We start from the raw sequence: 144,179 nt of genomic DNA, 5'->3' as shown, positions 1-144,179 counted from the left end.
CATAGAGACCAGAAAGTAGGATGGTGGTTCCCAGGAGCTGTGGGAAGGAGGGAACTGGGAGTTAGTGTTAAATGGTACAGGGTTTCCGTTTTGCAAGGTGGGAGGGGTTCTGTGGAAGGATGGTCACCCAACAACCTGAATGTACTTAATCCACTGAACTATATACACTTTCCAAGAGTTAAAATGTAAAAACTAAATGGTACATGTATTTTATCATAACTTTTTTTAAAAATCCCTTTTCAGTTTCCCAACTTCTAGCAGCATTACTATTCTTGAGTCCACCATGCCCCCGACTGTGAAGCTAATGTTCACTGTGCCCTACCCTTGTCCTCCCCACACAATGTGTCTCATCAGTTTTGTCTTTCAAGCGTGCTGTAGATGTATTCCCTCTTCTTCATTCCTATTGACTCACCTGCTGAAGACACAGACTGAAGTGACCCTAGAGGTCTAAGCCTCTGCTTTCTCCTATAACTGGAATCTTCTCTAATGTCTCTGGCCAAGACTATTCAATCACTCATTCATTCAGCAGGTATTTACTGAATACCTATTATGTATACTGGGAATATAGCATTGGATAAAGAAGGCAAGGTCCCTGCGCTCATAAAGTTCATACTGTAGTCAGGCAGATCGACTGCAAACAGGTAATGATTTAGGATAGTGATAGCTGGTAGAGAGAAAACAGCCCAGGCTGTAACATGACAGAAAGTGATGGTGGAGGAGGTAGGATGGAATTCTTCTTTAAATTGGGTGATCAGGAAATCTTTTCCAAAACAGTGACATTTCAGTTCAGACCCAGATGAACAGAAGGAGACAGTCATGGTTCTAGAGGTACCAGGCAGGACACATCCAGTGTGAAGGCCCTTGGGAATAAACCTGGCTTTTTTAGGAAACCACGAAAAGACTGGTATGGCTTGGGAGGCCTGGATGGCTCAGTCGGTTAAGCGTCTGCCTTCGGCTCAGGTCATGATCTCAGAGTCCTGGGATCGAGCCCCGCATCCGGCTCCCTACTCAGTGTGGAGCCTGCTTCTCTCTCTGCCTGCCCTCCTCCTGCTTGTGCTCTCTCTCTCTCTCTAATAAGAAAGAAAGAAAGAAAGAAAGAAAGAAAGAAAGAAAGAAAGAAAGAAAGAAAGAAAGAAAGAAAGAAAGAAAGAAAATCTTAAAAAGGAAAAAAAAAAAAAAGACTGGTGTGGCTTAGTGCAGGCACCTAAGAGGAGAACCATATGAGTCTGGAAGGGTGGCCATGGTCAGGCAATGTGGGCATTTTAGGTCAGGCTGAGGAGCTGGAGCTTCATTCTAAGTTTGAGGTGAAGCCATAGCAGGGTTTTAAGCAAGGCATGATGTCCTGTTTTGCTTTTTTTAGAGGATCCTTCTGGCTACTTTACTTACTGTATGGAGAATGGGTTGTAAGGCTCATAAGAGGAAGGGCAGTTAGGAGGCAGTCAAAGGAGTCCCCCTGACAGATGATAGTGGCTTGGGCTGGGTGAAAGCAGTGCATGTGGAGACAAGTGGACAAAGATGTGTTAAAAATACTTCAGAGATAGAAATGGTAGGATTTGTGGATGGACTGGATGTGGGGATAAAGGGAAGGGAAGAATCAAGGCTGACTCCCAAGGTTTGGGCTCAAGCAATGGGTGGACAGTGATGTCATTTCATGAGGTGAGGAAGTATGGGTGGACAGAATCCTATATCTGCTTGCACACTCCTAATACTGGGAACTCACTGCAGGGACAGGCTATCATGCCACTGATATTTGAAAAGTCTTGTACAAAGTCCAAATTTGTTTCCCTATAAATTTATTCTTTTCTCCCAATTCTCCTTCAACAAAATGAACCAAGTCTTTCCTCTTTCCTATATGGCAGTCCTTTTCTATACCGTACGTTGAGGAGAATAACTATGCCCTTCTAAGTATTCTTTTCCCTGAGCTAAATGTCCCTAACTTACTAACATTTGTTTCCTTATTCCTGGATCCCTGCAGATTCAAACTAGTCTTCCTCATAGCAGTCTATCATGCAAACTTCAGCCAGAGCCATCTCCCTAATGCACCAGTTATCAACCACCAAGACGTAGGCATTGTCCTGGGAAAATATACGTAATAGGTGCCAAAATTAGATTCTTCTATCTCAGTTTTGCTAAGGCAAGAAGATAATAGGTGCTATCTCTTAAAAACACCACCATGCAAAAATTTCAGAGTTAGCAGCCAAGATGATCCTTAAACCCTTTTGTCCCCATCTCTAATATGAGTTGAGGATGGAGATTAAGAGATTTGTGTGAAGGACAATGTGTGACCTGGCTGTGAATCCCATGCCTCCCAAGGTTTGGGGGCGGGATGCTCCCCTTTTACCACAAGTCAGGGGAAAAGGGCTTCAGGTTATCATTTGGTGAGCTTGATGTGTGACACCAGAGTTAGGTGGGCATCGGAGACTGGTGTCTGACCCCTGTCTGGAAAATCTAAAAGGTAAAGTTGTTCTGATGGCCAAGGTGGAGAAGCAGAAGCTAAACTGGCAGCCTCCCATACAGAGTGTGTAGGGGCAACAAAGGTGAGGATATTTCTCATGGAACTCACGTGGCTCATGTGGGGATGATGGCTGGCATGGAGCCATTTTGAGTTCTGCCCGAGAAGACCACCTGGAGGTCTGTGGAGAGAGGGTTGCCAGGAAACTGGGGCTGAGGAGGGTGTCATTTGGAGGAAAATGCACCACCTGTGTCACAGGAAATGCTGTTGAAATTTCCCAGTGAAGCCTTCCAAGAATCCACAAAAAGGCCCAGGAAAGAGCCTTAAAATGGGTCCCTAAATAGTGAAGCCCTATTAGGATAGTACTGTCGAATAAGAACTTTCCTGCTTTCTCTAGCTGTCATCTCCTATTCCCCTTCCAATGTAGGAAGTCCAGAAATCACACTTAGTGGAAAGGGTGAGGAGAGGCAGAAGCAGTCGGTGAGCATGGGAGAGAACCCACCCCTTCTTCTCCTTTGTGCAGAAGGACCTAGCTGGGAAATAGGAGGAGGATCAGCTTTGAAATTTTGATTAGTACATGGTCCTGCACACTATTAATTATTGAATTAAAACTGTGATTATTATTTAAAGAGACTCTAAGGGTGAGCAAGGGAAGAACTTGCCCCATTTTTAAGACACTGACGAAGTCCAAAATAGTCTCTTTCTGATAGCACTTCAAGAGTTCTCCTTGTTCAAAGTTGTGGTTATACGCAGAATGAAAGAAGCTTTTGCTTTGTCATTCTCTTGCTTTAAGAGGTCCCTTTAATACCTCTCTCACCTTTTAGATTAAAGCCAGCCTCCTAAGCACAGAGTTTGATGTCCTCTATTACCTATCTCGTGTATATTTTTCCACTAAACTTCCCATGATTCCAAATAGAACATTTGACTTTAGTCAGGTGGTCCTCTGTGCTTTGTAATAACAACTAGTATTTATTGCACATTAGTTGTGCTAAGCAGTATATCATTTAAGCCTCATAATAACCTCTTGAAGTCGATGTTATTATTACCCCATTTTACAAATGAAGAATCTGAAACCACTAATAAATGGTGAGGCTGTGATTAGAACCCAAGCAGTTGATTCCAGTGCCCACAATCCAAACAGCCAAGCATACTGTGTGTCCTCTCACAACATACATATATTCTTTGCTCTCAATCTATTTTGGGCATGTCCCCCTACTCTCCTCTCCTCTGCTTATGCTATCCAGATATCTTTCAAATTCCAGCTCAAACTCCTCCTCCTCTGTGAAGCCTTCCCTAATTACTTTGCAGTTTTCTCTATTCTCTGAGCTCCCAAAACATTGAGTCCATGTCAAAGACTTTAAAATTTGAACTGTGCCGTTTCCCTGTTGTCATTTTGGGTGTCATTTGGGTAAGCCCTTAGAAATTCCTTCAAGGATAAGGCCTGTCTGTGTTCCATGCTGTACTTGTATTCACCAGGGCAATGGTTCACCAATTTTAGTACAGAAAGATGTCAACAGACAGTTCACAGAATAAGAAATGTAATTGACACTGAAATGTATGAAAAGATGCTAGACCTCATTATAATAAGAGACATGCAAAGTCTCACTGAGTTACTATTTATCGCCTCTCAGATAGACAAAAATCCAAAAGTGGAACAACATATCCTGATGTCAAGGCTGTAGGGAAATAGGATCTCTCATACATGGCTTGGGAGAATGCGAAATGAAATAACTCTCATAGATGGGAATTTGGCAGGTCTAGCAAGATTACATGTGCATTCCTTTTGACCCAATAATTCCACTTTTGGGAATCTATCCTAAAGATACACTGGCAAAAATCCGAAATGCTGTATGTTCAAAACTATTCTTTGTAGTACTCTTTGTAAAAGCAAAAGACTGGGGGAACACCCAGTCAGTGTCAATCAATAGAGGCCTGGTTGAATAACTATAGTACCTCTATATAAAAGAGTACTGGGCAGGAAGAAGGAAGGATTGCTACAGACTTCTTTGGATGATCTCCAGGATCTATTGTTAGGCGAACAAAGCAAAGACAAGAAAAATGTGTACAGTATGCTACGGTTTGCATAAGAAAGATAGGAATATGACGATTTCTATATGTGCTTATTTTTTCAAAGGAAACAATGGAAGAATAAACCGAAAACGAATTAAAGAACGTATTGTCCTGGACATCCCAGACGAGGTGAAAATCCAATTCAACAAATATTTATCAGGTGCCTACTATGTGCTAAGGGCCGTTCTAGGGATTCACCAGTGAATAAAACAGACAAAAACAATATTGGGCATACACCGCAGTGAAGGTAGGCAGAAACACACAACAGATATTGTTAGGGGCTGAACTGTGTTCCTCCCTAAATTCACATGTGAAAATCCCAAACCCCAGTACCCTAGGAGAGGACCGTATTTGGCAACAAGGTCTTTAGAGAGGTGATCATGTAAAAATGAGGGGAGGGGGCCCTCGTCCAACCTGACCAGCGTCCCTACCAGAAGAGGAAATCTGGACACGCAAGAGACACCAGGGATGGGTGGGCACAAAGGAAAGATCAGGTCATGACACAGAGAGGGGCACCATTTGCAAGCCAAGGACAGAGGCCTCAGGAGGAACTGAACGGGGTGACACCTCGATCTTGAACCTCTAGCCTCCAGAACTGTGAGAAAATAAGCATCTATTGTCTCAGCCATGAGTCTGTGGCATTATGTTTTGGCAGCCCACACAGACCAAAACAGATATTAGTTTATACAAATAACTTTATAGCATGTTAGAAAAGGACAAAAGAGCATTTTTAAAAGGCATAAGTAAAAGAGATCAAGGCTACTGGGGAGGCAGGGGGTGGGTTGCTTTGTTAAACTGGATGGTCAGAGGACGCCACACAGAGAAGGGAAAAGATAAGACCTATGAGAACAGGAAAGAGGTGGGAGGGCAGGGAGCGAGTCAGACATGGTACGCAGACTGCTTTACTTCTGTCGGTAAGGTTTTGTTTCTTGCGCTTGGTGGTGGGATCATTACACTATTAGCTGCACCTTTTGGTCTGCCTGTAAGATTTCATCGTAATTTGTTGGAAAGCTTAGCACCTGGACCCTGGCCAGTTGTAATGGCAGGAGCATGGAGGGCAAGGCTGAGCTGAGACTGCAGAGTGAGGGCGAAGAGGGTGTGAGGGTACCAGCAACACCAGCCACAGGTGGCGTAGGATATCATGACTGAGTGCGGGGGGTGGGAAAGGGAAAGATGTCTAGGACGACTCGCTGCCCACCCCCTGCACAAGAGAGTGGCGAAAGGAGTGCCCTTCCCAGGACACAGGACAAGGAGCAGGTGCAGGGGCTAGGGAATGGGGACCCTGAGCTCAGTGTTGACAAGTTGTTTCTGAGGTCTGGTTGGTGTTCGGTGGCAGGAAAAGAGGAAGGAGATGAAAGTGTGTGTCACATCTATGATTCTAGAATGCTCAGACTCGATGCTTGAGGGTAGCCTCTTTTCTGCTTAGACACCAAGGGCAGGACACAAGATCAAGTCGAAATCACGTTCCACTGCAGTTCCTGGGCACTCAGGTGCTGCTCACGCCACTGGATTCCCTGCTCGGAAACCCTGGAAGCTGCCTCTCTCACCCAGCCCCGTCCCAGGCCACCTGTACACGCTGCTCAGGGAATGCCAGCCTTGGTCAGGAAGGGACTTAGACATAGCTCGGCAGCAGCGCCCTCCCTCTTTTTCATAAAGGCTTAAATTTTACAATAAACTTAGGTTTACAGAAAAGTAGTGAAGATATTACAGAGTTCCCATCTTTCCCACACCCAGCTGCCTCTATTATTAACATCTTACAGGAGTGCATTTGTCACGATGAATAAACCAACAGCAGCCCAAGGGGACCAAGATAATGCTCTGCACAAAATTAGAAGTGGCAGGTCCCCCAAGTACCTTTATATCAGTGGTCATACCCTGAATACTCGGGTTTGTCAAGACCCAGGCTCTGGTGTCCAGAAGACCTAGGCTAATCTCAGCTTGGCCCCTTCATAGTGCTGTCCCCTTGGTGGGTCCTCTGTGCTCCCTTTCACACTCTGTAAAATGGGATAACAGCCAACTTCGGCTTTGGTGAGGACTGAGTGAAGACAAAACCCGGCACAGTCAGTGACTGGTCAAGCTGAATAGATGTTGGTAGTATTATTACTATTATTATTATTGCTGCTGCCGTTGTTGTTGTTCGCAAGCACGAACAGCACAGCCCACCCCTTGTTTCCTGTGCCCGTCTCTCACCAGCATACCATGGCCAGAACAACGCTCGGCTCTAACATTTTTCTAGAACCCGTATTATTTGTGGCAATGACCAAAGGGGAACGGTGCTCAGCTGCCCAAGAAAGGCCCATGAAGCAGCGCAAAACTCCAAATAACCCTTGAGGCCAAGAGGGACTTTGGGCTTCATGTAGATCATCTCAGCTGGAAGACGGGCCGTCAGGGACGGTCTCAGCACGTCCTTCCGCTAAGTGATGTTTTCCAGACTGCAGGTTGCAGCCCATTAGCAGGTATGGAAATCAGTTCCATGGGTTGTGACCAGCCCTCCCCAGCTGCCAAAAAAAAAAAAGAGAGAGAAAAAAAGGAAATAGACTACAATAGAAAATTTGTAGAAAGGGCGTCATTTGTAGAAAGTATACTTTTTTTCTCAGGAAATTAATTTTGTCTTGAGTGCGTGTGCGTGGTCATGTGTGTGTTTGTGCGAGTCTGCTGGGTCATGCTGTAAGATGTCTTTCTATGGTCAGTAGTCAAAAAGCTTTGTGAGTCACACCTCTAAAATCTGTGCAGGAATGAGGCCTGGGGGTGGTTATTAAGCCAACCACAAGGAATAAAAGAGAAGGAAGAGCTTTTATTTATTTATTTATTTATTTATTTATTTATTTATTTATTTATTTATTATTTTTTATTACTTTTTATTTTTATTTTTTTAAAAGATTTTTTTTTATTTATTTGAGACAGAGAGAATGAGAGACAGAGAGCATGAGAGGGAGGAGGGTCAGAGGGAGAAGCAGACTCCCTGCCGAGCAGGGAGCCCGATGTGGGACTCGATCCCGGGACTCCAGGATCATGACCTGAGCCGAAGGCAGTTGCCTAACCAACTGAGCCACCCAGGCGCCCCTATTTATTTATTTTTTAAAGATTTTATTTATTTGAGAGAGAGAGTGAGAGACAGCACAAGAGGGAAGAGGGTCAGAGGGAGAAGCAGACCCCCTGCTGAGCAGGGAGCCCGATGCGGGACTCGATCCCGGGACTCCAGGATCATGACCTGAGCCGAAGGCAGCCGCTTAACCAACTGAGCCACCCAGGCGCCCAAGAAGGAAGAGCTTTTAGGACCAAGAGTCAGGACTAGGGGTAGGGACTGCATGGAAGGTGCTGGAAGCTTCTCACTCCACCGCAGGCCCCACCCACACCTCAGGTTGTTGTATTATCCCTTTCTGGCTCCTCTTAAGAATTTGCAGCTAAAAAGAAGAAGAAGAAGCACCAACCCCGTAAACAATAAGGACTTGTGTGTTTGTCTGCAGGGGCGGGGAGGACGAAGTCCTAGAGCCCATGTAGTGGGGCCCCAAGCCCCAGGGGATGGGGGGGGAGGTGGCAGCATGCATCAGCACTGGCAACTCCAGCAGGAGAGCAGGGGTCTCGAGGGGGCCTTCAGACCTTCTCCTGAGCTCTGGTACCTCCAGTCTCTCCTCAGTTTTGGGCAGTCCCTCCAAGACCCCGGAGTGCACCCATCCTGAACTACATGCACTTCCCAGATGGGCCCACTGCCCTCTCTTTCTTCCGGTCTCACATGTCTTACCCACACCTTCTCCTCGGAACCCTCGCGGACCTCCACTCAGAAGGCACCTCCTTCCTGCAAACACCAGGCCCCGTGGTCTCTCTGCCGCGTGGCTCCCAGGGTGTCCATTTTGGTGTGAGACTGAGCTCCCCAGGCAGGAGCTGGGTGCGGTGCCCTGCATTCCCACTGCCTACCTACGCGCGCAGGGACACCGAGTGATGCCTGGTTCATTTTTTAGTTAATGAGTCGGTAGGGAAGAGGAGGGTGAGCACTCTCCTTTGCTCTATGGGGCTCTGGGTCCAGAATTTCCAGGAACCTGAGCCATGAGGAGGTCTGGGAGCAGCAGGAAATGCAAGTCCGAGGACAGATGTGAGTCAGAGAGGCCAAGAAACAACACCAAGGGAGAAGGGGGCACCGCCCAGACCCATGGGTGGGACTGGGACTGGGTTCCAGAACGGGCTGTGGCCGCCTTTGTCTTTTATTCTTGGGCCGGTGGGGGCCCAGCTCCTGTCTCTGGGGCACCTGAAAGGAACTTCAGGACCTCTGACTCCAAGTTCAAAGGTGGGAAAGTACGAGGTCCCTGTGGGGCGTGGCAAAGAAAGCAGAAGGGGCTGGGACCCGTGCGTGGGGGGGGTGGCCTGGAGGGCCAGCGGCGGGGGGTGGTGGGGCACAGATTTGTATCCGAGGTACTGGGAGACCACCACCGGGGGAGGGGCTGCAACCACCATCCCCTATGGTTCCATGCAAACTGGCGTATATTTTTCTAGGAAGAAGACCACAGCTTTCATCACATGCTCAAAAATGTCGTGATCGCGAACAGTAAACAAGCCCTGTCTTTGGGGAATCTCCCTCTGGCCACGGTGGAAAGAGTAGAACCGAGTTTCACTAGTTTCCCTGGTAGAAAAACATGCGCCATGGCAAGATAGTGTGCAAATATTTGATATCTGACGTTTGGTTGTTTAAGAAGATTGCCTACCTCTCCACAGAAGAGCTAGAATTTTCTAGTAGAGCTGGCTGCCAATGAGCTACACGCACCTGTTACGTTCACAGGGACCTAGCTGTCCCGCTGTGCACTCTCAGCCCTCTCCCCAGGGATGTTCTCTCCTTTGTTCCTTGCCCCACAGCTGGTTCTCACTCTTGGACTCAGAGGCCCCCTGATAGGACACCCCTCCCTCCCCAGGGGCAGTCCCAGGCGGTGATGGTGAGGCAGGCTGCCCTTCCCTTTGCCGTCCTGTCCCACCATGACGGCAACAACGGTCCCCGGTGTGTCTGACTTCTCTGAACAGCTGGGGATGAAATAGGGGGAACTGGAACATCAGAGGGAAAAAAATAATAATTTCATATGATTCTCCTCCTGCCCTAAGAGTTAGGCAGGAGGGAAGTTTGACCCTACATAAGGAAACCCTTCATGGACTCTTGAATTTCTCATCTTGCCCTCTTAACCTCTGTGCCTCCCTCTTCTAGGCCTATGGTGCAAATATCCACCCTCCCCTTTAGGGAGCCCCCTTCCCTATCCACAGGGCTGGTTTCACCCCAGAACACATCCTCCTCTTCTCCCTAGAAGGACATGGTAGTTCCTGGTGACACTTTCCCCAAAGCCCAATGTACTTGGCCCCTCAACAGTCATCCCAGAACTTGGAATAAGGGGGGCACGGCAGAGAAGGCGGGGGAGGACCCTACCTATCCACTAGGTCTGAAAACTCCAGTCCAATGGCCATTATAGAACCAGGATTCTTCCTGTTCATCTGTTGGGTCACCATCATTCAGACACAAATACATCTAAAGACACACTTTAAATCTCAGAAACGGTACAGTCTAGGTCTACATTAAGGGAGGCAATGGTTGCTCCAAGCACAGTCATCTGCACAGGTCCCTTGCCCACGACGGATACCGCGATTCTTGTGCAGAGCTGTGTTTGCCCCTCGCGCGGCTCCCCTGCCCGCACCCTAGCTTCCAGGCAGTGCCTTCCAGTCCCACAGAAATAAAAATACACTTTGCTGTATTATGTGATAACATTCAGTCCTGCTACAGAAGATAAGGAAAACAAATGGGATGGCTGCCACTCATAAGGAGTCTTAAGTAGGGATAGAAAGCAAATAGCTTGTAAACTATGAGCGAAGCTCATGTGTTAAAGCAGATAGTAAGTAACCTATAAACATGGAATGAAGAAGAGCGTTCCCTGTAGATAAAAAGGGATGGCGAGGGGCGCCTGGGTGGCTCAGTCATTAAGCGTCTGCCTTCAGCTGAGGTCATGATCCCAGGGTCCTGGGATCGAGCCACGCATCGGGCTCCCTGCTCAGCGGGAGGCCTGCTTCTCCCTCTCCCACTCCCCCTGCTTGTGCTTTCTCTCTCACTGTGTCTCTCTCTGTCAAATAAATAAATAAAATCTTTTTTAAAAAATTCCATATGGGGCACCTGGGTGGCTCAGTCGTTAAGCGTCTCTCTTCGGCTCAGGTCATAATCTCAGGGTCCTGGGATCGAGCACCCCATCGGGCTCCCTGCTCAGCGGGAAGCCTGCTTCTCCCACTCCCACTCCCCCTGCTTGTGCTCTCTCTCTCACTGTGTCTCTCTCTGTCAAATAAATAAATAAAATCTTTTAAAAAAAATTCCATATGCGGCACCTGGGTGGCTCAGTCATTAAGCGTCTCTCTTCGGCTCAGGTCATGATCCCAGGGTCCTGGGATCGAGCCCTGCTCTGGCTTCCCTGCTCCTTGGATGGCCTGCTTCTCCCTCTCCCACTCCCCCTGCTTGTGTTCCCTCTCTCGCTGTGTCTCTCTCTGTCAAATAAATAAATAAAATCTTTAAAAAAAATTCCATATGGGGCACCTGGGTGGCTCAGTCGTTAAGCATCTCTCTTCGGCTCAGGTCATAATCTCGGGGTCCTGGGATCGAGCCCCGCATCGGGCTCCCTGCTCAGCTGGAAGCCTGCTTCTCCCTCTCCCACTCCCCCTGCTTGTGTTCCCTCTCTCGCTGTCTCTCTGTGTCAAATGAATAAATAAAATCTTAAAAAAAAAAAAAAAGGGATGACGAGACCAAGTCATAAAGCACAAAGCATGTCAGGCTGATAGCTAAATCATCCCTGCGTTGGCCAATTTGAAGACCCCGTGTGCTGGTGCTGTGTCAGCCTGTGAGTTTTGCCTTAGGAATGAAGATCAAGCCCATGGCCATGGAGCTCCCGATGAGCAAGCTGCATCTGACATCCTTGCTACTGTGTCTGATAGAGCATGTGTGTGTTGGCTTCAGGCTGAGGCGCCACGTTCAACCTTGTACTAGGCAGGTTCTCCAAAGAAATAGAACCAATAGAATGTGTGTGTGTGTGTGTGTGTGTGTGTGTGTGTGTGTGTGTGTGTGTAGAATAAAGAATTAGCACATGTGTTTATGGAGGCTGCCCAGTCCAAAATCCAGTAGGCCAACAGGCTGGAAACCCAGGGAAAAGTTGCCGTTTGAACCCAAAGGCAATCTGCTGACAGCATTCCCTCTCTGTCTCTGGGGGAGATCAGTCTTTTTCTTGAGACCTTCAACTGATTGGTTGAAAATGGATTTCAATCCGCTTTACTTACTCTACTGATTTAAATGTGAGCCCCGTCCAAAATATACCTTCACAGAAATAGCTACAATAGTGTTTGACCAAATATCCGGGTGCCATAGCCTAGCCAAGTTGACACGTACAATTAAGTATCACAAACCTCAGCTCTGGTTCTCGCAACCTCCTCATCATTGGGCAAAGCTGATGTAGCTGAGAAAGACAGAAGTAGGAGCTCGCACAACCCAGGAATCAGATGGTGAGGTCCTTCCACACCACTTTCACACTACCCTAAGTGTGTTACCCTGCCTCATTTCTTTCCCCTTGCTTCTTGTTTTACGTTTTAAAATGGATTTAATAAACTGTGTTATTGGGTCATCTTAATTTCATCTGTGAACTTTTCTCTTCCATGACCTCTGGAATAGCTTACCTGGTAGTGGACTTGGAGGGTACTATTGCATAAGGTGCCCAAAGACCTGGCATCAGCTTTGCAATGACATTTTCTGTGGGCAGTGGGGATGGGAATGGGGGTGGTAAGGATCAGAACCCTCTACTCTATTACTGGCTGAATGGGTTCCATTCTTCTTTTCTTTTTTTCTTTTCTCTTTAGAGAGAGAGGGGGTGGGGAGGGGCAGAGGGAGAGGGAGAGAGAGAATCTTAAGCAGGCTCCACACCCAGCATGGAGCCCAACGCAGGGCCCAATCCCATGACCCTGAGACCATGACCCAAGCTGAAATCAGGTGTCAGATGCTTAACTGACTGGGCCACCCAGGTGCCCCTGAGTTCCATCCATTCTTCTACTTACAAACTTCCCATAACTATTTGACTGTGTTTTTCAGGGACCAGACAGCTGGGGAGAAACTGTATGTGCCTTCTGTCTGCAGTAGTTGGTTATAAGGAAGGACAGGAGCGCTAGTCAGAGGCTCTGATGAAAAACAGAAAGGACAAGCAGAAGTCCCCAGGTCCATCCCCTCCTCTGTCCTCCTGCAGGAACCCCAATCTCGGCCATCATAGAGATCACCACCTCCAACTTGGAAAGGGAGTCTTTGCTCTCCTGATGTGCATGGGTGTGTACAGGAGCTGGGGGTGGCCCAGGTTGGCAGTTAAGCTCCTTAAAAGCAGGGACTCATTTTTCTTTGAACCCCAGCACCTACATCGTGCCTGGCTCATTAGAGGTGCTGAGAGAAGTCAGCTGAATGGAGGAAGAGCTGGAGGGAGATGTGTTGCTGACATCCCGTGCTGGAAATCTGAACACAGCGTTGTCTAGGAGTGGTGATGGGAGTGCTTTGGCACCATGCATGGCACCAAGCATCCAATACAGGCAGGCACCGATGGACGTAAGTCAGCTTTTGGCAATGGATCTGGGGACGTCACTAGCATATATAACTCCATTTTATAGAATTTTATGGGATAGGGGTTATAAATTCTAATGAATTTACTTTCAGAATCAACTTACTTGTGAGTTGAGAACTGCCTGTCCACATCACCCCCAATGCCAACCAACCCTTAAATGCAAACGTGTCTATATACTGGTGAATCTCTGGGAAAGCTTTCAGCTTCACCTAGTCCGCTGTCTCGCAGTGATTTTGCATTCCATCCTGCGCCTCCTCGCTTGGGTGCCGTAACACCCCAGGGCAGAAACTGTTCCTTGTTTTCACTCCTTCTCACTGCACACTCTCAGCTGCCACCCAGTAAATTGTGAATGCAAGAAGTAATCACACTACTTCTTAGGAGAGACTCATTTTCCACTCACACCTTCTCCCTGGGAAGCGGGAGGGGGAGGTTGTGAAGGGTGAGTGATGGGGAAGGGTATGCACATTGGTGCTCACAGCATCCCCCAGGCACACCCACTCATTCCCAAGGAGGGTGAGCCACCACGTTTAAGAACTTCCTGCTTCCTTTCACTGAAATTATTCTGCCTGACTTAATCCTCTAGTGTCAGTGGTAGAGGAGGGGTTTTTGTTCTTCAGAATGAATGTTTTTAGTAGGGAAAAGACTCAGTTTACGAGAGAGTCAATGTCTCGAATGAATGGAACATGCTAAATGATTGTGAACCTCAACAGTTCCTCCACCATGAGCCTATGCAAACCTTTTAGAGTAGCCCAGGAAATGGGGTGTGGAGAATATTTTTGTAGCAACATATATTTGAGTTAGATCAGTGGTTCCCACCTGGGGATAATTTTGCACCCCGGGAACACGTGGCTATGTTTCGAGACATTTTTGGTGTTCGAGATTGGCGGGAGAGACGAAGGCCCGAGATGCTGTGAAACATCCACCAATGCACAGGACAGCCTTCCCCCCACCCACAAAGAATTATCTAGCCAAAAACGTCAATGGTGCCGAGATTAAGAAACCCTAAGTCAGATATATGTGGTCTGCCAACATTATGATATTACCTAGGAAAACATCCAGACTCCACGTTTGCAAAGATTAAAATGCATAAAAAGGCAAATTATGTTCTTCTAAATTCTATTTCCTTAGCATTGGTTTACTCTACAGGTTTAAACCATGATTCGAGAATTTTTATGTTTCCCTTAAAGTTTCATCTCTCCCTGTTAGCCGTCTTTCACAAGTCAATCAGGTTTTTATTACTCAAAGCACGTCATTATCGCATGAACAGAAGAAAAACGACAAAATGTACTGAGATACGGTAGCTGGCCCCCACCAACTAAGTCACTTCCGCAGGTTGCATTGTCTGAAAACGGCTACATCAGTGTCCCCCATCCTACCTGCTCTTCTTGGTATGTGATTTCACATGCCTCCCCTGGCCAGGTGGGGCCCAGGTTCCCTCCCGCTGAAGCGGGGAGGGTTTATAATGATGGCACAAGTCACATGATGTGACTTCGGAGGCCAGGTCATTAAATAGCGTCCTCTTAATCCTCTTGGAACCTAGCCGCCATGCTGTGAGGAAACCCAAGTGGCCACATATGTATGTTCTGGCCAACAGCCCCAGGTGAGGAGGTGAGGTCCCCACTGACAGCCAACATATATCACCAACATGCCAGTGAGCAAGGCTTTCGACGGTGTCTGCCCTCAGCCACCGAGTCACCCTCAGTCTTTGCATGTTCCCAAGGAAGGCCTCAGACTTTGTGGAACAGAGACAAGCTGTCCCTGTTGTGTCCTTCCCAAGTTTCTAACCCACAGAATCCGTAAGTATAATAAAAGCATTGATTTAAGCCACAGAGCTTTGGAGTAATTGTTTTGTAGTAAGATATAGAGGAACAATAATTCTTCCCCAATTGCATACAAAATATTTCCTGCAATAAAACTGCCAAATTGCTGTACAAGATCTTCTGCCAAAATGGTAAATGAGTGGCAAACATGCGATCACTGTCCTCTCCTGTACCTCAAGCAGACATCACTAATTAATCGCAGAACTCTTTCTTGGTGAGCAGGAATCCAGTCTTAAGACCCTCCCAACAAAACACACCAGCAACCCAGTGACTGGGGCTGACCCACAGTTCGAAGCCTCTTTGCTTTCCCCAATGTGTTTTGTTAAGAGTTGAGGCTGGTTGCCCCTGACTTAGTCCCAGACAGAAGGATTTATTTCTTGTTTAATCAGGTGCACACAGAAGGATGTACAACTTTGCAGCACCTGTTCACAAACATTCTGTTATATTGGCTTGGTAGACAACTATGGGGGAATCTTTTTATTATAATTTTTGAGAATTTGGCTATAAAACAACAATAGCAATCTACTGATGCCAAGAGCTGCTTTTAATAAAAACAAACAAACTCAAATCTCTACTACAAAAGAAAAATGTTTAAACCACTTTTTAAGACTAACATAATGAGATGGGCCTGTCTAATCTGTGATTGAAGATTGTCAACTTTATGCAATAGTTCAGACACAGAACCTTTCATTTTAGTGTGATGAGCCAAGCACATGGTGAAAGGGGGGCCTTGGTACACATGTCATTTTGAGGTTTGTTCAGTGCACATTATTGCACCAGGTCTGGGGAAGAGCATGAAGCCACGGTGCCCTCTCTTTTTCAACTTTCTGTTTATGAATTTGATGTCTGTACCTTATGACTGACAACTAAATTTCTCTCATCTATCAGGGATTCTGGGAAGCCAAATTTGTTTATTTTTTAAAGAATTAATAATGGTTATTTGAGGAAAATGACTCCAGTGATTGAATTTCTGGACAGGCAGGCAAACCACATGTCAGAAGGACTTTTTAACCCAAGATTTCAAGGATTCTGGAGACAACACAGTCCTCTTAATCTATCATGGTAGCTTTTTGGATTTTAAATAAAGTCACCTGTCAAGGGGGGTAGGAGTGGTGACAGAAAGGAAAAGTCACACCGGCTGGAATTCTCTAATAGTCCTTTGGAGTACATTTAACGAAAATCATAATTTAACCAAGGCAATAACCATAGGAATATTTTTGAGATAATTAGGCCTTGCCTTCTGTGCCTCTCTGTCTGCTTCCCTGGGTCCCTTTCTCACTTTCAAACACACCCACTCTCCCCTCACCCCTCGTTCAAACCTACCAACCAACCCTGTGTCTTCCCTTGGTTTCCTCTGTCCTCCCCTGTCCCCTTTAGGGCTTCCTAGTTCTGTCCTAGTCCTCTAGAAAAACAGTGCGACCCCTTGGCTAATCTGATGAACTGATTCAAGATGAGGTGTTACTGTCGTCTTTTTTCTATTAAGAGTCACTGCCCTATAGGAAAAATTGAGAGAGCCATCGACATTTTAAAAACAAATTTCATTGTTTTCATTATGTAGAAGACTACATAAAAATGGAAAATGCCTGGTACACCTGGGTGGTTCAGTTGGTTAAGCGTCTGCCTTCGGCTCAGGTCATGATCCCAGGGTCCTGGGATCCAGCCCCGCATCAGGCTCCCTGCTCCGCGGAAGCCTGCTTCTCCCTCTCCCACCCCCCCCTGCTTGAGTTCCCCCTCTCACTGTCTCTCTCTCTCTCTCTGTCAAATAAATAAATAAAATCTTTTAAAAAATGGAAAATGGCAAATGAGGTAAAAATTGTCCAAGGACATTAGACACTCTCAATTCTTTGTGATATATATTGTGGTGTCCATTTTCCTGATGTGGAAATGGAGGCTTAGGCGAGTCAAGAGATTGTTGAAGGCCCCCGGATCCAAACCCAGATTGATGGAACCGTGCAGCACATGCTCTTCACGGCCAAGCCTCCCCACCTCCCGTTAACGTATCTTGGCTCTGAGGGACTGAGTAGGATCGGCTTTCCTGGGCAGCTTGTATGAGCCGGGGCACTTTACCATCCTGGTTCCCCATGGCCAACATTGAAAACAGCACACGTTTATGGTGGCAGCTAGGCTGAAGCACTTAGAGGATGACTTGCTTTGACTAGCCAAGAGCTTACTCATTTAAACACCGATTTTTAAATGTGTGTGGAAATTTTTCTTAAGTGTATTATGTAATCCCTTGCCTTCTTAAGCTGGATATTCTAAACATAATATAGCCTTTAGCCTTTCCTTATATACTCAAGGTTCTGCCATGTGAACATTAGCTACAGTTAACGAGGCTCTAAGACAGTAGTACCCTCGGGACTGGTGAAGTCCATAGGGCTGGTTTTAACCTACATTTTAAGTGGTCCCAGACTACTGTGCTCTCTGAGTTCTTGTGTCTGCTTTTCATAGATTTTCTGTCATGCTGTCAGCCTCTTGGGTATTGACTCTCGATGCTATTCGTATATGCCCACATTAGCCCTTCTTTGCCCTCTTAGATTTGCTACTAAGAATCTCTGGTGGATGTAAAGCCAAGATATTTAAGCATATTTTGTCTGGGGAAAAAAAAAAAAAGAGTAAATACTCACTGAATGGCCGAGGGGATTTCTTGTGAGGAAGGAATATGAATTTTAGGGAATGGGATTTATAACATCTATTTTAACTTCCTGACTCTCTGGGTCAGTAGTTGATGAGATTGTCAGTTAACCAATGTACTAGCAATATCCATTGGTACCTGCCTGTCCATAACTCCCTTTAAGGGAATCTGTCTATTTACCACAGTCCCTGCTCCTTAGGTGGCCATACTTTGCCCTATTGAATCATGTCCCACCCCCTGCCAGCCCCATGACCTCCCCTACATGGATTGGATGAGTGGAGTGCCTAACCCAAGGGCAGCTAGACCATAGACTGGCCAATGACCAGGGGAAAAAGATAAGGCGAGCTTAGCCCGTCCCAACTCTGGGGCATTTGAATTGGGGAACACATTAAGGCAGGTTGGTTAGGGGTGGTATTTGAAACAGAAAGTTCATGAAGTAGAGTTGGGGTCCATGAGGCGTCACTGTATCATGAGCCATCTGAAGTGATGATGCAGCAGAGCTAAGGAAACCAGCTCGAAGAGAGAAGGGAGGAAATGCATGGGGAGAGGCAGAGATACACTTTAGGCAGGGAGAGAGAAAGAGAGGGAGAGAGAATGTTGAGATTTGGTCCATGTGTATCTTTGCTCCAAACACAAGTTTTCTTGAGGCAACTTGAGTGAGTCTCTGTGTCTCCCACCCAAAAGAAGCTAAGTAGAAAAATCAATTTCTGAGAGCTGAGCTCTTAGCGTACCTTACTATATTCTCTGGATTCTGTGCAAGCAGGAAAACATAAACAATGTAACCACAGAAGACAAATAACAGAATGTGAAACGGAGACAGCTAAAGTCAGAATTAACACAAAAGACAAATATGTAGGAAGAAAAAGATAACAGCTGATAATAGCTAATAATTACACTAAAATACACGGCCAGCCCCCTATGGTAGCTTGAGTAGTCAATGCATCAACACAGAAGCAAAGATGAAATGTAAAATAATCACAAGGCTGGTGAGCGGTGCTAAGGTTCTTTTTTTAATCAAGTGATTACAACCTGCATACAACTCCTGGTTACATGTGTGTAGCATGTGTGTATGCATGAGTGTGCGTAAGGGGAGCACCGTATAGGGGGTAGGGAGGGATGTAACCATCCCCATGAGGTCCTACAACAGTCTGTGTAAGGAGGCATGGCTAGACGGGTGCTCCCAGGAGAGCCCCATGGAGAAGAAGAGCAGACTAGATTCAGACAGTTACAGAAATAGCCAAACCAGACGCCACCACTCATCCCTTCACCCATTCTTAATGGCTCTGGAGAATGTGCGTCAATGGATGCTTTCTCACCTCCACAGACGTTAGCAAGGCCGCTGGAGAGCCTCTGACCTCTGTTCTTACACCATAAGGCAGTTGGCCTAAGGTCAGAAAGCAGTGAATACACACCTTCCTGGAAATCACACATTCCTGAAAACCACTGACCTCCAGAGATTTCTCTGCAGTTGTGCTGGCCTCGAGCCCAAGGCTGGGGAGAGGTGGGTGGGGCTGCTGTCTATCCACACGGTGGCCAGTGTCTCAAGAGTGTCTTGCTGGAACAAAGAGACAGAGGCCAGGAAACCAGGGTTGTCGCTGGGAATGCAAGAGAATGGGCTGGAGATGACGAGCAGGACAGTGTCCCGGAAAGGCGAGAATAACACACCGAGGTGCTGGGTATCCAGAGCCCAACGACTCAGGTCTGTACCTGAAAACCAGGCTACCGTGGGAAGCTGCTACCAATAGGAGCCATGACGAGGGTGGGCTGTACACCAGGAACTTCCAGACACCATGATCTCTGTCCACCATAGGCAGTTAAGGGACAGGGATAAAAGGGGAAGAGGAGAGAGAAGGGGATGTCAGGTGGGGGACACAAGGACGATGCAGAGAGTGACAGAGAAAGGGGACGGGGGAGGCCATTTAAGAAAATGCAACTCAAATGGGCAAACTGTGGCCCAAGCAGTTAACATTTTCCCCAGAAAACATCCTTCCTTCAGATAACAAAACAAAATCATGACCCAAACCGGAAAAATGCTTGGGGTAGCCCTCATGAAACAGATAAGAAGGTTTCATGAGATCATAATCAACAAGTCAGTGACATTTGGTCTAGATTCTAGAAACTAAATTTTTCTTGTTCATGGTGGCTTCACTAATTCCCCTTGAGTCCCATGTCAACAGAACTTGTAAAACTGAACCCTGGCGGGCGCCTGGGTGACTCAGTTGGTTAAGCGACTGCCTTCAGCTCAGGTCATGATCCCAGGGTCCTGGGATCGAGTCCCGCATCGGGCTCCCTGCTCTGCGGGGAGCCTGCTTCTCCCTCTCCCACTCCCCCTGCTCGTGTTCCCTCTCTCGCTGTGTGTCTCTCTGCCAAATAAATAAATAAAATCTTAAAAAAAAAAATTGAACCCTGGCAGGACATCAGTTGGAGAGAGGAGCGGTGTCACCTACATACCAGCCTCGGGGACTCTGAGAGTCCTACTGGCCTGAACCTCGCTAAGTGTTCTGGGGGTAAACAAGGACGAGGCCAGGAGGTGAGGAGGCTAAGGGAAACCCCTGCCCCAGGACACCATCCTGGGTGGCAGGGAACTCACCCCAAAGTGAGAGCAGCATGTGGGCTCCTTCCCCAGTGACACCCGGTGTCATCCTCAGGGCTCAGCTACCTGACCAGCAGTGACATCCAGCCCACGTAACCACTCCCTCCTTGCTGAGCATTTCTTTCCTTGGATCTTAGATATTATGCTTCCCCCATGTCTTCTCTTCTGACTTCATTCATGAGTACTCTTTGTGAAAAAAATTCATAGTCTCCCACAGTCTCCAAGTCTTTTCCCCTTTTTCTTAAATTTTTTCTGTTGAAGAAGTAGCTTATCCTCTAGAATTTCCCACAGTCTAGATCGGGCTGCTTACATCCCATAGATTCTTTAACATATTACAGTCGCTTGTATTTCCTGTAAATCAGATCTAGGGGTCTAATCAGATTCAAGTTCTACGTTTTGGCAACATTTCATAGGTGGTGTTGGAAGTACCTAGTGTATGGTTGAGTCTTTTTATAAAGTCAGAAACCACTGATGTTCATTACCTAATGACTGATTCCATTAGTTCAGTACGGAGCTACACCGTGGTGATATTCCTCTCTCATTCTTCCTTCACTTGCTAGCTATACTACTCCATTAAGGCAACTTCCTGCACCACTTATGTGGTGCTCCTGAGCTCACACAAGAAATTCAGCCCTCCTGCTTCACCCAGCTGCAGCTAGCCGAGCGGCCAGGGGTCATCTCATCTCTCTGAACTGGTTTTCCCATTTACAAAATGAGAATGATCGTATGGACCAACTCATGGAATTGTCGTAAAGGCTAAAAGAATAATACACGCAAAGTTCCTGACATGCAAGCATTTCATGGATGTGAAGAGCTGTCCTTATTTTCGCCATTGGAACACGGATTTCCTAACCAGCACCCAGAGATCACAGCCCAAGCACGCTGAGCAGGGTTTGGCTTTTTATCACAAGTCATCACCACGGGATTATTGCAGCTCCCGACAGAGTTGTTTGCAAGAAGGATAGCCATCCCTCTGCCTAGTGCTTCGTCCTGAGGCCCCTGACAGTCCCCAGCACCCTGCTCTACAGACAGGAGACCCTGAGAATTGGTGGCAGAATCTGAGCAAGGCAAGCACCGGGGTCATCCTCAGTCCTGGGTAGTCCCACCTCTCCCAGGGAAATGCTCTAGAAGGCAGAAAGGATTAAATGGTACCCTTTTAGCAACATCTCCAGGCTAAGCTGCCCTTTCTTCATAAACTTCTATTAGGAACATACTTACATTTCCTCTGGTTTTGGCAAGTCCGTGAATTAATTCAGCCCTATTGTCAGAACAGTTGGTTGCTCATTTATAACAAGAAGAATTTTATCGGCTTTGTGAAAACCACTCAGGCACATTTAGGACCTAAAGGCATTTGTCTCAAAACTGGCTCTAGGTTTGATTTCTGTATTTCTGTGCATATTAAATCTTTATACTGCCACTTACATCCCCTTTAATGGTCCCCACTTAGTGGAGGATCCTGGAGTCTTTGGTAGAAGTTATAAAACTAAGAAGCCATTTGTAAGTCAATCTACTTCTGTTGTAAAGGCGAATCTAATTTTAGTGCTTAAACCAAAAGCTGAGTTTCTGGGTTTTTAGAAAGAGTCTGTGCTCTCCAGCCTTTATTTAGAAGAGAGCTGGGTAGACGGCCTGGCCTGCAGGGTGATCGCATTCGTGAGGGGCATGGCCTAGGACTTGTCTCCTCTTGAGGCCTAGGAATAAAATGCTGTTTCCTCAGTATCTGCTCATGTCAAGAGCTTGCACTCAGGGTCCAAGACCAAACTTATTAGCTGCTTAGCCCTGAAAAAGCTACTTAACCTCCCTGAGCCTCTGTTTCCTTGTCTGTAAAATGAGAGATTCAAGGTGTTGTTGGCATGAGAGACAGCATGAGATAATGCAGCTGAAGCACTGAGCACAGCATCTGGCGCCTTTTAAGGACTCGATAATTCTTAGCCATTATCATTATTATAGTGACTACCAGACTCTGGTCCTGGCTGGCCAGGCACTATATCACAATTTTTGTTTAAAAAGTTGAGACTGGGTGGCTCAGTTGTTTCAGCATCCAAGCATCCAACTCTTGGTTTCAGCTCAGGTTGAGATCTCATGGGTCATGAGATGGAGCTCCCACATTGGGCTCCGTGCTCAGCCGGGAGTCTGCTTGAAGAGTCTCGCCCTCTGCCCATCTTCCCACCCTCTCCCTCCCACCATCTCTCTCAAATAAATAAATAAATCTTAAAAAAATATATATTTAGTTGAAATACTACTCAACAACAAAAAGGAAAAACTATTGATACACACAACTTAGGTGGATCTCAGGGGCATTATGCTGAGTGTGAAAAAAGCCCATCTCAAAGGGCCATACTGTGGAACTGGGTTTCTGTAACATTCTCAAAACCATAAAATTACAGAGATGGAGAACAGATTCAGAATTGCTAGAATGGTGGGAGGCAGGTACACAGCTATAAAGCAGAAGCACGAGGGCCCATTTGGCCTGATGGTTTTCTGTACCGTGACTGCCATGGTGGTCACGTGAATCTATACATGCGATAAAACGGCAAAAAGAAATATACACACACATTGCACCAATGTAACCAATGCAGAAAACTGGGACCTCTCTGCACTATCTTTACAACTTCTTGTGCATCTATAATTATTCTAAAAGAAACATTCTTTTGAAAATGGTTTTTAGTGTTTTCATTAAAAAGTCTAACTATAGCTCATAGCTGGGACACATAGTGTTCATGTCCTTTCCTTTTTCCATCTGCATTTCCTTTCTCGTGGGACATTTCTTCCTCTAGATTTAAAAAACCCCCTCACCTCTCATTCGCTGTGATTCACTATTTACCTAGTATCTGTGCTTTCCAAACTCTGTCAGGATGTGAAATCCCCCTGGAGGCGGTCATATACATCAGGATATCCATCAGTCCCATTTTTTTTTCTTGTGAACTCGCCCCAGAACTCTCTGCCACCTCCCATCTAGCTCCAAAATCCCCTTGTTGGGCGCCAGGCCGATTCTGTACCCATTTGCTTAGGAAAATATCTGGTAGGCTGCACACAAAAGTTGTGGGGTTTTTTTAAGATTTTTTAAAAATTTATTTTATTTTATTATGTTATGTTAGTCACCATACAGTGCATCATTAGTTTTTGATGTGGTGATCCACGATTCATTGTTTGCGTATAATATCCAATGCTCCATGCAGTACGTGCCCTCCTTATTTTATTTATTTTTTTGTCAGAGAGAGAGAGAGCACAATCAGGGGGAAGGGCAAAGGGAGAAGGGAAGGGAGAAGCAGGCTCCCCGCTGAGTCGGGAGCCCGATGTGGGGCTCGATCCCAGGACCCTGGGATCATGACCTGAGCCAAAGGCAGCCACTTAACTGATGGAGCCACCCAGGTGTCCCTGAACACCAAAGTCTTAAATTCTGGATTTTACAGGGGGATGAGATTTCAAAATATCTAATTATTATTATTATTTGCTTACTTACATTTTCTGATTTTGCTGTAATTTGTATTACTTGTCTTAGACCATCATTATATCCCTTATCATGGAAAGAGGGAAGAGGGCATACAGTCCAGAAAAAAATAATAAAAGGTCTAACTCAGCCACTGTGAGCACAGGCAGGAAATCCTGGGGAGTATTTAATTGGGTGCTAAATGCTTGGCAGGTACCACAGATCATCCCTGGCTCATAGCTGCCCCCCCCCCGACAACACCCCTTATTCCCACCCTCCCTCATTTCCCTCCACCGAATCCCTTAGACATGTTTAGTCTCCGTGTCTACTACCCCGAGCCAGGCTCGAGCCCCAGTTACTGGTCATTGCAGCGAATCTGACTCTTGCAGCTGGATGGGGAGGCCGGAACGTAAAGGGGCTTCAGATTCTCAAGCTGTCAGAAGGTGCGGTGGAAGCCCGTGCACAAGTCTGGCCTCAAAATGGAGTATTGAAGAGACCAGCAGATTTTCTCGTGCTAAATTTAACCTCATTCTGATTCTCTCACACCATATTAGACCAAAGAGTTTCTTATCTCCTCTCTAGACTGGGATTATTTTACAAAAAGTGACCTTCTCTTAAGTACCACAGAAAGAGGTGGAGTGGGCATTCCGTTACGCTTGGGTAAAAGGCAGTAAAAAAGAAATGTCTGGGATGGAAGGAAGGAGGCCTCTCGTATGCAGAAGGTGTGAGCTGTGCAGTGCACCCTTTTCTCAAAATGGAGTCATTTTGCGTAGGTGCTCCTGTGGAGCTGGGGAAGTACCGTGCCCACTCCCCCCACCACTGTCACAGTTTCTCGAAGATTCTCACTCACTCCTTACAAGCGCGCGTGGGGGGGGGGGTTGCATGGAACCTCAGAAGTATGTGTAAGTGTAACAAATTCTAAAGAAAAGAGCTTTAAATACAGCATGTCAGGTGGAAATAAGCCTTATCAACTCAGAAATTCTGAGGCAGAACCTACCAAACAAGCCATAGAGCATCTCAGCGATTGCTGCAGATTTTCTGTGAGTAGATTTGCTGCCTTCTGGTAAAACAAAAACACGTTTAACAGGCCCCCAAGTCCCCCCGGCTGGATTTGTTTTACATTCAAGAGCAAAGTCATTAATGATATTTCATGGTAAGTCTCAAATTCTCTATCTTCTGTAATCTCTCAAGGTTCTTGAGGATATTAAAAACACTTCCCAGGAACATTATAAGAAAAACGATCTTTTAAGTGCAGCTCACCATATAATAGGATTTTTTTTCTATGTCCGTTCCATAGCTCCTTTTAACAAAATGTCATGATTCAAGTACAGAAGTCCCTGGGAATCCCTTGGCATATTAAAGCATTTTGAATTTGTTAATTTGATTTAAGAAAAAGCCTGGGTAACCTACTTAGAAGACCTATCAAACCTCCACTTCGTATGTGGTTGGTTGTATTTCCTTAAGTGCATAAAATACCTTGGAAATTCTTAATTTAATCAAGATTATTCACCTTGGCAAGATACCCCTGTACAGATAGCCAGCGGTGGTAGATGAGAGCAAATCTGTCTATTTGCATAAGGCAAGAAGAGCTGTGATTTTACTATGGAAGCAGAACAAGGACTGAGGACAATCCCGAAATCTAATGACTAGAAGTAGAGACAGCAAATCTCTTCACTGTAAATTTAAAATCTGTAGTAGGCTCTTCTCTGTCTGTCTGTCTCTCTGCTATGGTATGTCACCGTTTGCAGAGACAAATCGTTAACAACAAAAAAATGCTTCTGCCAGAACAGAGGGTTTTTTTGTTTTGTTTTAAGATTTTATTTTCATTTATTTGACAGAGAGAGAGACACAGTGAGAGAGGGAACACAAGCTGGGGGAGTGGGAGCAGCTGGATGCGTGGCTCGATCCCAGGACCCTGGGATCATGACCTGAGCCAAAGGCAGACGCTTAACAACTGAACCACCCAGGCGCCCCGAGAGGGTTGTTTTTTTTTTTTAAGATTTTATTTATTCATTTTCTAGAGAAAGAGAATGCACATGCACGAGCAGGGAGAAGAGCAGAGGGAGAGGGACAAGCAGACCCCATGCTGAGCACAGAACCAGACTCAGAGCTCAATACCAGGACCCTGAGATCACGAACTGCACAGAAACCAAGAGTCAAATGCTCAACCGACTGAGCCACCCAAGGCACCCAGAACATTCCGTTTTTATTAAAAATCCCCAAGAAGTCAGAGCCTTATGGGCAAATGTATGAATCACAGGGAAGAGATGAGCTAGTCATTATTTAATTTTATTTTTGTGCCAGAGGATGTTTCTTTAATGATGGAACAATGTTGCTCAACTAAGAGACCCTAGGCCCCCTTACCTTGGCCAACATCTTTGAAGACAGGAAAGATTCATTTCCTCTCTTCTTCCCGCCATCCCCTTTCCTTCATGCTCTAGAATCTCTTGGAATTTCGGGTGAAGCCTTAATCTCTGCTCCTTTTCCTGAGTTTTAACAAAACTGAAATCTCCTGATCTTCACCCCACCTTTTTGTTTCTGCTTTGCTTTCATTTTATATTCTGTAAAACTTTTTTTTTCTGTAAGGATGTACAAAGCAACTCTAAATTATGGTTCTCTGTGTGGAAGTAGGGTGAGCAAGAGGGGCCTTTTAACTGTGTTCCCTTCAGCACTGTTAAGATTTTGTTTTATTATAAGCATACACTACTTCTACCGTATTTAAATATTATTTTCTGATTCCAAGTAGTGTACATTCATGGTAGATAATTTGTAAAATAGTGAAAAAGGGAAAACTCGAAAACCATTCCCACCCTTGGCCATGCCTGGTGAGAGCCATCGTCCGCAGTGTGGATGCTACTCAGCCCCTCTCAGGAGGGACCCTCTGGACTTCTGTGGGGCGGGAGGAGGGGAAAGGAACAGACCTGTGGCTGGCGAAATGTTATCTCCAGGTCTAGATAATTTTTATAAGATCTCAACCACTCCACTTTTTCAGCTTCACCCATACCCAACTCCAGCTTCCTGAGACTTTCTGGGGTTCTGAGGAACGGATTGGCTTGCTTCTAGTTCCCCTCTGGCCCCTGCCCCCAGGCCCTTAGCGATCATCTTTTTGGTATGTCAAGTCAGTTAAAGCTCATCTGTTTGCTTTCAAGCTTCTAAAATTGTAGGACCTGTCTTAGGTGCTCTGGTCTCCTCTCCTGTTCTTTACCTTTATGGGCTTTTGCCTTTTTGATCATTTAATGTAATTTTGTAGGGTTTCCCAAGGGAGGAGATGTAAATACATAGGTTCGACTTGCCACCTTTAACTAGGAGTGCCCATATACTGCTTACATTTTTAAGGACTACGTAATATCTTGCATATAATTGTGCCAGAATTTGTTTAACCTTATCCTACAAGTCCCGTTTTGCCTATATTATTTATTCCCTTAAGATAAAACACAAAACATGGACCTGTTGGCCCTAAGAATTCCTCATGTTGGAAGGGGATCCATTTTCTATTTGGCCAAAGCTCTATGGAAGCTCTCTCTTCCCCATCCCCGAGAGCCCGCCACTTCCCTTGGTGCTCCACTTCCTCTTGCATTGTTCCTCCTTGAAGGGTGCTCCTCAATTCTGTTTGACTTTACTTCTGTTTGGTTGCCATTCCCTACACACAGCTCCTCTGGGCCTCAGGGAACCGGCTTCCTGCTCTGAGCACACCCAACCAGGATCAGAATGTCTTCCTGAAACACTCCACAGGGCTCCCTTCCAGTAATGTTTTGCATTTTGCCTTTAGCCTGAATTTCCATGTTGGCTCTTCTGTATGGGACGCTTCATCAGAATGCTGGTCCCTTTGCTTTTCCGCCCTGTTTTATCTCTGCAGCTTATGTTGTGACATTCTCTCTGCTCCTCTACTAGTTGGTATGATGAATATTTGGGCCTTAGTCTTATTAGTCTGTATTTCAGAATCTCTTAGGCAATTGCATGACTAAATCTGCCTATGATTTTGTTGGTCTACTCTCAGTAGCAAAGAGAGCTTGCTTAAAAACAAGACAAGTGCTGTGTATAGATAGAATCTCTCTTGCTAAAACTTTACAGGGTAATATGCTCAAGCTGCTCGATTTTTTACTGTCTATTGACTTGAGCATGTTTGGGGGCGGGGGAGGGAGGTCCATGGGTGGTACACAGTCCCTGTTGGGCTCACCCTCTCCTAGTTCCAGACACATGTGGAACCCCCAAGGACATTTTAGCCATTTAAAACCCAGCAGCAAACAAGCCTGAGGGTCTTCCTCAGGGATGGGATGAGGCGGGGGGTGGGGGGGGTGGGGGGCTGTGCCCTTAATTCCATGTATCCTTCCAGTAAAGAAAGTACCACTAATACTACACCCATTAATACTTAAAATCACAGAAACACAGCAGCAATTTTAGATTTTAATGACAACCTCACAAGACCCAAAATGATGGAGGTTAGACACCATGAAATGTGCTCTATGCCTGTTTCTTGCTCTTCTTATGAGCATTTCCGTCATTTTGTATCTTCTTTCTCTGCCTGTTTTTGGATATGTGTCAGCTTGTCCATTTCTGTTGCTCAATCTATGTACCGATTTTATTCTCCTTTTCATTTTTCCCTCTCATTAGCTTTTCCACCCCTCTTTCCCTCTTCTCTAACAGGTTATAATACAGAATTCTTCTCCCGTTTACAGTTTTGTTCTGTATCTTGAATGGCTGTCCATTTCCAGTCGTATATATTTAATAGTTTTCTGTTCTCAATTTTAAAGGAAGATGACTGAATTCTTTTTATGTCTTTCTCTTTAAAATATAAATTACTTTCGAATTGTTGGGTTTGGGACTCATTTTTCCCCCCGTCTGTGGGTCAGTATCCCCTAGTAACAAGGTTTCTTGATACAACAAAGCATTCCTTGACTAACATTTCCAAAACACTACAAAGGTTCTGCCAATTATCCAGTCACTTCTGTATGCCCATATATCCTTCTTCTTGGTGATTTAGCAAGTTTAATATTAACACAACAAGTAAAATATATTTCAAATACAGATAATAAAAATAAGTTAACAGGGCACCTGGGTGTCTCAGTCGGTTGAGCATCTGACTCTTGATTTCGGCTCAGGTCATGATCTCAGGGTGGAGAGATCGAGCCCCATGTTGGGCTCCGCACTCCTCGGGGAGTCTGCTTGGAAAGTCTCTCTCTCTCCCTCTCCCTTTGCCCCTCCCTCTCCTCTCTCTGTCTCTCTCTCAAGTAAATAAATCTTAAAAAAAAAAGTAACAGCTAACATTTGTCAAGTGCCAGGCATTCTTCTTGAGACTTGATGGTAATCGCCAACTTTGAGCTTTACTCAAATGTCCCCTTCTCAGTGAAGCCTTCTTCGGCCACCCTATCTAAAATGACAACGTTGACTTTTACTATCTCACTGGCTTTACTTTTTTCTCCTTAGTGTTCATCCCTAACATACTATATTTTTCATTATTTAGCTTCTTATTTCTCATTCTCTGGAATATATGCTCCCAGAGGACATAGGTTTTTGTGTGCTTCGATCATTGCTAGATATCCTGGCACCTAGAACAGTCCCTGGCACATGGCGGGCCCTCAATAAATACTTGTCAAGTGAATGAATGAATAAATGAGCTCATTTAACCTTCACCACCACCCCATAAGATAGCTGCTCTTATTTATTTCCATTTTTAAAAAGATGTTATTTATTTATTTGAGAGAGAGTAAGAGCGAGAGAGATCACACAGGGAGAGGGAGAAGTAGACTCCCTGCTGAGCAGGGAGTCCGATGCGGGGCTCAATCCCAGGGCCCTGGGATCATGACCTGAGCTGAAGGCAGATGCTTAATTGACTGAGCCACCCAGGTGCCCCTGTTTATCCCCATTTTAAAGATGGGAAAGCCAAGGCACAGAGCAGTTAGTGAACCTGCTAAGGTATCTAACTTGTAAGGGAAACGGCTGGTAGCCTAACCCCAGCAGACCGGTTCCATAGTCCCGTTCTTTTTCTCTTTTTTTAAAGTAGGCTCCATGCCCAGCATGAAGCCCAGCACGGAGCTTGAACTCACAACACTGAGATCAAGACCTGAGCTGAGATTAAGAGTCAGCTGCTCAACCAACTGAGCCACCCAGGCACCCCATAGGCCTGTTCTTAGTAACTAACAATGCTTGGGGACCCACTATGCACATTTATTTTTTAAAGAAAAAAAATTTTTCAGGAAAAAAAGAACAATTGAAGCCTTCCCAGTTCTGACCCCTTCCAGCCTTCCTCAGAGGTAAACACTGTCCTGAAGTTGTATATTTTAGGCATGTAATTTACTGTTTGAACTGCCTTCCCAATGGCTTCTGAGCCACGGGAACAGTGTGTGGAGGCAGAGGATCTACATAATTGAAAACTTCCCAAATCCATCTCTCAATTAAAGTATTGACTGCTTTTGTTCCTTTCATTTTCCTATTATTTTTTTTTTTCCTTCTCTACTTACAGACACTCATTTTTCTAGCTGGAAATAGAAAACATTATCAGATTGGAATAACAGTCCTTCTTGCTGTACTTTTTCCCCAAAGACGGGATGAATTTGAGCCTCGTCAGAAAGCCATCTGCTGTGTACGCACAGACCTATTCAGAGCCAGAAAAAGAAAAAGAAAAAGGGGGAAAGCCCAGGCTTACTCATTTTAAAACAAAGAGTGGTGGCTTGTGAACTGCATGCCTTTGACAAAGGCTGACCACTGGGCGGTGTGCACAACAGGGAACAGAGGGTGTGAGGAGCTCTGCACTATTCACAGTGACCTTGCTGACCTTGGCTACCCATAAAACAAAAGGCGCTTGACGAACAGGGGAGAAGCCTCCACATCCAGCCCTCAGCAATCAGGCCAGTTCTCCTGGAAAATGGCCATTGGATTTGTGGTTTGCTGCCCATACCATCATTTCCAACCCCTCTACTGGTTAGAATGAACTCACTGTTATTCCTGCGGTGTCAGACCTTGCCAGTCTTGGTTCAGGCCTACCACAGGACGATGCTGTGAGGTCTTCAGAGGACACGTCATTCGATCCAGGGGACTACACCTGCCACCCAAGGGAGCATTCACGTTTGCTGCTGCAGACCAGCAGATCTGAAGCTGAGGGGCTTCCCACTCCTGGTTTCTGCCCAAATACTTCGTTCTCTACCTTCCTAGACTCAGCACAGCAAAAAATAAATGGCAGCATGAAAGCTCAAGGCCCAAATGAACATTTTCATATTCTTGAGCACATTTGAATACTGTTCTTTTTGTTCTCCAATTCATCTTTTAATGCCTCTATTTTTTATAAACACAAATATAGGCTGGTTGTAAAAAATATTTAAAGAATATATAAATATATAACTTAGAAAGTTAAACATCTTTGTTATCCCACCTCATAGATAATTGTGAACAGTTTGATGTATATCCTTCTAGAGTTTTTTACCATCTGCACACTTTTCATTTATGTAAAGCTCTACACTTTCTAGCACTCTTAGTACATTATGGAATCTCCTTTCCATAGTTCTCATTCTCCCATTCACCTCTGCTCACTCATTGAACATGTCTTCCCTGTTTGACTATAATCTCCATCAGGATGGAGACCCTGCCTGTCTCACGTAGTGGTTGCACCCCCCAGGGTCTACCACTGTGCCTGGCACACAATTGGCACTCAGTATAAACTGGCTGAAGGCATGGTTCTCACTCTGGCATGAAGCAGGCGGGACAGGTTCTATACGGCCTCTTCTCTGGTAAAGAAACAGACTCGGAAATGATTCGTAACTCGTCTACGTTCACAGCTATTCCACAGTCGAGCTGAGTCTCAAAGCCGGGTCTTCTGATTCCAAATCAAGAGTTCTTCCCATCAAAGTACAGCTTCCCCTTAATAACTGCCAGAAAATCAGGACCAAGTCCCCAACCAGAGGCTTACCCATGTCCAACCTACCCCACGAAGTCTCCATTTCACAGAGAGGAGGAATGCATTCAGTTTTGATATATTTGAGTTGGCAGAAAATAAATTAGAATGGAAAGATCCCCCTTCATTACTTCAGAAGATAAACCAGTGTTCAGGGAGTGACCTGTGAGGCTGCTTGCTGAGTAAATTATTCAAACATGGTGCTCAGTTCCTTTTGGCCATGCTGACAGAACAGTTGGTGTTTCTTAACTCTTGCTCTCACACCCCTGGGCTCCTGGCTGCACACAATTAGCTTCCAGAAGCTCGGGCAAGCTTGGGTCTCCATGGTGTCCGCTGGAGGTGAGGATCTACACAGTCAGTTGACTACAGAATGACTTCTCTGTCCAAACACTCAAGCCTGGCCAAGGAGTAATTGAAACTGGGATTGGTCCAGAGATTCTCAGGCATGCGGCTCCTGGGAAGAGACTGACCTCCCAAATTACTCTCTTTTGTGGTATAATCCTTTTTTTTTTTTTTTTCCTCTGCCACTCTTGCATAGAGCTGAACTCCTTTATTTTCAGAGGGGACAATTTTTTTCAGGGAGGAATTGTGCCAATTCTTCAACAATAATGTTACTACTTAAAGGACATTTGTCTTTCTGCCCTTGATTTGATTTTACATTAAGCCAGTTTCAGTTAGTCATTCTGGTATAGAATCACTAAAGGCAGCCCTTTCGACACTCATGGTTTTAATCACAGAAAAAGAAATATTTTTCTCTGTTTCTGCTCTTTTCTTCTCTCTTCTCCCTTCCTTCTCCCTGTCCTTCCTCCTTCATGCTCTTCCTTTCTTCCTTTCTATATAGAACATCTTAAGATACTGTTTTGCAAAGTGCTTTGTTCATGGAAGACATTGGTTTTATATATTTTTTCAAAAATAGTACATAACCCTGACTCAACCAGATATTTAAAAAGTCCCAACTATTAAAGCAGTCAGAGTAGATGGGCCTGATCATGGATAGATCAAGAGTATAAAACTCAATGCAGTTGCAAGTATATGTGGGAATAAAGTACATTCTAAAATTAACAACTTTTCAGATCAATACAGAAAAAGTGGATTATTCAATAAATGGTGATGAAAAACACTGGCCCTTTGGAAAAAATAAGCCTAATCCAAACCTCAGTTTTTATATCAAAATAAAATCCAGAAATATCATTGTAAAAGTTCATGTAAAAAATGAAACCATGAAAACAGTACAAAATAAGTAAAATTTTTTATAATTTGGGCATGGAAAAAACTTTATGACATTAAAAAAAAACTCAGATTAGAAAGAACTGGTAGATTTTGCAATATAAACATTACATCCCCTCACGAAAAAGAAATATACCCTTAAAAAGTTAGATGAGAGTGAACAAATTATGAAAATATATATGATGCACATAAGGTTAATATCTTCAATATACAAAATGCTTTCATGAATCAATAAAATTTATTCATCTATCCTTCTATCAGGGTAGTAGGATTTGGGACAATTTTTACTTTCTTTACAGTTTTCTGTACTTCTGATTTTTTTTTTTTACAACTCGTTTTTTTTTTTTTTCAAGATTTTATTTATTTATTTGACAGAGAGAGACACAGCGAGAGAGGGAACACAAGCAGGGGGAAGGGCAGAGGGGGAAGCAGGCTTCCCGCCGAGCAAGGAGCCCGATGCGGGGCTCCATCCCAGGACCCTGGGACCATGACCTAAGCTGAAGGCAGATGCTTAACGACTGAGCCACCCAGGCACCCCTACAGCTAGTATTTTTAATACATCAAAGCCATTATCAGTTTGAAAAAAAATTACTTAAAAAACATGTAGATGGACATCTTTTAAAAAAAAAATACTTAAATTCAAAGCCCAAAATAACTTTTCCAGAATTGTCCAATGCTTCTGCTTTATAATATTAACCATTACACTTAGCCTTTAATATTCTCATGTAGTAAGATAAGACCAACTAAAAAAACAAGATACATGAGAAGTAGTAAGAAAAACTCATAAGACAAAAGAATTTTAAAATGACAGGGCAGGCCCACACTGAAGTTATGTGTTCTTTCAAAACCAGATTTGTACCTCGGAATAAGCCTAACCAAAGAGGTAAAGGATCTATACTCTAGGAACTACAGAACACTCATGAAAGAAATCGAAGAAGACACAAAAAGATGGAAAAACATTCCATGCTCATGGATTGGAAGAACAAACATTGTTAAAATGTCTATGCTACCCAGAGCAATCTATACCTTCAACACCATCACGACCAAAATTCCAATGACAATTTCAAAGTGCTGGAATAAACAATCCTAAAATTTGTATGGAATCAGAAAAGACCCTGAAAGAGGAGAAGGAAATGTTGAAAAAGAAAAACAAAGCTGGGGGCATCACGTTGCCAGATTTCAAGCTATATTACAAAGCTGTGATCACCAAGACAGCATGGTACTGGCACAAAAACAGACATATAGACCAATGGAACAGAATAGAGAACCCAGATATGGACCCTCAAGTCTATGGTCAACTAATCTTTGACAAAGCAGGAAAAAATATGCAATGGAAAAAAGACAGTTTCTTTAATAAATGGTGCTGGGAAAATTGGACAGCTATATACAGAAGAATGAAACTCGACCATTCTCTAACATCATTCACAAAGATAAACTCAAAATGGATGAAAGACCTCCATGTGAGACAGGAATCCATCAAAATCCTAGGGGAGAACAGAGGCAGTAACCTCTTCAACATCGGCCACAGCAACTTCTTTCAAGACACGTCTCTGAAGGCAAGGGAAACACAAGCAAAAATGAACTTTTGGGACTTCATCAAGATAAAAAGCTTCTGCACAGCAAAGGAAACAGTCAACAAAACTAAGAGGCAACCCATGGAATGGGAGAAGATATTTGCAAATGATATTACAGATAAAGGGCTGGTATCCAGGATCTATACGGAATTTCTCACACTCAACACCCAAAATAGTAATAATACTAATACTAACAATCCAATCAAGAAATGGGCAGAAGACATGAACAGACATTTCTCCAAAAAAGACAAAAAAATGACTAACGTTTAACATCACTAGCCATCATGGAAATTCAAATCAAAACCACAATGAGATGCCACCTCACACCGGTCAGAATGGCTAAAATGAACAAGTCAGGAAATGACAGATGTTCTGAGGATGTGGAGAAAGGGGAACCCTCTTTACACTGTTGGTGGGAATGCAAGCTGGTACAGCCACTCTGGAAAACAGTATGGAGGTTCCTCAAGATGTTAAAAATAGAACTACCCTACTACCTGACAATTGCACTACCGGGTATTTACCCCAAAGACACAGATGTAGTGAAAAGAAGGGCACCTGAACCCCAATGTTCATAGCAACAATGTCTGCAATAGCCAAACTGGGGAAGGAGCTCAGATGCCCTTCAACAGATGAATGGATAAAGATGTGGTCCATATATACAAGGGATTACTCAGCCATCAGAAAGGATAAATACCTACAATTTGCACTGACGTGGATGGAACTGGAGGGGATGATGCTAAGTGAAATAAGTCAAGCAGAGAAAGACAGTTACCATATGGTTTCACTCATATGTGGAACATAAGGAATGGCATGGAGGACCGTAGTGGAAGGGAAGGAAAACTGAATGGGAAGAAATCAGAGAGGGAGACAAACCATGAGAGACTCTGGACTCCGGGAACCTAACTGAGGGCTACAGAAGGGAGGAGGGTGGGGGGATGGGGTATCTGGGTGATAGGTATTAAGAAGGTCACATGTTGTGACGAGCACTGGGTGTTATATGCAAATAATGAGTCATTTAACAATACATCAAAAAATAAAGATGTACTATATGTTGGCTAATTGAGCATAATTAAATGAGTAAATAAATAAATATGCTTTCTACATGAAAAACAAATAATGGGTACAGAATTTCAGATTTGCAAATGAAATGTTCTCAAGATATGTATCACAGCAGTATAAATATACTTAACACTACCGGACTTTATCCTGAAAATGTTAAAATGGCAAAATCAATGTTATGATTTTTTACAACTTTTTTCCCTTTTTTTATGTTGTTAATCACCATACATTACATCATTTTTCCCTGCCTACTATCTTCTTTTTTCTTAACATATAATGTGTTACTTGCTTCAGAGGTACAGGTCTGTGATTCAACAGTCTTATACAATTCACAGTGCTCGCCATAGCACATACCCTCCCCAATGTCTATCACGCAGCCGCCCCATCCCTCCCACCCCCCACCACTCCAGCAACCCTCAGTTGGTTTCCTGAGATTAAGAATTACTCACATCAGTGAGATCATATGACAGACTTTTTACAACTTTTTAAAAGTACATTCTGTAGGATTCCATTTTTATAAAGATTTTATTAATTTATTTTAGAGAGAGAGAGTGTGGCACGGGAGTGGTAGGAGAGGCAGGAGGTGGAAAAGAGAATCGTGAGCCCACGCTGCCCTGAACACAGACCCCACATGGGGCTCCATCCCACACCATGAGATCACATCCTGAGCCCAAATCAAGAGTCAGCGGCTTAACGGACTGAGCCACCATCCATCTCCTTGGGCATTACTGCTGTTCCATTCCCTGCTCCCTCCACCACTGCTGTGCTGAACACTCCTGAAAACACATCTGTGAAAAACCGGGCCAGAGTTTCCGGGGGTGGGTCTGAGGCCAAGAACTGCCAGGTGATGGGTGCACCTGCGGCCTGGGATGGGTGCTGCTCACTGTTCTCCCAGACAGGGGTGCCCGTCACTCTTCTCTCCAGGGGACCTGCGGGGGACCCCCATGACCTCAGGCACCTGAGGGCCACCCGGCCCAGGAATTCACCTTCTCTAGCAGAGGACAGATGGGACTTCTTTCTCTGGCCAGGAATATGAACCCTGATCCTGGGAAAGGAGAGCTCTCCTGGACTCCTCACCCAGCCAGGCAGCTGTGGCCACGATGTATGTGATGGAGCCAGAGCGGCTGGGCCTTGGAGGGAATGAGTGCCTTAAACCAGCCTTGCGCAGGGCATGTGGGAGCAACAGCCCCTGCTTCCTGGGGAGCAGTGATGTGTGCGGAAGGAAAGAGGCTGGGGTGGAGCCTTCCAAGCCACACCACAGTCTCTCCCTTGGTCCTGAAACCAGCAGGAAGGGAGCTCCAAGAGCGGAGACGAGACTCCAGGAGGATTCCGATCCAGAGAAAGGGTGCCCGGAAGCAGCCAGCCCCACCGGCCCGCAGACCATTTGCACAGGATCACCTCCCGCGCTTCCTCAGCAAGTTGTCCGTCTTCGTGTGTGGACAGTGACTGGCTGGTGCACTTCCAGAGGCAGACTAGAAACTTTTCAGTGCTTGCTCGTGGGTCAGAGGACCACCGCCCAAAGAAGCAGAGGATGTCCCTCTTCCTCCGGAGCTGGGGAAGGCAGCCACCGTCCTGGAGCAGGACCGGGTCCAGGAGTGTGTTCTTTCTGAAGCGCCCACTTTCAGTGGGCGTGGCTGTGCCTGAGAAAGGCCCACTGAGCCCCAGAGTCAGGAGCAGTGAGGGGCTGTCTCCAGCCCTGGCCCAGGATCACGACCCGAAACCATCCTGTCTTTGGGAGGACAGGTCTCCTTCAGGAGCCAGGGAGGGGACTGGCCCCTCTCCCCTCCCCAGGTCCAGGACGCCCGGGACCTGCAAGAGCTCTTCATCTGAGGAGGACTCATGGAGAGCCTGTGTGTCTCGTCAGCCCAGCAAGTGAAAGAACCAAACCCCAATGCTCAGGTTCTAACAGAAGCAGAATTTCAATGTACCATTTAGGGGCAGCCTCCTCCCTTCTTACGTGGCCTTAGGGGACCCCAGGGAAAGTCTTTGTTCTCCTTCCGTCAGAGACAGGAGCTGGCCCTATGTCACGGGGTCCCCACCACATCCCCATTCCTGAGGAAGAGCCACACACAGGGGCCTGGTGTCTGGAGTGTGGTCGGCCACTGCTCCTGGGCTCCCAGCCAGGGGCCTGGGGGCTGCATGGAAGGGCTGGATTGCTTTTGGGGGGAGGGGTGCTCACTGCCGACACGGCTCACCATCCCCCACTGCACTCTGCAATCCATGTTCTGTGCCCAGCACCCCACATGTTCCTGCCATGGGAGCAATCATTCAGCATTGCCCCATTGCACAGAGGAGGAGAGTGAGGCCCAGAGAGGGGAGGTACATGGCTCCAGTCCCAGGGCTGGTCAGCAGAGAAGCTGGAAGGCCAGCCCTCCAAAGCCCCTCCTAGCCCAGCCAGGAACTCCCTGAGCTGAAAGCAAGCCCTCCCCTGCCTGCACAGCCACACACTGGCCCCTGAGCTTCATGATGGCCTGTTCTTGGCCCTGAAGGTGTTGCTGGCCGACTAGGAGGGGGACTCCAGCTCGGGAGACAGGCTGTAGATACAGGACAGAGGGACACGTCTGAGCTAATAGGAGCCACACTCTGGTCTCCCTCCCAGAGCCTGCCCGGGAGCTGAAATCTGGGTGCCCTAGGGGCCAGCACACAACAGGGTCTGCGCTGACCAGGGAGCCATGGCCCCCAGGGAGAGTCCACTCTGTCCTCTCCCCGCTCCTGCCTGGCCTCACCTCTCTTCACTGTGGGGCTGCAGGACCCGGAATCAAGCCCCATTGAGCTGGCTCTGCTCCACCTTGTAATGAGTTTGCAGCCCCCAGAACAACTGGATTTCCTGGGACTGGAGGGAGGACTGGCTGCAGACAGGGACTGGGCTGGGGAGGATGCGGGGCCTTGTGGAGGGTGAAGGATGGGGCAGGGGCCGGGGGGCCTTGTGGAGGGTGAAGGATGGGGCAGGGGCCGGGTCCTGGGGATGAAATCCCTGAATGCCCATGGGTTCCCTGATTACAGTAATGACCACCTTCACACTCGGGCATCCTGCTGGGGGGCCCCTCGTCCCCGGCCTCCTTCCCGCCCCTCTGACTCCAGCCAGGCCTGCAGCCAGGGACAGGCTAGACTTCTGTCCTGGGTCCTGCCAGGAAGACAAGGCAGAAGGAGGAGAGGAGAAGGGGAAGGGGCGGACTGATCTTCCCCCTGCCCTGAGTTGGCTTCACGGATGCCTCCAGGTCCTCTGGCCCAGCCCTGCACTTAGCTGGACCCTGAGAGGGTATCTGCATTCCAGGCCAGCTGGGTGGGGGGTATTTAGTGACTTTTGCATCCCCAGATGTCCACCGCACCTGTCCTTACACCCTAAGGCCTGCTGCCCAGGATGGGTGTGGTTGCAGGGCTCAGTGGACTTCAGGGCCACAGAGCAGTTGGCGGTGGTGAGAGAACGTGGGGGACCAGTCAGGTACGGAGCCATGGGTCTCGCGCACATCCGCCGCAGGGCTGGGTCATGGTACAGGAGCTGTGGGCAGGTCATCTGTGCACACCTGGCCATGACACACCTGGGTGGCCCTCTCGGTGGGGAGGCCTGTGTGCCTGGTGCACCTGTCCCCCACCTACCCCTGGAGGAGCAGCCATGTTCAAGCCTTTCCATGTCCGACCCTCAGGGACAGTTGGGAACCTGGGTCAAGAGAGGCAGGGACTGGCCCAGGACAACTGAGGGGTGCAGAGTCCAAGGAACAGGGCCGCTCTCCAGTCCTAGGCCAGTCCCAACCCTCCCATGAGGTTCGCTTTGGGGGTGAGAGCCCCTCAGATCCTCGGGAATAGCTACCCACCCTGTCCCATGTGGGGACATGACCTTGGTCATCCACAGGCACATAGATGCATGCGCACCTGCACACACACACACACACACACCACTCTGACTGCCCAGCTGGGGGTCAGAAGGGGAGGACACCCTGGGAGCGAGGTGGGTGACAGGGGGGAAAGAAGAAACAGGTTGCAGACAGCTGGGCCATGGGGCAGGGCATCTGGACTCCTGGCGAGGACCCAGATCCATAGCATGGGGAGGGGAGACAGGCCAGGCTGAGGGTCAGGGGTCCCCAAGGGGCCCAGGGGGGTGGCCAGGGCACTGGGAGAGGACAGGGTCTGGGTTCCGGTGTCCATCACCAGCCTGGGCACTTGGAAGCACGAAGAGATATCCACCCCCAAGTCCAGAGGGGCTCCAGCCAAAGGCCTCAGCTTACTCTTCTGTCACTTGGGCTGTAGAGATGCAGTGTCCCTAGGGTCCCACAGGCTTGTGGGAGAGCCTGTTGGCCTTGGATCTCCATCACCGACCCCCTGTGCTCTCAGTCCTGGGAAAATGCTTTGTACTCCCTCGAGGTCTTCGGAGCAGGGGACAGACTGGGGGCTTGGGGGGCTGAGGACCTGGGTACGCAGAACGTGGCAGAGCACTTACCACTACTCTGGGGACCAAGGCCAAGACCCTCCTTGTTGCAGCCTCTGGGTCTCCATTTGGAAGAGGTTCCAGATTCACTGCTCTGGTCCGGGTGACAAGGCCTTAGGAAGGAAAGGAGCACCGGGACAGAAGAGGGAAACACGGACAAGGGAGGCTTCTGAGGTTTCTCACATCACCCCTGGAGTCCACAGATCCTGCTCCTGTGAGAGACACAGAGACAGAGACAGAAACAGAGGAGACAGAGAATGAACACATGACAGAGGGAACCAGAAGAAGTCACAGACTTTCCTCCATCAGCTTGGAAATGACATCCCAGCATTTGGCCCCATTCTCTTCCTGAGAGCGCGGTCACACAGGCCATCCACCCCAGAGGGGAGGGGATTCCACACGGATGTGTGAGCAGGATGCGGGAATGCCCGGGAACCACTGTGGGGACTGCCCAGCACATGGGCGCAGACGAGGCCCCGGGGCCTGAGCCTAAACCTAATGGGAGCCCCTGGAAGTGTGCGTCACCAGGGGACAAGGTGGGAATCCGTTCATTGCAACCTTCCCACAGGGGCTGGGAACAGGCAAGAAGGGGGTGGCTTTGCCCAGACCCCAGAGCAGACCCAGGCCCCTCTGAGCTGTGCCCCATGTCCCGCCCAGCCCCTGGCTCCTCCTTGCACTGCCCAGTGTGCCCCAGCCTCCTGTGATAGCAGGTCCGGAATGTATGTAGAGGTCCTACCCCTGATGGTGTCCCTAGGAGTAGAAGCCAGAACACCCCACTGTGCAGATGGGGAGCCTGGGGAGGCCCTGAGAGGCACAGGGTCTGTCCAGGGTCACAGCCCTGGGCACGCACAGGAGCCCAGTCTGAAGCCAGCTCTGTGTCCTCACAGCGGGGACACCGGCTGCACCCAGGCCTTGGGAAGGCTGTGGGGGGGCTGTGAGGGAGTCATTGTATGGATGGGGCATGGGGGGAGGGGGAGCATTGAGCAGCTGGGGGAGGGGGCCCTCGGGGGCGGGGCTCTTGTGTGAGGAGGAAGTTGGGTAAGGGGACCCCAGGCAGTGGTGACCTCACTTCCCTGACAACAGAGCCCAACAGAATTTGGAACCCCGGTAACCAGGCACCCACATTCCAGAGACAGCCCCCTGCCCAGCTCATTTCTTTGGAGACCCTCCAACAAAAAGCATGTTCGGGTGTTGCCTCCCTAAGTCTGGAGGCTGCAGTCTGAAGAAAGAGCGCCCTGCAAACGCTGGCCCCCGCTGGGGATGTCGAATCAGGGCTCCCCACCGCCTCTGGCCATTTGGCCGGAAGGACAGAAAGGTGACACCAGGAGGCCCAGAGCCTGCCACCCAGCCCCATACGCTCTGATCTGACCTGTGCAGCCCCAGGCCCCCCTCCGTCTGTGTGTGAGTGTGCGTGTGCGTGCGTGTGTGTCTGTGGGTGTGCGTGCGTGTGTGTGTGTAAAGAGGGGTCATGCAGGGTGGGGCCACCCTGAGCAGGAGCAGGCTGATGAGGGGTCAGATTCCCAGTGGGCAGGCCATGTTCAAGGTCAAGGCTGGCCGTGTGGGATGGGGTGTGCGGGCGCTGCCCCTTCTACCCAGGGTTTATCCCGATAGCCCTGCAGGGATGGGTCAGTGCATCCCGGGTGCAGGGCTGTGCACTCACAGGTCTGTGTCTGATCTGGGAGCAGCAGGGGGACTGGGCAGGAGGACAGTGAGGATGGCCGGGCAGGGCTGTGATGCCTCCAGCCGGCTACCCGTCCCTGTCTTTGCAGAAGGCCACGGATGACCTCCCGAGGCGGCTGGCGGACATGCCCTCCTCCCTGACGGAGGGGTTGACCCCACAGGCATCCCCAAAAACAAGTGCTGGGGATTGCCGGGCAAGACCTCCAACACCACCCAGACCACTGTCCCAGGTGGTTGGTCACCGGACAGTGGTCCAGGACCCGGAGCCCACGGAGACCGAGCCCGAGGGTGAGAAGGCTGGGGCTGGGTGTTTGTGGTGTGTGGGGATGGGTCGGTGCTGGCCCCACAGGGACGAGCCCCCAGAGCCTGGTGTGGGGCCTGGAGCAAAGACTGGGCTCAGAGCACCCAGCGGGTGGACTGCGGTCGGGGAGACGCCCCGGGGAGGGCTCCTTCCTGGCTGTGGCTTCTCTGGGAGGCCCTGGGCTGGGTTCTGTCTCCATGGAGAGCAGGCTCGGGCTGAGCTTTTCTCCTCTCCCAGCTGCCCCACCACCTGAGGAGCTAGAGCCGGCTCCAACTCCATCGGCAGCTCTGGACGGAGGGGTGGTGACCGCAGCGACTTCAGGAGGAGACCAGGAGCCGGCAGGTGACCCGGCACCCACCCACGGACAGCCTGACGTGGACCAGGAAGAACTGGCACCTGCCCCTGGCCCAGCTCCTGCTACTGTTCCTGCACCTGACCCAGCTCCTGCCCTGGATCCTGCCCCTGACCCAGCTCCTGCCCTGGATCCTGCACCTGCCACTGCTCCAACCCAGCTCCTGATCCTCCTCCTACCCCTTCCCCTGCCCCTGCCAGAGCCACTGCCCCTTCCCCTGCCTGAGCTCCGGTTCCTGCTCCTTCTCCTGCTCCTCTCCCTGCCCCTGCCAGACTCCGCTGCCCCTTCCCCTGACCCTTCCTGAGTTCCTGTTCTTGTCCCTGACCCTGCTCCTGCTCATAACCCTACCCCTGCCAGACCTGCTGACCCTTCCCCTGCCCCTGCCTGAGCTCCTGTTCCTGCTCCTTTTCCTGCTCCTGCTTCTGCCCCTTCCCCAGCATGACCTGCTGCCCCTTCCCCTGCCCCTGCCTGAGCTCCTGTTCCTGCTCCTTCTTCTGCCGCTGCCCCTGCACCTGCACCTGCCGGAGCTCCTGTTCCTGCTCCTTACCCAGGTCCTGCCCTGGATCCTGCACCTGCCATGACTGCTGATCCTGTCCCTCCCCTTGCCCCTGCCCCTAGCCCTTCTCTTACAAATGGCCCTGCCCCTGGCCCTGCTCTTACACCTGGCCCTGCCCCTGGCCCTACCCCTATCCCAACCCCTGCCCCTCCTCCTGCTCCCGCAGGGCTCCCAGAGCCACATCCAGAGCCCACAGCCCTGCGGGGAGAGCTCCTTGTACAATTGCCCTTAGTTCCATCATCGGACCCTGACGCCCCGCCAGATTGTTTCATCCCCTCCCCCTATATTCTTTCTCTCTGGTTCATATTGTTCATTTTCATGTTCTGTATACTGTTTATTATTTGTTTTAAATAAAATTACTTGTTTTCAACTGAACATGTGATGAGCATAAGTACCTTCCCAACGCTGTGCCACCACACCCCAGAAGATTGCTGCAGAATATCTCGTGTCCCAAAGGAGTCCCCGAACCAGAAGACCCCTGCCCATTTCTCCCCCAGCCCAGACCCTGGAAACCCCTAAGCTGCTTTCTCTCCCTGTTCCTTTCCCTGTTCTGGATGTTTCTGTAAGTGGAATCACACAATAGGTGCCTTTGTGTCTGCCCACCTATTTTCAAAGGGGACTTGTTTTCGTCTGTGTTTATTTGTCATAAAATTTCCCTTATTCGATATTAAAATGCCTGATGGATTACAGATCAGATGTAATCAGAGAGGCCGCTTTAGGAATTATGGGCCGAGACCCCTGTTCCTGCTGGGACACCACAGCCTGACCCCAGACAGGACAGGGCTGGCTCCTCCTGTGGCCCACACAGAAACCAGGGAAATGCAGAAGCTGGAAGACACACCACAAAGGGCAAAAGCATTGCTCACAACCCAAGGCCAGAGAAAGGTTTCCGATGCCTCTTGTCCAAACAACACACCAAGTCACTGGGTTCCACAAGGACAGACACCAAATGCATGCAAGTCCAAGGGGGGAGGACAGGCACGTGCAGAGTCAGAGATGAGGGAGCTCCCGGGGAAGGACTCTGGCAAAGGAAACCCTATGGAGGCAGCACTGGTCACCCTCAGACTGGCAGGTGTCTGGTCTGGGGAGAGCGTGAGGAAGCGGAGATCCCCTGCAGGTACCCTGGAGAGAAGGGTGACAGGCACCCCTGTCTGGGAGAACAGTGAGCAGCACCCATCCCAGGCCACAGGAGCACCTGGCATGCTTGGCCTCTGACCAACCCCTGGAAACTCTGGCTCGGTTTTTCACAGATGTGTTTTCAGGAGTGTTTATCACAGCAGTGGTGGAGAGAGCAGGGAATGGAACAACGCTAATGCCCAAGGAGATGGATGGGATCCACAGTCCCAGTCCTCATGATAGAATGTCGTGTAGCCACTGTCACACTGTCATTCGGGGCACAGGATCCGGGAAGCCCCTCCTGAGACCCCTCCTGCCACCCTGTTCCTGGGAACATTCAGAATTGGAGGAGGAGGAGGTGGAGAGGATCCAGGATAACAGAGGGCCAAGGAGAAGGAAGGTCAGCACTGGGAGGACCTGAGCCACCATCCAGGGCCGGGGCTGTGGTGCCCTCGGACCTCACCCCAAATAAGGGCTCCTGATGGATGGACCCAACTTCTGCGGTTTCCCTCCCTCCCTCCCTCTCTCTCCCTCCTTTTCTCCCATCCTCCCTCCCTCTCACTCCCTCCCTCCTTCCCCCCTTCCTCCCTCATTCAGCAGAGGACCACGGGTCCCTGCTGTGTACTGAGCAATGGGGCTTCATCAGTGAGCACCCCCCAACCCACATGGTCACGTCCACTGTGGGAGGTGACAGGGGTCAGTCTCACGGCTAGGAGTGGTGATGAGCACCAAGAATCTGCTCCTGAAAACAGAGGCCAGTTACACAAAGAATGGAGAGACCCATGCTTAGCACTTCCTCTAGAAAAATCGAGTCCTGAAAAGTGATGAAGAGTGAGTATATCCTAGACTTCCTGCAGTGTGAGTTCTAATGGCAGGTACGCACTGATTCTTAGAACAAACAAAGTAAATTACCCAGTGTCGACTGGGGGGTTGTGACTAACTTTTCTGACCCAATGACAGCATTTCAGCTAACATCTCCAGGGCTTCCAAGTTGTCCCAAGGGTCTCTGCGATCCTCTGATTCTTCCATTGATCTCCTTGGGAAGCTCTGTCTTGTCGTCTTCCTTGTCTCCTGCCCCTTCTGGGACCCTTCTCTGGCCTCCCCGCCAGGGCCACCCCCACCAGGACTTCCTGTGCCCCGTGGCCTGGCGCCCGCATCCCATGGGGGTCCTGGGAGCCCGATGCATTGTGCAAAGCCTGTGCGCTCCCTCTGGGGTCACTTGGCATCTCCCCTGCAGCTGCCTGCATCATCCTGCACTGGGTCTCCTCCAAGCATTCTGTGAGGCCAACCTGTGTCCGTGCCACGGGCATGGAAGCGAGAGTCCAGAAGGTCCAGATGACCTGCTCCCAGTCCCAACGTGTGGAGCCTGGGCCAAGGATGGTCAGCGAGCAGAGGAGGACTTAAGCCTAGGAAGCCTGAGGGAGGACATGGCACAGTGAGCCTGCAGGAGGAGAGTGAACACCGTGGGGACCTGGCGCTCAGGCCTACTGGGAGACCACATCCCATCCTCACTGGCTCTGTCCCCAGGGCTGGAGGTCGTCCAGGTACCCACCCTCCCAGCCTGTAGGCTGCCAGTGGCTGCCAGGAGAGGAGGCACCTGGTGCAGGAGAGAGCCTTCAGAGAGGAGGGGACAGGTGCTCCCCCAGCAGCTGGAGGAACTCGGGGTATCCACCCTCCCAGCCTGCAGGCTGGCAGTGGCTGGCAGGAGAGGAGGCACCTATGCAGGAGAGAGCCCTCAGGCAGAGAGGAGGGGGCAGGTACTCCCCCAGCATCTGGAGGAACTCAGGGTAGCCACCCTCCCAGGCTGCAGGCTGGCAGTGACTGGCAGGAGAGCAGGCACCTAGTGCAGGAGAGAGCCCTCAGGCAGAGAGGAGGGGGCAGGTGCTCCCCCAGCAGCTGGAGCAACTCGGGGTATCCACCCTCCCAGGCTGCAGGCTGGCAGTGGCTGGCAGGAGAGGATGCAGCTGGTGCAGGAGAGAGCCCTCAGGCAGAGAGGAGGGGGCAGGTGCTCCCCCAGCAGCAGGTGCACTGGGTCGGGCTGAGGGGGCATCATTGGACAGCAGTGCCTGCAGCTGGGGTCTCCACACAGACCCTCTCCTTAGGCTCAGCACAAGCTTGTCTGGATGGCCTTTGTCCCCCAAATACAAAGTCTGGTCCAGGGCCCCCCCACCAAGTCCTGACTCCCAATCCTTTGTACTCAGCTCAAGTGACAAGAAATGGCCAATAGTTTAGGTGGTGTTGGGTGCACAGGGAAATTTGCTTTTCTGGCCCATGCTGTAACATTGCTGGCATTTTAAAGATCTCAGGGCTCTGAATCAAAAACAGTAGGATGCCGGGGACCCCAGCTGGCTTTCTGGAAACCTACCTCTGTGCCTTCCAGCCTTCCCATCCCACCAGCTCTGCTCAGAATCCCTCCGGGCCACAGACCCACAGTCTTGGGTCCTCAGATGGCCCAGGCGACGTGCCCTCAAAAAGTGATCCCGGTGGGGCAGTAGGACACACTGCAGATTCCAGCAAACCCCCCTCCCAGAAACTGAGGGTACCGCTGGATGAGCTGTCTGAAAACAGCCAGGTCAGGGTTCCAGGAAGACACCAGAGGCACAGGAGTCACTGAGGGGCATCTGAAGCTCAGGTACGGGCAGTCAGAGCTTCCAGGCCCTTCTTCCCTTAAGCTCCTCATTCCTCAGCCTTTCTTCCAGTGATTCTGCTCAGTTTCTATCTGCCCCAACTGTTATCCATTGCCTAGGCAGCAGAGACTCACATATGCCTTTAAATGTTTTGGACAATGAATGTTCACTTCAGTACATAGCCACTTCACTACTGGGAGAGTTGGTAGAAAGCAAAAAGTCACAGAGGACTCCAAGGGTCTGGACTTGGTGTTTCCCTCTCCTGAGATGGGGACACCTGTGGGATGAGCAGGTGGCCAGCTGGTGGGGGGTGGGCAGGGACCTGACGTGGACAGATGGGGTAGGTGAGGCCCGAGGTCCCCGGGGTATGTGCCTGGCATCTGGACTGAATAGGTCTTCAAAGCTGCAGATTGGCTGGGATCATCTTCAGGCGGAGGAAGAAGGTGAGGGGAGCAGAAGGGACTGAGGAGGCTTGGCTTAGACAGGAGAGGGCTGAGACACTCCTTTGGGGGGAAAGTGGGTCAGGTCCAGGCTCACAGGGACAGACCTTGAGGCCATTGGGCTATGTGAAATAAGCCAGTCCCTAAAGGACCAATACGGGAGGACCCCACTTGTGAGGGACAGAGAGCACTCTGATTCATAGAGGTGGAAGGAGCTGCTGGGTGCCGGGGCTGAGGAGGGGAAATGGGGGGTTAGTGTCTCCTGGGTAAAAGTTCAGTTTGGGAGGATGACAAAGTTGTGGCAGTGGATGGAGGTGGCAGGTGCAAAAGAGTGAATATACTTATTGCCACTGAATTGTACCCTGAAACGTGCTTAATGGTATCAGGTGTATGTCTATTACACAATAGGAGAGTAGTGAGTCAGGAGGACGGGTCCATCGAAAGTCCCAGGAAGGCCCAAGAGCAGGGATCCTGTATCTTAGTTCTCGCTCTCATGCTCTGCGCCTTGTTGGGTGTCTAAGCTCACAGTACCATCACTAAATGCTTGCTAAGACACAGTGCAGGCGGATGGTCCAGAGAGAGTGCACAAACCATCTGTGGGCACTGAGGAATCCCAACGGCACATGCATCCAGACTGAGTGAATGCCCACATTTCACAAACACCAGCATAAAGAGCCATTTAAAACGAAGGCAGACGCCACTCTGGAAAACACTAGGGAGATTCCTCAAAAAGTTTAAAAAAGAGCTACCTTATGACCGAGCAATTGCACTACTGGGTATTTACCCCAAAGATACAAATGTAGGGATCCGAAGGAGCACGTGCACCCCAATGTTTATAGCAGCAATGTCCACAATAGCCAAACTATGGAAAGAGTCTAAATGTCCATCAACTGATGAATGGATAAAGAAGATGTGGTGTGTGTATATATATATATACAGAGAATATTATGCACCTATCAAAAAAATGAAATCTTGCCATTTGCAACGACGTGGATGGAACTACAGTGTATTATGTTAAACAAAATAAGTCAATCAGAGAAAGACAATTATCCTATGATCTCAGTGATATGAGGAATTTGAGGAACAAGACAGAGGATCATAGGCGAAGGGAGGGAAAAATGAAACAAGACGAAACCAGAGAGAGAGACAAACCATAAGAGACTCTTAATCTCAGGAAACAAACTGAGGGTTGCTGGAGTGGAGGGGGTTGGGAGGAGTGGGGTGACTGGGTGATGGACATTGGGGAGGGTATGTGCTATGGTGAGCACTGTGAATTGTATAAGACCGATGAATCAAAGACCTGTACCCCTGAAACAAATAATACATTATACGTTAATTTAAAATTCACTAAAATAATAAAAATAAAACAAAAGCAGGTGACCTCAAGCTGTATTACAAAGCTGTCATCATCAAGACAGTATGGTACTGGCACAAAACACACACATAGATCAATGGAACAGAATAGAGACCCCAGAAATGGACCCTCAACTCTATGGTCAACTAATCTTCCACAAAGCAGGAAAGAATACCCAATGGAAAAACGACAGTCTCTTCAATAAATGGTGCTGGGAAAATTAGACAGCCACATGCAGAAGAATGAAACTGGACCATTCTCTTACACCATATACAAAGGTAAACTCAAATTGGATGAAAGACCTCAATGTGACACAGGAATCCATCAAAATCCTAGAAGAGAACACAGGCAGTAACCTCTTCGACCTCAGCCACAGCAACTTCTTGCTAGACACGTCTCCAAAGGCAAGGGTAACAAAAGCAAAAATGAACCTTTGGGACTTCATCAAGATAAAAATCTTCTGCACAGCAAAGGAAACAGTCAACAAAACTAAAAGGCAAGCCATGGAATGGGAGAAGATATTTGCAAATGACATTACAGATAAAGGGCTGGCATCCAAGATCTATAAAGAACTTCTCAAACTCAACACCCAAAAAACAAATAATCCACTCAAGAAATGGGCAGAACACATGAACAGACACTTCTCCAAAGACATACAAATGGCTAACAGACACATGAAAAAATGCTTCACATCACTAGCCATCAGGGAAAAAGAAATTAAAACCACATTGAGATACCACCTTACACCACTCAGAATGGCTAAAATCAACAAGGCAGGAAACAACAAATGTTGGTGAGGATGTGGAGAAAGGGGAACCCTCTTACACTGTTGGTGGGAATGCAAGCTGGTACAGCCACTCTGAAAAACAGTATGGAGTTTCTTCAAGACGTTACAAATAGAACTACCCTACCACCAGCAATTGCACTACTGGGTATTTACCCCAAAGATACAGATGTAGTGAAAAGAAGGGGCACCTGCCCCTCAATGTTCATAGCAGCAATGTCCACAATAGACAAACTGTGGAAGGAGCCGAGATGCCCTTCACCAGACGAATGGATAAAGAAGATGAGGTATATATGTACAATAGAATATTCCTCAGCTGTCAGAAAGGATGAATACCTACCATTTACATTGACATAGATGGAACGGGAGGGGATTATGCTAAGTGAAATAAATAAATCAGAGAAAGACAATTATCATATAGTTTCACTCATATGTGGAATGTCAGGAATATCACAGAGGACTACAGGGGAAGGGAGGGAAAACTGAACAGGAAGAAATCAGAGAGGGAGACAAACCATGAGAGACTCTGGACTCCGGTAAACAAACTGAGGGTTACAGAAGGGAGGAGGGTGGGGGGATGGGGTAACTGGGTGACGGGTATTAAGGAGGGCACATGTTGTGATGAGAACTGAGTGTTATAGGCAACTAATGAATCACTGAACACTACATCAAAATCTACTGATGTACTATATGTTGGCTAATGACTTTAAATTTAAAAAATTAAATAAAATTAATAAATAAAAAATAAATCCGCGGCAGGAAATGGAAATAACCCAGAGGGCGCCATGCTGCTGGAGGCTGAGATAGCGGTCACGGCCAAGGCCTCTGGCGGTGAGGGCACCGGGGTTCTGAGAGGTGGCTCGGTGCACCCCTGACCCTGAAGCCCCATGGCCATGGCAACATGCAAGGACTGGGAGGGAAGACCCAGCCAGGCCCCGTTCTGGCTCCACGGCTGCTACAGGGCTGTCCCAGCCCCACCAGGCGGTGTCTGTTTAGAACTAGAGAGAAAACCTTTTCCCTCAATTGTTCTTTTTAAAAATGGTTGCTCAGCATCGACACAGAAAAACATCTGACATAAAACTGGAGCCGTTCACAGCTGCAAATGACCCAGAAGTGAAGAAAATGTAGTGAACGCAGAGAGGACGCTGTATCCCCAGGCAGGCCTCCTGTGAGCAGGTGCGGCTGGGGCACTGGACGTGCCCGTGCAGACAGTACTGGACTCCACAGTGTCCCTCGAGGGGACCGAAGTGGGAACCTGCTCTGATGGCTCCGCTGAAGTCAGCACCCCCTGCTGGAGACGGGGACAGCCCCTCATGAGTTCCGGGTGTCCTGGTGATTCTTGGGCATGGCCCAAATCTCAGCTTCTTCATGACCCGGGGCCAGCCCAGCAGCTGCACACAGGTCCTCCAGGGCCAGCCCAATAGCTGTGGGTCCCGCAGGTCCTCCAGGGACAGCACCTTGGTGGGCTTGTGGTCCAGCAGGTACCTGTTCAGGTGGCTCTTATCGTACCACATGGCCTCGATCCCATTGGCCCAGTTGACCACCATCACCTGGTGACAGGCTAAGGTCAGTCGGTGAACCTCTGGCACAACCCCCCAAAAAAGGCCCCCATGTAGTAGAAGTCACCCTTGTCCCTGGGGATGTGGGCCTGGGACTGGGACCAGCGCTCATAGCTTAAGTCCTCACGGGCCACCCAGTAGAAACCGGGGTGCAGGGTGCCAAAGAGGGGGGACAGGATCTCCATGCCCACGTGGTCACAGAACTTCATGTCCACGTCCCCGCACACCATGTCATCCACCTCATAGAGGAAGCACTCCTCATAGAAGCAGCTCATGATCGCCGTGTGCTGCATGGACACATCCTGCCAGTGTGGGGCACCGCGGACCTCAAGAACCACTACCCTTCAGTGCTCCTGGAGGGGCACACGGGACACAGCAACCAGCTGGTCGGTGAAGACATAGTAGATGACCCTGTGTCCACCATGAAGTGATTCTGCAGGAACAGCTCCAGGAAGACCCCGTATCCACAGGGGCAGGGGACAGGGCAGGAAGAGGGTCACTGCCAGAGGCTGGCAGCAGGACCCCAGAGCTGGGGTTCATGGACGTGTGCACCTTCTTCATGGGGACAGGCCCTGTGCTGCTTTAAGCAACAGCCACCCTGGCTTGTCCTGAGCAAGTCCAGTGGCAGGGCCTCCCTACCTTCTGCTCCCAGAGATAGGGGCCATCAGCACCCCATCTTACACAGGGGAGCCTGAGGCTTAGGAGGCTGGAAACCCATGCAGCCCCACTCTCAACATGCTGGAGCCAGGAACACCCCCCTCTCCTGAGCTCCCAGGCAAACCCTGCAGGTGCCCTACCCTGGCTGAACCCCTGCAGGTTCTGTCCCCACCTGCCATGAGTTGAGCACCTTTGGGCACAGCCCGTGTTTCTATGTCCTACAGACTGCGTAGAATCAGCAGGGCCGGCCAGCTGCCCCACTTTACTTTGAGTGGGCTGTCGCTGGTCCCCAACAGAGCTGTCTCCACCCCCTATAGGGTCCTCCCTTGAAGGCTACTGGGCCTCTGGATGACAAGGTCCATCAGTAAACCACTGGTATTCCTAGGAGGGGCGACCCTCGAACTCCCCAGATCAGGAATCAGGTTCAGCCCATGGGCAGGGAAGGGGAAAGATGACCCCTGGAAAAAGGGGGCTTGCTTAGGCCCCTGCCTTGAATCCAAGGGTGTGAGCTTCTGGGTCCAGGTCTACATCTCCCTGTCCCCAAAACATTGGAAGTCTTGTCCAACTGCCTCACATGGCTGGTCCCCCGTTGAGGGGACTACCTGCCCCTCACTGTGGGGACAGCAGCTCCCCCATTGTCAGCAAGTGTGGTGAGCCCCTCTGAGACTGATTTTTTTTAAGATTTTATTTATTTGACAGAGAAAGAGACAGCTAGAGAGGGAACACAAGGAGGGGGAGGGGGAGAGGGAGAAGCAGGCTCCCTGCTGAGCAGGGAGCCTGACATGGGACTTAATCCCAGGCCCCTGGGATCACGACCTGAGCCGAAGGCAGACGCTTAAGGACTGAGACACCCAGGCGCCCTGAGACTGGCTTTTTTACACAGGCACTAAGACTACTTCCCTGTGCCTACCCCATACCTCGCAGGTTAGTAAATCGCTCACACAGGGAAGGTGGATACTACATTTAAATATGGGACGAGCACATACACCCAGCAGACATGAGTCAGGTCACCAGGGGGCAAGTAGAGGCCCAGCCAATGGGGAACAAGCCAGACATGATGCAAGGGGAGAGAAGAGTGCTCCTGGCAGAGGGCACAGAGAATGCAAAGGATTGGAGTCAGGCCCAAGGAACATGTGGGACAACCACACAGCTTGGTGGCCCACAGAGGGGGGCTGCAGTGGGAGAGGTGAGGCTGGAGAGTACAGACAGGTGGGGAGCGGATCGCAGAGAGCCTCAAAGGTTATGTTCTGAAATGATCAATCTGGTTACAGGAGGAGAATGGTCTCTATACAGCAGAGGACAGGGAGACCCTAACCCTAACCCTAACCCTAACACTAACCCTAAACCTAACTCTAACCCCTAACCCCTAACCCTAACCCGTACACTAACCCGTACCCTAACCCTAACCCTACCCTAAACCGTAACCTAACCTGTACCCTAACCCTAACCCTAACCCTAACCACTAACCCCTAACCCTAACCCTAACCCGTACCCTAACCCTAACCCTCGCCCTACCCTAACCCGTAACCTAACCCGTACCCTAAACCGTTCCCTAACACTAACCCTAACCCGTAACCTAACCCGTACCCGTACCCTAACCCTAACCCGTACCCTAACCCGAACCCTAACCCGTACCCTAATCCTAACCCGTACCCTAACCAAGCCGTACCCTAACCCGTACCCTAACCCGTACCCATACCCGTATCCTAACCCTAACCCGTACCCTAATCCTGACCCTAACCTGTACCCTAACCCGTACCCTAACCCTAACCCGTTCCCTGACCCGTACCCTAACCCATACCCATACCCGTAACCTAACCCTAACCCGTTCCCTAACCCGTACCCGTCCCCTAACCCTAACCCTAACCCATACTCTAACCCGTACCCTAACCCTAACCCATACCCTAATCCTAACCCGTACCCTAACCAAGCCATACCCTAACCCGTACCCTAACCCGTACCCGTACCCTAACCCTAACCCATACCCTAATCCTAACCCGTACCCTAACCAAGCCATACCCTAACCCGTACCCTAACCCGTACCCGTACCCTAACCCTAACCCTAAACTGTACCCTAACCCTGACCCTAACCAGTACCCTAACCCTAACCCGTACCCTAACCCTAACCCGTACCCTAACCCTAACCCGTTCCCTGACCCGTACCCTAACCCATACCCGTACCCGTACCCTAACCCTAACCCGTTCCCTAACCCGTACCCTAACCTGTACCCGTACCCTAACCCATACCCTAACCCTGTATATCCTCCCCAGGGACAGCGAACAAAGTCAACACATATCTGCACACTTTGAAATGTGAACAGAAACCTGCAAACTCAGGTTCTCACAGGAGCTAAATGTTAATGACCAGGTGACAAAAAGGTGACACAGATAGCAAGTAACCAAAAGAAGATGTCATGTGTCTGTGAGCTGGCCACCTTCTCTACCTGTCGGAAGGAAGCCATGCCTGACAGGAGGGAGCCACACCTGGACCTGGTCTCTCTGGGCTGCCCTTGAGCAGAGCAGAGGATGTGCTGAGCTGGGTGTGGGTGTCGGGGGAAGAGATGGGCAGCTGGCCACAGATGTTACCTGCCAAGTACCTGTAGGACCAGCTCCCGGTCCTCAGCCAAGGTTAAGCAATAATTATGTTTAGTTACATATTTACTGTGACAGGAAAGGTGCTCAGTACTTTGAGTGACTATATTCTCTCCCTTTTTTTTTAAATACACTTTATAGAGGTATGATTGACATACAAAAAGCTGTACATAATTACTGTATTCAACTTGACCCTGACCCTAACCCTAATATCAAGGTAACATATACTCTGATTTAGAATATAGCTCATAAATTATTTCATGATTATTAGGAGCTAGGGGATCCAAGGACCAATCTTCTTCTATCTTATTCTCCCTTGAATTTGACAGGTTCGAACACATTCTGCCACGTGCTATCTGGAGAGCGGCCACACGGGGGCAACAGGGAGTAAACATTAGGGCAAACCCGGCCACAAAGCCAATTCTTCCCTCATCCTGTAAAACCTTGCTCATTCAATGTTTACAGATCATTCTATAGAGTATTAAAAGTGTGACTTTCTGGAATTTTTTAAAAACCAAACTAATTCTTTGAAACTGCTAAAAATATAATGTTTTTAAAAATCTCAGCGTTGGTGAGCAGATGAAGACCCAGGGGCCTGGGGAAAAGCTGTTATTATTGAATATGTTCAGATCTAATTAGGAAACAAGTAGGATTTATACTCCACTTATTTTCACAAAGAATTTGTGTCAACTAACAGTACTGAACCCACACAAAATAGTGCACTTCAGAGGAAAATAAAAGGAGATTCAACAGCCTCAAGAGGCAGAGAAAGAGCCACACCCGGGAGCAAAGAAGACATACCACGGATGCTAGCCTCAGGCTGATTTGCAGCCTGTAGATCCTCCAGAGCTAGAATGCCCCCAATGCCCCTGGGGGTCGTGGGTCAAGCAGAGCTCAAACCCTGCTGCTGCACTGTTGTACCTGGTGACGGGTCTCCTTGGTCACTTCCTCCATGAGCCACCCCCCACCCCGTGACTACCCCAGCCTGCTTCTCGAAACTCCCATTCCTCTTTCTGACCCCGTTGTTTACTTTTCCCTTCACTTACATAGTATATAGTATGTTTACCTACATCCTATTCTGTCATTTAAATGTTTTTGTCATGTTCTCACTGCACTGTACTTTGCATCATCCACCCTGATGTATAATCACTTGCTGCACTGCATGACTTAATTGGGGACTGGGAACACCCTCACAGTGTCATGGGGCTAGTGTCCTGGGCAAGGTCCTCACTAAGCCGGCTCATCCTGCAGCTGTTGCACTGAAGGCCTGATCCAGGCACTGGAGCCCAGTCTGAAGCCAGCTCTGTGTCCTCACAGCGGGGACACCGGCTGCACCGAGGCCTTGGGAAGGCTGTGGGGGGGCTGTGAGGGAGTCACTGTATGGTTGGGGCATGGGGGGAGGGGGAGCATTGAGCAGCCGGGGGAGGGGGCCCTCGGGGCGGGGGTCTTGTGTGAGGAGGAAGTTGGGTAAGGGGACCCCAGGCAGTGGTGACCTCACTTCCCTGACAACAGAGTCCAACAGAATTTGGAACCCCGGTAACCAGGCACCCACATTCCAGAGACAGCCCCCTGCCCAGCTCATTTCGTTGGAGACCCTCCAACAAAAAGCATGTTCGGGTGCTGCTTCCCCAAATCTGGACGCTGCAGGCTGAAGAAAGAGCGCCCTGCAAACGCTGCCCCCCGCTGGGGATGTCGAATCAGGGCTCCCCACCGCCTCTGGCCATTTGGCCGGAAGGCCCGAAAGGTGACACCAGGAGGCCCAGAGCCTGCCACCCAGCCCCACAGGGTCTAATCCGCCTGTGCAACCCCAGGTCCCCTCCCCTCCGTGTGTGTGTGTGTGTGTGTGTGTGTGTGTGTGTGTGTGTGTGTGTGAAGAGGGGTCATGTGGGGTGGGCCAACGCCATTCAAGAGCAGGCTGAGGAGGGGTCAGATAACCCGCGGGCAGGTCATGTTCAAGGTCCAGGCTGGCTGGGTGGGACGGGGTGTGGGGGGCTGTGAGCTTCTGCCCAGGGTTTCTCTCGATCGCCCTGCAGGGATGGGTCATTGTCCCGCGTGCAGGGCTCTGCACCCACAGGTGTGTGTCTGATCTGGGAGCAGCAGGGCGACTGGGCAGGGGACAGGGAGGTTGGCCGGGCAGGACTGGGATGCCTCCGGGCCGGCTAGCCGTCCCTGTCTTTGTAGACATCCAATGAGATCGGCACGAGGCTGGCGGACACCCACTCCATGTCCGGGATCCGGAGCGTGACCCCACAGGACTCCCCTGGAGCAGGTGCTGGGGATTGCGGGGAGAGGCCTCCGACACCACCCAGACCACTGTCCCTGGTGGTCAGTGACTGCACTGGGCTCCAGGAGCCGTAGCCCACGGAGGCCGAGCCTGAGGCTGAGAAGCCCGGGGCTGGGTGCCCGTGGGTGTGTGCGGAAGGGTGGGGGCTGGCCCCACAGGAAAGGGCCCCCAGAGCCTGGTGTGGGGCCTGGAGCAACGACTGGGCTCAGAGCGCCCAGCGGGGGGACAGCGGTCGGGGAGACGCCCCGGGGAGGGCTCCTTCCTGGCTGCGGTTTCTCTGGGAGGTCCTGGGCTGGGTTCTGTCTCCACGGAGAGCAGGCTCGGGCTGAGCTTTTCTCCTCTCATAGCTGCTCCACCACCTGAGGAGCTAGAGCCGGTACCAACTCCTTCGGCAGCTCTGGACGGAGGGGTGGTGGCTGCGACTTCAGCAGGAGACCAGGAGCCGGCAGGTGACCCAGCACCCGCCCACGGAGAGCCTGACGGGGGCCAGGAAGGGCCTGCTGGACAACCTGCCTCCGGAGAGCCTGCCCCTGTGCCTGCCAGAGCCGCCGCCCCTGCGCCTGCCCCGAACTGTGGCCCTGCTCCTGCCCCCGACCCAGCTCCTGCCCTGGATCCTGACCCATCCCTACACCTGCCAGTGCCCCGGTTCTTGCCGCTGACCCAGATACTGCCCCGGTTCCTGTACGTGCCAATGCGGCAGACCCTGTCCCTCACCTTGCACCTGCCCCCTCCCCTTCCCCGGCTTGTGCTCCTATTCCGGCCCCTGCCCCAACTCCTGCCCCTTACCCTGCCCCTGCCCCTGCCTCTGCGCCTACCCCTGCTAGAGCCAATGTCCCTTCTCCTGACCCACCTCCTGCCCCTGCACCTGCCCCTTCCCCAGCACCTGCCTGTGCACCTGTTCTTGCCCCTGACCCAGCTCCTGACCCTGCACCAGCCCCTTCCCTTACCTGTGCACCTCTTCTTGCCCCTGATCCGGATCCTGAACCTGACCCAGCTCCTGCCTGGATCCTGCCCCTTCCCTTGCCCCTGCCTGTGCTCCTATTCTTGCCCCTGACCCGGGTTCTGCCCCTGCCCCTGCCTGTGGTCCTGTTCCTGTCCCTGACCCACCTCCTGCCCCTGCACCTGCCACTTCCCCTACCTGTGTTCCTGTTCTTGCCCCTGACCCAGCTCCTGCCCTGGATCCTGCCCCTTCTCCTGCCCCTGCCTGTATTCCTGTTCTTGCCCTTGACTCGGCTTCTGCCCCTGCAACTGTCCCTTCCTCAGCCCCTCCCTGTGCTCCTATCTTTGCCTCTGACCCAGCTCCTTCCCCTTTCCCTACCCATTTCCCTGCCCCTGCGTGTGCGCCCATTCCTGCCCCTGACCCACACCCTGCCCCTGCACCTGTCCCTTCCTCTGCCTGTGTCCCTGTTCCGGCCCCTGCCAGAGCCGATGCCCCTTCGCCTGCCTGCGTCCCTGTTCCTGCCCCTGCCCCTGCCAGAGCCGATGCCCCTTCCCCTGCCAGTGTCCCTGTTCCTGCCCCTGCCAGAGCCGATGCCCCTTCGCCTGCCTGCGTCCCTGTTCCTGCCCCTGCCCCTGCCAGAGCCGATGCCCCTTCCCCTGCCAGTGTCCCTGTTCCTGCCCCTGCCAGATCCGATGCCCCTTCCCCTGCCTGCGTACAAGTTCCGGCCCCTGCCCCTGCCAGAGCCGATGCCCCTTCCCCTGCCTGTGTCCCTGTTCCTGCCCCTGCCAGAGCCAATGCCCCTTCCCGTGCCGGTGTCCCTGTTCCTGCCCCTGCCCCTGCCAGAGCCGATGCCCCTTCCCCTGCTTTCCAGGACCGCTGCCCCTTCCCCTGGCCCTGCCTGTGCTCCTCTACTTGTCCCTGACCCAGCTCTTACCGTGGATCCTGCCCCTGGCCCTGCTCTTGCATCTGGCCCTGCTCTTGCATCTGGCCCTGCCCCTCCTCCTGCTCCTGCAGGGCTCCCAGAACCACATCCAGAGCCCACATCCTCACGGGGAGAGCTCCTTGTACCATTCCCCTTAGCTCCATCACCCGACCCCGATGCCCCGCCAGATTGTTTCCTCCCCTCCCCCTATGTTCTTTCTCTCTGGTTCGTATTAACTGTTCTGTTCTCTTTCCATGTCCTATATGCTGTTTATTATTTATTTTAAATAAAATGAATTGTTTTCAGTTGAACAAGTCCTGAGGATCAAGTACATTCCCAAAGCTGGGCCACCACACCACAGAACATGACTGTGGAATATCTGCTTCCCCAAAGGAGTCCCCGAACCAGAAGGCCTCCCTGGAAACCCCTAAGCTGCTTCCTCTCTCTGTTCCTTTACCTGTTCTGGAGGTTTCCTGTACGTGGAATCACACAGGATGGGCCTTTGTGTCTGCCCCCCTATTTTCAAAGGGGACTCCTTCTTTTCTGGGTTGACTTGACATAGAATTTCCCTTATTGGATGTTGAAATCCCCGATGGATTACAGATGAGATGTAACCATAGAGCCCCCTTTGGTAAATATGGACACAATCTCGGGGCGGAGACCCCTGTTCCTGCTGGGACACCTCAGCCTGACCCCAGACAGGAAAGGGCTGGTTCCTCCTGTGACCCACAGAGAAACCAGGGAAATGCAGAAAGCTGGAAGACACACCCCAAAGGGCCAAAGCATTGCTCACAAGCCAAGGCCACAGAAAGGTTTCCCATGCCTCTGGTCCAAACCATGCTCCAAGTCACTGGGTTCCACAGGGACAGAGACGAAATGCATGCAAGTCCAAGGGGAGGGGGACAGGCATGGGGGGAGTCAGAGATGCAGGAGCTCCCGGGGAAGGACTCTGGCAAAGGAAACCCTATGGAGGCAGCACTGGTCACCCTCAGACTGGCAGGTGTCTGGTCTGGGGACCAGCAGCCCTGGCGAGAACGTGAGGAAACGGAGGTCCCCGGGAGAGAAGGGTGACGGGCACCCCTGTCTGGGAGAACAGTGAGCAGCACCCATCCCAGGCCACAGGTGCACCCATCACCTAGCGTGGGCAGCTCACTCCCACCGTGTCGAAGGGAACACCGTGTCCATCAACCTCTGTTTGCAACAGAATCCATAAAGTGGAGTTTCTGGGTCAACACGTATCCAGTGTTGAAGGTACAAGCCTCAACTTCCAACATCCCAGGTCTGGTTGTCCACGTTGAGCCTTGTTTGGGAAGCAGGGGTAGGGATCCCTGGGGCTGTGACCTGTGGGAGGGGTGGGGAGGGGGAGCTCTGAGTGGAGTGACCAAGGTACCCGGGGTGACCTGCCCAGCAGGGACCCTCCCGCCCCCAGCCCCTCTCCTGACCTCGTGCACGATGGCGAGGGTGTGATGGGGAAGGTGGTGGCCCTTGGCTGGCGAGTTCCCTAGCTGGTGCTGGAGCTGCTCAAGCTCCAAACCGGGCTCTGATCCCAGAGCTGGCGTGAGAGCCGAAGCTGCAGCTGCCCGTCTCGGGAGTTGCGGTACGCATCGGTGGAGGACCTGGCTCGAGCTCTGGGGCAGGTGCTGGAGCTGAATCCCCCTCCAGAGATGATCCAGACCCGGTTCCGCACTTGGATAGGGCTCTTGAACCCACGAACGGCTTTCCTCCCCTGCCCACTTCATGGATGACAAAACTCGGGACGGTGACGGGACCGGCTACAGGGGGGTAATGGCTACGGGGGGATTCAGACCAAGGATCCTGCATCCCCTTCACCACGCGCCCCACGCGGGTCGGTCCTGAGCTGCCAGACGGGGACAAGGGCCTGACCCGCTGCTCCCGGCAGTTGCCCCCAGCTGAGCAGAGACACTTGCCGGGGACCTGAAGTCCTCATTGGACCTCTGTTCCGGCCAGCCCCACGCGAGCAGGGACCGTGCTTCCTCACCGCTGGGTCGCCAACCCCCAGAACAGTGCCTGGGAGGTGGTAGCACTTCACAGTTTAGTGAGTCAGTGGGATTCCCCCAGCAGCCCCGGCATGCGGGGTATGTTGTTACACATGAGAGGTCTGGGCCACAGACTCTTGTGTTAACGCTTTCTTCCACGCGGGCATCACCCACACCTGTGTCTATTCGCTGGAATGCAGAAGGGACCCCCAGACACCCTCCCTGCCCTCGGAGCTCCCAGCCTAACCGGTGGGTCAGCATCTCACCCACGGTCAGCAAGTGGGCGATACAGAGCTAGAGCACCTCGAGCACGAGACCTTGCACGAGCCGTGGGGCAGCTAAGATCTCGAACCATCTGACGCACCAGAACGTGCCCCGGCGCTGACTCGAGCCAGCCGTGGAAGCAGCTCGAGAGCCTGAGCCAGGGCCCCGCACACTAGAGCCCCTCCAGCTCCGACCCGCGGTCCCCCTCCGGAGGCAAAAGCAGCTCCGGGGTGAATTCCAGAGCAGAGCCACCTCCACACCAGTTCTCCCACCTGATCCGGCACCACTGGCAGAGTGAGAGGCAGCCCGAGAACGAGAGCCAGGTCTCGAGGCAGCTCAGCGCTGCTGGGGGAGGCCGGTTTCCTCTGAGAAGGCACAGGGACGGGCTGTGGGGATCAGCACAGGGTGATCCCCCTGGCAGGGTGGTGATCTTCTCTCCTCCTGCTGCTTCGGCACCATCTCGAGATGGAGAACTGGCCTCTGCCCCGGGGCCGGTCACCGCTGCAGAGTCGACGCGGCTGCCGAAGCAGCTACAGACCCAAAGCCCGCTGCAGAGCTCGAGGCATTTCCATGTCCTGCTGCGGGGCCTTCGCCAGGAGCTCGGGAGCTGGAGCCACGTGCGCCCCAGTGGGAGGAAGCCCCTGGACCTACAGCTCCATCGCCGACTGCAGAGCTAGAGCCATTTCATAATTGCCTTAATGCACCAGCGCATGGCTCCAATAAAAGTATCACAAAATCAGGGCGCCTGGGTGGCTCAGTTGGTTAAGCGACTGCCTTCAACTCAGGTCATGATCCCAGGGTCCTGGGATCGAGTCCCACATCAGGCTCCCTGCTCAGCGGGAGGCCTGCTTCTCCCTCTCCCACTCCCCCTGCTTGTGTTCTCTCTCTTGCTCTGTCTCTCTCTGTCAAATAAATAAATAAAATCTTAAAAAAAAAGTATCACAAAATCAGAGATACAGGTGTCCTTTTCTTCACAATTTTGGCAACTATGTGACATTGCATTAAAGTTTCCTGAAAATGACACACGTGTTTCTTTCCTTTCACTTTCTTCAATGTGCCAACAGATCAACCTTCATGGGCACACTACCACATATCCGTCCTCTTCGGTGGGGTCCAAAGCTTAGATACACATTACAGAGGGTCTTTAAATTCAGCAAAGACACTTCCAGTCTAACTTCCAGTGATTTCCCTTCATGAAACTTCCGCCAGATTTGAGATAACTACTTTTGGTGCCGTTCGTGCCTTGCCACCTCCTCTCCCACACCTGGTAGGTGATATGCGTCCATCCTTCCGGGCTCAGCTCAGAGCCTCCCACCTCCCTGCTGTCCCTCTGCATCACTCGGGGCAGAAGCCAACTCTCCTTCCCCTGTATCCAAATATCCATCACCCGTGCAGTCAGCGCTGAGGTGACTCCCTTGCTCTCTGATCGTATGGCTTCTTGACTCCATACAGGATTTCTTCTCTCCTTTACTAGACCACAGGGTAAGATTATTAAAATCCTTTTCCCTCGGAGCCTAGCACAGGTACCCTGCCCAAATGACAACTTCAGTTAATGTTTATTGAAAGCTCAGTGCAAAATCTAAAACAGATTACTTTCAGGCTCTATTAAGGGGAGCCCCATAAATTAAATGGGATTAATTTGTAGTTTTTACCTAAGAAAATAGATTTTAACTTCAAAGTAATCTTATTAACTGCACTTAAAAAATCCATTTAGGAAGACAAATGAATGAGTCAAATTTTTTCCTTGAAAACTCACTTCCATACAGGCAGCCCAGAATGATTTCAGTCCTGTGTGTGGCAAGGAAATCTGTCTCAAGAAAAGCAAGTGCTCTGATCTTTTGCTCCAGAGGGGAGTTTTGGACCAAAACAAAGACCTTGCTGAAACTTCAGATCATGCTTTGAAAGCCAACCAACGAAGGCTACCTTTGGTTTAGTGAAGAGTTTTATACATCCAGACCCTAGAGACACATCCTGCTTGGTAGCAACGCTACTCAGATTTGGGACCAGAAAATGAGCCCCAAGGCTAAGCCTGTGAATAAAAAAATTGGGAAGCTATATGGAGCATGGGAACCAAGAACACTAGGCTCCATCCAAAGCCCTTAAAATATGCCCTTTTAAACAGCACTCTTCCAATTTCCCTCCTTTGCCTGTTCGGAGATTCAGAAATTCACTTATAATCTTTCAATGATAGACATTTATTGGGAAAAAAATATTAAAATATTTAAAGCGTTAGCTGGCGTACTTCAAAGGAGCTAGTCCCATTGACTCGTTGTTCCCACCCCAACCCCTTGGTCCTTTTCTCCTCTGCCTTCCAGATTTTGTTTGACATTTGGAAGGTTCATCTCGGTACACAGGAGCCAGCCCCAATCCCACACTTGAAGTGAATCTGACTCTGTGCCAAAGGAACTTTGCAATCTTTGGGCAAGTTGCTAGTACACACATCCTTAACTCACTTATCATTTTTTTAAAACCTTCTTCTTCCTTACATTTGAAAAAAATTCCTTCACGATATAATTAATTAAACACAATTTTATTAAACATATTGAGCAAAATATGCAAGGTGGTGGGAGCAGCAGGGACAATGTAAGAGGATGTGTTCTGAGGAACCTACTACGACCGAGTCTTAGTTGTGCAAGTACACACGCCCCCGTCCAGGAAAGTACCTAACGGAGAAAGCACAGCACTGGGGCAGTGGTGAGAACCACCAGTTTAAGTGTTTTTAGCTCTTTCTAACAAAACACTAAGCTCAAATGGCTTAAACATTTAGCAAGGTGGCATTATTTCACATAACGAGAAGGTTGGAGTTGGTTCATTCAGCTGCTCAATATCATCAGGGACCCAGGCTCTACTCATTTTTGACTTGGTCGTCTAGTTGACTTTTGTCCTCAGGCTTGCCACTGCAAGGTTGCAAAAGTGGCTGGGGCAGCCCAAGCATCAACACTTACACCAATACTACCTTTAAACATTGCGCTCTGAGGGTAAGATGCTCCCTCCTTCTGAAGAGGAAGGAGGCCTCCCCCATGAGTCCCCAACTGACTTCCCATTGGCCAAAATTGTGTCACATGCCAATTCCTAAATTCATCATCCAGCCTGGAGAAGAAAATTCTCATGACTAATTTAGATCAAGAACAATTCACATCCTGAAGCTCCTGGGTATCTGATTATGAATAAAATCAGGGTTTATTAGCATGGAAGGCAGAGGGGCAATGACTGGTCATTAAGCAACGACAGTATCTTCCATAAGGAGGTCACATACTTCAGGGAGATTAGGAATGCAGTTTGAAACCTCTATACTTTAATTTCTGGTAATGGGAACTTCCTGAAGGCTTTTGAGCAGGAAAATAACATGAGCAGATTAAGATGTAAGGGATTTGGAAAAATTGTAATTCTGAAAATTATAATTCTTGTTTCACAACATTTACTGGTGGTACACATATTTTCATTCATTTATTGAACAAATATCTTCCGAACGCCTGCTGTTCCAAGTGTGAGGATGCAGTGCTGAATAAATGCTGGGGTTCTTGCCTTCAGGAGAGCTTATATTCTGGTGGGGAAGGCAAACTACATCATTTCAAATTTGACTCTGTTTAAGCAGAAAGGAAGCAGTGTAATAAAAATACTCAGTGAGGGAGTGGAGGTGGGACTGGTTTAAATTGGCTGGTCAAGGAAGATTCTTGAGAAGATGATGCTTGAATTAAACCAGAATAATAAGGTGCCTGCCAGGGGAGGATTTGAGAGCAAGTTTGAAGCAGAAGGAACAAGTACAAAGCCCCCAAGAGGGATAATCTTGGCATGTTAGAGACCCATAAGGATCCTAGACAACAGTCAGAAGGGGGCGTGGTGGGAGATAAAGCTGATTTGGGTCGGGAAAGAATTTCTTAAACACCCTCGCCCCCTTCTCAGAGTTGAGATGAAGGAGAAGGACACGGACCAAGCCAGGCAGGGCTTCTGGCCATGGTGAAAGGTTGTATGTTATTCCAGGTGTAACGGGAAACACACAGTTTTCAAGAGGGAAGATATTTTTCAAATTTTACTTTCTTTTATTTTCTGGCTTCTGTGTGAAAAAAAAGAGACATAAGGGGCAGGAGCCCTCTTACAACTCTTTTGTAAGGCAGAGTCCCAGGTGCACGAAGGTGACTTGGAATTGGGTGGCAGTGGGACAAGTAGACAGGTATTATGGGATGCTTCCTAGAGACTGTGAGGTATAGGAGTTACGGTCAAGAGCTACTTGGAAAAGTTCGGTAAGAGCAGAGAGAAATTACTCCCTGGGAATGTTCTAGGCCAGTGCTTTAGTGTGCATGTGAATCCTCTAGGGATCTTTGTAAAGTGCAGATTGTGACTCGGGAGGTCTGAGGTGGGGCCTGGGATTCTGCTTGTCTAACCAGTTTCCAGGTCATGTCACAGCTTCTGGTCTGAGAACCACACTCAGTAGCAGGATTCTAGCACAAGTGACCTTAACTTACATATTTAGTTGTATTTCCTACTACTGTCCTGTGCATACCATGTACAGACCGGTACTGAAACAGTGGCTACATGTTGCTAAATTTAATTAAGCTAAAATAAGACATTCAGTTCCTTAGTTGCACTACTACATCTCAAATGCTCAAAGCCACAGGTGGCTAGTGGCTGCTCTATGGGACAGCCCATGGATGACGAACTTGCCCTTATTAAAGAAAGTTTTACTGGGTGGCGCTGCTCCAGGCAGAGGAAACTATCTCTAGTTCTCTACGCCTCCTGTTACTATCTTTCCTTATTCTGTCTTTTCCAAGGAACGCACGTGTTGTCTCTGTTCGAATCAAATGCATCTTTTAAGAACTGTCTCAAATCTGTGTCTTCTACGGAGCTTCCTGGAACTGAAACTGGGTGAGCTGCTTCCTTCCGATCTGCGTATTTGGTTTTTCTCCGCGATGTGTTTCTACTGTATTTTGTCCACCTCGTATTCAAGGTCCCCAGCCCTTTTCTCTGGTTGTAGAACCCCACCTTCTATGGGTGTGCACGTTGCGGGGGGGAGGACTATTTCTCGCTCACGCGATTCCGTGGGATTCATGCGAGCCGAACGCCGCCCTCACCACGGTCATTAGCACATGAGCCAGAGGAAGCGACGTCAGTGCCAGGACATTGGCTGAATAATTGAAGGCGCTCTCTCAGCGGGGCACCCAGGAGACGAAGACAGATCCTGGACGACGTCATCTCGTGCTTGGCTCTGCCTGTCTCTGGAGCTCCTTCGACCCTCAACCGTTCCTTACCGGGAACAATCGATCTCCTCGTTCCGCTTCAGCCAGGGGGCCACGGTCATTAGCACATGAGCCAGAGGAAGACAGTGACGTCAGTGCCAGGACATTGGCTGAATAATTAAGGGCGCTCTCTCAGCGGGGCACCCAGGAGATGAAGACAGATCCTGGACGACGTCGTCTCGTGCTTGGCTCTGCCTGTCTCTGGAGCTCCTTCGACCCTGGACCGTTCCTTACCGGGAACAATCCATCTCCTCGTTCCGCTTCAGCCGGGGCCTTGCTGACGCTCGGCCACCCCCCGTCCGGCCGTCCGTTCAGCCGGCCAGTCGCGCTCGCGCTCCCTTGGTTGCCGCTCACGGGTTCGCGGGAGTCTGTGAGCAGATACCTACCGAAACTACGTGTTTCTTTACAAGTCTTGATAGCCAAATTATTTTGACGTGTTGATAATCAAATGTGATGGAGCCAAACACGATTTTCCTTATATGCTAATGAGATGCTTATGGATAGTTCTCTCCCGATTTTTTAGCTTGGCACATGCATACTACAAATTGACTAGCCTCTGTACTATGTCACCCAAAACAAGCCCAAACTCCCCAGTTAGCACGTTCTCACTTGCCCGGCTAACCCACAGGATCCTGCGGCGTATTTGTCCTTCAGCCGCCCCACCTCCCGCCTTTGAAGGACGTCTCTGAAAGCCACCGCCCTGGGCGCTGGGTGGGGCCGGCGGGGTGCCTCCGGATCCCGCTCGCCCTCCTGATCAGCTCACGGGAAACTTCTTGGCTTCCTGTGTCGTCTTCCTCTCACTACTGTCCTGTAACATACGGAATCTGACCAGACCCTGCTCCTCCAATTGGCTCAGAAGGCCCCACAGGCACCACTGTCCGGAAGGCTCCTAGACCCCAAACTCAAAGGTGGCCACAAACCCAGACGAACTCATCACCACCGCCGCCTGCCACTTGCTCTCTCAAACTGTATTTCCCAACTAGCACTGGGCAGAAGGTGGAGTGATTCATTCTTGAAGGAACAAAGAACAGACCCTCACTCTTCCACCCTACCCCTCAAAATGTACTAATTCTTGTTGTTTACAAAATAAGACTTAAGCAGCACTCTGGAGGACTACGTACATGGTAAGATTTATCTTTTATTAGAGACCTTATATTACATATTCCCCAAAAGATATAAAACCTTCCAAGAGAAAAATATCAAAACCTATTTGATTCCAAGATAAGCAACATAATCAAAATGAAAGCAAAGATTTTCTTCCAAAGGAATGTGAAAACATTTCGACACAAGTACAACAAAGACATGGGAAGGTAATTAAAATGTTTCACAACACATTTTATAGCATTTTATTTTAATCAGTATTTGAAGAAAACAAGAATGCCGAGTTCTCAAACACTGCAGGTAAAAAGCTCAAATTACCAAAAAAAAAAAAAAAAAATCACAGGAATGACCTACTCGCTCAACCGAACATCTGCAGTAACAAATGTAATAAAACCCAAGCAAACAAATATGCCACCGAGATCACAACTGAAATGTATGGTTTTTAGGTGTGCCAGAGACACTAAATTAATCAGTTCGTGACCGCAACCCAAAGCAAAAGCATCCTCTCCTCATTTCCCTGATGATTTATTCTAAAAATAAAAAGCAGAAATTTGCTGGTTTAAAGAGAATTTCTGCTTTACCTGTGAACGGTGGCAACACACACTAAGACCCCGACTGACATGGGACAGATCCATCTCAAACAACCAGAAGTGGCAAAACCACTGTTATTGCATCAAGATTTTTTATTTCAACTGATCAGAATTTCCACAATGATTAAGCACACCCACTTAACCACAGAACACAGTGAACTCCCAAAGGAAGGTTTTACATTTAAGATGCAATGAAAATACTGATCTTATTCCTGGGATTTGCTTCTGGCAATCTTAACATCTATAGATGTCCACAAAAAGGAAGTGCTTTGTTTTTCTTTTTTCTTTTAGTTGTTTATCCCCCAAAATGAGGAAGGAAACTTACAGTACATGTTTATTGCATGACATTACTCCCTTATAATATCTTCATCAACACCAGTATTGTTTCCTTAATTATTAAAGGCGAAAAAAATTTATGAACTTAACATAACTTAGCAATAATTGTAGGAGCTGCATCTTGGTAAAAAAAAAAAAAAAAAAAAAAAAAAAAAAAGGATGATCATCAGACTACCTGGTGAAACAGAAATTAGGTTTCAACTTCTCTATAAAGATGCTGGAATGGCAGGAGGTAAAAGGAAGTTTAAAGTCAGAGAATACTAAATTTATTAGGTAACACAAAGAGAATTTTCAAAAGTGTACATACTCAGTGAATCCTTTCTATCCTAAAACTGAATATTCTAAATGTTTCTAATGTTGCTTCAGTGTTAATGTCATGTTAATCATGATCCCAAATAAATTTTATCAAAAGTACTGTAATGGGAGAGAGGGAGCAAGATGGCGGAGGAGTAGGAGACCTGGATTTCGTCTCCTCTCAGGAATTCAGCTGGATAGGGATCAAACCATTCTGAACACCTACAAACCCAACAGGAGATCAAAGAAAAGAAGAGCAACAACTTTCTGAACAGAAAAGCGACCACTTTCTGAAAGGTAGGACGTGCGGAGAATTGAATCTGCGGCGATATTCGGGAGGATAGACGGCGGGGGAGGGGCCTCCGTCGGCCGCTTCTGGCAAGTGATAGAGCCGCGGAGCACAAAATCGGAACTTTTAAAAGTCTGCTCCGCCGAGGGACGTCACTCTGGTGGCTAAGCGGGGGGTGGAACCCTCCGGGACAGTGTGGTCTCAGGACCCTCGGGGTCACAGAAGGACCGGGGGTGCCTGAGGGCGGCAGAGCTCCCAGGTATCGGAGCAGGGAAGCCGGCTGCAGAGGCGGAGCCCAGGCCCAGGCTCTCAGCTCGGGGTTGACATAAACCGTGATCCGCGGCACAGCCGGGCCACTGCTCCTCCAGCAGGGACCCAACAAGCGGCAGATCCGGGGAGACTCACCTTCCTCCCCCGGGAGGAGCCGCGCGGGAGGGCACCGCAGGGATCTGCTGGGTTTGGAGACTCCAGACCGGGTCGGGTGCCAGAGATAGAAACGCGCGGTCACAGGCCGGTTGAGCATGGAGTGCAGCCGGAGACCGGGGAGACGGGAGTGACTGACGGCTTTTCTCTGGGGGCTCACTGAGGAGCGGGCCCGAGTTCTCGGCTCCTCCGGGGCGGAGATTGGGAGGCCGCCATTTTCACGCTCCGCCTCCAAAGCTGTACGGAAAGCTCGCAGGGAACAAAAGCCCCGGAGAGCAAACCTGAGCAGATGACTTAGCCGGGAGGGGGCAAGGGCGGGGCAATTCCGCCTCCGGCAGAGACATTTGGAAACCACGGCAACAGGCCCCTCCCCAGAAGATCAGCGAGAACAGCCAGCCAAGACCAAGTTTACCGATCAATGAGAACGGCAGAACTCCAGCGCTAGGGGAATACTGCACATAGAATTCACGGCTTTTTTACCATGATTCCTTAGTCTTTTAAAGTTAATTTTTTTTTTAACTGTCTTTTTGTCTTTTTATTTCTTTTTGAATTTTTCTTTTTCCCTTTTTCAAACAACATCTTATCAATCCCTTTTTTAAAAAAAAAAACATTTTTATTTTTCATTTTTAGAGTCATATTCTATCCCTTCATAGTAGTTACCCATATTTTTGGCTTATATATATAAGTTGTTCTCTCTTTAAAATTTTGAGATAGTTTCTTCTAACAGATTAAAATATACCCTAAATCTCTAGTATATGGTGTTTTCTATTCCCCTGCCTGATCACATCCTCTCCCTTTTTTTTTCTTTTTCTTTTTCTTTTTTCTTTTTTAAATCTTCTTCTTTCTTTTTCAAACAACTTCTTATCAATTCCTTTTATAAAATTTTTTATAATTTCCATTTTTACAGTCATTTTCTATCCCTTCATCATATCAACCCTTATTTTTGTACATATATCTTTTTCTTTCTTTAAAATTTTGGGAGACACTTTCTTCTAAAAGACCAAAACACACCCCAAATCTAGTGTGTGGCACTGATCTATATACCATATAGATCATATTTGATCACATTCTGGTTTTTCTTTTGTTGTTGTTGTTTTGTTTTGTTTGTTTTTGTTTTTATCTTTATCTTTTTCTTTTTTTTTCTTTTTCTTTTTTCTCTCTTTCCCCTTCTTATCCCACTGCTTCAGGTCTTTTCTGATTTGTTTAGAGTATATTTTCTGGGGACGTGGTTACTCTGCTAGCATTTTGTTCTCTCATTAATTTATTCTCCTCCACACAAAATGACGAGACGGAAAAAATCACCTCAACAAAAAGAACAAGAGGCAGTACCGACTGCCAGGGACCTACTCAATACGGACATTAGTACGATGTCAGATCTAGAGTTCAGAATCATCACTTTAAAGATACTAGCTGGGCTTGAAAAAAATATGGAAGTTATTAGAGAAACTCTTTCTGGAGAAGTAAAAGAGCTAAAATCCAACCAAGTAGAAATCAAAAAGGCTATTAAGGAGGTGCAATCAAAATTGGGGGCGCTAACTGCTAGAATAAATGAGGCAGAAGAGAGAATCAGTAATATAGAAGATGAAATGCTGGAAAATAAAGAAGCTGAGAAAAAGAGAGATAAACAACTACTGGATCATGAGGGCAGAATTCGAGAGATAAGCGATACCATAAGACGAAACAACATTAGAATAATTGGGATCCCAGAAGAAGAAGAAAGAGAGAGAGGGGCAGAAGGTATAATGGAGCAAATTATAGCAGAGAACTTCCCTAATTTGGGGAAAGAAACAGGCATGAAAATCCAGGAAGCACAGAGAACCCCTCTCAAAATCAATAAAAATAGGTCAACTCCCCGACATCTAATAGTAAAACTTACGAGTCTCAGAGACAAAGAGAAAATCCTGAAAGCAGCTCGGGAGAAGAGATATGTAACCTACAATGGTAGAAACATTAGATTGGCAACAGACCTATCCACAGAGACCTGGCAGGCCAGAAAGGACTGGCAGGATATATTCAGAGCACTAAATGAGAAAAATATGCAGCCAAGAATACTCTATCCAGCTAGGCTGTCATTGAAAATTGAAGGAGAGATAAAAAGCTTCCAGGACAAACAAAAACTAAAGGAATTTGCAAACACAAAACCAGCCCTACAGGAAATCTTGAAAGGGGTCCTCTAAGCAAAGAGAGACCCTAAAAGCAACATAGACCAGAAAGGAACACAGACAATATACGGTAACAGTCACCTTACAGGCAATACAATGGCACTAAATTCCTATCTTTCAATAGTTACCTTGAATGTAAATGGGCTAAATGCCCCAATCAAAAGACACAGGCTAACAGACTGGATTAAAAAACAAGATCCATCGATATGCTGTCTGCAAGAGACTCATTTTAGACCCAAAGACACCCCCAGATTGAAAGTGAGGGGGTGGAAAACCATTTACCATGCTAATGGACACCAAAAGAAAGCTGGGGTGGCAATCCTTATATCAGACAAATTAGATTTTAAACCAAAGACTGTAATAAGAGATGAGGAAGGACACTATATCATACTTAAAGGATCTATCCAACAAGAAGATCTAACAATTGTAAATATCTATGCCCCTAACATGGGAGCAGCCAATTATATAAGGCAATTAATAACAAAAGCAAAGAAACACATCGACAACAATACAATAATAGTGGGGGACTTTAACATCCCCCTCACTGAAATGGACAGATCATCTAAGCAAAAGATCAACAAGGAAATAAAGACTTTAAATGACACACTGGACAAAATGGACTTCACAGACATATTCAGAACATTCCACCCCAAAGCAACGGAATACACATTCTTCTCTAGTGCCCATGGAACATTCTCCAGAATCGATCACATCCTAGGTCATAAATCAGGTCTCAACCGGTACCAAAAGATTGGGATCATTCCCTGCCTATTTTCAGACCACAATGCTTTGAAACTAGAACTCAATCCCAAGAGGAAAGTCGGAAAGAACTCAAATACATGGAGGCTAAAGAGCATCCTACTGAAGAATGAATGGGTCAACCAGGAAATTAAAGAAGAATTAAAAAAATACATGGAAACCAATGAAAATGAAAACACAACTGTTCAAAATCTTTGGGATGCAGCAAAGGCAGTCCTAAGAGGAAAGTATATAGCAATACAAGCCTTTCTCAAGAAACAAGAAAGGTCTCAAGTACACAACCTAACCCTACACCTAAAGGAGCTGGAGAAAGAACAGCAAATAAAGCCTAAACCCAGCAGGAGAAGAGAAATCATAAAGATCAGAGCAGAAATCAATGAAATAGAAACTAAAAGAACAGTAGAACAGATCAACGAAACTAGGAGCTGGTTCTTTGAAAGAATTAACAAGATTGATAAACCCCTGGCCAGACTTATCAAAAAGAGAAGAGAAATGACCCAAATCAACAAAATCATGAATGAAAGAGGAGAGATCACAACCAACACCAAAGAAATACAAACAATTATAAGAACATATTATGAGCAACTCTATGCCAGCAAATTAGATAACCTGGAAGAGATGGATTCATTCCTAGAGATGTATCAACTACCAAAACTGAACCAGGATGAAATAGAAAACCTGAACAGACCTATAACCACTAAGGAAATTGAAGCAGTCATCAAAAATCTCCCAAAAAACAAAAGCCCAGGGCCAGATGGCTTCCCAGGGGAATTCTACCAAACATTTCAAGAAGAATTAATACCTATTCTTCTGAAACTGTTCCAAAAAATTGAAACGGAAGGAAAACTTCCAAACTCATTTTATGAGGCCAGCATTACCTTGATCCCCAAACCAGACAAAGACCCCATCAAAAAGGAGAATTACAGACCAATATCCCTGATGAACATGGATGCAAAAATTCTCACCAAAATACTAGCCAATAGGATCCAACAGTACATTAAAAGGATTATTCACCATGACCAAGTGGGATTTATCCCTGGGCTGCAAGGTTGGTTCAACATCCGCAAATCAATCAATGTGATACAGTACATTAACAAAGGAAAGAACAAGAATCATATGATCCTCTCAATAGATGCAGAAAAAGCTTTTGACAAAGTACAGCATCCTTTCTTGATCAAAACTCTTCAGAGTATAGGGATAGAGGGTACATACCTCAATATCATAAAAGCCATCTATGAAAAACCTACAGCAAATATTATTCTCAATGGGGAAAAACTGAGAGCTTTCCTCCTAAGGTCAGGAACGCGGCAGGGATGTCCACTATCACCACTGCTATTCAACATAGTATTGGAAGTCCTAGCCACAGCAATCAGACAACAAAAAGAAATCAAAGGCATCCAAATTGGCAAAGAAGAAGTCAAACTCTCACTCTTTGCAGATGATATGATACTTTATGTGGAAAACCCAAAAGACTCCACCCCAAAACTGCTAGAACTCATACAGGAATTCAGTAAAGTGGCAGGATATAAAATCAATGTACAGAAGTCAGTGGCATTCCTATACACCAACAACAAGACAGAAGAAAGAGAAATTAAGGAGTCGATCCCATTTACAATTGCACCCAAAACCATAAGATACCTAGGAATAAATCTAACCAAAGAGACAAAGGATCTTTACTCAGAAAACTATAAAATACTCATGAAAGAAATTGAGGAAGACACAAAGAAATGGAAAAACGTTCCATGCTCATGGATTGGAAGAACAAATATTGTGAAGATGTCAATGCTACCTAGAGCAATCTACACATTCAATGCAATCCCCATCAAAATACCATCCACTTTTTTCAAAGAAATGGAACAAATAATCCTAAAATTTGTATGGAACCAGAAAAGACCCCGCATAGCCAGAGGAATATTGAAAAAGAAAAGCAAAGCCGGTGGCATCACAATTCCGGACTTCAAGCTCTATTACAAAGCTGTCATCATCAAGACAGCATGGTACTGGCACAAAAACAGACACATAGATCAATGGAACAGAATAGAGAGCCCAGAAATGGACCCTCAACTCTATGGTCAACTAATCTTCGACAAAGCAGGAAAGAATGTCCAATGGAACAAAGACAGTCTCTTCAACAAATGGTGTTGGGAAAATTGGATAGACACATGCAGAAGAATGAAACTGGACCACTTCCTTACACCACACACAAAAATAGACTCCAAATGGCTGAAAGACCTCAATGTGAGACAGGAGTCCATCAAAATCCTAAAGGAGAACTCAGGCAACAACCTCTTTGACCTCAGCCGAAGCAACTTCTTCCTAGAAACATCGCCAAAGGCAAGGGAAGCAAGGGCAAAAATGAACTATTGGGACTTCATCAAGATAAAAAGCTTTTGCAAAGCAAAGGAAACAGTTAAGAAAACCAAAAGACAACCGACAGAATGGGAGAAGATATTTGCAAATGACATATCAGATAAAGGGCTAGTATCCAAAATCTATAAAGAACTCATCAAACTCAACACCCAAAGAACAAAGAATCCAATTAAGAAATGGGCAGAAGACATGAACAGACATTTTTCCAAAGAAGACATCCAAATGGCCAACAGACACATGAAAAAGTGCTCAATATCGCTCGGCATCAGGGAAATCCAAATCAAAACCTCAATGAGGTATCACCTCACACCAGTCAGAATGGCTAAAATTAACAAGTCAGGAAACGACAGATGTTGGCGGGGATGCGGAGAAAGGGGAACCCTCCTACACTGTTGGTGGGAATGCAAACTGGTGCAGCCACTCTGGAAAACTGTATGGAGGTTCCTCAAAAAGTTGAAAATAGAGCTACCATATGATCCAGCAATTGCACTACTGGGTATTTACCCCAAAGATACAAAAGTAGGGATCCGAAGGGGTACGTGCACCCCGATGTTTATAGCAGCAATGTCCACAATAGCCAAACTGTGGAAAGAGCCAAGATGTCCATCGACAGATGAATGGATAAAGAAGATGTGGTATATCTATACAATGGAATATTATGCAGCCATCAAAAGGAATGAGATATTGCCATTTGCAACAACGTGGATGGAACTGGAGGGTATTATGTTGAGTGAAATAAGTCAAACAGAGAAAGACATGTATCATATGATCTCACTGATATGAGGAATTCTTAATCGCAGGAAACAAACTGAGTGTTGTTGGAGTGGGGGGTGGGGTGGGAGGGATGGGGTGACTGGGTGATAGACACTGGGGAGTGTATGTGCTCTGGTAAGCGCTGTGAATTGTGCAAGACTGTTGAATCTCAGATCTGTACCTCTGAAACAAATAATGCAATATATGTTAAGAAAAAAAAAAGAAGAAGAAGGTAGCAGGAGGGGAAGAATGAAGCGGGGGAAATCGGAGGGGTAGACGAACCATGAGAGACGATGGACTCTGAAAAACAAACAGGGTTCTAGAGGGGAGGGGGGTGGGAGGATGGGTTAGCCTGGTGGTGGGTATTTAGGAGGGCACATTCTGCATGGAGCACTGGGTGTTGTGCACAAACAATGAATCATGGAACACTTCATCTAAAACTAATGTTGTAATGTAAGGGGATTAACATAAGAATAAAAAAATTAAAAAAAAAAAGTACTGTAATGGCACATAGGCTTGGAACTTCACTTTGAGGTTAGCACGTACAAAAGTTTGGAATTCACTCAACACACATGTTCTTTAATAAAAGAAATCAGGATGAGCTACCTATAAGTGGATTTCAAAACAGGGTCCCTTTTAAAGCATTCTTTCATAGAGTTACCTCCTGTGAAATGGAAACAGTGTATGGATTTTGCATGTCACAAAATCCTTGCTTCAAGCTGCCATCTTCTTGGCAGCAGCGGATTTTAATGAACAGTAGTTTTTCTTCCTTGTTTTGTTTTCTGACATCTCAGTACATTCAAATAGTCAAAATGTTTAGAATAACATCACCACAAATTTAATGAAACAGATCAGAATGTGGCCAGCATTGTCAGGCAAAACCGATAACACTTTACGTGTCATAGAAAGTACCCACCTCCTCCCCACCCCCGCCCTCTCCCCCTTCCTCAGTCATATGGACACCAAAAGATTTAACAAGACTTATAAAAAAATAAGGCACATTTATTTTGATATGGTTATTTTTAAAATAGAAAACCCTTCTCCGAACATCTGTATTCAAATGAGCTGTGTAAAAAGACACCTTGTGGTACCTAAAAGAGGTTATGGTACCTATGGGATTGCTTTTTCTATCTTAGTGACAATGGAATAAATTGCACCTATCCCACCCACATTGTCAAGTAATGAAAATATGCCTCTTTTTCTACTATTGAATGATTCAAAATCTGCTATTTCTGGAAATACAAAGAGTGAGAAGGGAGGGGTCAAGTGGTACATTAGAAAAAGGTGTGAAGATCAATGATGTACAGATATCATAAGGGTTGATGGATTGCACTTTTCCACATATTTCAATACACAAAATTTTTCGAATGCGTATGAACGATTGCAACCATTTTGGCCATTAGCTATTACCCTTCAGCTTTTTATTCCATTTTGGTAAAAATGGGTATTTTTGTAAAACTAATGAAGGATCAGCAACATGAATACTTATAACAATCTCTTCACAACTCCCGACACAGATATAGTTAGTTAGCATTTAACCTGAGATACAATCTGTGGAGAGGTTGTTTTAGACATTTCTTCCTTCATTGTTGCATCGATTCATACTGATGGTGGTGATTCATGGATGGAACTTAAAGAAAAACTGGCTATAGCATGGCTTTTTTTTTTCTTTCTGTACTAGTAATAATAATAATAATAATAATAATAATAATAATAATAATAATAATAATAATAACAATCACAGAATTCATGTCCTCACAGTAGCCAGAAGCTAAAATAATGTGCTTCCTTATTGCACGTCAAACCAAGAAGTGTATAAAAGACAATGCTTCCCAATCAAAATTTGAAAGCCAGGTTCATCTCAACTGGATTCGGAATGTGCTGATTTCCATGGGACTCAAGTTGATCTCACTTATATTTCGGGCGTCTGGAGGTGAATGCATCAAGGATAATGATGAAGGTATGAGACTTGCGACAGTAAACATGCTAAGAAGCTTCTGTACCAAAATCTAGAAAATAAATGATAAAAAAAATTGCACAGTTAGGTCAACTTTGAAGAAAGATTAGTAGCACATCTATATATTTATTCAGTGGAAAATAGTAGGAGAGTAAAACAGTGTATTTGAAGTTTCCTTTTAATGATAAAAAGAGGAAGAGGAAGGAGATTAGATACAGCTATGCGTGCCTGGACACACAGACCACCCTGGGAGGGACACCTAGGAGAAGTGTAACCAGGAGAGGACAGCTCACTCTACATTCTTCTTCTGAATTTCTTGAGAACTTATCACGTGCAGGGGCCACTTTTTCAATAAAAGAAAACACATCTATGAGCCAGCAAGCTTTAAAAACATCCGTATCCTCTTACACCCAACATTTACACCTAACATTTGTCGTTCTTCTTGTTCCCAAAGAGCTGAGAGAAAGGACACAGGCTCCTCATGTCAGTGAGTCCCATTTTCAGGGTTGGGGGGTTGCTGAGAAAGTACTACCCTCATCCCATGTCTCTCTGGACCATATAATCCCCTTAAAACTTGACGCCTTAATGTCTATATACAAATGCTTACAACCAAGTACACTCACATCATCAGTAATAAGGTAAAGCGTAAATATCATGAAAAACAAACCCAAAACCATCAGTGCTTTCTTCGCACCAATTCCACGGAGGGCATGATACGAGAAATGAAGAAGCTTATCTGCCTAAGTGGATTTTGACCCCCTACCATATTGTCTTTTCTCTCCTTTTCAGACCCTATGCACATTCTAGTTGGTGGGGTTGGAAATGAATCTCTTAAGTCTGATCTACAGGTTATCTGTGAGGTTTTGGAGAAGAGCTGGGTCAGCTGAGCTGCCCCGTGGGGCAGACCTGCCTGTGTGCCATCCAGCTGTCTTCTCTGAGCACAACCTGCTCAGAGCCAGAGGCAGAAGGCTGGAGGTTCATTTCCTTCCAAGGAGAGCCTGAGGGAACTATCAGAAAGACCAGCTCAAAGGAGACAGAAAGACTGGGCAGCCGGCAGGTCAGCCTGAAGACCTGTTTGGCTGGCACGGTGAGGACTCCTATGCAAATCTGTCTTGATCAGGAGATCTAGACCCTCATTTCCCCTGGGACAACAACTGACTGGAGCTAAGTAAGGTTGCTTCGGGGCCGACTGGCCAGTGTCACCACTTCCCTACCCCACCCCACCCCACCTTTAGTTATTATAAAACCTGCTTTTGCCCCTCTGAGACTTCATGGACCTAGATCCTACATGAGCATGTGTGAGAGAGGAGGGAATATTGGGGGATGGGGGGCGGGGAGAGGATGTTTTGTCGGCTGGCAACGGAAGGCCTAGGAATGGAGGAGAATGTTGCCCCTACACGTGCCCATGTTCCAGACGTGCATTTTGATGCTGACAAGGAGAAGAGATCGAAGGTTGAGAAAGTGCTTTCTTAAGATGGAGAGACTTGAGCTAAATTACAGCAGCTGAGGGGAATGAGTCCACGAAGAGGCAATGAAACGTTATCTTATTGTCAGAATGATTAGCAGAAAGCAAGGATTTCAAAGCACATGAAATCAACAAGCAAAAACCACTTTTCAGCTCACCTTTCCCTGGGTTGTGGAACAAAGCAGCCCCGTGTCTCTGCTCGAGAAGCGGCAGTCAAACCCCTTCCTGTGGAGGATCAAGGCTGCCTCATCGGAATGCTTGCCATCCACCTGCAGATGAGCATAGAGTGACAAGACGCCACAGCGACATTAAGGCAAATAGCGACACCACTGTATACTCCACTGTTTTAAAGTCAGCGTCCCCAAACCAAAAATGCTCACTTTATTTAGCAGTGAAGCCAGGAAAATTCATTTCCCCTCCAGTCCCACGTTCACTGTCACACCTGCTACATCCCCTCTACCTCCCCCACAAGGAGGCAGGTGACAATATGTTTTAAGTCACCTCATGCCCTGGTTTCTGGCACAGTCCCCAAGGACCTGCGTGTCCTTTTGTTTACATGCCACATACTGTTTTATCAAAGTTTCTTCAAATAAAGCATTTACTTTTTTTAATTTAAATTCAATTACTTAACATATAATGTATTACTGGTTTCATGTCTAGGTAGAGGTCAGTGATTCATCAGTCTTATATAATACCCAGTGCTCATTACATCACGTGCCCTCCTAAATGTCTATCACCCAGTTACCCCATTCCTGTAACCCCTCCCCTCCAGCAACCCTCAGTTTGTTCCCTATGATTAAGAGTCTCTTATGGTGTCTCCCTCTCGGGTTTTGTCTTGTTTTACTTTTTCCTCCCTTCCCCTATGATCCTGTTTTGTTTCTTAAATTCCACATACGAGTGAGATTATATATGATAATTGTCTTTCTCTGACTGACTTATTTCGCTTAGCATAATACCCTCTAGTTCCACCCACGTCGTTGCAAAGGGGCAAATAAAGCATTTAATTTTTATTTATTTGGTTTTTAACATACACGCCAGCTGAATAAAGTGTACCTGAATTTAGTCCTTATCTGGTCATTGAATGATGTATCATCCATCTCAAAACTGAAACACACTTCTTTATTGAATGCTAATTTTTGCTAATTGCATTAATATTTTTAATCTTTAATGCACTGGTTCATTATTTTTATATAAAAGACATTTAAATTGAGTTAGTTATGCTTATCACTTGCTAGGCCAACCACATTTATTAGCTTGATGTATCATTTAAATTCACATTACAGAAGCTATTCTTCTTGTGCAAAGAGAAAAATACTAAACATGACAAGTCAGCTACAGGGATCAATATATACTTTCTTGCAGTAAAATTTCTTGCATCCATTTAAGTAAAGATGCCAGGAGTGCTCTGAATATTTTAAGTTACAATTCTCTTAATAAATTTTATGTTTCCTCAAGGGGGGAGACGCTTCTGATAATAAGCAAAATAAATTAAGAATCCTTGGACGAATTAAGAAAGGGACAGTTATTCAAAGGAGTTCAGTGTGCTCAGCACTGACCTGTGATGAAAATGATCCCTTTTTCTCCTCTGTGGCCACAGATACGAATATGTCCAAGTTCTTAATCATCTTCACTGGGGGATATGATTTTTAAATGTGCCACAGAGACATCTTTTCTGAGGAGGAGCTGTCAGCATTCTCACCACTGATTTGACTTTAATGTGCCTCAACAATTTAAAGCTGGCCTCACCTCGGATTCTTGGCTGGAATAACCTGCTTTATGATATTTCACACTGGTATTCTGCAGTGGTACTGCTAAGATTTTGTTTGAAGGGAGAGGAAAAAGTCATTTAAGGAATTCTGAGTCATCACAGGACCAACATGATAAACATAGCAAGTTTAAATCATATGACAATGTTTTCTAATAAAATTTCAAGGTGGGGCGCCTGGGTGGCTCAGTCGGTGAAGCGTCTGCCTTCGGCTCAGGTCATGATCCTGGAGTCCCTGGATCGAGTCCCACATCGGGCTCCCTGCTCAGCGGGGGGTCTGCTTCCCCCTCTGCCCTCTTCCCTCTCGTGCTCTCTGTCTCTCATTCTCTCTCTCTCAAATAAATAAATAAAATCTTTAAAAAATAATAAAAAAATAAAAAAATAAAATTTCAAGGTGTTTCACACAGTCCCAAAAGAGCATGAAACGAGCACAGTAAAAAAAAAAAAAAAAAAAAAAAATCCTTCATTTATGACATACATAAGGTCTCCAGAAGGACAAGGACAAGTCTCTCGTGTGCTAAGTGTATAGGCTTGGAATAGTTACTGATCACCTAAGCATCAGTTTCTTTGCCTATAAAATGGACCTAATGCAGGTTTCCCCTCTTCATGGAGTCATGGCGTCTAGTAAGACGTTGAAAATATGAGGTATGGTGGCTTAGCTTATAGGACAGAATGTGTTGGTGTAGAAGCTACAGAAAATGGATCAGAACCTGGGCTGGGAGTCAGGCAGCTCGACATCTAGATCCTAGCTCTGCAATTTCCTAGATGCTTTTAGCAAAACCTGGTTTCTCCTGTAGCATAAAATGGAGATGAAATTCAATTGTGTAACAGAGACTCAGCCCAGTGTCTGCAGCAGAGGAAGCCCTTGGTACATTTTAGCCATTATTCTTTCTGTCATTGTAATCTATCAGATAAGTACTGGTGATTATTTTCCCAATAGCTCACTTAATTTTTTATTCACAAATTTTCTTTAGTGACATTATAACTCTGTAGCTGAGGAATCAAGAGACCCTCCAAACTGTATGTCAACAATTATGCATCAAAATCATAACATAACAAAATCATGACTAAGTCCCAATTCAGATTCACTATTTACATGGTCTATTGATGAGGCTCTTTTAAAAGCACTTATCATTATAACCTGAAACATTTAGCCATTTTAACTCACTAAACCATCCTTACAAAACCACCAGACAGCAGGCTTTGTGAAAATTCCTGCAACACATCTGCTCTTGAAATAATGAATGTGTGAGGCCTTTACCAGACTGGAGGTGATAATAAAAAAAAAAAGCAAAAGGAAGCATCTTTGGAATTTTGCCATTAGTTTTACAAGAGATTTAAACAATGCAAAAGTAGAAATTGAAGTCATAAAGAGTAATTTTCACTGATGGAAAAATGTTACACTTTCTCTAAAAACCAAAACTGCATCACTTTCGTAAGGACCAGAACACCAACTGAAATAGCAATCATCTTGTCCAAGTTTTTAAAAATTAAATATTCATGAAAGTATCAGTTTTCAAGCAAAAATACCTGAGGCAAAGCAGCAGTTTTTCAGTTTCAAAGTCTGTCTCATCATTTTATATCCAAGAAAACTGTTTTTCAAAGTAGGGAAACTGTGAATTTAACTTGAATATGCAGCTTCTTTCAAGTGTAATTTCATGGTTACACATTAATGGTCTTTCACATTAATGAATATAAAAACAGGTCTTTCAGAGTCTGTTTACTCTCCTCCAGTGAACAGCATCTTTTTTGTGAAGGTATCTGTTTACAGCTCAGATCACATTTGAGACTGAATCCCCTCGGGAAGGCCTGGGTGTTCCGAAGTCACTTGGAGAATCCACCGCAGAACTTACTTCCAGGGGATAAAGCAACCTGTGGCTCTGAGGCTAAGCAGGGCCCGGGAGGTTTCTCTGGCAACGGGGTGGGTGGGGGGGGACGGAAGATGGTGCGGCTGGCAGAACGACGCCATCAAGGCTAGAAGCAGCTGGACTGGGGGCAAAACACACGAACCAGTCCTGTGTCTGCAGATACGTCATTTAACCTCTCAGAACTCAGAAAACTCGGGAGACTCGTGAAGCGCCCCTCTGAGGATCAAGTCCCAACCACAATGACAGTAACAGTAATCGCAGCTAACACTTTTTGAGCACTTGCCGTGTGTGGGACCCTGTACAGAATACTTCTCATGGAAGAACTCAATTCATCTCATAACAGCCTTTGAAACAGTGGAGGTGGTATACAAGTTTGTATTATTATATTTAAGTGCACATGAACATCGCAATCATGAAGCATGCCTTCTCATAGTAAACTAGCAATGATCACTGACCGACCCTACATTAGTCCTTCATGACCTTTCCCACAGATGGTGGATCCTTCTGAGGGTGTCCCATCATAACTGAGTGGTCAAGAGAAAAACAGGCAGAGTATTCCCTAACATTTTCAGCACTCTCACTCCCCTTTGTTTCCATACAAGAGGAGTAGAAGGTTCTGGGCGGGGATCTGCAGTCAACATGCTGGGGTGCGCCTCTCAGCACACCATTTACTGGCTGCATGACCTGGGAAAGCTACCTACCATCTTTAGGTCAGCTAGTTTCCTCTTCTGTAACAGGGGGGCACAATATTGCCTACCTTCACAGTACTGCTGGGAGAGCTAAATAAGGCTCTCTTTACAAAGAAAACACTCAGCATAATGCCCAGCACACAATTTTAGGTATCTTATTAACTTTTCAAAAAATATATACGGAATACAAGTCAAGGTGACATCGAGATTTACTTTGGGAATAAAATTCAACCTCCAATTTATACAAAAAAAAAGTGCCTACATTTTATTTCATTTTTAGCAACAATCACCACTGCTCATGGCTGAACTCTCACTGTTGACAACCTTCATTCGTCACGCACTCAGTGCTTAGTATGTGCCAGATACTGTTCTAAGTGCTCTACAAACATTAACTCATTTGATCCCTAGGACACCTCTGAGGTATGTCCTGTTATCATGGCCACGTTGCGAATGAGGCAAATGGGAGAATGAGGGGCTGTGTGCTAAGCAAACTGGCCGGTAAGCACAGGTGATGTGCTCAAACAAAGGCAGCGGGACTCCAAAGTGCTCTACCAGCTTCGCCCCCCTGCCTTCGCGCTAGCTATGGACTGGCGCTCAAGGACACCCGCTAGGAGGGGAAAGAGAAAGATCACTTTTAATGTAACAGAAGAAAAGGCTATAACCCGAAGGAGCTCACTCTCTGATCTGAGCTTAGAAAAAGGGAGTATTTAATCCAAGGTTCCAGCAGCCTAAAACCACGACTTATCAGAACATACATTAGTTGAGAAAGGAAGGCATGGACACTGTCATTTCCACCCACCCGCCCCATTTTAAACGGGATTTAAAGCCATTCTGAAAATCATATATGCACACGGCAGTGTCTCATAAGCAGAGCAGCAGGCAAGTGTCCCTCCATCGATGGGTGAGAACCCAGAAGAGAGAGCTGTGGCTGTCCCGTCTCACACCAAAAGAAATCTGACTTGCTCATTAATAAGGTGAGCTTCACAGATAAGCACACTCCTGGAAACTGTAGTCAACGTTATGTGTGCACCCTTTTTTTCTGTGGAAGAGAGAAGCCATAACTTCGACTAGATTCCCTAAGAGAAATGTGTCTCTATCCTCCTCAAAGAATGTCTAAGGTCCATACAAATTAAGGCATGGCTAAACAGCTGGTGGAGAAATTTCTCCAACCTGCCCAGATTCCTTGAAAATGCCGACTGACATCCATCTTTCCCTGTATTCTGGCAACTGGAAAGGTGGGAAAACTGCACACTGCATTTTAAGTCCTGAGACAGGAAGTAACCAGTAGGAATTCATTTTCCAGGGCATTCATTAAAATGTCCAATAACAGTTATCCTGTTTCGATCAACAAGATAAGATGACAGAAAGAACAGAGAAGGTGAAGGGCTGTACAACGAGGAAATTTTCTCCACAATTTTCACCTTTCCAGAAGCCAGGGAGATTAATAAAGCACCGATCAATTCTTCTAAGAAAGGCAAAATGAAGTAAAAACCTTAAACTGCCTCTTATAAGAAAAGGGGGTGTGTAAACAAGTGGAAAGAGAAAATCTTATTCAGTAAGTGGTGATGTTGAAATGATAATATTTAACTATTTGCAAGAAATGGTTAAGCAGAAATCAGAATAAAATGTCAGAGATAGAGCTAAATGTAATACACGGAGAGAGAAGTAGATACAGATATAAAGATACATATCTATAAATGAATTAAATAAAAATACATCTGAACATAAAAGAGGTGGAAATAATCTGGGGGAAAGAAAAAGGTTGAACAACGTATCATTGTGCAAAACATCAAGGCAGCATGGCTCCATGAAGCCTTTAATTAAATGGCTTAATCAAATTCCTTCTGGTCCCTGGAATGTCTGCATTCCAGGCTGAAGCTATCTCTCCAGCCTACAGAACCCCGACCGATGATCCATGCCCCTGTGAGATTCTCCCAGCATCCTCTCTACCAAGACTCCCTTCCCCCCTAATCAATACCCTTTCCTGAGGATGGCATGGTTTTCCTGTTCCCGACCACTTCACTGGTGCTCCTGTTCCCCAGCTTTCAAGCCTTTACAGAATCTTCTTTTTAATATCTCAAGCTTCTGACAGTACAAGAAAAGGAGATGGTAAAGAGAAGAGAGGGGGGCCGAGCCTCCAGGAGGAGAAGGCTGACAGTTCACTGCTAGACGGGACTTCACTGGCACACTCGGCGGTGCTGCGAGGCAGGGTTTAAGAGATGCCTGCTCCCATCGTCCTCTGACTGCAACTAGATGACATGCAATCAGTTTTTTTCCAAAAACATATAAAATAAGAGCAACATATGCTTATATAAAACCATAAACTCATCTACCAATACAGAATAATTCCTGAAAAACTGGACTCTGAGGAACAGATTTAGTAACTCTTAAGAAGTCAAACGCCACCCTCTGAGGCCCTGTACAGCACCCAGATTCAGAAAACCTGCATGTGGGCCCTAATTCTGCCATGTACCACTGTGTAATTTTATCTTAGTCATTTAATTTCTAACTTTTACTTTCCCAATTTAGTCAATGGAGATAACAGTAATTTCTAGAATCATGAGAGTTTTTGAAAATTACTGATTCCTAAGTTGCCCCACCCCAGACCTAGGGAATCAGAATCTCAGAGATGGGGAAATTTGTAAGTCTTCTCTATTTCAAAATCTCCCTGGTGTGATCTGGACACATAGGACTCTGAGGACTGGTAGCTGGAAATGCTGCAGCACCTTGGTGGGTTAGCAACACCTCCAACCCTACCTTGCCTCTCTCACTGTTGCTCGAGTCCATAACCCCTTTCTCCCTGAGGAGTCAGGCTGCCCATGTGACGTTTAGAACTTGAGGAACCATCAGACGGTGACCTGGGAGCTGGGCAAGCAGGGGCCTCCTCCATCCCGCTGCCGACGAGGAGGTGCGGCAGAAACAAAGACATGGCTCCATCCTGTGAAGGTGGTTCTCAGACATGTTTCTTGTGGGAGGTGGTAGTTAGGAAAATGCTTACTTACATACAGGCCAGTGGAGACCCTGGTCTGGCTTGGAAGCTAAGAGCTATGTTCACACTACTTCAGTGGGAAAAATGCTTTGCAACCTCCAGAGGAACAATTCATTATTATATGTTTGGAGCTGCCAGCACACAGAAATAGGGATACAATCCAAAATGCTGAGGTCTGGTTTCTGGATTTCTTCCAAGTGATTTTTGTCTTCTTTTAGTGTAACCATGAAATTACACTTGACGCCTTTTTAAGTACCGAGCTTTCTTTGATTCAATACCTACGTCAGCTTCTTTCAATGATTATTTTCCTATTATCAGAGGTTAAGGGACAGAATGCAATTCTTTAAAGAAGTGATTTTGAATGGACAAATCAATCCCCTTGGATTACCGGTGAGCTTTTAACCAACTGTTAGAAATATGTGCTAAGAGTCAAAGACTAACACAGGAACCGGCACTGATAGGATAAAGTAAAACAGCCCCCAATAATACCGACTTCTGATCATGTGCCAGTGTGCTAGTTATGGTTACACATAATATTTCAGCCTTTATTCTTCCTGGTCAAATTGTTAAATTGCTTTCTATTTCCTCTGCTAAAACCCTAGTTTGCACCTGAGACGACAAGTACCATAAGCACCATCAGGACAACGTATGTTTATAAAGCACTTCTGTTTCCAAAGGGCTTTCACAAGCATTAGTTTATGTGTTGCTCACAACAGACCCGCAGCAGGCAGATCTGATATCAGCCCCATTTTATAACGGGCAGCTGAGTCGGCACTCGGCCAGCCATCAGGGAGTGGAGGTGGGCCAGCTGTTGAAGGGTGTGAGGAACAAGGGGAAGCCAAGCGGACATAGTGAGTGGAGACCAGACCACACGGAGCCGAATTCTTCAGAGTGTGAACCAACTGAATAGCAACATTCATTGACTCCAGACAACTGGATCTGCTTCCAGAAAACAATCATGGGAAAGAGTCATCTAGAAACGAGGCTAAGGAACAGTGGCCGCCATGTGCCCCAGAAGCCTTCAGATCCTTAGGTTGCTAATGTCCTCTACCATCATGCCCAGAGGTGGCAACCTGAGGCTCAGAGTCTTTAGTACCACCCCCCCCATCCCCTCATTCCCTTTGGCTTATGAATTAATGAGAGGAAAAGCTCAGGGAGGCTATCCATCGCTGGTGTGTTCTTTCCATGAGTCAAAAAGTTGACCCACAAAAGACTAGCAGAATCCTAGAAACAGAGCTCATGAGATTCGCTCAATCAGCAAATTGTTGCTGAGCCCCTTCTATGTGCAACCATTCTTCTAGGCAACAGGATGCAGCAAGGAATCAAAGAAAAGACCAGCTCACATGGAGCTTCTATTCTCACCACGGCACCCACGTTTAGGCCTTTCTACTTGCTTGTAACTCTTCCTGGACCACTCTACCCCCAGAAATCTGCATGAGTCACTTACTCTCTAACCTCCTTCAGATTTTTACTCCATTAACACCCTTTCTGCAAGGTCCTCTTCCAACCACACTATGCAAACTCGCATCATCTTCCAGAACCATCCTTCCCTATTTTCCCTAACACTTATCACCATCTAACACATTATATGTTTCTCTTATTTTTTCTTATTTTTCTCCTCCCACCAGAATCCATGCTTCAGAAACGCAGGGGTGATTGTCTGGTTTGCTCATGACAGTATCCCTAGTGCCTTTAGCTATAACTGGCACGTAGTAGGCATGAAATAAATCCTGGTTCGTTCGCATGATCAAACAAGGCTTTTGACACATGCAGATATATGCAGGCCTCCTGTGTTCACCTGTATTCATTATCATAAGCCTCATGGATATTCCTACATAGGCCTAAGTTCCTTCTCTTGGTCATACAGTTTTAAAAGCCCTATATGTCCAAATTTGCAGGCATTTATCCTTACTTTACTTGGTTTGCTTTAGTTCTTTGTGCTTAAACGAAACATTTTTCTCTTCTTATGTGGTCTTCAAACACGAGCATTCTCTTCTTTTCATACTCAGACCATTTATTACATTCCCTGCAGAATCCCTAAGCACTTAAGACTATTTGTAGCTACACATATGTCAATTCACAATATCACAAAACAGCTCTACAAAAGATAAAAATGATGTCAAATGTCTAATTTTTATTCTTTTCAAATGCAATCTCTGACTTTAAAAGTAGGCATACATGTAAACAAAAGCAGTCTAACTGAATTAAAATTCCAAATCTAATAAAACCTTCCCCTCTCTTCCTCTAGTATATCTTTGGATGTCTCTAAATAGTTGGGTTTCTCAATGCAAACATCTGAGTTGCAGTGATTTTCAAGAGAAAGATATGAATGTACAAGGCCTCTGATACAGAAATAATTAAATGCTATGCTTCTTAATTCTCTAACTCCTCAAGAAACACTGGCTAACAAGGAGAAATGAATGGAAAATGCCAGAAGAGCTGATCTTACGGCCTGTTCTCCCACCTACTATAATGTGACCCCAGGGCCAGTTTTTGCTTTCTTATCTGTACAATGATAATATACCCTGCCCTTCTCACCACATAGAACTTTTCCGGGAATAACATAAATTAGTAGTGGGATATGCTCTAAACTACACAGCAACAGTCAAATGAAAGGTAGAATGATTTTGCCTAAAGGCCAAGTCCTCTTAACGGCTCCTTGAGGCGCAGTAAAACCCACAGTACAGTTGACCCTTGAGCTGTGCAGGGGGTTAGGGGCGATGATCCCCCTCCCCCGAGTCAAAAATCCGCATGACTCTGACTCTCCCAAAACATAACGACTAATAGCCTACTCTTGGTTGGAAGCCTTACTGATAACATGAACAGGTGATCAGCACACATTTTGTATGTTATATGTATGTTACACTGTATTCTTATAATAAAAGAAGCTAGAGAAAAGATGATGTTAAGAAAATCATAAGGAAGAGAAAATACATTTTCAGTCCTGTAGTGTGTTTATGGGAAACAATCTGTGTAAGTGGACCAGTGCAATTCCAGCTCATGCTGTTCAAGGGTCAGCTGCAGTTCTTTCTGCTTCTCATCCCCTTATATCAAATACATCACAAAAAAGTAATTCTTTATAGATACATTTTGGGATATACCTTTGACTGTATTGTCCTCAGATTAACGAGATGAATGTCACAAGGCAAAGATGACAGTAACGGAGAGAATTCACCTAGCAGCTGAAGGGTGGGCACGGGGATCTTTTCTGTCATTGTAAAGACAGGATGATTCGGGAAAGAGGAAGTTATGTGGCTAACGAGAGAAGGATAACTGACTGACTTCTTTTCTTCTTCCTATCAAGAAAAAACAGAAATGCTTAAGTGTTATATATATATGCAGTTTTCACAATATTAATGGAATTACCTGACAGGGTTTAAATAGAAAAGAAATATAAACAAAAACAAATATTTTAATTTTATATTTTGTAAATAACAGTCTTAGCCAACACAGAGATTACCAAGTCCATTTGTAAGCAATACAAGAAAATGAACAGTGTCCACCTAACTCATGTTTAGAAAGATCTTTTTTCCATTGCTGTAGTACTAAAAATCCTGATAACATTTTCCAAAAAACATTTTAGGACAAGGCATAACATTTTACGGAAACTCTTTCTCAACCTACCACAAAATTCTTAAATAGATGGGCTGGGATATTCACACATCTTGCACATCATCAAATGTGATCTCTTCTCCCTCAGGTTTTACCCACCATATACTCATGGTTTCATTTATACACTCAACTAGACCATAACATCTTGTGATCTGAAGCTATGCTCCATACATGTTACCCAATGACAGGATTTTTGGGGGAAAAACTCTCAAAATAAATAAGGTTTTTAAAATAACACAAGGAGTATACCTATATCATCTGTTAAATTTGGTAAATCACTACCACTGAACTGAAACTGTTAAATTATGTTATATAATAGTTAGTACATATTTACCTAGTACACAATTATTCAGTAGAATTTAAAAGTACTTTAGTCATTGCTATGGTATATACTTAAAGACAAGTGGTTCTGCATGTTCAAACATTAAACAAGTCTGCCAGGGCTGGCAATAGGCATATGGTAGATGACACACTCAATTAACTAAATCGATGACTAAGTAGAATCTTAACCAATAATGCCTAAGGTATAAGAGCACACAGAGAAAAACACTGAGAAGAGAAAATAATTTATGTAGAAAGGTTTTTTGATCAACAGTGACATGTGGAACAAATTTAATTTTGTATCTTATTTTTAAACTGTCCATTTCACTGATATCCTCTGATTTTGCATCCTTTCTGCAATACAGGGCTCAAATAAAAGGCTTGGCTACTTATCTGGCCGAAAAGATAGGATTTAGAGGAGATACGGGGCTTAAAATTCAGAATGTCAGATTAGCACTGAACAGAGGGTATTGAGCAAAGAGTGACAAGCATCTTGCCAGCAGCGAACTGTAGATGTCATTACAATTCAGACTATGGAGAAAGAAAAAAAATTAAAGGCAGTAGAGGGACAGTGCATACTGAGATACTGACACAAGGTCTAAATGACTTGTAAATAAAATATGCACCCATCCCACACTCTTTTTTTAAAAGAAAGATTAAAAAAGCATATATAATAATATTCACCAACAATACTGAAATTTAATGCATGTTGTTGAATACTGAGGGAACAGTTTCAACTGGAAACTTTAAATGTACTCCAAGATCAAAGGACTTCATAATCTAGGTCAGGATTGCTGACAAAATCACTTTTCAATAATAAAAGATAAAAGATCCCAACAGAAAAGAAGACACCTGCCGTATCAGAATCAGAAGGCATTAAGTCCATTCTAGGTCAAGTAACATTCAGAGAATGCTCTCTGGCTTTGTTCTATGCTCTTGGAGGAATCCCTGGACACTTCAGTGAATAGGTGGGATACTTCTTGATGGATTATGTATACCTTTCAAACAGTAATGTGCATATATACTCTTCCTCCCAACCACACCAGTTCCCTTGACTCTCAGTGCCCCCCTGCAACCTACCATACATAAAAATGGCTTGGGGAGCTTTAAACATAGATCCCCGAACCCTAACCCAAATCTACTTAATCAGAATTTCCAGGGGTGAGCCCTAGGAAGCCAAAGCTTAACAGCCCCCAGAGTGAATCTCAAATCTCGGTCAGTCTGACACAGCTCTGTGGACACGTGCTGGGAACCATCACCCCAGACATCCTCCCAACCTTGTAGAAGAAACCGCTGCCTTTGCAATCAAATGTCTGAGTCTCATCCTTTAACTAGTTTTGGATTAAGAAAATGATTCAGACTCAGAAACATGTTAATGCTAAGTCTCGTCAAAGGAAACAATATCATGACTGTAAGTGCTTCGAGAATTCAAGAACTGTGCCATTTACTGTCCTAAGCAGGATAAGGGAGAGAAGTTTAGGGAAGATTTGTGGTTCAGAGCTATAAAAGCACCACGAACAAATAACGCTGCTGGAAGCTGGCCAGGCAGGGTGGGACAAAATCTCACAGAAGGTTCCATGATTCATGCACTTTCTTAACATGTTTATAGCAACGAGGGGCTCGACAAGATATTTAGCTGGTGAATTATCACCTTTTGATTAATCTCCTGGAAAGGTAATCTTTTAACTGTAACCTTTATGATAAACCCAAAGCTTATAACACATGTTTGCTATAGGAAATTTTAAGCTGTAAATGAATTCTCCAGCCTTGCAGTACTAATATACTACTCTAAACATTATTTGGTTCCTTGTGGGTTGGAAGGCTTCAAGCTGTTCAGATCTAGCTTTCTCCTTGCATTCTGTATGAGATTATAAAGAGTTTATAGCACATTCTGATCCAAACCACAAGAAGTTGAGATCTTCATTGGGTTCCAGCCCTTATTTTATAAATCAGAACTTCCTGCTAGGCTCCATGGTGTCCTTCATGAAGCCCATTTAAGTTATCTGATCCCTAAACATCAAAGGTTTCCATCCATCTACAGCAAAACTTGCTAAATAAATTATCTAAGACAATAAGAGATGATATTTTGAGTCACTTTGGCTTATTCAGTATGACCTGATACATGGTGAGAACTTGATAAATGTTTTTTTAAACTTAATCTATCAACAAGTAAATGTAATATAAATAAAGGAGAGAAAAATACAGTAGGAGAAAGGATGTGGTAAAAAGAGACAGAAGAAATAATTGATGAAAATTAATGAATCATAAGATTTAGAAATATATCTCATTTAGCGCAGAGGTGAAGCCTGGTGATCTGTGAGCTAAATCTGCCTACACATAGGTTTTGATAGGTCTGCATGGTATTAAAAAGTTGTCTGTTTTTTGGCCAACTCTCAAAAAAGAAAAAAAATCCAGGAGATCTCACAGTGAAATTGTCAACAACAACAAAAAAACTCCCTAAAACAGGTAACTTTTTTTTTTTTAAACCCAAAACACTGGAAACCCAAGTCACCCTGGGCCCCCATATTCCCTCAAGCGCAGCTGAGTTGTAGCTCCTTGGTGGGATGTGTCCTCACTCATCACAGACCTGGGGTCACCTCACTTACGCGTTTGCCCTTAAACCTGACCAACCTCCCTCATGCCATCACTTTTCTGAGTCCTGTCAGCATTTGAGCTTTTCATCTGATCTCTCCTAGCTCCTTTTCCTGACATGTAAAGAACTGGTATCCACAGGTAAAATGACACAACTGTAATACCTGAACACTTCCCAGCACTTCTAATTCCTGGTTCAATGCCCTCTACCTATAGCAGTCTTCAGCAGGAAGGGATAGGGAGTAAGTGTCAAAGAAACAAAACCTAAAGGGTCAATGCCAAAGAGACAATTCCCACTTTCCACTTCCGTTGGTCATTACACATGGATGATAGTCCACCACACATAGCTACAGTAACCCACTGGGCATCTGCACATCTCACAGCAATTATCATTCCAGTCCTTGTTCTCACTGCCTCTCTGCAGAACACTCACGAACAGGATTCGGTTCCACTTAGTCACCCAGATAACTCCTCCCAGAGGCTCTGGCAGGCTGAAGACTTTCTACTAAAATGCCTTCCTGTACAGAGACTGTCTCCTCACCATGGTTCCTACCATCGACATCTTAAACATGAGAGTCTGAGTTGAAAATAAAAACACTTTCTGCAAAGTTTAAGTTATAGGAGATGGAACATTCCTTAATCAAATGCCTTTTTAATCAATTGCACTAGAAATTAAAATGTATTTTCTCTTCTCTAGTTCATTTTTTATTTAAAAGAAACTATTGATTTAAGTCCAAGAATCTATAGTTGAGCAAAAAGAAAAATTTAACCAACATAGGATTATACAAACACTGGATCAAATTTCAATCAATTACTATCCAAGGAGTTTTGAATGGGAATAAACAAATTATTTCACTTCTAAGTGAAAGCTTTATAGATCTGACATGAAAATGCTTATTGCCATAGTTAATAGAAGCTTTGCAAATTAGTGTCTATATAGAGAGAAAAAAAAATCATAAAAGCCAGAGACATTTTCGGGAGGAGAAAAAGACAGTAGCTGCCAGCACTCAGACAATGATTTTCCTGTGCAGTTTTAGTCCTCAAATTAAGCTATCTTGTCAGTAATTGATTTAAACCATGAGTCCCAAGAACTGGTTTAAATCTTGACATCTAAAAATGGATATTAAAATCTTTTTTCCTAAAAGATTCTAGATACTGAAAGAATTCTTGGCTTTAATGAGCTGTTGCCATTTCATTCAATCAACCAGTGTTTTATTTATAGAATAGCTACCATAGGCAAGGAGCCCTGTGGGGTACATAAAAATGAAGCAGACAAGTCCCTGGAATGGAGCAGGGGAAGAGAACATGCCGAGTATGACAAGGCAGTAAGCAGGGGCTGGGATAAATGCAGTGGCACCATGCGCTATTACAGCTCACTCATTTATGCATTTGTGCATTCATTCATGCAACACATATCGGGTGCTTCCTCTACCAGGAACAATTCTAGAAGCAGAGGAACATGGCCCCCACTCTCATGAAGTTATGGTCCAAAAGAGGAGAGAGACAATGATCAAATATAATCACATCTATGCACGGAGGACAGATGCGCAATTCTGAGGAGGCACTGAGGATGGTGATCTGGCCTGGTCAAGAAAAAGCAGTTGACCAAGGCAGCTTTGGCCTGAACTATTATGAAGAGTTCCCTGGGCACAGAATGAAACCACAAATGCAAAGGTGCTGTGGGCCCCAGGTGCGTAGGGAGCACTTGGGACTGAAAGAAAACTAGTGGGCCTAGAGCAGAAATAACACGAGTCATGCTGGATGAAGCTGGGGGACAGGCAGGGCCCAGATCATGAGGGGCTCTTCAGGCCATGGGAAGGATTTTGGCTTTTATTAGGAGAGCAATGAGAAGACACCTGAGGGTTAAGAAGGGAGCAGTGAGGTCAGATTGAATTTTGAAAAGATGAATCACTTTGCTTACTTGATTTGAGAACAAATATGGCAGGAAAAGAAGAGCAGAATGATTCAGGAAACACATGATGTTTGTTTAGATAATGGTGGTCAAAATAAGCGAGTTTATAGATTTGAAATATTTAGGCAATAAGATAGTCAACACTGGTGATCATTGTTTTAAGAAAGGGGCAGGCAAAGGAGAAGTATCAATGAGAGATGACTGCTATGTATGTGGCACTGGATGGAAGGTGGTACTAGTCCCCGAGAGAGCAAACACTAGAAAAGAGCAGGTCTGGGGGGAAGGGAAGAGAGATCATGAGAGTGATCATGGATATGTCGGGTCTGAATAGCAGGATGCAGCTAGGTAGATGGGTCTGCAGGTAAGAGGTGAAATATATGTGTGGGTTTCATCTGCGTAGAGGTGGTCACCAAAGCCACAGGAGTAGGAGAGATTGCAGAGGGAGAACATATAAGACGAGAAAAGGAGAAGGCGTGGGGCCAACCCTTGAGGACTCTGACATTTAATGGCTTAATAACCATCAGAGAGATAAAAAACCACTTGAGAGCTAGGAGGAAAACCAGATGAGCATGGCACCACGGAAGCCCTGGCTAGACTGTCTTCTAAGAAGTGACATGGTCAGTGTCGAATGCTGCTGCAAGGTGAAGTAAGATGGTGGATCTCGTGACACTGGCAAGGGTGTGTGTGTGGTGGGGGAAGCTAAAGCAAATCCAAAATGAGTTGAGTGTGACACGGAAGCAATGAAATAAACCCATCTTCCAAAGCGGCTCAACTGGGTGTGGAAGACAGGACGGGAGAGCAGGGCAAATGGACATGAGTCTGTGTGGAGGTTGTTTTTGGTATGTATGTATGTATGTATGTATGTATTTATTTATTAAAGATTTTATTTATTTTTTAGAGAGCGAGCGAGCGAGAAACAGCATGAGAGGGGAGAGGGTCAGAGGGAGAAGTAGGCTCCCCGCTGAGCCGGGAGCCTGATGTGGGACTCGATCCCAGGACCCTGGGATCATGACTCAAGCCAAAGGCAGACGCTTAACCATCTGAGCCACCCAGGCGCCCTTGGTTTTTATTTTTAATAGGAGAAAATGAAGAGTGTCTAAAAGCCTGCAGAAAGGGTTTCTTTCCTAGGGAAATGTCAGCTATGAAGGGCAGAGAGAGGGAAGGAGGATGATGATGCTGAGGAGGGCGCTGGGGTACATTGCAAGGACAAGTGGAGGTACTGGCCTGGGAGGAAAGGAAGGTAAAAATGTCTCTATTGCAACATGAGGGAAGAAGGAAAGGGTGGGAGGAGATGGTTGATACCTAGAACAGAGAGCCCTGTCAGATGTGAAGTCGATGGTGAGGCCACCAGCTAAAAAGAGTAGAAAAGATCTGAAATGGATCAGTGAAGAAAGAAGGAGAGCAGAGTGAGAAAAAAAGGGCTGTGTACAGATCATCTGAGGTGGGAAATCAGTAAAGCACGGAGGACTGTGATGATGACTTTTGTGTAGCCTTGAAGAGGCGTATTGTCATGTTGGTTTACATCCAACTGAGCTTTAGCTAGATTTTTTTAATGGAATGCTGAGGTTTTGTCTTGAGAAATGAAAACTGAGCAAGAAGATAGACAAGTAAATCCATTTTCAATTGAGGAGTCTAAGACTAGAATAAGCACACTAAGGTTTCCCATAAATTTTACTAATCAAACTTAATCTAAGTATGTGATTAAGTTCTATTCTTAAATTCAACTCTTATTTTCTTTCAAAATAATCTCAGAAAATCTCACCCAAACTGATTCTTTAACATTTTACATCTACATAATAAGGAAAAATAAAAAATAAGATGACCTAAATGCAAATCTGACATATGTGTAACTGAAGTTCTCTTTTTTGTCAATATAGGCTACACCTATTATAAAGATATCTCTATCCTGGGAACTGAAAATCATAAAAAAAGTGGACAGTCATAATTTCAAGTTTTGGGTGGCAAAGAACAAACAACATCAGAACGTATGAGTTATTATTTTTTTCCTACCGTATTCACACTTCTTTTTTCCAGTAGTAGTCGAAATAAATTAGCTGTAACCTTGTTATCATGGACACCTTGCTCAAGGCCGCGATTATCATCTTGCATGAGTCTTCCATCCATGATAACTTCAATCTGACCTAACAAACAAACAAACAAACTGGCCAGAGTTATTTAATACAAACATCCAGTGACAATCACATAAGTTTAGGCACGGTCCTGATTTAAGCCAAGGAGACAGATCCATATAGCCCAAAGTACCAAGGGCTTTCTCAAAACAGCTAGGATAAATGCAAAAAACAGGACTTTATTTCCGTTCTTCTTCATAAATGTCTGGTAAAATTTGGTAAGAAATTTAAAAATGAGACAGATCAAAACTTAAGTGAAATTTAAAAAGAATTAATCTGAAGAGTAAATTATGTCCTCTAAAATTTTTAGTGGTAGCACCTGGAATTTAAAAACATTTACGAGGTTCATTAGGAAACATACATCACACCTGGAGTAACAAGGCAAATACAGATGTGTAGAATCTAAAAAGGATTTGAAAGACTAAGCGTTTTGGTTACTTGGTATCTGGTGATTCTCTGAAGAAACCCCAGGATTTGGAGACACCAAGCACGTACCCCCTTCCCTCCCTGGTATTAAGTTAGTGGCATCAACTATCCTCTCTCCTCTAGTTCAAGAAGAGGTCATATTTGGTTCCTTCATTGGCTGTGCAGTAATTCCACACCTCCTCTAGGTTAAGTTGTAAGCTAAGAATTAGGCTATGAGACTACAAACCAAAAAACCCTATCCAAAACAAAGCAAAAAACCACCCAGAGCCACAGTCATATATTTACACTAAAAAAAACCCTAGTCATACATAAAAATATATGCATATTCATCCATCCACTCATTCACATTTGTTACAGTACTAAATGATCTTTTGGCATAAAAGAGCAATACATAAAATATTTTAATAACTATTATTTTTACACAGTCAATCCAACTCTGTTTAGTTCTTTCTTCTCAATTTAGGTACCCAGTACATAAAACTGCCAGTGATGGTCAGAATTTTCGTTGTTACTACCTCCATATTTATTTTAGAACACAACTGTCTAGAATGTGCTCCTCAGGCACTGGGACGAATTGGCCATCTAGAGCTTGATCATGTCACACCCAAATGAGTACATCAATCTCTTGGCAGTTTCTCTCTTCTCCCTGTCTCCAAATGTTAGCCCTCATAATATGTGACACTCAGTAAATCTCCTGGGCTGTACTCAAATTGTTCTTCTGTTTGTAGGCACTGAAATGCTAGGGTGCTTGGCTGTCTGAAGCAGGGGCACCTGGGCCAGGTGTGACTCTTGAGCCCCCCATTTTTAAACGTTGCCTTAAATTCTCAAAGCTGGGTCCTTAAATAGGGAACTAGACATTAGGACTGGAGCAATCATGGAGTAGACAGTTATGTCACTTCCCTTGACAAAGGCAAGCTGAGAAATAAAGCTCCTCTGTCCCTAAACCACATTTAGGAATTTTATGTGAAGTTGTCCAATCTATAAATAGTTGACTTAATTTTTTAAAAATCAAAACATATGGAGTGCCTGGGTGGCTCAGTCATTAAGCGGCTGCCTTCAGCTCAGGTCATGGTCCAGGGGTCCCGGGATCGAGCCCCATATTGTGCTCCCTGCTCCCTGGGAAGCCTGCTTCTCCCTCTCCCACTCCCCCTGCTTATGTTCCCTCTCTCGCTGTCTCTTTCTCTGTCAAATAAATGAATAAAATCTCCAAAAAAAATAAAAATAAAAACATAAAAAATTCCAGACTCCTGGGCTCTTCAGAAGCAGAAAAATTTGGCAACCCTGGGCCCCTTTCCCCATGGTGACAACAACCTGGCGCTGAGCAGCGGCTGCCCCACCGTTCACTGGGAATGGTGTGCCCCAGTTTGCCGAAGCCCCACCACTCCCCGCTGCATCCCTGATGTGAGGCCATTATTATTTTTCTAACAGCGTTAATGTCTTTATGGCATCATCTCATGAGTCTGTGTAATGAAAGCCACAAAAGAAGATGAGTAGTATGCTTTTTTGTGTGGGTGGACATATGGAATGTATGTATATGCCCAATTAAAAAAGTGGGTTTGGGGCAAAGGGTACGTCAGGTACCTGCACACCTTTATTATCTGCCTGGCTCCTTAAGACATTTGTCTTAGCAACTCTTAATATGTAAGAAAGAAGAGCACTTTGACTACATATAAATGATAATGAAAAAATATATATTATAAAGGACATACGCCTCTCCATAGAAGGTTTTATAAAAATTAATCTGTGTTTACGATTTATTTTCTCTTTCCATCTTGTTCTATCTTTTGGAATCCTTAAAGTTGTGTCTGTCACCTCTTTATCTGCCTAGCTGTATCATTGCAACTCCCTTTCTTCTTTCGGGTAGAGGTGCCCTAGAACGATACGATTCAGAGAAGGACCTAGGTTTGAACTGTTACGTCCCGCCTTTGCGAACTTAGGCAACTCTGGGAATTTCTAACTTTTACCCCAGCTCCCTCTCCTCTTTGGCTTCTGGGAGAGTTTCCACAGCCATTCCATTATGACAACGACAGAGGCTTGTGCAAACAATGAGCTATCAGGAGAGAAAAATTATCTTTAAGAAGCCATGGTTTCATGGAGCTTTAGGTCCCTCATTCTTCATCAGAAGATTGAAGAAATACATTATTTTATGTTATTCTCACAAAACCAAAATTAACTAATAGCTGGTGTCTGAAGATGATAATTAATAATATGACCAACAGAAAAATTATACATTTGGAACTGAAACTTGTAAGAGCAAAAAAGAATCCAAACAACACGCACCACTTTTCAAACTTGAAACCCCTAAAGACTGAGCTGAGAGTAATGTCAAGCGATGCTTGGTGTCCTGTATATAGGCCATTGTGGTCATCGGATAGACATTTGCTTGAAGAGGCAATTTGCTCATCGTCATTCTGGGCTGAATCTATAAGACCAAACAGTTCACTTTAAAAAAAAGAAATCAAGGGATATTTACAGATGTACTTTAAAAAATTAGTACTGACTACAGATGACGTTTCTTCCAAAAAGAAAAAGGTATAGCTTCCTTTCTTGTTCAAAGGAAGAGCTAATTTAGGAATTAAAACATTCTTTCAAACAATATGAAAAAAAAAAAAATAAGGAGGATCTTAGAAAACTTTTAGGTGAGAAAGGTAGAACTTATCCAGGTTCTTAAAATAGGCATTCCTATTTAAATTCAGAATAAAAATCCTTAACAAAAGTCTTCTAGCTTTCCAATATTTGCATAAAACAAATTATAAAGGTATCAAGTATTCATTTCTCATCTAAATCTAACATACTGCTTTTGTAATGAATGCTAAGCATAATAGCTCTCTATCCCCTTTCAAAAAATCTCTCTTATAATTCTTGAATCAGTTTTAATAAATACCACAGATCCCCTTATCAAATCCTCTAACATATTACATTAAAATAATCAAATTAATATTTATATTTAAAAACTCTTCAGTGCTTATTCTTCCTGTTTAGTGTCAATGTAGGTAGTTCCATATTTTAACTTTTCTTGGTCTGGTATGTGAATGCATGAAATACATTATTTTATTTTTTGACCGAAAATTCACTAAGCTGGTTGGGGCTGAGGAGAGTCCCTCAAACCTCAGGAGGAAACATCAAACAGAGACTTTGTTACGAGGTATCTTATTCACACCACATAAAAATGACATCTCTCCTGTTCAGCTCATGCAAGTCTGACATGACACTCAAGAAGAAAAGGAGTACAAAGTTAATGTAATAGTATTGAGTGCCCATTATAACGAGACAAAGTACGGGCATTCGCAAATATGATCTTTAATCTTTACAACAACCCTGTAGTGCATCCTTTAACTTACTGGTTGTACTGAATAGTGTCCCCCAAATTCATGGTCATCCATAACCTGTGAATGTGATTTTGTTCTGAAATAGGATCTCTACAGACATAAGGTATAGTGGATTAGGGTGGGCTCTAATCCAAGGGCTGGTGTCCTTCTAAGCGGGAAACATGGACACGAAAGGACACACACGGCAACACAAGGAGAATACGACAGGGACTCTGGGACAGCAGAGGCAGACAGTGGAGTGATGGGTCTACAAGCCCATCAGAAGCCCCAACAGGCAAGGAAGAGTATTTCTCTAGAGCCTCTGGAGGGAGTGTGGCCCTGAAGACATCTTGATTTGGGACTTCTGGTGTCCAGAACTATGACAGAATAAATTCTTGTTGTTCTAAGCCACCCATTTTGTGGTAATTTGTATCACAGGCCCAGGAAATTATGAACCTGAAGAAAAAACTGCAAAATGTTAAAATAAAAAAAAAGAAAGAAAGAAAGAAAGAAAAAAGGAGAGTTTCAAAGAATTTTCCATTTCTCCTTTCCAATCTGGATCTTCCCAATCAAATTAACTTGTATACTCACTGAAAAGGACATTCACACTGTCATGACTATAGGGCTGCCACCCTCACTCCCTACCTGTTGGTCTAGATTTCTAGTTTTGCTCAAGGACTACTCTTTCCAAGGCTTAAAAAATGGCCTATTTTAGAAGCAGAAATATTTAGGTCATAAATTTAGAAATTTAGAAGTTTAGAAATAATATTTTCCCATTTATTCAAATGCTCGATCCTTGAAAAGAAAATTCACATGTTTATTCACTTTTACTAAGTTTTTTTCATTCATGTATACACCCACACATACAAATAATTGCTTTTGTAAGATTTTAAGAAAAGAGTTTCTTTTGTACACAAGGAAAATGAATCACCATAAAGTCAGGGCTTCATTTGAAAACCAAACAGCTGTGGTAGAATTAACATGTAAATTCAAAGTGTATAATGCAATTTTTATGCTTTGGAAAAGGTTTAAATTTAACCTTTGCAGGAAATTGTAGAAGAGAAAATTATCACAACCCCTTCCACTCATCCCAGTTGAAAATCAGACAAAGTAAAAGCATTTGTTGTGAAATTATTTCTATTCATAGCCAGAAATTTCTAAAATGCTAATGTCTCAAAAACATGCTAATGTTTTTAGTGGTAGTATTTCAAAGCTATGTTGTCACACACATATACTCTGAATATAGAAATTTATGTAACAATCAAAAGAGCCCTATTAAATTAGAGAGCTAACAATCTGAAAAAGATTGAGTCAATTTTCTCATTACTATTTCAAACTATTTTGTGAACATTTTGATTAAATACATACCTGCCCACATTTCTATATATGTGCTTGTATTTCTTTGTCTATGTATATGTACACAAGTGTGTGCATAAAGGTAAATACACATACATTATTGATAAAAAGAGGGAAAGAGCTTTCCTGAAATTTAAAAGAGCCCATTATTACATTATACATTTAAAAGTATATATGTAATAAATTAAATACACACATACCATTTCTTTATGAGGGGAAAAATACATACTCCACCAATCCCTAATTATGTTTCCTTTCTATTAAACAAATTCAGATATATTTTGGTGTCAAGGCATTTAACATGCAAATGGTCACCAAATCTGCCTTTGAAAAAACTACCTCCGTAAATCAGATGCTCTACAAACCAATCTCTCAAATATCTGTTCTAACTTTGGACATCTGGTTGAATATAGAACCTATAAGTACCTGTTAAAATTCAGTTTTCCTTTAGAAATAATTTGTAAACTTAAGCATATTTTTCAAAGGATCCAAAATTAACTGGCCCACTACCATATATAAAAGTTACACACTAACACAGCTATTACTTAGACATTTTAAGGGAAAATTACCTGATATCCATTCAGGTCAGTATAGAATTTGTTTTGACTGTTTATGCTAGAAGAAATTCTCATTGCAATCTCACGGTTATGTTCTTTTCGGATGTCCACGATATTGGACACTTCCACAGACTGTCCGTCTATTCCTAAATTTAAAAGAATATATATGTTAATAGAAATTGATTGCTCCACTTTTCTTATACTGTACAGAACTTCCAGAGTGACATACATTTTCCCGTTTTCTATTCCTATCTTCACCATTTTTCATGCTAACTGTGCCACCGTTCACCTTTTTCTTTCTTTTCTTTCTTTCTTTTTTTTTTTTTTACACTGTCAGACAGTAGAAAACATTTACTCCGGAGAACATGTAACTCAACAGAAGGATGAAGAGCTTGGGATGAGATAAACGCAGATGAAATATAACATGCAAATGATTCTCCAATGAGTTCTGGAGGGAAAAGAGAACTTTAAATGAGAAAAGGTTAGCCCCACTCCAGGCCAGGCTGCCTGTCACGTGTACGGCCATTCTCCAACAGAGCCATGTGAGCTTATTTCTTCACGGCTCGCCTTCCGTGCTGGAAATCTGAAGCAGTGAGATCTACACTCTGTTGGTTCAAGAGACAGTCTATTACTGCCCATGATCTATAATCTAGGAAAAGAGACACGAGATCCAATGAGATGCTTTATGGCTAAAATGGATATTATCATATTAGTATTTGTGGAGTATAATCTGGACAGCTCCCCAGAAGTTAAATCAATTTTTTTTTAAGATTTTATTTATTTATTTGACAGAGAGAGACAGCGAGAGAGGGAACACAAGCAGGGGGAGTGGGAGAGGGAGAAGCAGGCTTCCCGCCGAGCAGGGAGTCCGATGCGGGGCTCGATCGCAGGACCCTGGGATCATGACCTGAGCGGAAGGCAGCCGCTTAACCGACTGAGCCACCCAGGTGCCCCAAGTTAAATCAATTTTAATTGAGTTTGGTATCTCTTAGGACCCCTTGTTATGGAGTGATTCATTTTGCCCTTTGCTATATGAAGCAGAGGACAGCTTGAAGAAGTCCCAGATGTATCAAACATTTATTTTTTTGGATAAGCCTAAACTTTTCACTAATTTCTATCTGTCATGCCACCCTAACTATATCTTCTGGTCCTGAGTGAAGCCTTGGGTCTATTTCCGAGACGGAGAGGGGAGTTATGGAGTTATCCAACACTCCTAATACAGACTGAGTATGTAGAAGAGATACTGGATCTCCTACAAAAGAGCAATCAGGAAAGCAAGCAATCAAAAGAAGAAAGACCGGCCCTATCCTATTTCATACGGCAGAAGGTTTTTAAGGTTCTAAGAGCCCTGGACACGTACCTGCAGTTTTCAGTCGTTACCCACCAGGCCTCACACACACTCTGTCACAGCGTGCTGATCACCAGGACACTCTTTAGACAAAGAAGGCTATGTAAAGAGAAATGGGGAGTGGGAGAAGGGAGTAAGGAGGACTTTTTCTGGAAGCCAAGAAGAATCCCCAGGGCTTAGAGAAGATGAAAGCAAACAGTTAAAGGAAGGAAGTTTGAATCGGTGGGACTGGTGGAAAATAATGAAAATGCAGCTAGCTGAGGCACTATAGGTTTATGTGAGAAGTACACCGGAAATTGTAAGACATCAATAGTAATATGCTGACAATACTAAATGGGCAGAAGCCTCCATCAACAGATTTTTCAGAATTCTCACAGAAGTTCTTTTCTGGGAGATGTTACGCCTCCAACTCGACAACCTCAGTCAGAGATGACTTCAGTTTCTTACTATGTTCATAAAGCTGTGATGAGCAGTATGACCTCATGTGTGGGGGAAGAAGGTCCTTTTCTTTTCCCTCCCACTTTATGGCCAGTCTGAACCACTAACCAGTAAAATATACATATAACTTTCCTTCTGACAATTACCAGATAACTGACCCAAATAGCTTCACTACTACTGGGAAGTTAAAAGAAAACAAAAATCACATCCACTGATGCCAGAACAACGGTGTTTTCTTTGACTAGGAAATGTATTACTTTCGATGCAAACTTTCCTTTCAGTAGGTTTATGTCAACCCCAATATCTTTCAAAGCCAATGAAATGTATATGGAATTCTAACAGACAAGCTTCCACAAATGAACCAAAGATGCCAAAAAACACAAAATACAGCATAGGGATGAAGTCCCCCATGAAGCATTCAGGCGAACACCTCATCTACTGGAGGCATTCGTGGCTGTTTGGCACCACGTCCGTTTTCTCCTCTCTAGACTGGATATTCTCCCAGGGGGTCAATAGAGTACATGAAATGAAATAAAGTCTTTACAAAGGAGAGTGTCATTAATTTCAAGTCACGTATCTCTGGAAAACATTTACAAAAAACATGCTTCAAGAAAAAATAAATAATTTCACATTACCTCCGGCAATAATAAATTATTTCTGTTGAGAAAATGATCTTTCTTGAGCTCAGTATTATGCTCAGATCCGGTTGTGGCAACAAATGCTTAAGTCTCCTTTAAAAGGAGCCTCGATGTCCATTCACAGTTCAGCAAGACATCTGTGCCAGGACAGGCTTTTAAAGTAAGATCAAACCTAATACTCTTATTACGAACAAACCAAATAAATCTTGTAATGGTAATCAAAGCAAGGAGGTATCCCTGAGTCATCAACGGTAATTTATTACTTTTTAAAGAAGAATCTATGTGAGGGGGATAAAGGACTGCTACCTTTTCCTACTCTAGGTCAAGAATTCCCTAAAGTGTGCCATTCCCAAAGAAGCTCATGGGATTGAGGGGAGAACTCCCTGGGAAGCATGGGTATGAACCGATCGGTCTCAGTGACCTGCAGAACCTTTGCAGCAAAAGGTTCTTTTACCAAATTGGTTCCACCTGGGCATGGATGGCCAGGAATTTCTAAGCCCCTCTGGTTTTTCTTCAGTCCTGGGAAAGAAAACAGCTCCTACCTAACAAGCGTAGTCCAAAGAGTTATGTCATTGATAAAGACAGAGAATTAAGAACTCCCTTGCTGCTAACACCTCACCCTCTGTCCCCAGAAAGAGAGAATGGAGATTATTTATCTTTATTAACAGAGGCAATGCAAGGTAAAAACAGAGCAAGTCCACAGGTGGAAAGCCATCATAGAGAAGCGGAAAGAGTCTTGCAGAACTCTGAAGTTTTGTTTTTTTTTTTTTTTCTCCTCCCTGGAGCCTGTTAGCTCCTTACAGATTGTCTTACACACCATCTCTGCATTCCAGTTTTTAACAATAATTTGGGGATGTAGTACGTGCTGAATCACCATTAAAGAGAATGAGTTAAGATGTGACAGGCTGTCCTTCATGATGCAGAAGTCAGCTGACATGGGAGGAAAGCAAACTAGGCCATGGACAGAGTTTAAATAGAAAGAAGGGAATAAGTACTTAGATTTTGAGCAAACACATGCATGTTAGAATGTAAGCTCCTCAAGCACTGGGACCATGTCTTATTTATCTTTATGCTCCCAGCACATAATAGGCAGATAGTGTTTGCTGAGTAACGGGCAGCAGCTACATGGAAGAATCAGCCAACAATTACTGAGTCCCCGCTATGTACCATATGCCCCGCCATATGCTTTACATACAGTAACTCATTCAATCCTGACCCTAAGCCTAGGAGAACATACCTTGCCCCAGATCACAAGGCTGACAGAACCAGCACTAAGCCTCTCGGCCATCATGTCTCACTGGCAAATTGACCACTAGAGAATGTTAAAGTTACTTTGGGACCATGGATTAGAGAAGCTTTGCAGTGACTCTAAGTAGAAAGGAGACCTCCAGGTTATTTTTTAAGAAAGGGAGAGGGTACTGATCTGGGATGATATGCTGCAAGTGCTACCTAAAGGAGACAAATACATTATCAGTAAAATAAAATAAAAATAATAAAAAATAATTATGGGACAGGCTTGCCAGAATACAAAACTTCTTCAAAACAATCCGAAATCTTTTCTTTAAAAATGTCACGGTCACTTTAGAAGCCAATAAAGTAATATATACTAATTAAAGACACTGTGATCTCACGTATTTACCTAAGATGAACACTAATCACAAGCACAAGCATGTTCACTGTGCACTGGTGCCAAGGGTAGAAACATGGGGAAACAGGCTAGATGCCCACCAACAGACAAATGAATAATAAAACCAGTACATCCACGTTTTGGACTGCTCTGTAGCAAATGAATGAGGTAGCTCTCTGCCCCGGCAAAGAAAGATATCTGATGCAAGAGGTGAATGGAGCATTTGCACAGTGTGATGAACTTTTTGCTAAAACCAAACACAATACTATACCTTTCTGCAGATATGCATGCAAGAGAGGTGTGTGTGAGAGAGAGAGAGGAGATAGAGAGAGAGAATGCAAGTGATCCGAGGGTGCACACAGGTATCTGATTACCTCTCTTGAGTAGTGGATAGGGACCACGCACAGATTCTAGAGGGATTTTACATTATATACATATACTATAATGTGTGACACTTTTGTCAAAAGAGTATACATATATATTATTTGTATACATAAAAATTATTATCTTTTTTATTCTATTTTTTTTTAGATTTTATTTATTTGACAGAGAAAGACACAGCAAGAGAAGGAACACAAGCAGGCAGAGTGGGAGAGGGAGAAGCAGGCTTCCCGCTGAGCAGGGAGCACGATACGGGGCTTGATCCCAGGACCCCGGGACCATGACCTGAGCCGAAGGCAGACGCTTAACAACTGAGCCACCCAGGTGCCCCCGAACTTACCCAACTTAACCAGGAGTTGACGCTTAGGGTTATTAACTAATACACACTGCTTCACTCAACACATAAACGACAATTCTCGCAACAATGATAAATTTAGTAGGACAATATGGAGATGATGTTTCTAAAAAAGCAAATATTATCATTTTTAAAAACTGTACTCATATCTGAAAGTACCAAGAATAAAAATGGTAATAACTCCCATAACTAGATGACCTTTTTGTCCATGTTGACTTATTCAACTTGCCTATCCATTGTAAGATCTAATTTATCCTCTGAGGTACTTGCTGATTTCCAGGTCTGTAAATGTTCATATTGACTATTTCTCCACAAGTGAAAATTTTAACATCTGCTTTCATGAATATAAATTTGAGTAAATTTCATTCCAAGTCTTGAATTTAAGAAAATGATGATGCACCACTTCGTTTCATTTCTAAAGCACTTGATAAATAACTACTACGACTTATTGATCAACTTATCATGAGCAAGGCACTAGTCTACATATTTTAGGCTTTTCATTTCAGTAATTCTTAAAATGACACAAAAGTAAATGCATAATAGGAAAAGTAGAGCATTTTGATTCCATGGATTGCAATTTTTGGTTAAAGATGACACCAATTAACTACAATATACTTGAAGACCTAGTAATAGAAAAAAAACACACAATAACACTGAAAGCTGTCTTTTTTTTTTTTTTTTGTCCTATTAAGCATTGATTTTAAGAAACAATAGGTTTGGGACGCCTGGGTGGCTCAGTCGTTAAGCGTCTGCCTTCGGCTCAGGTCATGATCCCAGGGTCCTGGGATCGAGTCCCGCATCAGGCTCCCTGCTCCTTGGGAGCCTGCTTCTCCCTCTGCCTCTGCCTCTCTCTCTCTATCTCTCATGAATAAATGAATAGGATCTTTAAAAAAAAAAAAGAAACAATAGGTTTTTTGGAAGCTCTCTCTTGGAGGGAATACAACATCTACATCAGTAACATTTTTTTAAATCCAAAACAGACAAGATCTAACGAAAGCACTTCCATGGGGAGTGAATAAAACAGCTCACAACACTGTAGAGCTTTCCTGTTCCCTTCCCAAGGATCCAAGCTGGGGCTGGTCCAGGACAAGCGAGGGAAGAATGCTAGAATACTCATAATGGTCTGTTCGCATACTCTCCACACTGACAGTCACTCTGAACTTGCCTACTTCCCGCTCTCCCAAACATGCTCCTTTCCAAGGTAGCTTAATGCAGGAAGCCTGGATTCTGTGTACTCTTACTTCTCAAGTTGATCTTGCTATGGAGGCAAGCAGTTCTTCCTTGTTTTTTTCAAATCACACTTTTACCGTTCCTTCTCTTGAATTAACAAAAAAGAATCAGTAGCATACCACTCATTCATCCTAACTCCAGTGGACGCTGAACAGAGACAATTTGCAATACTGGTGTTTGGTTGAACTTTAAAGGCTGGGTAACAAATATTTTCCAAAACATGTGATTTTCTATTGTTTGCCTTCAACAAAACTGAAGGTGTATCTAATCAATTTGTCAGGCAGTAGATCATTAAAAATAATTGATTGAAACTCAAGTTTGACAATAGACAATTCTGTGATTTATGGACCATAACTCATAAGGAGTTCAAGGGACTGAATGACATTCTTATAATAGAACTCCTTCCATTCCCACCTATTTATGGTAACATCATTTTTTGGCCTTACCTTTATAAAAACAAAAATTAAGAAGAAAATCGATGCTGAAACCTATCTCATTCTAGCAATAAGTAACATTCACCAATGGATACATGAACATATGGGGATACAAAGGGTAGAAACGATTCATCCACTGAGCAAAAAGTTTCCTATAAGTTCATGAAATAAATGACCAAAATGGCAATATACAGGAGGCAGACGCTTAACGACTGAGCCACCCAGGTGCCCCTATACAGGGACTGTTTTGATCAACTGTATACTACTAATAATCTTTATAACTCAATCCAGAAAAAATTTAATACTTACTTTTAGGATGATAGAATTTTTAAACTTAATATACACATACATATGTATTTCATAAGAGTAATGAAAGGTTGATGAATAACAAGACTCTCAAGCATAAAAATATTACATTAAGATAAAATTCTGTGGAAGTAGAATGGAAATACGAGTTCAAGGAGAAAATAAGGATGTGAAATTTGACTGTTAAAGATCTTATTCAGGCCTTTTTAAAAATGCATGATTTGGAAATCAAATTGCTACTCACTGGATATGCTTATTTTAAAATGTCAATATTTATTATATTCCAGAAAAAAACATCTGCAATTCTTTAAATGTATAAAAACTAGATGCCAACTTAAATATATGTAAGTTTTTCAAATTCTAATAGGAACAAAGGAGTCTGATTAAAAAAAAAAAAACCCACTTCACGCTTTGTAATGTTCTTTCCCTCCTTTCTGCCTATATAAATGACATTTCTCTAAGACATAGCATCTCAACAGCTCACTTCCTTTATCAAATCTTCCCCAACACCCCCAACCCTCAATGGCTACTGTCTTTTGTAACACTTATGTCTAATTCATCTGGCCCACATCCTCTTTTTTTTTTTTTTTTTTAAGTAGACTCCACACCCAGCACGGAGCCCAATGTGGGGCTTGAACTCACAACCCCTAAGATCAAGACCTGAGCTGAGATCAAGAGTCAGACGCCTAACCGACGGAGCCACCCAGGTGCCCAAAGCCTACACAACCTCTTAAGGAGACACAACACTCAATATGTGCCAGGCTTTATGTATATTAACTCAGTTAATCTTCCAACACTTCTGTGAGGTGGATTCTATTATTGTCACCTTTTTCAGTATGACAAAACCAAGGACAGAGAGGTAATAACTTGCGCAAGGTCAAGCAGCTAGCTAGTAAGCGGCAGAGCTGGGATAGGAGCTGGAGATGACATGCAGGTACGTGGACTCTGGAGTCTGAGCTCTTAACCACCATACTCCCCCTATATTTCCCATCCCCCTGCCCTTCATCTGAGTTTAGTACAACACTTATTTGTGGGGGAGGATGCTTCCCTGCTAAGAAGCTATGCTTTCAACACAGCAGCTGCTGTCAACGAGCCCCCAAGATAACCTCTGAGTTCTCAATTTGTGTAGCCAGAATGTGCTTATAGTCCCTTAAAATAACCTCCTCTTTCATGCCTGTAGGGAATAATCAGATTCAACACATAGCTACTTAATTCAATTTTTAAAAGTTCCAATTAACAGGAAAGAAAAATCCTTAGCAGTCAATTGCATATTATGGTATTCCAAAAATGTCTGAATTACCTAAGTCTGCCTAGCCATAACTTACTTAATGCTTTTTACTCTTAAACTAAATATGGAACGCAGTCCTGGGAAAAAAATGAGAGATTGATTGCAAACCGTTTTAATATCCTCATGAATCTTTTCATGGAAATAAAAACAACTTCAGTGAAGCTCTGAGACCTTGTTTACAAGGAGGAGGACTCCAGGGATGGAAGGCCCAGATTCAACCATCCTTAGAAGATGAATTTAGGAGCAAGGAGTTAAGCACAACAGAGACTTTATGTAATACTAAGTTTTGTGAAGACTCTTTAATGGTTATACCTAATTGGCCATCTATCTAGTCTTTCTACAGTTTAAGAAACTGAGTCCGTAAGAAATCTAAGGACAAACTCAAGGTCACTGGTTGGCTTCAAGGCACAACTGAGGATTCAGACCTCTAATTCCCAGTGTGATTCTCTTATGTGTTTAACTAGATGGAGTTCATTTTGACTTTCTAAAAGTCAAGGGTCATGTTATGAATCCAATCACATTACATATTCAAAACAGAGAAAAACTAAGCGACCTCTTCTTGAATGCTAAATGTGCCCATGCAAGGAAATTACTCAGTCATTGCAGCCAAAGGAAAGTCTTTTCTTCCATACTTTTTGATGGCAGTTCATTACATTTTACCTCCAGGCTACTTGCTTTCTTTTAGCAAGATCCATTACATATAGTACTTTCATAGTATGTTGGTGGAAAATAGGCAAAAGTATTGCATTTAGATATTTCTCTTAAGGGTTGAAACATGGTTTGCACACATACTCATTCATTCACAAACACCCGCCTAGGAGAACGTAGTCCTGGGGCGGAGAGGCGGGGGGAAGCTTGAAGGTATATATTTTAACCGATCTGGAACCTGAACCTTGTGCTAGTGAAAATGTACAGGACACACTGGTAACCCATAGCAACCTCATTCTTCAAAGTAGCTGTTGATGTCAAAAAACTAGGGCACCAAAGTCTAATAATTACAACTCCAAAGACAAATGAAGCCACAGCTAGCAAATGTCACTTACTGATCATGATGTCACTGCAAGGTATGCACTTGTTGTGATGAAACAAATATAACGTAAGGGGATACAGGGGCTTCTGCCTGTATCACATTCTATCTTCCATATCAAGATTAAAAAAAAAAGCTAAAGTAGCCTTAGTGACACGAAAAGCTTCAATTTAATGAAAGATGATTATAGTGCAAGAAAAATTAATCCTCATTTCTCCCATCTTTTCCTCCAGAAAAATGTTATTTTCTACAAACTAAATATAATCTTTGAAAAATTAAAAAAAAAATAGTTCCAAAGGGGCATTTCATTAAATTATGGGTGCTACAAAATGGATTTCTTATTTAACCTGATAGAAGGCGATACATTGTGTTGCATTAGAACTCTTTCAAATCCCTCTGATCTTGTAGAGCTTTTAAAGCTAGTGAGCACAAGATTTCCTCTAATTTAATATTTCTAGAAACGTTTTGAATGTAATGTTTGAACAATAATGAAAAGAAACACAAGAGTGTTTTTTAATAGCTTAAATGATGTTTAGAGAGGACTCTAAACTGCACCTCTGACCATTTTCAGAATCTGGAGAGAACACAAATAGACACTAAAACTTAAATATAAAACACCAAGAAAAAAACAAAAAACAAAAAAACAAAGTTGGTTGAACCTACGCCTCCCAACTCAGTTTGTTGCAAAATCAATGATGACCACACAGTTTTTATAATCTAAGAAGTGCTGTTTGATTTCTGTTCTTGCTTTTGTTTTCTCTCCCAAAGCTTAATTGGAGCCAAAGGTTACTTTGGGGGAGAAAACGGTCAAAGAGTAACTAAAATAGAGACTGAGGAATTTAAGGATACTTTATCAGGTTTGTATTACTTTAGTTTTTTTAAAAGAATATTTCAAGTAAACTGAATTTGAAACATTTAATATAGACTCTCAACAAAGACAGATATTCCATAATATCAACTCTTTCTGTTTCTTTATCCTTGTTGCTGAGAGGTAATAAAATCTTTTGTATAATTAATGGTTTAGTAACCTAATACCATTATAGTACCTAATCATAAAATATTAATAGTTTCTCTCCCCCAAGCCCCATTTTTTTCTGGCTCATAAATTTGGTACTAACAACAAACAGGCTCTATTCATTAATACTCATCCGAATAACTGCATCTGGTCAGTTTATTTAAAGGGGGCACAATTAGCATGCATCCAAAGACAATTTAGAAAGTTAAATTTGAAAGTAGGTATTTACGTTCTTTCAAGAAATATTAAACACAAGCCACTCGACAAAAGCATGGAAGTTGGCTGATGTTTTCTCTACACCTAAGACGAAAAGCTACATCCTGTCCATGGATTTTGATCAATCGCCCAGATACCTGGTTTACATGAGGCCGAAGTTTAAAACACCGAAGAGCTTTCAAGTATTTCACAGTATGGCTGCTTTGGTGCAGCATAACCAGACCCCATTCAGGCACTTTGAACTCGTCGACATCCAAACACCCTGAAGACCTCACATCTCTTCCTTAGGTTTCGACCAGTGATTTAATTAAAACCCCAATGAGCCAGGATCCAGACAACCTGAGCCTTCATGCACCGGTATGTGAAAGAAAACGACAGATGGAGGGAGGTCAGGAAGGCGACTGAGAAGAGGCTCTCTCTCCACAACGGGGCTTATTTTTTCCAAGAGGGAGATTTGTTGAGAGGGGCTCAGATACAAACATAGAAGGATGTATAGTTTGAATGAAAGCCTTTCAGGTGAACTGGTATCTCCATCTCCCACCGATCGCTTTCATGTTGGAAAAAAACAAAAAATATAAACACTCTGGGCTTGAGAGAGCAAAAATAAAGATCGCTATGTCACTTCGAATGGTTATACACGCTGGTTTCAGGTTCAATCCAGGCCAAGAACAGTAAAACCCATCTGGAGAAGCACTCTAAGTTAACTTCACGTTATACCTAACTTATTTATCTGTTGTTTCCCACCAACTTCTGAAGCTTTCTGCTTTCAAGCTACAGAAATCTCATCCAAATGCTTCACCCTGTTTATTCCACCCATGTGACATCCAGAGGCAATTCGAGGTCTGTATTCTTATTTTATTATTATTATTTTTGTTATGCTAATACTCTAAGCGTCCAGTTGAGAACAACTTCTCTTTCTTAACTGACCAATCCACTGGCATTGTCACCTTGGAGGGCTGGGAGGCAGTTAAATCTTGGTGGTTCCTGGTTCTGCAAAGGGGCTACTAGTCAGCCATTGGACATTTTGGACTGCTTAGCTGGGGAGAAGGAAAGAGGAGAAAAGAAAAGCTTTTAGGGCCTGGTAAATGCATGTTTGTTGGGTTGAGTACACAGGCAAGTCAGAGCCTATTAATTTCCAAATCAACCACTGGGCTATGACGGCAAACTAAGCTTATAGTCACAGCAGCAGAAGAGGGCCCTCTAATTTACGGAAACCATCCTCTGTGATGAGCTCCAGATCCCCTGGACAACCTGCGAAAACTCTGAGGCTGCAATGATGGTGACAGACTCATTTAAACAAAAAGAAAAGCAATTAAGCAAACGGACTTGACTGAGAAGTAGGAATTCTCTGGCGAGCTGCTTCAGCATGAACTCTGTCACACAGCCTACCTCCTAAGTAGACCTAAGGAAAAACAACAGTAAACCATGCTTGATGACACAGGCCTGGGCCAAAGTGGGGGCCATGCTGTACTCAAGGAAGAAACATTCCATTACAAGCAACAGTTTTTTAAGCAAATCTAAAAGCAGATAAGCACATCTCCTGTGTGATGGGGATGCTACTTTCTACCCATAAAATGAAACCTCTGGCGTAGCTGAAGGTATAATTTTAGAGCTCTCAGAGATGTTGAACAATGGCTTATGCAAGAGTAGAAAAGGATGGTCAAAAATATTGTTTCTGGCTTACCAGAGATTTTAGAAAACTCAATAAAACTCAATAAAAGATTATTTCAGACTTTCTTGTAGGTAGCAAAGTGAACATTCCCTGAACACAGTACCCTTTGCTTCCCCACAAAACCCAAAAAGCAAACAGCGCCTGCCCATATATTTTATCATTAGTTTTCAAACGCTTTATTATCTACTGGTATAAAGATTCAAGGAAACAATATTTCCTTTTCTAACTTTTTCAGCCTAGCTAACAGCAAAGAAGAATCTAAAGTGGCATTTTTATGAGGTCCTTTTCTAAGAGAGTTGATACCATGGTTAAGTGGTCTGGTTACTAGGATTACATTTGTGGTTGGAAAAGTACTCCATTCTAAAAAAAGTGAATTCAACATGAACCAACATAAATGTGCAACTCTGAGGGTGTCTGGGAGCCACGGCTCCATCCAAATCCTAAGGAAGGACAAGAACCACTGCCCATGGTTAAGTCCCTAAGAGGATTAAAAGCCTATTTACTGTCACTTGGTTGATAAAGATGCTGCTCATCAGTCCCATCCTAAAAGCAATAAACAATCGCCCGATTTTATACTCTCCCAGGTAAAGACTTGTAAACAGAAAGAACTAGTAACGAACGTTTTTCTTAAAAGAAAGTTAAATTCCAGTAACACCTGCTATTGTAATACATTCCATATTTAAGGCAGGCCATACGTGGGGGGGTGTGTGCATGTCAGAGACGGTCAATGATCTACTAACTGAAAGCCGTAATTGACAGAATTCCCATTTTGTAAAATTAAAACAACAACAAAAAACCCCACTGTTTTTAGATCTTAGAAATAAAGATTCCAATTAATGAACTCATGACCAAGACAAATATTATGAGACGTAAGAGGAGATATATATAGGGAAAGAACATACATATGTAGAGTTAAATGTTTTACCATTTCTGATTATCAAAAGGCTAAGTATATTTTTAAACCACACAGTGAGTATAATGACAAGTTTAGGAAAGACCACCATAAATACCATGTTCAAAAACCAATTGCTCCATGAGAGGCGATGGACTCTGAGAAACAAACTGAGGGTTCTAGAGGGGAGGGGGTGGGGGGATGAGTGAGCCTGGTGATGGGTATTAAAGAGGGCACGTACTGCATGGAGCACTGGGTGTTATGCACAAACAACGAATCATGGAACACTTCATCTAAAACTAGTGATGTAATGTATGGTGATTAACATAACATAACAAAAAAAACCCCACACAAAAAACCAATTGCTAGTTTATTAAAAATGACACACAAAGAATTCCAGAACCAGAGTACATGTTTCACAGCTATTGCTTTGTTTTCTTACCTTGGATGTTGTACAGTCGGACCCTATGGGTAACATGTTCCAAAAAGCAAGTCACGTCTGAGTAAAACCTTCCACGTTGCACTCTGACAAAGGGCAGTGTTGTGTAAACATAAGGCTGAGGAGGAAATGACATTTTTAAGAAAAAATTTCAGCTTTTAACTTTTCCAAGGGATGTTTATTATCATTTCCCAAATGGCAAATACATACCACCTGATATTTGCAATCTCAAGTGAAAACAAAACCTTACAAGGTATCAGAACAGGCGCATGCTATAAAAATGGAGTATAAGGTTTTTCATTAGACAAAAAGTGCTGAAAATAGAAAATAAAAATGTTTACAACTTGACTGGCCTAGGTGATCTACAAACATTCCCTCCCAGCTATAAAAATTTCTAACTAGGGCGCCTGGGTGGCTCAGTTGGTTGAGCAACTGCCTTCGGCTCAGGTCATGATCCTGGAGTCCCGGGATCGAGTCCCGCATCGGGCTCCCTGCTCTGCGGGGGGTCTGCTTCTCCCTCTGACCCTCCCCCCTCTCATGTGCTCTCTCTCATTCTCTCTCTCAAATAAATAAATAAAATCTTTAAAAAAAAAAAAGTCTTAAAAAAAATTTCTAATTAAAACCCTTCTATATTGTCCATGTGCTATTTATTAGAAATACCATTCATTCTACAGCAGTGACATTTTCCCAGGCAAACGTTTATTATAACCGTGGCCCCCTAATGTTCAGGGGTCGGGCAGGTGGCAAGGATGACCACAGGGAGTCATCTAAGCAAACAGAAAGCAGGATTCAGAGAATTGCTTAATCACACTTAGGTTTACTAGTCTATAAAACACACTGCCCTTTTACTAGAAAGAACTGAATATAAAGCAAATTTACAAACTTGAAAAAACTATGGCAACCACTGGTTTAAGGTTTCGTCATTTCGAATCTAGTTGTCAAGAAAAATCAGGAACAGAACATACTTCTGTGACATAGGAACACATTGAAAGCATTTATGAAGAATTATATTTTCTCTTTTTTTTTGAAGGAATTATATTTTCTTAAGCATTACAGGCTGCAGAAGCTCAACAATGGCATGACGAGCTAGGCTTGCATTGCGAACTACTTAAGTAGCATCAGATTTTCAGAACTGTGAAATTTTCTTCCAAATGTACCTCTCTGGTTCTAGAAAAAATATTCTGAAATTAATATAATGCATTAAGAGTTTACAAAGTTCTTGGACCTAATTTTACCATATAGCTAAAAAGTAAGGGAAGAACATGAAAGCTGGCATGGGGATTTCTGGGCTCCTACCTGTTTCTGATGCACCCACCTGCCTCCCTGATAGTCTTTTATTTTCTCTTTGTAAATATATGATAATTCTCTTGGTTTTTTAATTTAATATTAGAGCTATTTAAAGATAGAATAATTTTAAATAAATTAGTCACAATTGCCCATGCATAATATTCCAGAAGTATTGTTATTTTTCATTTTTTCTTTGGTATAAGAACAGTCAATCAAAACCAAATTCCTGGGGTGCCTGGGTGACTCAGTCGGTTAAGCGTCTGCCTTTGGCTGGGGTTATGATCCCAGGTTCCTGGAATCAAACCCCACGTCGGTCTCCCTGCTGAGCAGGGAGCCTGCTTCTCCGTCTCCCTCTGCTGCTCCCCTTGCTTGTGCCCTCTCTCTGACTCTCTCTCTCAAATAAATAAATAAAAATCTTAAAAAAAAAAAAAAACAACCCCAAACCCAAATTCTTGTCCAATTGAGAACAGACTGATACAGCTTATACTTAGGATCCACTACCCTTCCTAGAACGGCTACTATGAGCTGTAGTTTACCTTTAATTCCTCACTGATTAAAAAAAAAATCGAAACAACAAAAAACTAGACTCCTTAGAACGGTCAATGCTATTCTTTAAAATCTATTATTTGGGGCGCCTGGGTGGCTCAGTCGTTTAGCATCTGCCTTCGGCTCAGGTCATGATCCCAGGGTCCTGGGATCGAGCCCCGCATCAGGCTCCCTGCTCAGCGGGAAGCCTGCTTCTCCCTCTCCCACTCCCCCTGCTTGTGTTCCCTCTCTCACTGTCTCTTTCTCTGTGAAATAAATAAATAAAATCTTAAAAAAAAAAAAAGTCACGTTCTCCATCAGCTAAAACCTTATATGTATTACAGTGCACTGGAGCTTAAACTGAGGGAATGCCACACATCAATGTTTGTATCCTAAAGGCACATGCACAGTCTTCTAACGAGGCAAGCACTAAGAACTGGTAGTGTATTCCCCAAATGCTTTCTCAGGATGCATAAAGCCATTCTGTTTAAAGCAAAACAAGACTAAACACAGTAAATAAGTTTGGGAAACATTGGGTAAAGCAAAATTTTAATGTTTCAACAATTCATCATTGTGGGATTTCCCAGAGCCTCTAATTTTCTAACATGCCCGTATTTTATTATCACTGAACCGGACCATCACTTAGAAATCACAGTTTTCTACTCTGGTATCATTACTACTGTTTCAGGCAGATACTATCATGTTTGTCAGTGAAGTTTGATCTATACATATGGGCCCTCATACTTACCCTTTGTTCATTTTTTTCTCCTACCTACCTTAACTACAACATAGAAATAGGCAGAATTCTAAATATTTCTGTAACTGATCTCATTACCATTTCTTCTCTTGCACATAGCCCCATTATCCACTTTTAGGCTGAACATCCATCACAAACACTGTCCCCCTCTAATTCATTTTTTCATGCCATGATTAGAATTAACCTTCAAATAGCCATGATGTATTCTTGTTCTCCAGGTGATAATTATATAAACATTCAATCTACTGTTGAGAGCAGTACTCTAAGTAAGAATCACCTTTAGATGGCAGAAGAGAAAGCTAGAAGGGTCTGGACCCCTGTCGGCACTGTAGAGCTGCTATACCTGAACTGGGGACCTGCAGACTTCTTCCACGTGGCATAAAAATAAGTAGGATAGGATTTATTCAGTTTTAAGTTGTTATTACTAGCAGCCAAATGCAATCCTGAACTCATACACTTGTTCACAGGGACACTTCTGCCAACATTTGAATAAACAGTCAACAGTCTAAGAACAAGAGAGCACCCAATGCTAGCTGCCTCTTTGTTTATAACTCTCTAACTTGTGTTTTGAAATTTCCTACTTAAAATGTCTATGCTAATGACTTGATAATTGTGTATGACTTCTCAATGAAGTGTGAAGTGCTCGCAAAGCAAATTTACAAATGTCAAGTATAATTTGAGAAATATTGTCTTTTTTCTCTAAGATGCAATTTTGTATGGTGATGTTTTTATAAGCTAAAAGCATAACCAAACATATGGAGGAACTAATGACAGCCCTTCTGGAAAGGTTATGAGATAGAAAATATTCAGTTGCAAAAACTCAATGACCTGTACCCAAGTCTCTTTCAATATGGCAGCCAGAGAGAGAGCAGGTAGACAGTATAGGAGAATGACTTCTTCATTTCCTCTTAGGAACTCTTTTCTGAATATAAGCCTCACTTTTAAATTCAATAAACCAAGAAGACAGGAGCAGGTGAAAAGGAAAAAAATGGAGGATCTGACCTTATTTTAAAAAATGCCTTCTGTGGGAGAAAAACCAATTATCATTATCAGCCAATGAATGTTTTCCATTTTAAGCCCAGCTCAACCTCAACAGATGCCAAATACATTTGCCACAAGAAAACTGAGAAGATATTCAAGATGCTACCATGAATATATTTTCAAGGATTCAAGTCAACTAATGAAACCTCAAGAATTTGTTTTTCAAATATCTAGAAAGGCAGTCAAAATACTATAACTAAAATTTTAATTAACACTTATAATGATTAGTGATATCAGTTGTGGATCAATCTGTAATGTTGACTTTATACGTTGTATACACTTTTAACATACGGGAGAGAGCATTTATTAAAAAAAGAGGTTCACTTCTTAAATCTGTATTATAAGAAAATCAGAGCACACTTTAACAATTTTAAAATATTATTGAAGTACACCATTTTTGATAGGAAAAAAATCTGGAAGAAATAATAACTAAGCCATAATGAAATAATAGTCAAAACTCCTTCCCCAACATAGGAATCTCCTCTACAATGATCCTAATGAATGGTTACCCAAACTAGGGCATGATGATGGAAATCTCACTATCACAAAAGGTAAGCCTTTTGATTATTGGGAAGCACTATTTACAAAGTCTCCTGCTGTTCTGAGCTAAAGCCTGTACTCACTGTTTCCAATCCTGCAATGTGAAAATAACTGAGCTTCCCCTCCCTCACTCATCTCACAGACCTTCTAAGAGTTGAAGATGGTTTTGATATCAATACCCAAGCCAACCCTTCTCATCCCAATTCCTTATATCATTTATATATGTCAAAGTTTCTAGGTTCTTCTACTTCCTGGCTAAACTCTAGGCTGAGAACAACTGGATATGAAATAGGATGAAATTAAACTGCTATACAATCAAGTATGGGTCTTTATCTCCTTGGATTACAGCTATGATTTATTTGATACCAAATCCCTGGTCAACAAGGTAACCCCAATTACCACATTATACTTGGGAGAAAACAGAATCAGCTTTATAATAATGTTTTACTACTCCATTTGCAGAAATGCACTGCAATAAAAAGTTAGGACAGCTAGTACATTCTCCATACAATTCTTGAAAAATGCTTTGAATATTGATGTTGTTTTTCTATAGCAATACTTATAAGGGATGTCATTATTGATATGGTCTGATGTACATTAACAATTTCATCAAAGATATAAGCCTGTGACCCAAAATTAAAAAAAAATTGTTTTATAATCACTTTTTAATAATTATATTACCTGGTACCATAATCCACAACCACCCAATCTTTTGCAGTTCCTGTGATAGCATCATGATGTTGAAACAGTCCCAAATTTCTTCTGGCTTCTGTCAGTGCCATGTAATGGGATGATGAAAGAAATTTACTTATCTTGTATTTCTGAGCTTGTTTCAGGGCGAAATAGTAAAGAATTTCAGCAGCCCTAATTGTATAAAACAGTCATTAATTCTTATTTCAAAACAAACATTTACTATTTAAAATATGTGGTACTGATACAATTTTTAAATGCATTTTTTAAAAAATCCACATTTCAGCACAATTGATAAAAAAGATATTGATAATAAACATTCCTATAAAACCATCTAGGTATCCATCTAATATATCTAGATTATCAATCATCAGAGAACATCATGTCTAAATTGATATAAAGGACGCTTGTTCTAGATGGTCCTGGAAAGAAGCCAGTACCCACTGGCAGCGAGATAGGTGTACTTATGTATAACATAGTGGAAAAAAAAAAAAAAAGCTCGAAACAGCAGTAAAAAGTGGATAATGGTTGCTGCCCTTTCTTCTCTCCAAGATCAGCCCAGACACATACCAGGAACTTCATCACCAGAAAGCCATTCACTCTCACATACATACATTAAAGGAGAGACGGTGCAGAAATGGTCACATGAGTGGGAGACTAACAGTGAAGGAGAGGCAGAAAGCGATGGCCTGACAGCTCAGTGACAACAGCTAGTCTCTGTGCTGAATGAGAACATTCAACAACTAGAGGGAAAGTAACAATATAAACTGAAAGGTGATAAAACATATGCTGTCGCTTCTCGTTTATTTTAAAGAAAAAACACTTGGGCTTACGAGTAGTTTTTGAGCAAGAATATGGGGACTTATCATTTTCATGCTTTATTTTTTTCATCAGAGGATATGGTTCAAGACAGGTTTCGAAAAAGTTCTTTAAAAAAGAGATATGGCTTGGGGTGCCTGGGTGGCTCAGTCGTTAAGCGTCTGCCCTCAGCTGAGGTCATGGTCCCAGGATCCTGGGATCGAGCCCCACATGGGGCTCCCTGCTCCGCGGGGAGTCTGCTTCTCCCTCTCCCACTCCCCCTGCTGCGTTCCCTCTCTCTCTGTGTCTCTCTCTGTCAAATAAATAAATAAAATCTTTAAAAATAAATAAATAAAATCTTTAAAAAAAAAAGAGAGATGGCTTGATGAAGTAAAAAGTTTAAGAAGGTTCTTTATGCCAAACATATTAAGAAGGATGGAGAGAAAACCAAGGCAGCTTGAAAATGTATCACAATATAAGGAAAAGGACAAATTTAAAGTACTCAAAAAAAAAAAAAAGAATTGTTTTAAATTTTGAAATAATTAGAAGATACTAAATAATCTCTGCCTTTAAATTCTAATCTTTCTAAAATTCATGGCAGGAGAAACACTAAGTTTGAATTAAAGAAATTGTGTATATATGTCCATCTATACCCATAGCACATATTCCTGGCTTTGCAAAGAGTACCTATACATATAGATATCCCAAAATGTAAAAAGGGGGTTTAAAAAATATTTTCTTCTTTATACTCCTCTATCCTATCCAAATGTTTTACAAATGAGCATCAAGATGAAATATCTATAATCAGACAATAAACTTATTTTCAAGTAAGTTGATTACATTTTGAAATTTGTCATTATTATATGGTTTTTTGTCATTTTATTTTAAAGCAGAATTTTCAAAATATATTATTACTCACACTAAGTACTTCACCTTAAATATGTTCAATAAATTAAAATTGAATCAATATTTGTAACTCTTTGTCACTAAAAAATAGTTGACACTTTTAAAAAAGTGCAGTAGTCCAAAAGAATCTCTACATTACTTAGTACTTTCTCTGTTTTTATCATAGGTAGTTTAGAGTAACATAATAGAGAATTAATATTCTATTGGGCAAGAATGCATCAATCTCTCTAATATAGAAATACTATTTTATTACAAATACAGGAATACGTATCCATCTGGCACATTTGTGAATATCCCAAAAAAAAGGCAAAGGTCAGGCTTTTGAAATAATGCTGACAGCATGAAACAGTAAAAATAAAAAAAAACACACTACTATACCAAAGTACAACTCTGGGAGAAATTCATGATCTTTATAAAAGGGCTTTCCAAAATGTACTATTTCTACCAGTACGGAGAAGAAGGTAGATATAACATGACTTTTTATTTTTAATACTGAGATTCATCATGAAAATTAATCATCATGAATTCATGATCTGAACTAAGCTGAAAGTGAACTCATCCTGAAAATGAATTAAGCTCCCACGCTACACACACATAGAGAGAGCCCCAGGAGCCCCCAGGGTGGTTCATCCTTACCAAAAAGCAACAGGACCCACAAAGATAGCTACTACCCACGTGTGATTATTTATTTACATTTAAATCAACTCAAATTAAAGGAAATTAAGAGTTCACTTCCTCAGCCACACTGGTCACATTTCAAGTGCTCAACAGTTACATGTGGCAAGTGGCCATACTAAACAGTGCAGAAAACAGAAACAGAAGATTTCTACCACTGCAGAAAGTTCTGTTGGACAGTGACTGAAAGTTCTACTGGACAACGCTGGTTAGAGCGTTTTTGTTTTCTCCTGACTTTTCTGCTTTCTCCCTGTCACTATGCTTTTTCAGCCAATCACTCTGCCGCCATCAGTTCTCATCTCTTTCAAGTTTTGCTCTTCTAAGCAGAGAATCACACCTATAGAAATATGTTTCAATAAATGAGAACTGAGGTGGAGCCTCTGAAGTTCTCCCACATATAAAATACATTAGTTTTAGATTGTGTACTTTGAGGCCCACATTTTAGCCACAGAGAGGCCCTGTTTGTTCCTTGTGACCCTTGCTTGTTTCCAGCAATTTAGTCTGTCTGGCTACTGACCTGCAGACACACATAACAATGCCACTGGATATTATCACGGTGTGCAAACAATACCAGTAATTAATTAGAAACATATAAAACATAAGATACAGGAGAAAGTCTAATCAGATAAACTGCTTTTTTCAGAACAAAAGCCCATATAATAATCTGATTATGCACTGGAGACATAGCTCTGATTGCATTAAAATTTCACAATTACATTAAACACATCCCAATACTGCATACATGTTGTATATTATGCAAAACTCTATGCTATGCTATGTGCTATGATCACATAAAAAAGGTGAATAATTAATGTAGCTTTCTAAACGTAAATTTTGTACCTTAGATGGGATTCCAATATCCTATCCATTCGTTTGTAGAAGGGTCTGGATGTAAAATAGCCGCTCCAGTAATGATCGTCTCGGTCAGCATAAGTGAAAAAATCTCCACTTAGAACAGGGAACATGGATTGGCTATTCTTTCTAATGGTTACATCTTCTTTATCCAGTGCATCAAAATAATCTGATAAAGTCCCAAACTGTATCTAATAAAAAAAAAAGTGACACTTATTCATCTCTACCTTAAAATTACTTCTAGCACTAAAAGGAAAAGTTAACAGTAAATATTTAAGATGCGCTTTCCAGTTAAGATGAAATTCTAGCTCAGATTTTACAAAACTCAAAAGCAGGGGGAAAAATATACAGTAGCTCTTTCACTTGCATCAGGTCCCAAAGTAAACTAAAATAAAACTTACACCCCTAAGGGGTTAGAAGAACTACTGAGATATACAAATCTGTGGATCTGAAAACACCTTACCAATCTCCAGAATTTCAAAGTGTGCAAGGGTCAGGGAATAGAATAATTCAGAGATGAATAAAAGATGGGAGGAAGCAGCAAAAATAAAACATTTACATACAGTTTGGTTAACCATTAAGTATTTTCATATGTCATATGCACATACACTCCCCTGGCCTCCCCATCCCCCTTGCTTGAGCTCTCATAAGGGAGACTTTAAGAACAGCAGGTCATTAAAAAAATGGACTTGCTCTACCAGCAGGTAACATTGAATAGAAGTAAAACACAAAGAGTGACAAGAACTGCAAGGTTGACTGCTCAAATGAAAAGGTCTTTTGACTAATGATTTAAATTACCAGAACATAAATCCATTTTTATGAGCCCAAACTATTCCATAAATCAAAGGAAAAAAGAAGTATTATACCACACCATGTAAACAGATATTAAAAGGCAGTGTTTTTAGAGATAAACAGAGAATTTAACAGGGAATGTATTTCTTTGAATATTAAGATGCTATTTTTGTTGTTTCCTACCACACACAGATACACACACACACACACACACAGATACTAAAAGCTACTTTGATTCAATGTGGCAGAAAAATAATTAAGAGCAGTTAAAAACAGGGGTGCCTGGGTGGCTCAGTCATTAAGCATCTGCCTTTGGCTCAGGTCATGGTCCCAGGGTCCTGGGATCAAGCCCCACATCGGGCTCCCTGCTCTGCAGGAAGCCTGCTTCTCCCTCTCCCACTCCCCCTTCTTGTGTTCTCTCTCTAGCTGTGTCTCTGTCAAATAAATAAAATCTTAAGAAAAAAAAAAAGAGTAGTTAAAAACAGTGAGTAGCACTCTAGAAGAGTGGTTAAGAACAGCACAGAACCTGGATCCAGATAGCATTGGTTTGAATTCCATCTCTACCATTTACCTAACAATGTGGTTTTGAGCATATTTATATATTGTCTCTGTGTCTGTGTTACAGCTAAGAGGGATCTAAGTAAAATGCTTAGAAACACAACTGGGAAATAATGGTCTAAGTTTTAGCTATCATTTTTCTATTGCAAAGGCAAAATTTCAGCTGGAAACATGATGATATTAGTAAGACAAATAGAAGTTATCATGTACCTGTGACACAATAAATTTTATAACAGCAAAATAGATAATTATTTCTAAATCCTTATGTTTACATCACAGAAAAGCAATTTTCAATAATATTACCTAGTCTTATCTTGGCTTCACCAAATACAATGTATCTTGGGCAAGTTAATATATTTGTGCCTCAGTTTCCTCATCTCTAATGGGGATAATTATAGTACCTACCAGAAAATGTTCAGAGAATTAAATAAGTTAACTAAAGTGAAGCACTTTAAAAAGTTAATAGCAGGGGTGCCTGGATGGCCCAGTTGGTTAAGCACCTGACTCTTGGTTCCAGCTCAGGTCATGATCTCGGGGTCATAAGATCGAGCCCCACATTGGGCTCTGTGCTGGGCATGGAGCCTGCTTAAGATTCTCTCTCTCCCTTTCCCCATCCCCACGCCCCCGCACCCCCAAAGTGCATGCTCTCTCTCTAAAAGAAAACGTTAATAGCAAATAGTAAGTACTCAAAAATTAAGTGTTATTTATTACTCACTTAACACATTCTAAGAAGCAGAATATAAGTGTGTGTGTATAACCATGAGGGTCACAAATGCAAAGAAATACAGCATTAACTTCAGGCCCAATAGTACAGACAAGCTCAGGGAAGTATACTGATAAAAGTAAAAAATATTCAACAATCTAAATTTCTGACTCACTTTCTCATCTATATAAAAAGGGATTTCTATGAGATAACAAAAATTCCCTTCAGTTTCAGATTTTAGGGAACTGTGGCATGCTACAGAGTTAATATTCACAACAAAGTATACCCTTTTAGAATATTGTAACTAATTTTTGGTATTAGCCAAGATGAAAGTATTTCCTTCTTGGCAATTGCCCCAGGCAAAGTTCATTTAAGTAGCCTGGTGAGCATTCTCACAAATTTAATTCAATCTCAAAGGACTGATATATAATCCTGTATCTATCCTAGAGTAGTTTCAAAAGAAATTATTTAAGAGTGAATTTTTCTATAGTCTCTTGGTAGCTCAAAGTACGTATTCCAAATAACCAAAAAAAAAGGTAGATGTTTTTTACTTCAAAAGGCAACAAATTATATCTTTAACATAACCTTAATCTTAAACATAATCAAACTCCTCTATCAGAGCAACATATGAGAAAAATACATAAATTGTTAAATAAGTGATGACCAATGGGAAACTGACTGGCTTGGTTGGTACAATGTCAATTTTTTAGCCATCTAAATTCAATTGCTTACTTGGGTTTTTCCTTTCATTAAAAGAAAATAATAAACTGAAGCTTCTGGCTTGGACAAAATAACTTCAAACATCCTACAGAGAACAGATACTAGATAAACCACAGAGAGAAAAAAAGCTTTTGTTTGAAGGTATCTAAGGACAATCAAAGCAGCCGACACTTGAGTGACAAAAATTCCAGAAAGAAAGGAAATGCATGAAGGTTACTGGGTACAAGGTTAGAATGCAAAAGTCAAGTGTATTTTTATACATGGAATATACCACATTCATGGATGGCCTAATATTTGTAAAGAAGTTAACGGTATTCACATTGATCTATAGGTTCAATGCAATGCCAATCAAAATTCCAACTTTTTTTGGTAGAAATTTAAAAATTGATCTTAAACCTATACAGAACTATAAAGAAAACCAATGCAATCTTGAGAAAGAAAACAAAATTAGAAGACTTATGCTATCAGAAATTAAGATCCATTCTAAAACTATAGTAATTAAGACAGTCCGAGACTAAATAGACAAAATTGAATAGAGTCTATACAAGAGCCACACAAATAGTTTCACTCAAAATTAATGAAAAAGATGATGCTGCAGTAAAGTGGGCACACTGGTCTTTTCAATAAATGGTGGTAGATACCCATATGGGCAAAAATGCACCTTGATCCCTGTCTTCATACAATTCACAAAAAAATCAATTCCAAACAGATTACAGACCTAAATATTGAAGGTAAAACAATAAAGCTTCTGGAGGACAGCTTCATAGGAAGCGTATTTTCATAATTATGGGGTATAAACAAAAATTTCTTAAGCAGAACATGACATGGAAAGGAAAATACTGTTATATTAGATTTAATTAAAACAAAGAATTTCTGTTTATCAAAAGACAGCATTAAGAAAGAAATTAAAAAACAGGCTCACATAGTGGGAGACAATATTTGCATAACTTTTATCTGAAGGAAGACTCAAACCAAAATATATAAAAGAGTTATAAATGGTACAAAATAAACAGACAACCCAATTTAAGGAAAAGTCATCAAAAGATTTAAATAGTCACTTCACAAAAGAGGATACCTAAATGGCAATAAACTTATGAAAAGAGGTTCAATTCATTAACTACCAGGGAAATATAAAATAAAACCATCATATCGATCATAAAAAAATAAAAATGAAAAAAAAATCCTAACAAAAAATCTGAGTAAGGAAGTACAGCAACTGAAATTGTCATACAATGCAACGACTAGTGCACCTATTTTGGGATACCATTTGGCAATATCTACTGAAGTTGAACATGTGCATACCCAGTGACCAAAAATTTCTATCCCATTTTATACCCACATAAATTCACATACATGTATATAAAAACATGCACAAAATATTCAAAATGGCTTTATTTGTAATACACAAAAACTGGAAACAACCCAAATGTCCATCAATAATACAATGGACAAATCGTGATGTATTTATCAAATGGATATTAAAGATAATATACAGTATTAAAATTGAATATACTGTGGGGCGCCTGGATGGCTCAGTTGGTTAAGAAATCCAACTCTTGATTTTGGTTCAGGTCATGATCTCAGGGTCATGAGAATGAGCTTCACATTGGGCTCCGCACTCAGTACAGAGTCTGCTTGAGAGTCTCTCTCTCCCCTCCCCCTGCCCCCCCCCCCCCCGCTCATTCAAATCATTGCCAAATCTTACAAAAGTAACCTTATTTTCCCTTCTATCATCATGGTTAGTGTTTTTTCTTTTGAAATGATACAAGAAGGAAATCTTAAGTATGTGACCCTGAGACCATGACCTGAACCAAAATCAAGAGTTGGATGCTTTTTAAAGTGACTTTACAAATTGCCCTACTGGGCAAAGAAGGAAATAGGTAAAATACAAAAATCAGTACTTTAATTCTTTAGAATGAGTGGTAGATCCTTTTATGGATCTCAAAACCATTCACTAGGAAGATGTACTTAGGGATAAAATACCCATCTGCATATGCCATCCCCTAAGTAAATGTTTGTGTATCAGCTTCATCTTTGAGGAGATTATAGAGATGATTTAAACATAGACCTAAAGTTCATAATTTGGTAGAAATTCAGTTGTAAGTATCTTGAATACACCTGGCATTTTATTTAAGTTTATTTAACTATTTAATATTATTTACATTTACTTAATAAACTTGAATTCTCCCTACATAAAATGTGACCTATCATCAGCTTTCTAATTTCCTAAACAGTAACATCTCTTCCTTTCTGTAGTATTTCCACAAATATTCTACTGTCTCATAGGTTAGTATGTGAATATAATAAACACATTGGGTAATTTTCTCATATAGGGTCTAATATAGGACTCTTGTTTGAATCCTGACTCATGAAACATATGCTTAAAAAAAATGCCTGTATGTGATCAGGAAAATCTGAATCTATCTGGATATATGATAATATTGAATTATTGTTAATTTTTTAGATATAATAGTGGCATTATGATTGTATTTTTAAACAGAGTCCTTATCATTTAGATACATAATGAAATGGTTACAGATGAAACTACATGACTACTATTTCCTCCAAAATAATCCCTGGGAGAGGGTGAGAGAGGACAGTGAGGCACAGCTGAAGTGAGAGTGACCTCGAGTTGATCAATGTGGTAGCTGAGCTATGGATATGGGGAGGCAGGGGTCAGGGGAAGGGTACTTAAGTTGTTCTCAAAACTTTAGGGTACATTCAAAATTTTCCAAAAGGGAAACAAAAAAAGAGAGAAAGAACTACAGGTAAATGATTAATTTTGGAAGTCTTCTCAACTAAGAAAGATGCTAGTGTATTCTCTGGACACAAGACATTAATTTGCAAAATTCATGACACGTTCATCTGCATTGCCCGTCACATTACTAAAATCACAAGGATGCAGCCGTCAGAGAAAGAAACTTTTGATGCTGGTAGAAAAACAGGACATCACTGAAAACTGAAGATCACAACTTAGTAGGTGCATATTTACAACTACATAAAAGTAAAGTCTCTTTAATGCTGTAGGAATGGGGGGAAAGGGACAACTTCAGAAATGCAACTATAGTACTAGATAATTTTCCTCTTTAAGAACTACACTCTTACATACAAACTACATATTCTAGGAAATATTGGGATGTGGGACAAAGAAACTAAGGCTGTTGTGTTTTAGCCTCATTTAATAATGAAGGCTCAACTTCAAATACAGTATCATAATTAAATATTTTCAAATTACCTTAACATTATACTCAGGATGAGAATTCATATAATCAAAAAGCAGCTGATAATTCTTATACTGATGATCCCATTCTATGCGTTCACAGTAGCGAAAATCATCTCCTAGTGGGGCCAGGACAACTGTAGTATGGAAGAGCTTTGACTTCTTTCGGTACTGATCTAGAAGCATCTCAGCCCTACAAAAGAAAAAGGAAAATAAGAACAGTACTAAGAAAAGGACAATGGGGCAACTCATTAAAAAGTGTATTATGTTAAAAGAAATTGTTGTATATTTTACCTGTATTCTAGGTTAGTATGATTTATAAGGCAGATTTTTTAAAACTACTATACTAATTTTCATTATCCACTTAAAATATTCATAAATTTTGGGGTGCCTGGGTGGCGCAGTTGGTTGAGCATCCAGGCTTTTGGTTTTGGCTCAGTCATGGTCTCTAAGTCATGAAATCAAGCCCCGCATTAGGTCCTGTGCTCAGCGCAGAGTCTGCTTGGGATTCTTTCTCACTCTCCTTCTGCCCCTCCCCTCTGCTCTTTCTCTCTAAAATGGATAAATAAATCTTCTAAAAAATATATTCATAAATTCTTACCAGAGAGAAAAACCCACAGGTTTCCAATGGATTATCCTTAGAGAAATAAAGTCACATACCAACTTTGACATAAAATTACTGGGAACATCAATGGCCTCCTGAAGCCCGGCCATAGACACTGGATCCCAGATTGCCTGTATTTTAAGATAATTTAGTCCAAGAAGACAATAAGGATTTCTTATCTATATAAACTTTGAAGTTGGCTTTGACTCAAGATGCCTTTCTCTAATTTGATCTAAACTTGCCTGATTACACATAAAAAAATTAATAGTTTGAATGAAACCAATTATAGAACCTGATTTCCTCTTCAAACGGAAGAAAAACAACTCACTTAACACCTGCCATCAATAAACTGGATATCTGTCAATGTCCTTCTCAGGGCTGATCAACAGATAAAGTTTTGGAGATCAAATAGCTTTTTTGATTTCTACCTTCCTCAGATCTAACCCATGAGTCCAAAGGTCAGCTAAATACTAAATGTGCTGATGTGTTTTTATATTTCATATTATTCTAGTATTCTGCAGAAAACCTTTGGGGTTGAACTGCTGAATGCTGAACCGGGGTACCATTTGAGGAAGTCTAGGAATACAAAGTATTTAAGAGGAATGGCTTATAAAAATGAAATTAAATAAGCGGATGAAGAACTCAGAGTAGTTCTCTATGTTTGTAATGCCAAGCTTAAGAAATCAGTGATAAATGACTAATGTGCTTTTTACCCAGTATTCCAATTTTCATTTCTAGGGTTATCGAGAAGTTCCAATTCACAATATAAAAACTTACGAAAGAAACTCAAAGACCATCAATAATGGAACGAAGTATTTTATAAAATTAAAAACATTTAACTAAATTTAGAAATTCACATGATCTTTTTATACTGATAGTCTCTGAAACTGCTTTGCAAATATTAAATTATTAGCAAAATTCAATAACTTGGTGAGTAAAATATAACCATAATGTTCTTACATAACATAGTTTTCTGAGATTAGCGTTCAGTAGAGTACTTAATTTTTACTAATAATTTACTAATATTCCACACTTAACCAAAAATAACCTTGGATTATTAGTTATAATTAAAAAAATACATGTCTAATGAGACTAATCAAATAGAAAGAAAAATAAGAGAAAAAAACCAAACATATAAATCAGATATGAGAAAGATACACTATGACTGAGCATCCAATCAGATTCCCCTAGGCAACCAGCATAGAAAAGGATAAGTGATCATTTAAATGAATGCCAAGGTTTACTACTAGATATACCATATCTTGTGTGTATATGCATATGACACATAAGAGGAAAGAATCACAAACATTAAGTGTGAGTCTTCCATTCAGCATCTGTCCTAACTCCCAAGCTCCTGCTCAGAAGGTGTCAACACGGAATTCAAGAGACCAATCTATACTACCTGGTAGAGAGTGGATATTCACTAAATACATTGTACACTAATGCCAAATGAAATGACCGATATCACACTTGAAGATGTGCAGCAGCAATCTGCTCTTCACTCCTACCAGGTTAGAAATGTCAACTTAACTAGAACCATTTGAGGGAGTCACTGTATGGATGGGGCATGGGGGGAGGGGGAGCATTGAGCAGCCGGGGGAGGGGGCCCTCGGGCGGGGGTCTTGTGTGAGGAGGAAGTTGGGTAAGGGGACCCCAGGCAGTGGTGACCTCACTTCCCTGACAACAGAGCCCAACAGAATTTGGAACCCCGGTAACCAGGCACCCACATTCCAGAGACAGCCCCCTGCCCAGCTCATTTCTTTGGAGACCCTCCAACAAAAAGCATGTTCGGGTGCTGCTTCCCCAAATCTGGACGCTGCAGGCTGAAGAAAGAGCGCCCTGCAAACACTGTCCCCCGCTGGGGATGTCGAATCAGGGCTCCCCACAGCCTCTGGCCATTTGGCCGGAAGGACAGAAAGGTGACACCAGGAGGCCCAGAGCCTGCCACCCAGCCCCACACGCTCTGATCTGCCTGTGCAGCCCCAGGCCCCCCTCCGTGTGTGTGTGTCTGTGCGTGTCTGTGTGTGAGTGTGTGTGTGCGTGCGTGTGTGTCTCTGTGTGTGTGTGTGTGTGTAAAGAGGGGTCATGCAGGGTGGGGCCACCCTGAGCAGGAGCAGGCTGATGAGGGGTCAGATTCCCAGTGGGCAGGTCATGTTCAAGGTCAAGGCTGGCCGTGTCGGATGGGGTGTGTGGGCGCTGCCCCTTCTACCCAGGGTTTATCCAGATAGCCCTGCAGGGATGGGTCTCTGCATCCAGGGTGCAGGGCTGTGCACTCACAGGACTGTGTCTGATCTGGGAGCAGCAGGGGGACTGGGCAGGAGGACAGTGAGGATGGCCCGGCAGGGCTGTGATGCCTCCAGCCAGCTACCCGTCCCTGTCTTTGCAGAAGGCCACGGATGACCTCCCGAGGCGGCTGGCGGACATGTCCTCCTCCCTGACGGAGGGGTTGACCCCACAGGCATCCCCCAAAACAAGTGCTGGGGATTGCCGGGCAAGACCTCCAACACCCCCCAGACCACTGTCCCAGGTGCTTGGTCACCGGACAGTGGTCCAGGAGCCGGAGCCCACGGAGACCGAGCCCGAGGGTGAGAAGGCTGGGGCTGGGTGTTTGTGGTGTGTGGGGATGGGTCGGTGCTGGCCCCACAGGGACGAGCCCCCAGAGGCTGGTGTGGGGCCTGGAGCAAAGACTGGGCGCAGAGCATCCAGCGGGTGGACTGCAGTCGGGGAGACACCCCAGGGAGGGCTCCTTCCTGGCTGCGGCTTCTCTGGGAGGCCCTGGGCTGGGTTCTGTCTCCGCAAAGGCCCACGGAGAGCGGGCTCGGGGTGAGCTTTTCTCCTCTCACAGCTGCTCCAGCACCTGAGGAGCTAGAGCCGGTTCCAACTCCATCGGGAGCTCTGGAGGGAGGGGTGGTGCCTGCAGCGACTTCAGGAGGAGACCAGGAGCCGGCAGGTGACCCGGCACCCACCCACGGACAGCCTGACGTGGACCAGGAAGAACTGGCACCTGCCCCGGACCCAGCTCCTGCTACTGTTCCTGCCCCTGACCCAGCTCCTGCCCTGGATCCTGCCCCTGACCCAGCTCCTGCCCTGGATCCTGCACCTGCCACTGCTGCAACCCAGCTCCTGATCCTCCTCCTACCCCTTCCCCTGCCCCTGTCAGACTCCGCTGCCCCTTCCCCTGACCCTTCCTGAGCTCCTGTTCTTGTCCCTGACCCTGCTCCTGCTCATAACCCTACCCCTGTCAGACCTGCTGCCCCTGCCCCTGCCCCTGCCTGAGCTCCTGTTCCTGCTCATTCTGCCGCTGCCCCTTCCCCTGCCCCTGCCTGAGCTCCTGTTCCTGCTCCTTTTCCTGCTCCTGCTTCTGCCCCTGCCCCTGCCAGACCTGCTGCCCCTGCCCCTGCCCCTGCCTGAGCTCCTGTTCCTGCTCCTTACCCAGGTCCTGCCCTAGATCCTGCACCTGCCAGGACTGCTGATCCTATCCCTCCCCTTGCCCCTGCCCATGGCCCTGCTCTTACACCTGGCCCTGCCCCTGGCCCTGCTCTTACACCTGGCCCTGCCCCTGGCCCTGCTCTTACACCTGGCCCTGCCCCTGGCCCTGCCCCTATCCCAACCCCTGCCCCTACTCCTGCTCCCGCAGGGCTCCCAGAGCCACATCCAGAGCCCACAGCCCTGCGGGGAGAGCTCCTTGTACAATTACCCTTAGGTCCATCGCCGGACCCCGACACCCCGCCAGATTGTTTCATCCCCTCCCCCTATGTTCTTTCTCTCTGGTTCATATTGTTCTAGTTCATATTGTTCATTTTCATGTTCTGTATACTGTTTATTATTTGTTTTAAATAAAATTACTTGTTTTCAACTGAACATATGATGAGCATAAGTACATTCCCAACGCTGTGCCACCACACCCCAGAAGATTGCTGCGGAATATCTCATGTCTCAAAGGAGTCCCCGAACCAGAAGCCCCCCTGCCCATTTCGCCCCCAGCCCATACCCTGGAAACCCCTAAGCTGCTTTCTCTCCTTATTCTTTTACTTGTTCTGGATGTTTCTGTACATGGAATCATGCAATAGGAGCCTTTGTGTCTGCCCACTTATTTTCAAAGGGGACTCATTTTCTTCTGTTTATTTGTCATAAAATTTCCCTTATTCGATATTGAAATCCCCGATTGATTACAGATCAGATGTAATCATAGAGGCCACTTTAGGAATTATGGGCACAGGGGCGCCTGGGTGGCTCAGTCGTTAAGCATCTGCCTTCGGCTCAGGTCATGATCTCAGGGTCCTGGGATCGAGCCCCGCATTGGGCTCCCTGCTCCATGGGAACCCTGCTTCTCCCTCTCCCACTCCCCCTGCTCGTGATCTCTCTCCCTCTCACTCTCTCTCGCAAATAAATAAAATCTTTTTTTAAAAAAGGAATTATGGGCACAATCTCGGGGCAGAGACCCCTGTACCTGCTGGGACACCACAGCCTGACCCCAGACAGGAAACGGCTGGTTACTCCTGTGGCCCACACAGAAACCAGGGAAACGCAGAAAGCTGGAAGACACACCACAAAGCAAGGCCAGAGAAAGGTTTCACCTGACTCTGGTCCAAACCACGCTCCAAGTCACTGGGTTCCACAGGGATGGAGACCAAACACATGCCAGTCCAAGGGGGAGGATAGGCACGCAGGGAATATGTGTCAGAGATGTGGAGCTCCCGGGGAAGGATTCCGGCAAAGGAAACCCTATGGAGGCAGCGCTCATCACCCTCAGACTGGCAGGTGTCTGGTCTGGGGAGAACGTGAGGAAGCGGAGGTCCAATGTAGGTCCCCTGGAGGAAAGGGTGACGGGCACCCCTGTCTGGGAGAACAGTGAGCATCACCCACCCCAGGCTGCAGGTGCACCCATCACCTGGCATGCTCGGCCTCGGACTCACCCCCGGAAACTCTGGCTCGGTTTTTCACAGATCTGCTTTCAGGAGTGTTCATCACAGCGGTGGTGGAGAGAGCAGGGAATGGAACAACGCTAATGCCCAAGGAGATGGAGGGGATCCATGGTCCCAGTCCTCATGATAGAATGCCCTGTAGCCACTGTCACATTGTCATTCGGAGCACAGGATCCTGGAAGCCCCTCCTGAGACCCCTCCTGCCACCCTGTTCCTGGGAACATTGAGAATTGTTTGAGGAGGGGATGGAGAGGATCCAGGATGACACCGGGTCCAAGGAGAAGGAAGGTCAGCACTGGGAGGACAGATGGACGTGCCCTGAGCCACCATCCAGGACCCAGGCTGTCATGCCCTCGGACCTCACCCCAAATAATGGCTCCTGAGGTACAGATCCAGCTTCTGTGGTTTCACTCCCTCCCTCCCTACGTCATTTATTCACTCATTCATTCCCCCCTCTCTCTCCTTCCCCTCCACTCCTCCCTTCCCTCCCCCACTCCCTCCCTCCCTGCCTCTCTGCCTCCCTCCCATCCTCCCTGCCTCCCTCCCTCCCCTCTACCCCTCCCATCCTCCCTTTCCTCCTGCCTTTCTCCCCTCCCCCTCCCCATCCTGCCTCCCTCCCATCCTCCCTTCCCTTCTCCCTCTCTCCCCTCCTTCTCTCCCATCGTCCCTCCCTCTCTCTTTCCCTCACTCCCATCCTCCCTCATTCAGCACAGGATCTGGGGTCCCTGCTGGGTACTGAGCACTGGGGCTTCATCAGTGAGCACCCCCCAACCCACATGGTCACGTCCACTGTGGGAGGTGATGGGGGGCAGTCCTCACGGCTAGCTCTGGCGATGAGCACTAGGAATCTGCTCCTGGAAACAGGCCAGTCGCACAAAGAAAAGAATGGAGAGACCCGTGTTTAGCACCTCCTCTAGAAAAATCTCGTCCTGAAAAGTGATGAAAAGTAAGTATGTCCTAGACTTCATGCCATGTGAGTTCTAATGGCAGGTATGCACTGATTCCTAGAACCAACAAAGAGTAAATCATCCAGTGTCAACTGGGGAGTTGTGACACAATTTTTCTGACCAAATGACAGCATTTCAGCCAACATCTCCAGGGCCTCCGAGTTTCCCCAAGGGTCTCTGTGATCCTTTGATCCTTCCATCGACCTCCTTGGGAAGCTCTGTCCTGTCCTCTTCCTTGTCTCCTGCCTCTTCTGAGACCCTTCTGTGGCTTCCCCCTCCCCCACTTGCCAGGGCCGCCCTCACCAGGATTCCCCATGCCCCTTGGCTGGGCGCCCGCATCCCACACTGAGCCCCATGAGCCCAGCGCCTTCTGCAAGGCCTGTGCGCTCCCTCTGGGGTCACTTGGCATCTCCCCTTACAGCGACCTGCATCGTCCTGTGCTGAGTCTCCTCTGAGCAGTCTGTGAGGCCGGCCTGTGCCCGTGTCACGGGAACAGAAGCGAGAGTCCAGATCGTCCAGACGACCCGCTCCCAGTCCCAGCGTGTGGAGCCTGGGCCAAGGATGGTCCACGAGCAGAGGAGGACTCGGACCCAGGGAGCCTGAGGGAGGATGTGGCACATTGAGCCCATAGGACGAGAGTGAGCAATGTGGGGGCCTGGTGCTCAGACCTGCTGGGAGACCACATTGCACTGACTCTGTCCACAGGGCTGGAGGTTTTCAGGGTATCCACCCTCCCATGCTGCAGGCTGGCAGTGACTGGCAGGGGAGGAGGCACCTGGTGCAGGATACACCCTCAGGCAGAGAGGAGGGGGCAGGCGCTCCCCCAGCAGTTGGAGGAACTCGGGATAGCCACTTTCCTAGGCTGCAGCCTGGCAGTGGCTGGCAGGAGAGGAGGCACCTGGTGTGAGAGAGAGCCCTCAGGCAGAGAGGAGGGGGCAGGCGCTCCCCCAGCAGCTGCAGGAACTCGGGGTAGCCACCCTCCCACCCTCCCAGGCTGCAGGCTGGCAGTGACTGGCAGGGGAGGAGGCACACCTCGTGCAGGAGAGAGCCCTCAGGCAGAGAGGAGGGGGCAGGCTCTCCCCCAGCAGCAGGTGCACTGGGTCGGGCTGAGGGGGCATCATTGGACAGCAGTGCCTGCAGCTGGGGTCTCCACACAGACCCCCTCCTCAGCCTCAGCACAAGCTTGTCCGGATGACCTTTGTCCCCCAAACACAAAGTCTGACCCAGGACCCCCCTCAAGCCCTGACTCCCAATCCTTTCTACTCAACTCAAGTGACAAGAAATGGCCAATAGTTTAGGTGGTGTTGGGTGCACAGGGACATTTGCTTTTCTGGCCCATGCTGTAACGTTGCTGGCATTTTAAAGATCTCAGGGCTTTGATTCAAAAACGGCAGGATGCCGGGGACCCCAGACAGCTTCCTGGAAACCTGCCTCTGGGCCTTGCAGCCCTCCCATCCCACCAGCGCTCAGAATCCCACCAGCTGCTCAGAATCCCTCCAAGCCACAGACCCACAGTCTTGAGTCCTCAGATGGCCCAGGCGACGTGCCTTCAAAAAGTGATCCCGGTGGGGCTGCAGGACACACTGCGGATTCCAGCAAATCCCCCTCCCAGAAAGTGAGGGTACCACTGGACAAACTGTCCAAAACCAGCCAGGTCAGGGTTCCAGGAAGACACCAGAGGCACAGGAGTAACTGAGGAGCATCTGAAGGCCAGGTAGGGACAGTGAGAACCTCTGGTGTTTTTGCCTAGGGGCAGCTCCGGTCCCCCTAAACCCTCAGTGGAATGGCTTTACTGGGGCACTGGGGGGGAACCATGCCTGGAGGACCCGTGGCTCCACTGTCCGAGGTCGCCGACTTGATCAGTGCGCAGGTGGGGAAAACCGGCCACACCCCGAAGAATTTCTAGAAACAGTAGCCATCTCAGTGGTAGCTGACCTGGGAGGTCAACCTTTCAGCTGCCTGAGGTGAGATCGAGCCACAGACCAGCACACTAGCCAGAAATGGAAGAAGGAGAGCCAGTTCTTCATTTCATAGTTTCTAAGTCACCGGTTTGTTCCTATGGTTAGTATATTTTGCATCCTGGGAAATCTCTGCCTGTCTAAGGTCTTGAAACTGTTCTCCTCATGTTCTCTGCTGGAGAGGTTCTTGCAAAATCTCTGGTTTATAGGTAAAAATCATCTGGAATTGACTTTGGTTGGCACACCCATGCTGGGAAAAGGATGAAGCTTCCCCAAAATACTAAAAAAAGAACTCCCGTATGATCCCACTATCAGGTAGACCTTTTCAGGAAATAAAGTCAGTTTCTCGAAGTAAGATCTGCATTCTCCCACCCAATCTCCCTGAGGAGGGGCGGCCACCCTTAGCGACCCTCCCCTTGAGGCAGGTGCCTCCCTGGACAAGGGGCTACCCCAGGGCTGGAAGGTCTCCACAGAAGCACATCCAATGTCCTGGATACTAGGAGACAGAGTACAGCACCAGGCCAGTGAGGGTTAGGACACACTACCCCAAATACGGCACCTTGGCAAAATAAATACAGAAGCTAAAAGAACTTTTGCATAGAGCAAAGCAAGAAGGTCTCTCTGACCCCCAGCCATCAGCCCTTTTTCCCTTAAGCAGGTCAGAAGACTGCCATGTGGAACTTTCTCTCCCCGGACCACAGAGATGACGTGCTTATCACCAGAGTCAAGGAATTTAGGACCACGGGGTCTATACACACACACCTGGTTAAACTAACCCTTATCTTCCTAGTTACTTCTTTACCGTTTACGAGCCCTAGTCCAAACCCCTGCGTCTGTCAATTCTTCACACACTTACTGCTTCTTTGTCTAAAAGGTAGAAGAGCTGTCTGCTCCAGTCACCTCTGCTGGTCTTCATGGTCTTGTGAGGCTCCCACCAAAGCAATCAATACATTTTGCTTGCTTTTCTCCTGTTCATCTGTCTTTGTCAATTTCCAGACTCAGCCGGGGACCTTAACAGGGTTGAGGAAACCTTTTTCCTCTCTTGCAGCCCTGTGGGGCAGGGGGTGGGGAGTCAGGAAAACCCATCCCATCTTCCTGGCTTTGGTTAAAACTGACCTCTGCTGGGAAGCAGCATAGGACTGTGCACGGCTGGGGGAGCCAGAGAGAGGCACGTGGAACATGTAGGAGCTACCTGACCCCCAGCCGGGGGACTTGGCCCCAGTGACAAGTCCAGGGTGTGATTATGAATATTATAATGGAAGCATCCTGAACATCAGACCTTCCCCACTCCAGGCTTCATGATTGCTGCTCGTTGTAGTTGCTACTGTTGGCTTAGTGACTTTTCTGAACTCACTTTGTCAAGTCTGTATTCTTTGCCGTGTGTGGCCACTGAATCCCTGTGCTGTTAACTCAGTGGTCAGCCAGTGGCTGGGCAGAGAGGTCACCCCTGTTTCCGAGCTATGGGCTACAGACTGGAAGTCCCCACAACCTCCTCTTCAGGTTTGAATAATCTGCTCCAGTGGCTCATGGAACTCAGAGAAACATGTTACTTACTAGATGACCAGTTCATTAAAAGGACAGAACTCAGAGCCAGGCAGCTGGAATCGATGAGCAGGGCAAGGTGTGTAGAAGAACCTCGGGGCTCCCCCGCTCTCTGAGTTAAAGAGGCCTTTGCCCACCTCCACTCTGACCTTCGTCTGTACTTCCTAACTGATGACGTCCTTCCTTCGGGCTCATCTGTTAACTCAAGTGAAAGACCTGGTGGGCACCAAAATGACTCCTCAAGTAATAACCACTGCTGATGTCCTGGTGATTCTTGGGCACAGCCATGAATCTCAGCTTCTTCATGATGGGGCGCAGCCCAGCAGCTGTGGATCCCACAGGTCCTCCAGGGGCAGCCCAGCAGCTGTGGGTCCCACAGGTCCTCTCGGGGACAGCCCAGCAGCTGAGGGTCCCACGGGTCCTCTGGGGACAGCACCTTAATGGGCTTATGGTCCAGCAAGTACCTGTTCAGGTGGCTCTCATTGTGCCACACAGCCTCAATCCCAGTGGCCAGGTTGACCCCCATTGCCTGGTGACAGGCCAAGGTCAGTTGGTCCTCTACCACCGACCCTGCAAAAAGGTCCTCATGTAGTAAAAGTCGCCCTTGTCCCTGGGGATGTGTGCCTGCGACTGTGGCCAATGCTCGTAGCTGAAGTCCTTGTGGGCTGCCTGGTAGAAACCGGGGTGCAGGGTGCCAAAGAGGGGGGACAGGATCTCCATACTCACGTGGTCGCAGAACTTCATATCCACCTCTGTGCATACCAGGTAGTCCACCTCACGGAGGAAGTGTGGAATTATTCTTAGAAAATATATTGTAAGCCCACAGGAGTGATTGTGGAAGCAGCTGAAAGGTCAACAGCGTTCCTGTTCTCAGACTATTGAACGCAAGGGCCCAGTAGGAGCAGGATCCCATGATCCCCAGGGGCAGGGCACAGGTTAGGAGCTAGGAAAGAATGTAACCCTCAGGTCCCCTTTCTGCACCTGGTGCTTGCTAGCACAAACATCCGACTTTCCCCTTATCCCATGACTGCCTCCCTGAGTGCCTGCCCCTAGGGGAGGGTGCAGGACTGCTTTACCGCTTCAGGATACTTGCCATCCCTTTGTCCTCCTCTCCCACGCTTTGAGGCAACTGCCCTTGATTTTCTGATAAAAAAATGAAATAAAAGCAGAGGCAGCCCTGCATGGTCACTCAGCTGCTGGGCTGCCCCCCATCATGAAGAAGCTGAGATTCATGGCTGCCCAAGAATCACACATGTTTCTCTGAGTTCCATGAGCCACTGGAGCAGATTATCCAAACCTGAAGAGGAGGTTGTGGGGACTTCCAACTCATGGCAGGTGGGGACAGAAACTTCAGGGGGTCAGCCAGGGGAGGGGACCTGCAGGGTTTGCCCGGGAGCTCAGCACAGGGGGAGTGTTCCTGGCTCCAACATGCTGACTGTGGGGCTGCATGGGTCACAGGGTCACCTATCCTAACCCTAACCCGTTCTTGCAACTTTCTTCTACATTTGAAATTACACCTAAATAAAAGGTTTAAGACGTCACGTGCATCGTCATGTGCGAGATCTGACCCCAGCGCCCTCAGCAGCTCAGCGTTAAGAGAACGAGAGGCCTCCCTTCCTGTCCCTGGAAGAAGACACCTGGAATCACCCGAAGGAGGGAAAGCAGGGCTGGGGAAGAGGAGAGCGACCCATTTTTACCGCACATCCTCTGGTGCCGCGTGACTGTCTTACGTGTGCGTGAGCAAATCAATCAGGAAAATGAAAACGCAGAAACTCGCGGGAGGAACCCTTCTGCACCCACAAGGGGAGCAGCATCCTCAGGGACACGGCCTATCCTTCAGCTCCATGCTCGCTCCGCCTCCGCCCGCCTCCCTCCTGGGCAGCCCAGCCGCGTGCCTCACGCGCCACCTGCTGGCGGAGCGGGCCACTGCGGCCGAGGCGCGCCAGCCCTCCGTGCCACCCTGGCACCCACCCTCCACCATGCGTGATCTCGTGACCGCGGCCACATACCACCTTCTGGAGAGCCCCCGCAGCCAGCAAGATGCCCAATGCAGCGTGGCACTCCGCAAAGATGAGACGTACCGAGGAAAGGACGCAGCTTCGAGGGGAAGCCCAGCAAATGGACCTGGAGGCGAGCACCCGCCTCAGAGCCTGGTGGCAGAGCGGCCCCGCGGCCATGGTGACCCCCGAGAACCACACTGCTGACTGTACGGCCCCCTGCTGGCCCGCCCACCCCAGCCCCGCCTGCGCTCCCGGGGTGTTCACAGCCTATCCCACACTTTACACCAAGGAAGGTGTAAAGTCAGCAGCACTCAGGACCCCGGTCACCAGCTCTGTGTCCCCACGAAGACTCTGAAAAGCAGGGACACCAAGCTGGCCAGTCCTGTGGAGCAAACCAGTTCAGCCCCAAGAAGCCAAAGGAGTTCAATCGGAGCATTAAAAAATAGAACAGAACAGAAAATACCGGATCAATGGCCCCGGAAGCCCATGACCAACACACAGCTGAAGTAAACCTCAAGGACAAACGGCTCATCTCTGTGACTCGCGCAGGACGGCACAAACACATCGCCCTCTGACAAAGTAAACCACACGTGGGGGCGCAGGTGCACGTGCCTTCCGCCGGCGAGGGACTCACCAAGGTCTGTGTTCAGGCCGGCAAGGAGCTGCTTGAACTTGTCGAGCCGGGAGGCCTCTCGTTCACTTAACGCTGAGCTGCTGAGGGCGCTGGGGTCAGACGTGCCACCCACGGCGGCCGCCACCGAGTGCGGGAGAGACTGGGACCACTGCAGAGGAGCAGTGTCGCCGGCGCTGTCTGGGGAGAGAGCGCGCAGGGGGTGAGGATGGCCTCCTGGACCCCCCCCCCCATGGCCCTGTTCCCCAGTAAGAAGGCTCCCACCCGCGCCACCTGCCCTTCGGGAACGCCACCGTGCCACAGCCATCCCCTCCTCCCGTAACCGGCCAGTGCAGACCCGCGTGACCGGGGCAATAAAGTGAAACTAGTGAACACCCAAGAAGCCCACTGGCCTTACTGGTAGAGCGTTACTCCATGGGAAAACAGACGTGCCTCACACAAAAGCAAAACGACAACCAGAAAACTCCAGACCCCCCCGGCTCCCCCACTGCTAGCAGGCCTGCCCAGGTGACACAACCCAAGGATCTGCTGGTGCCTGTGGGGCTCACCTGGGCCTGAGCACAGAAGGAAGCCACCGAGCCACACGTGGAGGAGCATGAAGCCCACAAAGGCACTGCACCCCTTGGATCTCCCCAAGCCCCATGAGGGAGGCGGGCAGGGACCATCACCAAGAGAAAGCACAGGAAGCTAGAGCGCATGCAAGCAGGGGAGGGGCAGCAGGTTGCAGGCCTGCCCAGCACCCCCCGCCCCAGGGCACCACCTACCACCACGCACAAAGGCCCACCGACAGGGACACACAGGGCCGAAGTGAAACCGTGCGTTAAATCCAGGAACCCAGAACAGGAAGAGCCACAGAAAAGAGCCCAAGGCCCAACACCCACTCAGAAAGAGCCACCAGGGACCAACGAGGGGCCCACAGGAACAGGCAGCACCAGGCTGTACACCCCCAGGTCTAAATACCCTTGAATGGTCACATCTCCCAGAACTGAAATTTAAAGTAGAGGAAAAAACCAACTCCAGGAGATGGGGCGGGAACCAAACAAAGTGAAGAAAACATGCCGGCTCCTGGCCGCCGCTATCAGACTCCCACCGACCCCCTCCTTCCCGCAGAGCTGACTCATTACCCTAAAATCGAGGCCCGGAAAGGCTTCACACAGAAACCCTCAGGCTACAGAGGAGCAGTGTCTGGCCCAGTTAAGCTTCCAGAAAAGCCTGTAGAGGTGGGCGTCGAGGGGAGAGAAAGTCCCAGCCCCTCCGCAGGGCTGACCCCTCGCTTGCAGGAGGTGTCCCCACCGGCCTGCCCTCCGGGAGGCCCGGGGCAGCGATGCTCAGACCCCCTCCTCCCCGCCCTCGGAATCTGCCACTCCACTGTGCGTCATGATTCCTCAGGAAAGACGATGGGCGGGAGGAGGGATTCCTCGTTCTAACGCGGAACCAAACGTGCTGAGTTTTACTTCTCCGCCATCTTAGAGAGCATCCCTGTGACTTACTCCGACATGTAAGGACCACGTCGTCCTGAGCAGAGCACACATCCGGTCCCCCTCTAAGATGGGACGGGCAGGGTTTGCAAGGCACAGTGAAGCCCCCTGCCCCCCGAGGAAGCAGGAAGGTCAACAGCAGGTCTCCCTGCTACTGTAAGTGGAAAACACATCAGTGTCCCCCTCCGGGGCAGCCAGTGTCCACCCAGGACCCACTTGCAGCTCAGTCCCCATCAGCGATGGACAGTCCTCCCCAGCCACGCCCACTGAGCCCTTCGCAGCCAAAGGCGCAGGCTCCCCATTACGCCAGCGGCACCCTAGACCAAGCAGAGGGCATCTGACTTCAGATACAAAGGTACAGATACCTCAGACGCTGATTAAGAAAGTCAGGACAGTCGAAAGGTAAGCAGGAGGCGCGGGGAAGGCCAGCCGGAGACCCCTGCTGCAGCATCCCGGAACTTTCAGGCTGCCATCTACCCAGGGCTGAAGGCCAAAGGCGAGGGCAGCCAGCAGGCCCTGTGGACGCTGCGTGGGGTGACGTGAGCTCCCACGGTGGCGCACCATAAAGGGACAGGCACCGACACAATGCCGGCAGTGGGAAGGGCAGGCAGCACTCTGATCACACTGGGCCCCGTGAAACACAGCGTCCAGGCCCCAGAAACACAACTCCGCTCCGAGGAGCACAGTCACATGAAATGGCACTCACAGGTCCCTCACCTCAACAGAGGCCTGGCCTGGCCCTGGGCCGTGGGGCCGGTGCAGGGACAAGAGTGGGGCAGAACATGGAGGAGGGGAGAGCCCGCGGTCACCAGGCCCTGAAGACACCTCAGTTTAGCTCAGCAACATTCACGTAATGACACAGGACCCCAAAGGGAAACAAAGGTAATGGGGCATGGTCCCTGCCTTGGGGGAACTTGCAAACCACGTAGATGAGGTGTGCAGTCAGCCAGCCCAGCCCACCCGGCACCTCCCCTCAGCTGGGATGGCCCCACCTCCTAAGCCTGGAGCCTCACCCTACCGGTAACCTTAGAGACATCACCTCCTCCGTGAAGCCTTCCCTGACACGTCCTGGCCCTCCCCAACAAGACTGAACTGGGACTTCTACCCCTGGGTGCTTCTGGGTCCTGTCCATCACTCCAAGGCTCCATTCCACCCAGGGAGGTGAAAGACTCAGATCCTTGTGTTTCCCCACTAGACTGCCTGCCAGTCAACACATCTGCGCCGGGCCCAGCCCAGTAAGAATGAGGGCTGACGTGGTCGTCTTAGCGCCAACACCGAGTAAG

At 45.4% G+C, this 144,179-nt stretch overlaps 1 protein-coding gene and 1 pseudogene across 1 annotated transcript; both read right to left on the bottom strand.

Annotated features, from left to right (window-relative positions):
• Positions 1-50,280: 50,280 nt before the first annotated feature.
• LOC135362155 (histo-blood group ABO system transferase 2-like) lies at positions 50,281-50,997 on the bottom strand (annotated as a pseudogene).
• Positions 50,998-76,069: 25,072 nt separating this feature from the next.
• Positions 76,070-139,531, bottom strand: LOC135362154 (alpha-mannosidase 2-like). Its single transcript, XM_064575591.1, has 9 exons — positions 139,350-139,531; positions 128,827-129,004; positions 114,751-114,865; positions 101,454-101,587; positions 98,501-98,642; positions 95,676-95,806; positions 88,330-88,524; positions 78,076-78,186; positions 76,070-76,504 (listed from the first exon to the last, which is right to left on the bottom strand). Exons 1-9 carry the CDS (start codon positions 139,529-139,531, stop codon positions 76,352-76,354), a joined length of 1,341 nt encoding a protein of 446 aa, XP_064431661.1. The 3' UTR covers positions 76,070-76,351.
• Positions 139,532-144,179: the final 4,648 nt, after the last annotated feature.

Source organism: Mirounga angustirostris, unplaced genomic scaffold, assembly GCF_029215605.1.
Source record: "Mirounga angustirostris isolate CCGP_5_RB_7025 unplaced genomic scaffold, mMirAng1.0.hap1 SCAF_12, whole genome shotgun sequence".
Lineage (NCBI taxonomy): Eukaryota > Metazoa > Chordata > Mammalia > Carnivora > Phocidae > Mirounga > Mirounga angustirostris.
Note: the sequence above shows the minus strand (reverse complement) of the source record. Positions and strands in the feature narration are given on the sequence as shown.

What these genes read in the sequence shown, in the direction of transcription:
- LOC135362154 (XM_064575591.1), bottom strand. Translation starts at nt 139,531, where the DNA reads ATGAAGTTCTGCGACCACGTGAGTATGGAGATCCTGTCCCCCCTCTTT. An exon ending in ACCTTTTTGCAGGGTCGGTG is followed by an intron (nt 129,005 to 139,349) that starts GTAGAGGACCAA and finishes TTTCTTTTGTAG; the next exon opens with GGCTGAGATGCTTCTAGATC. An exon ending in CTGACCTGAATGGATATCAG is followed by an intron (nt 98,643 to 101,453) that starts GTAATTTTCCCT and finishes TTGGTCTTATAG; the next exon opens with ATTCAGCCCAGAATGACGAT.